Source organism: Zosterops lateralis, assembly GCF_965231275.1.
Source record: "Zosterops lateralis genome assembly, chromosome: 10".
NCBI lineage: Eukaryota > Metazoa > Chordata > Aves > Passeriformes > Zosteropidae > Zosterops > Zosterops lateralis.
The window spans coordinates 17622168-17765723 of record NC_139770.1 but is presented as its reverse complement, the minus strand read 5'-3'; the positions used below and the strand labels follow the sequence as shown (position 1 = coordinate 17765723).

Genomic DNA, 143556 nt, shown 5'->3' with positions numbered 1-143556 from the left:
AGGAGCGCTCCCGGAGGGGGTGGGGGATGCCGCCGAGGGGCGGGGAGGAGGCAGCGCCGCCGCTGCCCCTTTGTCAGTGACCCGCGCTGCCCCGCACCGGGAGGGCAGGGCCGGGCCGGACCCCGCGGGGCGGCGGGCTGGGCGCGGGGCGGACGGGCGGGGGGCGGTGGCGGTGTCCCCGGGGCTGCGGGGAGCGGCGGCCGCGGGGCCGGGCGCATTTATCGGCTCCGAGCCCGGCGGCGGCACCGCCGCGATTGGCCACCGCCGTCCGGCCCGGCCGCGCCGCCCCCGCTGATTGGGCGAGCGCCGGCTCCGCGCAGCGCCCCGGCCCGGCCCGAGCGGCGGCGGCCCCACCGGACCGGACCGGACCGGCACCGCACGGTATCTGACCGGTACCGCACCGACATCCCACCGGCACCGGCACCGGCACGGCGGGACACGGCACGGCCCCGCTGACCCCGCGGGCGCAGCCCCGCCGGGCCCTTTCCCCGCAGCGGAGGGCGGCCGCGATGGGATGTACCCGGTTCCCCGACGCCCGCCCCGGCCCCCGGAGAGAAGCACCGACCCGGCCGGCCCGGACACGGCAGCCCTCGGGACCCGTGTCACTGCGGGACCTCGCGGGACAGCCCCGCCCGGCTGCCCCGAAGAGTTGTTTTCTCCTGGCTCCGCTCCCCGAGCACCAGCGGCGGGGTGGGGGCATAACTTCTTTCATTTTAAGGAAAAAAAAAAATCTTCCTTCATTCTTTCCTTTTACTTATTTACTTTGAACCGAAATCTCTCTCCGTCCAGAAGAAACCTCTCTGGAACAAATGGTGCTCACCGTTTCGAAAGCAGGAGCTGCCAGTGAGATCTCCGTGGGGATGGCTGCTTTTGAAACCCGCTGCGACAAGGGTGTCCCTGCGCTTCACGCGTGTGCGTGAGCCTTTCTGTGTGTACGGGTGCGAGGCGGTGCGTGTTAAAGCCTTACTAACAAGCGTTTGTTCCCAGGAATTTATTGTAGTATTCAAACTAAACTGCTGGAAAAATAAAAGAGGTAAAGTCTGCCTCGGAGCTGGAGTGCCCACAGCAGGATATGACGCCAGGAGTGTTGTAAAGACTGTCTGTCCTTAGAGAAGGTACCATTGTGCGCGGCCTTTTATTTATAACTTGGTAAGTGCCAGCAAACTCGCCTCCTTTACACTCCCAAGTGCCAGCCCGGCTTTCCACAGGGCTCTTTATTTGCAATCGTCTATTCAGGAACTGTCACTCCCGAGCTTCAAGTTATTCAAGACCTTAATCAATCAAAAGGATGAGAATCGCTCAGGTTTCCTCCTTTGAAATGAAGGGGAGAAATGTTTTCTGGGCTCCCAGTCCGCGCTCCCTTTACGAGCCGGACGATGGTTGCGGGGCCGGGCTGGCCCCGGGGTGGGCGGGGGTTCGCGTTATTTAGGCACAAATCCGGAGCCCCAATAATAACCGAACCGGCCGCCCAGGGACCGGCAGCAGCACCCGGCATTTGCTCGGGCTCCGCTCCGCAATGGGGGCGAGGGGTCCGCAGAGGAACCGGCACCCGCCGGGGCGGCTCCGGCCCTGGTCCCGCTCCCTCCACCCTCCGGCCACCAAACCGAGGGGTTTCCCTCGCTTTCCAACGCACACGACAGATCCAAATCCCGCCCGCTGCCCGGGACGCTCCCGCACCCCAAGGAAGGGGCCGGCAGGAAAAGTTCGCGCTCGGTGAAAGTCAGAGTGTATTTCACAAAGCGTTTATGTTCTACAAACGCCCCGGTGGTGGGAGCTCCGGGAACCCGTTAGCGGCCCTGTGGGAGCCCAGTGCCCCGAGAGCCGGGCCCGGGCGGGCGGTGCAGCCCCTGCGGCAGCCGGGGAGCGCCCGGAGCCCTGGGACCAGAGCCGCTCCACAAACCACCCCGCGCCTCTTACTGGAGGGAGAAAGTCGGTAGAAATGTTATTTAAAAAAAATATAAGAAGCTCCTTAGGGTTTAATTCTCGTTTGGGAAGCCCGCGGCGGGAGCAGGGCCGCACGGAGCGCACTAACAGCATCCCCGCGGCCACCTCACTCCCCATCAGTACCACTGCGGCTCCCAGCGTGGGAGCAGAAACCTCCCTGCCCACCGCCACCGGTGCCGTTGTGATGCTGCGGGCAGTAATCCTCGTCCACGCGAGGAGTGGTGCGAGCTGGGCACTTCCTCGACCCCTCACCCGCAGAGGAGGAGGAGCGGAGCCCTGATCCCGGCAGGAGAGCCAGCCTGGGCAGTGTTTTTCCGCTGCTTTCCCCCTCCTTTAAGGACGCGCCCCCGTGTGCGTGCCGTGTGTTTTTGCGTGGAGCCCGTGCGGCCCCGGCGGGCCCAGCCGTGCCAAAAACCCTCCCGGCAGCTCCGGAGCCGCCGCTGCTCCCGGCGATGGTTCCCGGCCGGGGCTCGGGGCCGGGACAGGGCCCTGGACGCTTCCCCCGGCAGGGCTGGCGGCCCCCGCAGCTCCGGTTCCCGTTCCGCTCCCGTCCCGTGGGGCTGCCGCGGCCCCGCCGCCCCAGCGCCCCCCGCAGCCCCAGCGCCGAGAGCGATTCCCCAGGACACCGGGGCACCGGGCCGGGCTCCCGGGGAGAGCGGGGGAAAGCGGCGTCAAACCCACCTAGTCTCGCCCTCGCCGTCCTGCGCTACCAGACACCGCCTGCCCCGCGACGAAACAGCCTCATCTTCCCGCACGGGAACTGTGAAAAATTCGAGGCAAAAAGATTAGGCACGAACGCCTGGCCCCGCTCCTCCCTCCCCTCCTCGCCCCCACCCCCATATTACAGTCCTTTAGGCCAGCAGAGATGATTTCACGCTTTTCCAGTGGAAATAGCTAAAAACGCTCCTGCTAATTACAGAGCCCTTCCAGGCCAGGTGCACTTTTAATTGGATTAGTAAGTGCTCTATATTAAACCTGCAGCACATCAAATGGACAGTGAAAATTAGAGCTATTAAGAACACAGGCAATCATTTCTGAACGATAAACAGTGTTGGTCTCCCCTCTATTAGAAATAAATCAATTACACCGTTTCCGGTTTTGCGAGCACAAATTCATTTCTCATGCGGGTTTTGGAGAGAAGTCCCCGGCTATTTCCAGGGAGCTGCACAGGAGACTTCAGGGATACACAGACATGTGTGCTTGGGGGGAAAGGAAAGGAAAGGAAAGGAAAGGAAAGGAAAGGAAAGGAAAGGAAAGGAAAGGAAAGGAAAGGAAAGGAAAGGAAAGGAAAGGAAAGGAAAGGAAAGGAAAGGAAAGGAAAGGAAAGGAAAGGAAAGGAAAGGAAAGGAAAGGAAAGGAAAGGAAAGGAAAGGAAAGGAAAGGAAAGGAAAGGAAAGGAAAGGAAAGGAAAGGAAAGGAAAGGAAAGGAAAGGAAAGGAAAGGAAAGGAAAGGCAAGGCAGAGGGGAGAAAAGGAAAGAAAGAAAGCAAAGTAGGGAGTAGGAGAGAAAGAGAGAAATAAAATCGAAAACCATCAACACTAAAAACCCTAAGAAAGAACGAAAGAAGTCAAGAGTGGCCTAACTACTGCCTGTGGGCGCCTGTAACTGCTGTTCCGTACTCCACACAGCACTCCGTACTGCTGTTCTCGCCATAAACACCTCAAAAATAAACCTCTGGGTTTGGATCTCCGGCCGAGGAGACTCTCGGGGCTGCCCGATTCAGCTTCACCCGCTGCCTCATGGCTTTCCCTTCACACAGGTTTCCCTCTTCCCCCTCTCCCACAGAGGAGCGGGTGTGTGTGTTTGGGGACCCCCGGACCGGGCAGGCAGAGGCCGAGAGGCGCTGCCGGTGAGGGCAGAGCATGTGCCCGGCGGGATGGGGATGGGGAGCGGGGCTCCTGGGGCTGCGGGCTGCCCGGAACCCCTGTCCCGGCCCGAGCCTGTGCCCCCTGCTCGGAGGGTCCTTCCCACCCCGAGCCAGGCGTGGGGGGACGCGGGCGCTGCCACACAGCAAAGGCGCGTTAAGCCGAACCTCTGTGGACGTGCTCGGAGCAGAGTGACCCGCGCGCCGCGGAGAGGTGTACAGTGCACGGGAGAGAAACTTCCATACTGCTCGAGTCAGTGTGATACGAACGGCTATTGAGTCCCCTGCTTGGAGAGGGGACGCGATGGGGAGTGGGACAGAGAAGAGGTTCAGGTAGGGGGGCAGCAGGTGGTGGCATCCCGCGACACCCGCCGGGGGCACAGCGACAGCCCAGTGTCACCCTCAGAACAATTCCCGCCACAGAGCGCTCCGGGGAAAGCCGCTCCGCGCCGTTTCCGCACATCGCCCCTTCCCGTTTATGGGCCCAGAGGTGTCCGGGGACATCAGTGCTGGAGCCGGGGCTGTGAGGGAGGGAGGGCTGGAGCCCCTCGGCCGCTCTCCGGGGCGGCCAGCCGAGATCGCGGCGGGACGCGGCGTGGGAGCAGCGGGGCGCTTTACCGGCTGCAAGGCTGGGAGGGAACCAGGCTCAGTTCAGAAGGGAAATGTGCCCACTCGGACACCTCTCCCGGGCCGCAGAGCCCCGCGCTGAGGGGACAGCGGCCCGGCCGAGCCCGGGGAGGCCGGAGCGGGAGCGATGCCCCGGGAAGGGCCGAGCTGGTGGGGAGCGGGCAGCAGGGCCCGGCTCCTGGGCTGCCACCTGGGCCCCAGCCTCAGCAATAAATCGAGACAAGTAGCCTAAACATTAATTATTTTTAGTGAGGTTTTTTCTTTTTCTTTTTCTTTTTTTTTTCCCTTTTTTTATTTTTTTTTTCTTTTGGTGGCAGAAACATAATACTATTTGGCAAAAAAAGAAATTACTAGCAAAGGGCCGGGGAGATTAACATTTGGAAACTTATGAAATGTAATCTGCATATCCAATTGATTCCCAGCATATCAGTTGAAAGGATAAAGATGCGTATCTCCATGATGGATATTGCATTAATAGGCACATAAATAAAGGTTGAAAAGTCATCACTGAAAGCTTTGAACCTTTTTCCATCGCTTTTATGTCCCATCCGCACGTTTCAGCACCAACTTTTTTTTTTTTTTTTTTTTTTTTTTTTCTGAGTTGTTACGTTTTCATTAATTTACAGGCACAGTGCGCCTGGCAGTCGGAGAAGGGGCAGCTCAGTGTGGGAGGAGGCTCTGCAGAAGGGCAGGAACAGGGGACAGAACACCCCGGATCCCCCGAGCCCAGCCCGGGACCACTCGAGCTCCGCGGGCCGGGCCCAGGGGAAAGAAGGGGGAAGAAGGGGAAAGAAGGGGGAAGAAGGGGAAAGAAGGGGGAAGAAGGGGAAAGAAGGGGGAAGAAGGGGGAAGAAGGGGAAAGAAGGGGGAAGAAGGGGAAAGAAGGGGGAAGAAGGGGGAAGAAGGGGGAAGAAGGGCACCGTGCCTCTGCCACTCCTGAGGAAGAGTTTCCTCCCAGGGTTACATCCTCGGGGACCGCCTGTGCCGGCAGCACGGAGGCAAGAGAAATCTGCAGGGTAACGGCAAAGCATTTCCGTGCTGGGGAGATCCGCGGCAGAGCTCACCCATCACAGGGCCCCGAAGGGAGCCGGGAGAGGGAGCAAACAAACATCCAGGGGTGGAAGGTGGTCCCGGGAAAGGCCGAAATCCATCTCCCCGCAGCCGGCGGGGCCGCCCGTGGGCCAAGGCTGAAACACTTAACCCGACAAATGGCTCACTTTGCGGCACCGGCCGCCCTCTGTCTCCCCGTAAACTGGCAATAAATACAACATGTATTTCGCTAACTCCTCACCTTTCTGATTACTACCAGACCCTGCAGTAAGCGATCCGACAGCTGCCCCTCCGCACTGACACGGGCCCGGGGAGGCAGGACAGGGACACATCTGCACTCCCGGGGAGGCAGGACAGGGATCCATCTGCCCGGGGGAGGCAGGACAGGGACACATCTGCCCGGGGAGGCAGGACAGGGACACCTCTGCCCCGGGAGGCAGGACAGGGACACCTCTGCCCCGGGAGGCAGGACAGGGGCACCTCTGCCCGGGGGAGGCAGGACAGGGACACATCTGCCCGGGGAGGCAGGACAGGGACACACCTGCCGGGGGAGGCAGGACAGGGACACCTCTGCCCCGGGAGGCAGGACAGGGACACCTCTGCCCGAGGGAGGCAGGACAGGGACACCTCTGCCCCGGGAGGCAGGACAGGGGCACAGCTGCACTCCTGGGCTGGCAGGGGCTGCGGGCCCCGCACCGCAGAGCCCGGGGCTCCTTCCAGCGGCCACCGCGGCCGGGAAGGGACCGTCCTTCCCTGCCAAGAGATGGGAGGAAAAGGAGGCGTCACTCATTTATTTACGACTTTAAAGACTACCATGGAGTGCCGGGTGCGTGTCGGAGAGCGGCTCAATGCCCCGCCGTGTCCCCCCGGGAGGGCAGGGCCGGCCGGGCACCCACGGGAGGGAACGCGCCCCTTCCTCCCGCGCCGCCTCCGCATGAACGGCCCCAGCTCAAAGCCAAGCGTCTAATCCTCGTTAATTACTAGTAAAAACACCAGAGATTATTCATTCCAGCAGTGTCACAATGGATTTCCACCGGGGGTTTTGCTGCAGCAGAGACCGGGAGGCTCTAGGAGCCCGAAGCTCGGACCATCAGACACATTGGCTGCGGAACGAGGGATTTGCAGAGCGCCGGGAGAAACGAGGGACACCCGCGGCCCTGCGAGACCCACCCCGGGTGTGCCAACAGACAGGCACCGGCGGGCATGCAGCACCCCAGCCCAACGATCCCGAACGTCTGCCGGGACATTCTTACTTCTCCCCCTGCTCTTTGCCCTCCATCCAGTACGATGGAGCCGGGAATTAACGACACTAAGGGAGGAGCGGCCCTCCTAGCACGGACATTGAATTCATCAACCGGGTTTTCGCCCACAGCGATATGATTTCATCGCTTATTCTTTTAAAGATGAACTGAATTAAAATATGGGAAAGGATAACCAGAAAGAGAGTTAAAATGAGAGAAAATAAAAAAGGAGGAAAAAAGGAAAGAAGGAAAGAAGGAAAGAGAAAGGAAGCACGAAGGAGGGAAGGACCAGAGAAGGGTCTCGCCGGTGCCAGGGCTGTGGCCGTGCCCTCCGCCGCGCCAGCGGGCGGGTCCCGGACCTGGGGCAGCGGGCAGGAGGCGGCCAGATCCAGCCCCCGGCTATAGCCCCAGCTCCAGGCTATAGCCCCAGCTCCAGCCCCCGGCTATAGCCCCAGCTCCAGCCCCCGGCTATAGCCCCAGCTCCAGCCCCGGCTCCAGCCCCCGCTCCCCGCAGCGGGCACTGCCCATCCCCGAGCTGACGCCGCTGTTTTGCCGTGTCCTTCCCCGGCACCCATCCCATGCTGGAATACAGGGATGCGGCTCCACAGCCCCCGTCAGTGCCAGGCGCTCAGTTCCGATGTCAGAGCAGGGCTGGGCTGAGCAGGGCACAGCGGGGCACACACAGCGCCAGGGGCGGGTCCGGGGCGCTCCAGCACCGGCCCCGGGAGCAGCTCCCCGGTCCCGGCCCCTCCCTGGCCCCGCTCACCGCGCCCGGAGCGAGGGGAGAGCTGGAGCTCGGCCTCGGGCCGAAATTAAACAGCTGCCCACAAAAAAATAAAGAACTCAGGGTGTTCGTTTGTCGGTTTGTTTTTTGGGGTTTTTTTTTGGATTTTGGTTTTATTTTTTTCAGGGGCAACAGAGCCAATTAATATCTGGACTAACAGTATTAGTGATCAGTACCAAATACAGACTTTTCTCTCCCTTTCAGAAAGAAAACAGAAGGAACTTCCAAACTAGAATATCATCTATTTTCCAAGCAATGTTGATACTTAATGCAGGGAGATCTAAATGTATTCTCACATAGAAAAGTTTGCCACCTAACTAGAAGAAAGTGTTTTCTATTTTATGGGTTCATTTAATTTACTTCAGGGTTTTCAACGATTTCAGATTTTTTTTTCCACAGAGGAATACTTTTCTTCTCCCAATATTAAGTCTTCAACTAACAAGTCCTTATTTTCCTCGTGGAAACCAAGCTGGCATTATTGTTCAACATCACTCTTTCTAAGTCATAAAAAGTTTCATTCTTCCCATTTTAAAGGAAAGCAAATTTTGATCTTTATCTCTCTCTCTTTATTCCTCAAATTTCACTCATGAAAACACACAATTAAACAAACAATCAAAACCTCAAACAATACCCAAATGCTGTTGTTGCTATTTATTACTAATAAAAATATCACAAAATAGTAACTAAAATGGATTTGTTAGATTTTGCTGAACGATTAAACAACTTAGAGGTAGGATGGGGAAACATAGCTTACATCTAGACTTATAATGAGCTGAAGTTTAAAATTTAGATTTCCTGATGAATCAGAAGTAGGTTTGGGGGAGAAAAAAATATTAAGAATAATTCAAGCTATTCCCCTCAAATTTCATAATCCAATGAGACTAATCAACCTCATCGTATTTGATTACTGTAAAAACCTTCTTAAACCAGCTGAAATATTTCTCATTTGAAGCTATTTGTAAGAGATTATGATCACCTTGATGCCAAATCTCTCAATGTGCATGACAAGCGCACGGCAGCCTGAGACAGCTCAGACACTGAGCTGTGAAGCCGGTTTCAGACCCAGGTGTTTTCAGTAAGACCAGATACAGGCAGAAGGCCAACACTGCTCCTTCCCTGAACACAAGCAAGAGTATTTTATGCTGTATTGATCAAAGATCAGCGTAGTTGAATGTGTCTAGTACGAATATATGCCTCCCCCGTGACACAAACCATATTTTGTTAGTGCAGTTGAGGCATTTCTTCCAGCACTCTCCATTTCTACACTCACCTGGATTAAATGTGAGAGCAGGGTAAATGACAGGATTTTCTAGCTTTAACAAAAGTGAGCCACCAAATTTAAATACACTTCAGAAACATTAGGAATTATTGCCATGAAAACCTCACTGTTTTCTTGACCCGTTTGTAACATGAAGGCAACACTTGTACTGTTTGTGTGAAGATTTTGCACCAGCAGATAATTGACAGGGAGCTGCCTCTGATATGGTTTAAAAGAGAAGAGATGATCACAAGCAAATATAAACATTTATCTTTTTATATTTTTCTTTGTTTTTTTCTTTATCTTTTCTTAGTTTTTTAGATTCTTTGGCAATGTTACATGATTAAAAATCAACTAAAAACTTCTCCTTTAGACTGGTAGAACAGACAAGGACAGAATAGCTACAAAACATCCATAACACAGGGGAAAAGGCCACTGAGCTCAGGAGGGTTTAAGTGCACATGAGGAGCTCTGACAAAGTCAGACACATTCAATTTCAATAAATTCTAGGCTATCAATTTTCTGAGATTTAGAATTTTCTGTTATTAATAAAATAACAGAATATTAATAAAAACTGCACTGTATATTCTTAAGCCAGCATAAACCATAATGGTTAAAAACCATTCCTCTGGACACATTTATATTTAAATATTGGCTTCTACAGCAGCTGTTAAATTTTCTGGTGATGCAGAGAATACACTGTTATGGGAAAGAGATGGGATTGTACCAGTCATGAGCATGAGCCAGAGCACTGCAACAGCAGCTTCCCTTTGGATTCACCAGGACCACTGCCCTAAGCAAAGCTGGGCAGCCCCAGGTGTGAATACACACAGGACACCTACAGAGAAACTGCACTTCACACACACTTCAAATTCTCACTTCAGGGTTCTGTCTGTTTGCACAACCAGGACAGGCAGCTGGAAGAGTTCTCCCACCCCAGTGAAATCGTCCAGCAAGGATTTAAACAGGGAATCCACATTAACCCTGTAATTATACCTGCACCTCTCAGCCCGTGGTGACTGCCTGTGTGCAGTAACCCACCCCCCCATCATACATAAAAGGTGTGTTTATTCTTAGTGTTACACACAGCGAGCTACCTTGGGATACAAGTCTTGAAAACAAACCCTGTGAATGATGATTTGAGCTAAAAAGAAGGCGCATTAAGGTAAGAAGCTTAAACTACGTTTTCATTGTACTTGTCCTTCCTCATATTTTAAAAATATCTTTTTACAGTACAAGGAAAAATAACGAATTTATTCTTTTCTGTTCTTTGAAATATAAATGCAGACAGAAACTCACTTTTCAGAATAAGATGGTTGAGGTTCTCAGCCCACGGTACTATGATTAATCATGATTTTCAAAATATGCTTCCCAAATGCTGTCTCAGCCCAGACAAAACTAGATGGGAGGCAAACTATCAGTCACTTTGGGAAATACAGGTCATTGCTCTAATTGGAGTGATGTACAGTCCAGTACTCACTGCTGTTAGCCACCTTTTTATTATTTGGCTTTGTGCTAAATTACAAATTATCATAGTGTAACTGCTATGTTGCTTTTTGCATGATAAAACAGAAAATCCTATCCATAAGCAGGGCTTTTAAACAACCAACTAGATAACATTCCTTCCGTGCATTTATGAAACACTTAAGTATTTTTCTGTCAAACCTGCCTGTCCAAGATGAATACCCACCATTATATAAATGAACATTGTGTGATTCTTTACTACTTGTGGGCTAGTGGTAAAAAAAGGAATATCATTTCTTCTCAGCAACCTCAGGATTTATTAGAGACACATTCAAAGGAGAGAGCAGAAATAACTGTGTCACTAAAGATACAGGATTAATATTAAAAACATAATTTTTTAAAAAAATTGAACTCTTGAGCACAAGTTACACGGAAGGGCAACATTAAAGAAGTTGTGGTAGTGATTGCTGTAATGCATCTCCACATATTTTCAAAGGCAGAAGCTGCCCACAAATAGCACATATTGATCTTTCTCCTGCAGCTGCTGTTTGGTCCAGTGAGAACTTTCCTCCAGCAGAAGTTGCCACCTGTCCCAGGTGAGATAGAAAAGCCCAGTGTGCAGCACAGACTACTCACCCAGGTTGCGTGTTGATTATCTGGGTTCTTTCCTCCTGGTTTTCTTTCCTTCTCTGGGTCTAACGTGACTGACATCTGGCAGCCTGCTCCAAATCTCAAACTTCACATTTGATCTTCCCATTTGGAGTCCAGTACGCTCCAGTTAGGCAGAGGAACTGGGGATTACTGCCACAAAAATGTTAAGATCTTTAGGCACAACAGGAAACTACGGCTCTTTCAGAGCTCACCCAGACTGTAATCATGGAGAGGCCAAAAATTTTGGAGGAAGCATCAGGCCTTTGTATTTTTCCTTGGTGTTTCCATTCCTTGTGCCCCAGACTGGGTAACACAAAAAAATATTGCACAGTAGGAAAAAAAAAAACAACCAAACAAAAAACTGAGGACAAAAAAACCCAGCCAGCAGCTTGTATTTCCCATGATTTCCCCCACGGTGCTGTGGGTTATCCTGTCTTCCCTGTTTTCCCAGAGAGTGCCCCAAAGTGACACTTCTGCAAGATGTGTGGATTGTGTGACCGATGCACAGCCCTTCTGCTGCATATCTCTGTGTGGTTTTAAACAACCAGAACACACAAGTGTTGTGACTGAAATAGCTACAATAATAAAACACCACCAGCCACGCAGATTTTATCTTTCGGTATTTTTTACTTAACTTTTTTTTTTTACTGAAACTTGAGCAAAGTTTGGCTTTGGACAAGCAATCTGTACATTCAAAGGAATCCAAAATACAAATATAATACTGGGATTCTACAGTAGCCAGAGATGTATACAATGCATGAATTTTTCTGACTGGTACTGTGATGTGGATCCAGACTAATGCTCCTGAAACCAGTGGAGTTTCCCAAAATTTGTGTTAAACTGAGAGAAGGATTTGGCATAAGATCAGACTGTCCATTTTAATTTGGCTCTGATATATTTTCAAATATATGGGTAAGAACCTGATACGTAATATGATCGTTCAATGCAAATAAGCCTGAAAATCCTGTTTAGGCCAGTGATCTTCAATATTTTGTAATGTGCCAATCTCTAAATGCTTTAAAGTTGACCCTTACGCAACAGATTTAAGTTTCTGATGATCAGTTTGCTTTTCTTACTTACCTTTCACAGCTCTTTTTGTAGTCCATGGATCCCAGTTGAAACCACTGGTTTAGTCAAAATGGCAAATACTGTTTTACAGAGAAAAGGCAAGAATGAAACTATGACGTGGCAAGTGAAGAAAAAGATGGAGTATACACTTCTTACTGTAATCAGTATGTCAGCTCCATAACAGCTTCCACGGGACAGCAGCCCCTACAGCCATTCCCACAGGGGAGGGAGCTCACTGGTGTGCCCAGAGTGCTGGCAGCACCCCCGGCACACCTCAGCTGCCCCCTGCAGCCAAGGCGTGCAGGACTAAGGCAAAGGAAAGAAAAGAACTCTGCAGGGAGCTCCAGCTGAGCTCCAGGAGCACTCAGAGTTACCTCTGGCTGTCTCTGAAACAGAGTGGCAACAGCTGGCTGGGCTCACCTGAACTGCAGGGTACTGGAGCTTACCTGGCTGAACAGAAATGCAGATACACACACTGCACTCGCAGGAGAAGCACAAAAAGGTAAATCATGTATTGGTGTATATGATGTACACATGTACATATTTTATATATTTATTTTTCTTAGAAAACATTGCTGCTGTTTATGTCCATTAATTTACATATATTTATTCCTACTACAGTATCATTTACAATAATACTTTCACTTCTATAGCACCTCCTCTTCAAGGATCTCCAATTGCTTAAAAACATTAATAAATAAAGCCTCACATCTTGCCTGTGAGGTAGGTCAAGGCTATTATCAAACTTTACAGATGCATTAACTGAAGAACAGAGAGGTTAAGGCCCAAATTTTCAAATACTTGTACCTGAAGTCAAGCACCTAAATTCTCATTTAGATGCTTAAATAAAAGTCTTGTGATTTTCTTTGGTGCAGAACATCTACAACTACTGCTGAAGTCAACAGGGGCTAATGGTCAGGCCTGATTTTAGGAGGCATAACCTTTTAGACAGCTAACGAGCAACTCCAAGCTGGAAAACACTGGTCTAAATACACAAATCTTGGTCAGAGCCACAGTTGATCCCAGTAATTTATCTCCTCAGGGCCTTTATATTACGATATACAACTTTAAAAGGCTGGTGCGGATCTTTTTCAATAGACATAAGTGACACAGAAATCATCTGCTGTTTCCACAAACTGCGTCCATCATCAGAGTCTATTCAAACACTGCTGGGTTTGTGGGGCTTCTTGGGTGTCAGGGGGTTGTTTTTCACACATTTGTGATAATCAAGACATTGCACAGCACACATCACTTGTGCAGCCATAAAACACATCACACATCTTCACCTGCCGTCTTTACATTTCTACAGAGTCAATCTCTTTGCACTTGTGATAAACAGAAGTGGTCAAGTAAAGGTTCTATTAAGAGGATACTTGTCAGAATATCATGCAGACAGCTTGCAAAATACACATACTAAAAGATCACTTTTAAAATTCTTGAATTGTTAAGCACGAAAATAATTACCTCATTCCATTACAGTACTGTGTAGAAACACGGAATAAGCAGCATTATCTTATTCCCGATAGAATAGATTATAACAACTAATTAAGTTTAAAAAATTCAGGCACCAAATGAATTATCCTGCAACATAGAACAGTATCTATATAGAGTGCTCTCCTTAATATACTACAAAACCAGCTGTATGGCAAAGTTTTTCCATTTCATACCATGAACATCTTGTCACATTTCAAGGACACCTGTGACGTTCCAACCTCACAGAACAAAACCGTTTTCTACTGTCCGTTACAGAAACTTCCAAGACAGAAGATAAACTCACCAAAAGGGAAAACCACTGTCTTACCACAACTATCTCGACCGAATTTTCAATCACAAATTACACTACTGCATTCCACTTTTACAGTGATGCTGACAGTCCATACTTTAATGTGGGCTCTTCTCACTGCATAAAAATTGAAATCAGTGGCCAGTGAAATATTAATCCCTATGACAGGAGTCTCTTAGCTCTATTTTAGAGCTCCATTAATTAAATAATCTTCCAAAAATTGTTTTAAGTGTTCAATGTAGTGTTTCAGTCTCCCACATTAAATCAGAATTTCAAATAATTAAATAATACAGCTTATTTTAAGCAACCATCAGAGGGCTCAACAGCCTTCTAATAAAATTATAATGAAACCATACTCAGTACACCGTAGGAAACTTTGGCTCAGTCTCTTTTAAGATAATACACTTCAGTTACAGCTTCTTCTATATGTTAACTTGCTAACGTCATAAAAGAGAGAAAACATAGGGCATTTAACATGGTGTTTCTGTTCTGCTCCTAACCACAGTGAACCTCTCCAATTATCTTCCAGGTGGGGGCAACAGTAAGCCAGTTTTCCCTAATCGCGCCCGTGTCCTTCTGCAGCAGGAGCTCGGCACCCGGTGTGCCTCCCGCAGGGGCGGGGACGGCGCACATCCCCGGCTCCTTCCCCGGGGAGGCCCTTCAGCCACCTCCGCCCTCCCTCCCGAGCGGCCGGACCCTCCGGGCCCCCGGCCGGGTCACCCCGCCGCCCATCCCCGCCGGCCGGGCCGTGCCGGTGCCGCAGGGCCCGCCGTGACACCGTGACACCGTGACAGCGTGACCCGGCTCGGCGGGGCCGGCCCCGTCACCTGTCACCCGGCACCCGCCCGGCGCTCCCGTGCCGCAGCCCGGGGCTCGGCCCCCGCCCCCGCCCGGGGCTCCCGGAGCCCGGCCCGGCCCCGCCGGGGCTACGTGTCGCTCCTGCGGGCCCGGCCCCGCGCCGAGCCGTTGGCCGTGGCCCCGCCGGTGGCCGCCTCGGGCCGGTACTTGAGCCAGCAGATGAGCCAGGTGACGACCACGGAGAAGAGGGCGAGGATGCTGGCCACCGACAGGCAGATGGGCCCCACGGGCGAGGGCGATGCCGCGGCGCCGGGCGCGCCGTCCCCGCCGTACTGGTTGACGAAGATGAGGCCGGTGAAGAGCAGCACCACCATGGAGAGGAAGGAGACGACGACGCACACGCAGCCGGCGCTCAGCGCCGCCCGCTTGCAGCTCTGGCAGCTCTCGTAGCCGCCGCCCGAGGAGCGCGGCCCGGCGGGGGCGGCGGCCGGCGGGGCCAGGGCGGCGGCGGCTTCCCGGGCGCGGGGCGGGCGGCGCGGCGGCAGCGGCGGCAGCCGGTCCTGCGGCACCGGGTCGCGGGCCCGCAGCTGCGGCGGGCAGGCGGCGGCCAGCTTGGTGTTGACCGGCAGGCCGTGTACGCGGTGGTCGGGCAGCGCCGTGCGGTGGCGGCAGAGCGGGCAGGCCAGGGAGCCGCCGGGAGAGCGCCCCGGGCCCGGCTCGCCGCCGCCCGCCGGGGGATGCTGCGCGGCGCGCAGGTGCAGCTGGCTCAGGCACTCCTGGCAGAAGGTGTGCAGGCACTCCAGCAGCTTGGGCGCCCGCCGCTCCAGGTCGAAGTAGTTGTAGCAGATCTTGCACTCGTAGTCCTCCGAGCTGGGGGCGGCCGCCGCCGCCGCCGCCGCTTCATCCTCCCGCCGCCCGCCCTGCCCTACGCCGCCCGTCTGCGCCGGCTCGGCCATAACATCTCGCCGGAGGGGGGACGGAGAGCCGCGGAAAGGCGGGGAGCAGCCGGGGCAGCCGCCACCCCGCCGCCTCCTGGCCGCGCCCGCGGGGCTGCGGCGGGGCCCGCCGGGGAGGGCGGGGGATGGAGGCAGGGCCGCCGGCCGCCTCCTGCGTCGCCCGCCGCGCTGGCGGCTCCCGGGGGCTGCTGGCGGCTCCGCGGGCGGGGGGCGGGATCGGCGCTGCCCGCCCCCGGGAGCGGCCGCCGGTGCTGTGCGGTGGGGCCCGGCCCGGCACGGCTCGGCTCGGCTCGGCTCGGCACGGCACGGCCCTCCGGAGAGCCCCGGAGCCGGTCCCCAGCCCTCGCTGCCCGCCCGCCCGCGGAGCCGCCCCCGCAGCACGGCCCGGCGCTCTCGGGGCTCTCCCGCAGTCCCCCCGCCCTGCAGCGCTGCGGGGAACGCGCCTGGGTGCCGGGCAGCCTTTGAATCCTGGACTGCAGGGGTTTTTTAAGCGCTCTGTTCGTTTAACAGTTGACGAAGATTCCCCGCTGTCGGTAGCTTCGGGATCAGCAGTTACAATGACATGACACTCGTTAGGCACGAACACGGCAGGTGAAGGGTTAATATGGGAAGGCAGGGTGATAACTCTTTCATCCACCGCAGCTCACAGGCTAGCTGATATTTTACTGCTTTTCCGAAAGAACATTTTGTGCACTGTGATTCTCGTTCATTGTGCACGCTGGAAAATAAGAGATATTTTATTCTGGAAGCTGGAGGCAGGAGGAGCCGCTGATGTTGTTATTTACATCCTGGCATCAGTATACAACTGAGAGCTTTTGCCCATCTAATGAAAAACCATCCAAACAGTGAGATGTCCATAGCTGGTAATGTCATATATTAAACAACCGGATAGATCTCACTGCATCAAAGTCTGCACTCTCTCATCAGGGAACTGTCTGGAGAAACTCCTTTGTCTTCAGCTGTAGCAGAGGCCATAGCGGTGATTATTTCTCTCTGTAGTTCTGAGGACAGCTCTAGGCAAGTAAGGCCTGTGTTTCAGGTACACTGCATTGCTGTCCTGCTAGAGCTGCATCTTGGGCATTTCAGCTCTGGGCTGAGAGCTGTGTCTCCTTGGGTGCCTCCCCTGCTCTGCCATGGGACATGCTGGATCAGGAGTGCTTCACAGCAAATGCTGAGGACAGCTCTCTCCTCAGTGCTGTCTGTGCTAGGACTTTGTTCTGGAGCTCTGAGCATTCTTGAAGAGCCAAATAAAGTGGAGGAAACATTGTTTAGAAAGACTGACTTGTTGGATAGATGAAAAGCAACATATTTGTAAACTGTGCTGACAGATCTGATGATTGTCCCAGCAAAAGAGGGAACTTAGCTTAGCATAAACTGAAATCATGGGCTAAAGTCAAACAGCAAAAAGTAGGAATGTTCTCTGTACAGAGAGACATTGTTTTTATAATCTATTCTAAGAGATGTGTTAAAATCTTTTAGAAATGTTGGTTATGTCTCTAAAAAAAAAAAGAAGAAGGTGACTTTTGCTGTCACTGTCCATAGTGCACAGCTACTCAGCCTGTGGAGTCAAAAATTATCCTTTATTAAAAGCCCACACTGGTTTGCAACCTCAGCTAATCTGCCTGATGAATTTTCATCTGACTCTGGTAACTTCCTTTTTTAAAGCAAATCTCATTGTATTTATTCAGGCATTCTTATGCATTCTTATATTCTAAAATGTATGTTCCTGGTAGTTTGTCTATTTTGTTTTTGATATTTTTTTTTTTGTGGGTTTTTATTTTGCTTTGATTTGGTTTGGGTTTTTTTCCTTGCTACTCTTTCCCAGTTAGCATCATCTTCCTATTTAATTAGTTCACTGTTAAAAGATGTCAGATTATCCCAGGCACCTTCCTTTTCTTTAATATTACTGCCACTTTCATAACCCTGCAAATTCCAACAATTTTCAAAACATGTGAAAGTCCTCAGATCCACACAAATATGAATTAATATTTCAGTACATTTTCTTTGAGGCACTGTATCAAATGCTTTAATAAGGTCCAGATACATCAGCTACATTTCTGGTTCAAACTGCTTCACCCCTGCCTTTTGTGTTCTGAGTTTTCTTATCTGATTTATATCTGCCTTGAGGTCAACTGAAACTCCATCTAATAAGTGTATGAAAGTCAGCATTGGGAAAGCTTCCTGTAATTCTGGCATGAAAACTGCACAGAATAGAGGGGGAAGTTGAGCATAACAGAAAAAAATAATAATCATTGAAAACAGCTAAATGCAAAATTAGGGTTAAATTTACTCTTTTCTTTGCTGAAACCAAGAATGAGAAAAAGTGGTGAGCAGTCCCAGAAACCTCCTTGTTCACATTACCCTGTGAACACAATGCTGGATAACTCAGTGCCACACAGGTGAGGTTATCCTGTGCTGTGCAGTCCCTAGAGAACATTATTTATGTAAGGTGCATGGGCCTCACTGCTGGTGAGATGCTGCTTTGTTCTGGAACAGCACAACTCCTCTTCACCTCTTTGTGTCTCTAGTGGCATTTGCAGGTCCTGTCCTTACCCTTCTGCCAGCAGAGGAACTCGTGTGGTGACACGGCCAGTCAGTTCTTGGAGACAATCCAGCTGAGCACTTTTTACTTTTTAAATGAGTTTTTTTCTGCTGCTCAGGAACAGCTCAGGGAAGCAGGTTGTTGCCTGATGCATGAGGTCTGCAGCCAGTGCCAGGGAAAATGCCAGAGGCTGTGTGGTCAGGAGAGGAAATGAAGTGGGACCACAGCCTGGTTGATTTATGTACATTTACCTTACCATGGAACAAAGCCATTAATGATTTCAGCGCTTCTGCCACAGTCCAGCATCCTGTCATGTGTGTATTACAGTTGTGTCATGGGATGGTACAGTCCAGAGCCAGGCTTGAAATCCTGCTGGGACAAGCTGAAGGATCAGCTGTACCCCTGGCAGCCCTTCCTTCTCTCTGCAGGACAGTGTCCCTCTGTGGCTCCCTGGGGAGCTGCGTGTTCACCAGGGGTTTGTGCCACATCTGCTCCCTGTGGCGTGGTGCTGCCCTGGCTCCCTGGTCACTTGGACAGGGAGGGTGCCCAACCTGGAATTAAAGGTGCCTTCTTACCTGGATCCTTCTGGTGACTGACCCTGTGATTCCTCACAAGCAGAGGTGCTTGACCATAAGTACTGGAAAACACCTCTATGCTGAATTTAAAGATTTCCTAGGCAAGGACTGAAGAGATAAAATATTTCTTCAGATTTTTGGAAAAGTTACCATATTTCTGGAGATCCAGATGTATTCTCTCTTTTAGTCACTTTAATGAGTGTGCATTATTTGGATTGTCAGCTTGTAGGGACTGGTTTTTAGTGGGAAACACATATTAGTTATTGTAAGAAAACACCAGAATGTAGCTGAGCTGATTCTGAGGGCTGACTTTTATCTGAAACACTACAGGAGACTTTGGATGTTATTCAGCAAAAGTTGTGTTAGAAATTCAGAGCCAAAGTGACAAACAACCTTTACAAAATACACATTTCACTTAATCATTCTGCAGCTGCTAAGAATTGATTTTTAGTGTGTTAAATATTGGGCCTGATTTATCCTGTTTCATGCTGGTGCAGGACTTGGTCTAAGAAGAGTTGTTACTCTTCTTAGAAATTAACTCATCAATGAGTCAAACCCAAAACCTCATAGAAGAATCCTCCTGTTTTTCAGAAGGGACATATTGGCATACACCCCTGCAGCAATAATGTCATGTTAAGCTGGTTTAATTCCCCAGAAAGTCTGTGTTCTTATACAATAGGTATGATTTCTACTTTTGATGGGTGGAAGAAGATATGTCTTATTTTTATGCCCTATCATTGCATAATTGGATGCTGCATCATCTTCCACTTTCTTCACGTTGACATTTTATTTCATATAAAGTATTTCTGAATAATTTATAATTAAAGTGCTTTTTTACCTTTTCTGTATTGGAACTTGTGTAAAAGCTATTGCACGTTGGTCTATTGCATTCAGTACTGAAAAGAACGTTCATTTTCAATAATATTTGCAGGCCATTTCAGGGAGCTGAAAAAGAGAAAATGGATTACAATTATGTGCAATTCTACATCAGTCACAACCATATAAAAATACATTAATCTCTCAATGTATATAATAGGAAAGATGGAGAAGTAGATGCAGGAATACAATGTTTGACACCACTGTCCCCCCAGAAAAACCTTTCTTGTGTTGTATCGAGTGAATACTGAACTATTTCAGTTACCTCAGGAAATGAGAAATGTGTGAAGGACTCACCTCTGCTTGTGAGGTCTCTGCTTTCTCTTTTCTCCTAGGTAAAGCTTTAAGCCTGTCTTTCTCACACAGTGTTGACCTGCAGCCCCAAGCACAGATTGACCCTCACTGGTATCAGTCTGATGCCAAATGGTGCAACAGGTTTATTGGCAATACAAGGGTGAGGGCTTAAACCTGGGGGTGATGCATAATTTCTGATGGGAATAATTTCTTGTTGTTCCCATCCATTTCTTTTCCATAATGTGTTTTCAGTACATCCCAAATAGGTAACTGCATTACCAGCTTTTGTTAAGAAAAGGTGAGGAACCATTTGAAATTGTGAGGGCATGTTCAGTAGGTGCATCTCCTTCTCAAACAGCTAAGCTTGAACAGCACAAAGAAATCCCCACAGGAAATCCTATCCATGGGAAACCCAGCTCAGAAATGTTGAAGCTGATGGCAGATATGGGCTGGCTCTGCAGTTTGGGTTCCCTGCACACACCTGGGTTTGATCCAGCCCTTGGGAATATTGGGTTGGATCTTTTGGGCTCCAGAGATGTGCACCCCTTGGTCCCTGGTGCTGCAGAGCAGTGACAAACACTAAAGGAGTCCCCATCTCTTGTGCTGTGGCACATTATTAATGGCTCCTTGGAGCAGCAACTGTGTTAGGGCAGATCTGAGTGTTTGCAGGGATTTTATTAATCTTTTAGAAAACAGTGTTTAAATTGGTGCAGTCTTCCAAGTTGCCTGCAGCTTTTGAAACAAATGTATTTGTATAAAATTTACCTTCTCCTAAGCTAATGGCACTTCTTCAAACCTGTGGTGATGATATAACTGAATCAAGAGTCCAGGAATTTCTTTCTTGGATTTAACTGTTGGGTTTTGGTTGTTTGTGTTTTTTTTTTTTTTTTTTGGTTTTTTTGGTTTTTTTTTTTTTTTCAAAAAAGACCAAGCCAAAAAGAGAAAAAGAGGGAAAACCTCAGAGAAGTTCTTTGTTTTAGCCAGCACTGTGTTTTCTGCACTTCAGAGTAATAGTGAAAATTTAATCCAACACTGGATGCTGAATTAGGTGTCAGTATGGGGCTGGCAGAACCTGTTTGGGCTTGCTTGGCAGCAGCCTGTGCAAGGAGAGAGATTTCTGTGGAGCAGGGCATTTTCAGATGTGCAACTGCTGTGTCTCAGTGGCATCTTGGGGCTCAAAATTATGGTTATGTTGGCCACAGTAAAGCAGCTGGGTAGGAAAATTTATAAAAACAAGATTAATAATTATTATTAACTGTCATTAGAGTAATTAGTGAGTGCCAGCATGGCTATTAGCTCCTGGGCAGTTACTTTTTGCTACCCAAATTGTCCTTGCATTGCAATGACACAGTCTATGGAATCACTTTAAAAGATTACTTAGTCCTTTGGGAGCTCTGTTTACAAGACACAGTACACATTCCAGTTACTGATTTTACTTCAGGATATCATTTGTAACCTTGAGTTAAAATAGGGATGGTTATCTCTGAAGTGAAATCCTGAGCCAGTGAAGCTGGTTAAGAATTTTTGTTATCAGCTTCAAAGTGGCCAAGTTTTTGTCCTTGATAATGACAGGGACATATTTTATTTATTTATTTTTTTAAAGACAGCTTGGAAACAAGAACTATTGCTCAGACCACAGTATTATGTATATGTGCTTGAGTCAATTCAGAATGAGAAACAGATGAAGAATTTGGGAATTTTTGCATTTTAATATCTGCCTATTGCATATAGGCAGATATTAAAATTATAATTTGTTTGTTTGTTTTGAGCTGAAGTGAACACATGGAAGCTAGTTTGTTGGGGGTTTTTGTGGTTTTAAAATAAACTTTAACATCTTTTCACAAATTTAAACATCACTTGACATGAGCCTAAAACCCATCTGGGTCTTTGGAACCCTGGAGAAGCCCAGCCTCTGCTTTTAAAAGAGATATTAGTCAGAAAAGCAAAAACCAAGAGTTAGGGGGGAATTAGGAACAATTCTAGATGACAATAGAAACCATTGTTTTGTTGCTGTATCAACCATGTACTGAGCACTGTGTGCACTTTGCTGCCTTTCCTGTAGGAAGGAAATGTTCAGGCAAGAGCAGGACGGAGCAGGGAGTGGGAAGCTCTTGTGTATGAAGGAAACCCGACAGAGCAGGACCCCACAGCCTCTGCAGGAGGGGGCTTAGGGGGTACAAGAACAGGGTAACTGGCCCTGCTGAACAAGCCAAGTGACCCAGACACAGTGAGGAGATCTCCAGCACCACAGGGGATGGAGATGCCAGGGGGGATGTGCCAGCTCCTGAGCTGGCCCTGCCAGCGGTGACCGTAACTCTAGAAGGAGAGGGAGCTCTGATTTGTTCCTTGGCAGACTCCTGCTGCATTGTCCCTGCTGCTGGCCACTCATTTCCATAGTATGGGGAGAGAAGTTGAGAAGTTTGGTTCTAATGGGTTGATTAGATATTAAATATTTTGTAACAAAACCAACTAACAACTGGGATGTCTTTCTGATGGGGGTGAGAACCCAGGATGTAACCTTTGGGGAGAAAACTCTTCAGTTAGCTAAAAATGCTGTCCTATCTGAGTCAAGAAAGAGATTCTTTCATCCTAATTTAAAATTTAAATTACATTAATTGAAGAGTGTATGGTTCCTGAGTTTTATGAGTAAGAATAACTGGAAATTGATTAAATTGCCATTTCTTATCCACAGTTGTTTTCCTCACAAAAATGTGGACTAAATTTGTAGACCCAGAAATAAATGCCAGTTTGGAAGAATTCCACTGGATTCATTGCAGTTATTCTAGTTGCACCTTCCTTAGTGAGTATAAAATCAGGCCCTGCATGCACAAGTTTTCTACTTTTAGACCTGAGGGAATATAATCAGGATCCAGGCTGAGGTTCCATTCCAGATCAAATCTTTCATATGCAGATTATAGAATCAGTAAAAAACAAGCTTAGTTTGGCAGGGACTTCAAAAGAGACCTTTGGATGATTTTATCAATAACAGAAGAGGCAATTCGTTCTTCATGCTAGAAATCAACATGTATCTCATTTTAGGAGATGTGATCTCTATATACTGACTGGCTTTTTGTGCAGAGAGAAAAATACCATATTTGAGAGAATTTTTCTTAGGACCACTTCAGGTCTCTGTAAACACTTCTGCCCTCAAAGACCTTATCCCCTAATCTCAGAGAAACATTTTTACCCAGTGTATTTAGATCAATATTTTTGGTTTATTTATTAGTGTTGTCTTGTCTTTTTGACTGCCTAAGGCTTCAAATAAGATTTTAGAAGTTTATCCCAAGTTTCTGTATTGATTCTGCAGGAAGCTTGAACACTGAGTTATAAGAGTTGTGGTTTGGATCTGTAGATGCTAATGCAAGAAAGCTCCCAAGGAATGCAACTTCTCTCAACTCTTGCACTGCAAGAGACCTCATAACCACCAGGGAAGGGAGTTAAAACTTGATTTTCTCTTCAGCCATTGCCAGGAAAGCTGCCAGCCAGATGGATGGTCCGTGGTGGATGCTCAACAATCATAGTTAAAAGTTCTGTATGCTGCCATTGCACAAATAAAATAGAGAGATAATGGAGTGGGCATGGATGTCTTCTCTAAAACAATCACTGGATATCTCAGGTCGTGTTGGCTTGCACACTGTGTGTGCAGGAGCCACAGTAAGTGCTGCCCTTACATCCACTCCCTACTCAGAGGGTGCAGCAGCTTCTATCAGGTGTGGCTGAACACTTCTCAGATGATATCTGATGTTCAAAAGCTTGATGCAGAGGGAATATTTTACTAAAATAATTAAAAATAATACTAAAATAACCTCACATGCAGTTGATAGAGTTTGCATTAAATGGAAATAACAAAGCTTGGCCATATTTCTGCCCTGCAAAAAAAAATAAGTTCAGCCTCCCCCCCATCTCACTGCCCCCCCAGCCTGCCATTTGGTGATATTTAAATACATTTCAACAGTGAAATGTTTGGTCTGGAATGAGAGATAGTAGAAAATCTCTCATAGTCTAAGTTATTAGAGGTGAAGGATCATTTATGATTCTGTTCTGAAGGGGGATGAGGGAACTGCCCAGGCAAGCCCCCTACTCCATCTGCCTGGCCTCAATTTAGTGATGCCTCCACAAGGAGATCTCTAAATGGAGCATAGCCCTGTATTTCTGTCTTCCATATGGGCCCCTTTTGCTTTTTTCCCTCCACTGGTCCAAAGATGGTCACATTTTTAAGGGTTTGCAAACTGCTTCAGAAAGGAAGAGCAGGACAGGCTTAGCTCTGGAAACACACTGGTCACACCTGAAAGAAACAGTCAGCTTCATTTATCCACATGTAAGAATAGCAGGGCCCCTGCTTCATCAGGACCTGAGTAGTAGTTTCTAGAATTAGGGCTAATTCACAGATTTTTCCCTTATTAAAGGTTTTTCCCACTGCCCTGTACAGTTAATTTCACAGGTTCCACTATTTGAAGTGGATAAGTTATATTATTTTTAATGAATCAAGGTAGATGCTGTCAGACCTCCTAATGGTTGATTCTATCTACTGTACCTTAAAGAATGTACATATGTATCCTTCTTGGTTTACTGCCAATCAATCAATGCTAAAGCATTGACATATGGATGTGGGATTTTTTGCTGTCTTTAAAATAGGATCAATGACATTAAGATTTGTCATGTAAATAGTAGAAATAAAGCAGAAAAACCCAAGAGCTATTTATGTTTTTTAGGGTGACATCTGTAATGTGGGTGGCATAGAATGAAAAGTAGAAAATTTCAAAGCTGTTCATAGTTGAATGAATTGACTGAGCATATATTTTTTTAGTGGTTTAAAAGGCATTAGTTATGCAAAGTTCATGCATGCAAACAAAATAAATGTATGAACTAAAGATAAACCTATGAACTGGCTGCATAAATCTCAATCCATTTATTTGCTCATTTTCCACTCCCACCCTTTTTTTCTCTGGACTGTTCACTCCTGAGCAGACTTTTTGCTGAAACTCATAAACTGCCTGAAAAAAAATAATTTAAGAGGTCAGCAGCTCCCAGCAAAAGCCTCTGTTGCTCTTCACAGGAAGCTTTGTGTTGGCTGAGTCTCTGCAGGGACCAAACAATCCTGATGGCCAGGCTGACCTGCCCTGGCAGTGCCCAGCTCCATACTGCAAATAGATTTTAGATGAAAGAGAAGAACCCTCAGTCTCTTGCATTCCGAGCAAGTGTTTGGCAGCAGTGACTCAACACTGCCATAATGCAGGGATAAACATTTGGAAGACATAAAGCTGCAGCTTTAGGGATGATGGCAGGGAGTTTGGTGCCTGCATGTAAGATGGCACAAAGGAGAAGCCATCAAGGGGCAGGGCAGGGAGGTACCTGGCTTTCAGATCCATCCTCTGCTCTGAACAGGAGGAAGATCCATGGAGAACATGCTGTGTACAGAGGGATTTGGAAGTGGTCTCTGACAGGGCAAGATAAACCACTGCTCCCCAGCACTGCTGAGTATCAATTACTTGTGCCCCAGAAAAGGTACAGGATTAAAACCAGCAGCTCCTTTGCCACAGTTTTTGTACATGCTGGCTGTGAGCTGCCCATTAGCAGCTGAGTGCTCAAAGGCAGCACACTGTGCTCAGGCTCCCTGCTGTGCATGTGGGCTCAGAGCAAAACTGACTTCTCCAGAATAATGGCTTTCTTGAAGGGAAAGGCAGTTGTAAAATGTAGGGTATTACTCTGTATTTGATAATAATTACTCCAGAACTGTAATCTTGTCTCCATTTTTGCACTTGCTGAATGAGGATTCATTGAAGAGCCCATGGCAGGAGATGTCTCAGAATAAAGCAAGCAAAGGGAAAGGATGTTTGCACAGCTGTGCCCTTCCAGCAGTGCTCTTGTCTCTCCAGCAAAGGTGTACTACCAGCCAGACCTTTCCAGGGGAGCTGGTTATAAGGATCTGGAGTTGGTCACCCTTAGCACAGACCCTCCCAGGCCTTTTTACAGGAATGATTTACAGATTTACAAATTGCTGAATTCTCTTGTCTTTTTGCCATCCCTTAAGTGCTGTAGGCAGAAATCACCAGACAGCAACATGGCAACTGCTGCAAAAAAACCACTAAAAACCCTTTCCACAGTTTCACACAGTTTCAACTGCATTGAGGCAACACTCAGCCCAGAGAAAGATACATTTTTACCATTTTAAGCTTAGACTGTTGATAAAATCAGGGGGTTTTTTTCTTCATAGAGCTGATATATGGTATTTTAAATAAGATAATCAGATAGGTCAATTCTTATGACAGTTAAGTTTTTAAAAAATCTTAGGGGTTAAGTTCAACATTTCAATCCAACATCATTAATAATTCTGCTGTTGTTTCCTAAAACACTGCAATAGCAAAGGTCTGGCATAGCCTACAAATAACCAGAAACATTGTGAACACCTCTAGGAATTTCACAGTAGATATACATGCAATTGAAGTGTCCAAGTGATATGGTGCAGAGTAATTACTTAAATAACATGCTAATCTTCACTGGAAATTAGCAATACCATTTCAAGCAATGCAAATCATAAGCAATTACATGGAATTATCTGGTTACTTACATTGCAAACAGAAAAGTTAATTATTTCTATCCAAGACAGCAGCCACAGCATCAGCACATTCCCTTTCTTGCAGTTTCTGGAGCTGCTTTCATCTTCCCAAGTTCTAAACTTTGCTTTGCTTTTGTACTTATGTTCTCTAAAACTGAAGTACAGAAACTAAAGTAAAGAAACTGAAAATATAATCACATATATATAAAATAAGGATATTATCATAAAATTATGTGAGAATTATTAACAAATGGGTCTACAGTTCCGTTTTCCTCCATGTCTAAAATTGGAGGACTTGATGAGCAGTTTGGAGCCCAAAGGACTGATGTATTCAACACACACTCTGTACTGGAGCTTTACATTTTCCCACATCTGTACAATGATAATTGCTCTGTCTTCAGTGCATTGAAGGCTGCAGAGGTGTCACAGGTTCCAATCTTTCTGTGTCACTCAATTAAACTAATGAAGATATTGGCATAGAAAACATTTTCTTTTAGTCAGAAAAGGCCTAAAAATGTGCAGACTGGAGACCCATAACAGCTGTGCAGACTCTTGTTGAAATTCTTTCTTTATTGACCTTTCCTGCAATTTTTTTTCTAAAAGCATTTCTTCAAACTGGATTTTACTTGACCTTTGATAGGCATTCAATCAAAAGCAAAAAACTCAGGTGCTGTGGAAACCATAGTCTCTCACGTGTTGGTTTCCAAGGGCACCTTCTACGGATTTTTTACATCCCTTCACCATATTTCAAAGTCTTCAGTTCTTCCAGCTAATCTGAGAAAGCTCCATTTTGTTGCCTGCAAGGTTAGTGGGTGGTTGGGTCTGACATTCAGTACTGAAAGTCTCAGATCCAAAATAATATGTTCAGTAACTTGTCGACTAAATATAATAAGGAAAAGCAAAAGTCTTATAAAAAGAGTACTTGTAACTTGTGATATTAAACCACACTTTAATGGTTTCTTTCTCAGTATATAGAGTAAAAAAATGCAAATTGCCAAAAAATGGTGAAGGAAGATGAAAATAAGAGTTGGGCTATAAGTATGTTGAGAAAATGACTGAGGAAATGAAAATATGTGGGATGAAAATGAAAATTTGTTCTAACCTGTTTAAATACAATACTGTGGTGGCTGATGAGTTGGTGGGATTTCTGTCTGCACTTCATGGTCAAAGGACCTCTGTGTCCAGGATTTCTGAGTGCCACCCCTCCCTCTGGCACAGCTCACATCTCACTGCCAAGTTCAGTGGTCCCAGGTCACTGTGGGCTGATGTTTGTGGCAGCCAAATCTTCACCTCTCCAGGAATCAGAGACATTGCTAAGGCCTCTCCCTGGCACCAGACACATCTCATCATGCAGTGCCTCTCTACCTATTGAAGCAGTTTCAGCAGGGGCTTCAATTTGTTCATATTCCTGTCACTTCAGTGTGTTTTTGTTTGGAAAACTACAATTCTGACACTTGTGTTTGTATCTAATGAGCCACAGCCCCCTCAGAGGGATCTCAGCCGAAGTTATTCTGAGTGTGATCTTCCACAATGAAATGTGGTTGCTGTCTGTAAAATGACAGTAAAAGTTGTGCTCGTGTTTTGCTCCTCCAGCTCCATTGCCTCAGCTTATGAGGGAAAACAAGGCTTGTCTGGCTGTCAGGATTGCAAACTCAGGCTGACATCTGAAAAGTGAGCTGTGCTCTCCTGGCATCATCATCCACCCCCAGCCCTGGAATTTGTACTTCACTCCTAACTTTGTTGATGCTAAAGGCAAAATTACCCACCATCATGACAATGACACCCGTTGTTGTTAAGGAAATGCCTTCAGCACAAGGCACTATTCTCAGCTTTCTCAAGAGTTATCCTTTGTATTCTCATCTTTCATGCTTCTCCTCAGCCCAGGGATGATTTTCTTCCCTCGTGAAAATGTAGCTAAATACTGACCAGCTATTAGTGAGATATTTTAGCTCTCTGGATGAGGCAGTTTCACTAGATAAAGCTTTAAAAGCTTTTTTTTTGCTACTGGACAGTTTATAAATAACTTCTTTTAAACACTCTCAGAATCCTGCTCATCTAGTCTTGCAGTGACATTGATTCCACTGGTTTTATAGACAGTTGCCTTTCTAAATCTCTGGAAATCTGTATGGGCCACACAAAATGTGGGACAGTTCTTGAATTTTATAAATTGTTAAATTTGGGGAGTTTTTTCTACAGCAAATCTTTCAAGGGGTCAAATCCTGAGTGTTTTTCCTGCCCATCAGGAGTAATGGGAGGTAAGTGTCAGGAAAAGGCCATTAGAACATTGTTTCATAAAGGGAACAGAAGATGATTGCTTTGAGCAAGAGTAAACAAATCATTCTGTGAGCAGTAGAAATGGTAAAATAAGGTTCCTATAGATTTTTACATTACTAGACATTTTCAATCTTCTGCCCCAGCTTCTGTCCTCAAATCCTCCATCCTCTCCATGGCCCAAACACCTCCCATTCCTGTGCTGTGGTCCTTCCTACAACCCTCTGTTCCATCCTGGAAGCATCTCTTTCCCTCTTCCTGGACCTCCCCCCCCCAGCCAAGCTGCTGTATCCTTCAGCTGTACCCATATCTGCTCGGTATGGATAGACAACAGGCAGAATTGCCTGGAAATAAATATATCCTGACTGGGGTCATCAGGCAGCTCAAGCTGTGTCTCTGCTGCACTGTCATTTTCCCCTAAAACCACAGGAGCACAAGTCTGCTCCTGTGATGAATGTGGTTTGTATTTGCTAATTGGTTAAAAAATTGGTTGAGGGGAGGTGTTAGGGGCAGTTTGATTAGATTGATCATTATTTTCCTAAGAAAATGTCCAAAAGCCACTAAATGAGTTTTCTTTGTGTCCTAAACCTAGGAAGATGGTGAATGATCCAGCAGGAAAGCCCTGTGAGAAACAGCTGAGGTCACTTGGCTTATTCAGCCTGGAGGAGACTGAGAGGAGGCCTCATCACATCTGCAGCTTCCTCACCAGGGGAAGGAGAGGGCAGACTCTGATCTCTTCCTCTGGTGCCCAGTGACAGGAGCTGAAGGAACAGCACGAGGCTGAGTCAGGGTTGGGTGGCATATTAGGAAAAGGTGTCTCACCTGTTGGGTTGGGCACTGAACAGGCTCCAGTGGTCACAGCACCAGCCTGACAGAGCTCAGGAAGCCTTTGGACATTGCCCTCAGAGACCTGGTGTGACTCTTGGGGCTGTCCTGTGCAGGACCAGGAGATGGACTTTTCTGATCCCCCTGACTCCCTTCCAAGTTAGGATATTCTATAATTCGATGAAACTGGACCTGAAAAGTTTCCTTCACTCCAGAAATCAGTTTATATTTGGGAACAAAACTCCCATGAATCCCTTCACTTTCCACATCAAAAAAAGGGTCACAGACTTCCATTATCAGCTCATGTAGTACTTGTAATTACTCATGTTGATTCCAAGACATGGGCAAGGCATATTAAAATTAACAATAAGTAGAAACACCTCCCCTTTTTCTTTCTCTCTATTAAGTTTAGAGTAAGTTTGATTAATATAACCTGGGTTCTCATCATTTGGATGCTGACATCCTCATTGAGACACTCTCCCACTATCCTGAATGTGCACCTGAAGAGGAATTAGGGAGAAGCTGGCTGTGAATGCTTAGTTCTATTTTAATACCTGGGAAGTATTATAATGACATGACTATGTAGGCAGATCAGATAAATATTGACTTGTGGTTGACAAAGAGATGTTTTAAAATACCCACTGAGTGCTGGCCCCAGCCATGCACTTTCATTCCTGTTTTCCTGCTTTCCACTGTGTCCCTGGCTGAGATCCTATCCACTGGCATCAATGGCAAGGCTCCCAACTGCACCAGCAGGGCTGTAATTTTACTCTTCAAATTAACATGTTACAAATTTTTCTACATGCTGACATAGGTGGACAAAATAAGAATGAAATAGTTTTGAAGACTCTTTCTGCAACACAGTGCAAATAACCATGCAGGGACTATGATCTGAATGCATCCAGCTTTGCTGAAGTCAGCCTATGTAGAAGGAATTAAGCAATATAAATGCAATTTTTAATTAAAATTCCATGCCTGTGGATTTTTCACATATCCAAGGACCAGGAAAAGATGATAAATGTTTCCCAGATACTGATGAGTGCACCTAGTAAATTTTACAGCTATTAAAAAACAAACCCAGGAGTAAACAATAAATAATTTCCTCAAGTAAGAGAATACAAATACATAACCTGCACAGGCTGCCTCCCTCCTCAGTCCCTGTGAGCTGGTTCTGTTGACAGGGGAGCTCTGTCATCCTGGCCAGGGCTGTGTGTGCACACCCCAGCAGTGGGGAAAGCACCTGACACATGATGTCACCTGGAGGTCGAGCAAACGTCCACTGATAGAAGATTGGGTTTGGAGACGATAAAAGAAAATGAATCACACGAACAATTAGATGAGATCCATGAAGTGATTGTGGATGGGGGTGATGAAGGCCTGTCCCTGGCATTCCTCACAGAGGCCATGTGGCCCATGGCTGTGGGCTGGCCTGGCCCCAGCCCAGGCTGGGTGATGAGGGGACTCTGCCAACTCATGCCCTGGGTGAGCATCTCCTACCGGCAGCCCAAACTGTGGCACAGGGACACACTGACTTGCTAAAAAGTGAAGGAACGTGGCTTTGGTTTCCAAGTGCTCTGGGAAAAAAAAAAAAAAAAAAAAAAAAAAAAAAAAAGCTGTGATGCAATCTTGCATAATTTGGGGTATTTGAGAATGAAAAAAAAGCAACAAACTTTAAATGAGTCTATGTTGAGCAAATTGTGATTGTGTAATTCTTGTACAAAATTTATATCTGGGAATAGAAATGGGCTGTTCTAAAAAGAAAAAAATGCTTTGATGGAACTAACATGCCAAATGTTTCAAAAGTAAGAATCAGCAAGGATCACCTGTGGCAAGGTTTGCAGCCCCAGAACTTGAGGGGCATCTTCCAAGTGATAACTCCTTTTTTTTTTTTTTTCTGTAGGAAACTCCACAGCTGTATCTAAGGGAGAAAATATTTAGAGATGCATCCTTATAGGTGTATGTGTACATGTATACAATGTAGATGTGCAAAGAAAAAGAAGGGGAAAGAAATAAAAGCTGATTCCAAAACTGGACAAAATGAAACCGGGGACAGCTCAGGGTGTATTTTACACTCATGAGATGAGCCGATGGAAGATCACAGAATCACAGAATGTGTAGGTTGGAAGAGACCTTCAAGATCATCGAGTCCAACCCAGCCCTGACACCTCAACTGGATCATGGTATCAAGTGGCACATCCAGTTTCCTTTTAAACACATCCAGGGATGGTGACTCCACCACCTCCCCGGGCAGACTATTCCAATATTTAATCACTCTTTCTGTGAAAAACTTCTTCCTAATATCCAACCTGTATCTGCCTTGATGCAGCTTAAGACTGTGTCCTCTCCTTCTGTCAGTTGCTGCCTGGAGAAAGAGACCAACACCCAGCTGTCTACAACCCCCCTTCAGGAAGTTGTAGAAAATGATAAGGTCACCTCTGAGTCTCCTTTTCTCCAGGCTAAACAACCTCAGATGAGCCCATGTAGCCTGGCATCCATGCCTAAGTGTTTTTCTCAAAGATCTCGGTGTGATTCAGAGCATCCTATCTTCAGGTTAAGAAGAGAGCAGGAAAAATACCATGGCAGGAAAAACACGGAAGAAAAGGAACACTCTGAATGTCCTGTCCTCGCCGCGGGGATGGCGGGGTTGGGAGCTGGGGGGGGGGGGGGAGGGGAAGCGCTGGGGCCGGGCGGCAAGGGGAGCTCCGGGGCGGGGCAGCGCACCTGTGCGGGAGGGGAGAGACATCTCATCTGTGCGGGAGGGGAGAGACATCGCACCTGTGCGGGGGGGAAATTTCCCCTGTGCGAGAGGGACATCGCACCTGAGCGAGAGGGGAGGGACATCGCATCTCTGCGGGAGGGACATCTCTCCTGTGCGGGAGGGGCGGTAATCACACCGGTGCGGGCGGGGCGGGACGGGCGGGGCGGGGCAGACGCACCTGCCCGCGGCCCCGGGGCCGGCGGGGCGCGCTGGGGCCGCGCTGCGCGGAGCTGGCGGCAGCATGGCCCGCCTGCTGGGCACCCTGCGCAGCTCCCAGCCCGTGGCGCGCTTCCAGCGCTCCTGCGGGCTCTTCCCCGCCGGCGAGGAGAGCGGCGGCAGCGGCGACCCCGCGGAGGGGCCCCGGGAGCGCGGTGCCCCCAATGGAGCGGGCGCGGGGCTGCGCTGCCCGCCCGGCGCCGGCCGCGCTGATCCCCGCGGGGCGCGGAGCGGCCGCGGCACGGAGGTGAGTGCGGGGGGCCCGGCTGTGACTCAGCAGAGCCGCCCCCGGCGCTGTGCGCGCAGGAACGCCCCGGGAGGGTCCCCCGCATCCCGCCGCCTGCCCGGGCCGGGAGGACGGAGGGAGGGAGGGCTGGGGCTGGAGCGGGGAGAGCTGCGCGCTGCCGCAGCCCGGCTGCATCCCGGCTTCATCCCGGCTTCATCCCGGCTTCCCGGGAGGCGTCTCGGGGCTCTCCGCGCTCTCCCATCGCTGCCGCCCTCGGGATGGGGCGGTCGGTGCGAGCCGGAGTTGCTGCAGAAGGGCCTGGGGGCACCGCAGCCTCGGCCCGGGATGCGGTGGGGAGGAGCAGCTGCTCCCCGGGGTCTGTCCGTGCAGGGCGCACCGGCCGCGGTGCTGCTGTCCCCGGCCCTGCCCGCCCATGGCGTGCGGCTGTGCCCCAGCCGGGCCCGGCTCGGGGAGCTCAGCCCTCTCTCTGCCTGCAGCCCCGGTGCCCGTGGGGACGGGCCCGGCAGGTCCCGGCGTTTCCCGGCACGGTCTGTAATTCCCCGTGTAGGGGAAGGGAACAGGGAAGGAAGGGTATGATGCAACCCGTGTGTACAGGTCGGGCGACCTGCTTTTTCTCGTACTGTAATGACTTGAATTCATTAGCAGATCGTTTTGTGGTGCCTTTCGGAAAGAAGGTGTGATAATGGGCTTCCACACTCTACCTGCAATATAAACATGGACCGGCCACGAATGTCACAACTCTACCACTCTTTCCCTTCCATACTATTTTACTCTTCCCTGTTCCACATCCAGTGCTTAGATTTCCATTTCAGGCATCTAAAATTCTTTAGCTGCTGCTTCTTGACTCTTTCTCAATTAATATAGGTCAGTCTTGTTCACTTCTGAACTACAGTAAGCTCTGTTTTGGGTAAACTATGCAGGTAAGTCCCTAAAAGATTTCCTGTCACTGCTTTCTTTTGAACAGTGACGTAGTTCATGTAGCAGTGTTGATACTAAAATCCTGTCCAAGTTAATGCTCCATGAATGCAGCTGTTCACCTTGAGCACTCGTTTTGGGTTTCATGGAGTAAGGCACAACTAACTTTATGTGAAGGGTGAATGTGTTCTGGGTGAGACTCCACGGAACTTGGATATAGAAGCAGAAGAGTTTGTTTCTATAGAGTTATGACACTTCTGAAACACAAAAGTTGGGTTCAAACACTCCCAAAATTGAGATGGGAGTAATAGATTGAACAGTGAAGTGCTAGAATTATAAAGACAGGCTCTCTATGTTCCTTTTCATTGAAACTGGAAATGAAAACTACAGTTTTCATTTTTACAAGGAGGATCTTCTGCAATCTGACAAGAAACGTGAAAACCAAATTTGGATCTCCCTTAGGCTAAGGCTCAGGCCCCCTGCTTTGTTGCTACGTGACCTGAGGTTACCCTGATGTATCTGCAAATAAGCAGGTTTAGGAGTCTCATTTACATAACAAATTCTTTGGCCATGAATTCTCTATGGACAGTGGCATTTTCTTGCTGCCAGCTGCAGATGTTTTCAGAAAGGTGCTGAAGTGCTGCTCCTGTATTTCCCTCCTGGAGTCTTGTGTGGCTCTGTGCTCATCCATCCCTCCCTGGGAGTTTCAAAGTCCTTGTCATCAGGACAGTTGATTTCTATAAGGTAGTAACTTTCACACTGCTTTGTCTTTACTGTCACAATGTCTTAAAGGTTCTTAGGTTCTCCTGTGTAAGTTCTTGGACAACCACTAGGTTATACTGTAAAAACAGAGCACATTGCATGCAGTGAGGGAGATGTGAATGGCTTATGGATGATGGTACTGCCACAGCTCCATGTCTCCAGGACATCCCCCTTTGTTCAGTGCCAGCTCTCAGGCCCCTACACCTGACAGGGGCTGGATCCTGTGCCAGGGTGGCCCAGCTGGAGAGACTCTGGGAGAGGGAGCTGAGGGCTGGGAGCTGATGGCAGTTTGGGAGGGGATGGACAGGGTAGGGGAAGATGCCAAACTGCATGGAGAGGAGAGAGGATGTCTCAAAGGGGTAAAAAGACAGAACAGCTCTTCCCCTGGAAGAAGGAGGCTTTTAATTACTGGATGTATTTGTGCCAGGAGTGCTGCTCACAATTCAACGTCATCTTTGTTTACATATAAACTGGAGTTTAAATGTGTGTTTAAAACAAAGCCACGAGGCCGGATTACAGTGGCCAGCAGCAGCATGAGTGGCTGTGTTTCTAAATCTTTGTAAATCAGTCCTGCCTGCCCCACAGGAGTTGCCATGAGATGAGACAAGGAATAAAATGCTTAGATGTGACAGCTGTGGGTGCATGTGTTTCTTAACTATTGAATCAGTCACCTAGCCCATGTTATTGATGCTCCTTGCTTACCAGATCATTTAGAATCACTTTGTAATACCTCAAATTCAAACTCTGGTGTCTGTGGATGATACAGGATGGTGCTAATCCAACACACTAACTGGGTATACATCCTGGCTTGGACTAGATACTGAATCTATGGGCTTTTAGCTGAGAAACTGTCTGGGTTTATTACTACAGAAGACAAGAGAGGACCTTCTTGTAATTATCCTGTCTCTGCCTAATACTAGTTCTTTTCTGTACTGCTTTCTATTATTAGTTTGTTTCACAAGGAATTTATTTCTGGAACAGCTAAAAGGTATCTTTTCCTGAGGCTTTGTAGGAAACCCTCAAGCTGTGCTCTTAAAAACACCAACTTACTACCTGAAGTTGGTGTTCTGTGAGGGGCCAAATAAAGGCCACATCTATTTAAAAAGTAGAGCTTTATCTCTAATCTGGTGGACTTTTGCTCCTGAAATTGATAGCCTGAATGAAAGAGTACAAAGGAAAAAAACAACCTTCTAGTCAAAGTTCTTTGTAGAGATTTGTTTGTTTTTCTTCACTCTTCCTTTCCCAGATGCTTTATCATCTCGAGATCTGTCTTCCTGCCTTTCAGTGAGTACAGTTCATGTTTACACTGTAGTTATTCCTTAACTGTCAGAACTGGTCCCAACTGGCACAATGTTTACAAACTTCCTGATGATGTTTAGTGATTGTATGGTTCTTGCTTGTGCCATAGGTGAGGATAATAACCAGAATAACAGCCAGGTGATGGTAACAGAAACAGAGAAGATAGGTACAAACTGCACATCCATCAGAGATGTATTATAGTCCCCAAAAATGTGGGCAACTACTTGCAAGATATAGATTTAGCACTGGTTTTACTGTGATGGGAAGGCTGGTCACTTGAAGCATGCTTGCTCTAGAGCCTGAGTCAAGGTTTTTCCTCTGTGGTGGTTCCTTGCAATGGATTTTTGCATCAGCCTCAGAGTCTTGCTTTTTCTTTTTAAATTGCTTTGCAGGCTCACTTTGTTTCGTGTTGTTTCCCTTTCCATGCAGGAGTAAGTTGGCAGTAGCTGAGGTAGGTTCAGCAGGAGGGGCAAACCCTTGTGAAAAAACCCCATGAGCACTGCTAGGAGAAGAGGCAGCAAGGCATTTCTGCCTCACTTTGTCTCCTTAGAGGATGCAGCTGAACTTTTGGAAGCTCCTCAGTGTGGAGCTGCAGCTGGGGAAACATGAGATCCAGTGTCTTGTTTCAATGGGCTGAGCACAAGGCTCACATTCCCCAGCATCTCTCCCGTGCTCCGTGTCTTGGACCTCCCCTACCTGGAGTGGCTGCCCAGGGAGCTTGACTATCCTGCACATGTCCAGATTTTGGTTTGAGGTTTTAGCAGCCAGGAGGGCATAGTGTTAATCTATATGAATGAGAAAGTTTAATTGGAGGGTTTTGGCCAGCCCTGAGTGACAGTCACATCCAAGATTCAGGTAGCTTGTGGCAACCCTGTGAGGATCTGTTAGCACTGGGTTTGCCTCTCCTCAGGGAGCAGCCTTGCATCCCCTCTGCAGAACAGGCTGCAGAGACAGGTGTGTGCTGTTTACCATCTCATCTTCAGGATCTTGCTGCAGAAGCACCTGGAGTTAACAGAAGTTTGTGAAGCTTTGCTGATGGCAATAGGATACCCTGTGTGGTGCTGAGGGAGTGGGTGCTGGCACAGGGGCACACGAGGGGCTGTGCTGGCAGCCTGGGTCCTTACACCAATGATGATGATGATGAGCGTCATGACTCAGTGCTTCCTGGCTCACAGCCTGAGTCATCTTTTTGGAGGCCACTGGACCTCATAATGAGGAGCTGTCAGGATCCTGGGATTAATTCCAGTGCTTGGAGGTGAGCCACTTACTGCTTTATAATTCTGCTGAGTGTCTTGGGCCATTAGTTCAGATATCAACCAGAATAATAAAAGTTAATATGCTGTCATTTTTCTTGTTTGGGTCTCTGGAGAACAGGAGTAGATTTAACAGACAAGAAGCCAGAGAAAATGTGTTCTGGAAAACTCCTTTGGACAGCCAGTTCTTTCAATTAATCTCATTTTTATGCTCTGCAGGGAATGTGTATGGGTCATCTGGGCAGTGGAAGGTGACTAATGACTGCTATGGCAAGTAAATCTGAGGTCTAGAGGGTACAGGTAGTGTTGTCTAAACCACGAAATTTTTATTTAAAATGGCTGTTCACTTTCCTGCTTTAAATGATTTTATATCGGTCCAGTTTGTCCAGTCCAACTTACTTTCCCAAGGTAAACTTCTATTGGTCTAGATGTAGAGGACTGTGAATGCCTTAATATGGAGCTAAATTGACAATTTACTTATTTTATTACTAAATTTTGGAAATTATTGCTAGATATAAAAAATATGTTTGATCCTACATTTTGAAGACAGCTGGCAGTTGCAAACCACTGTTAATAGGGTTCCCTGAGCCTGTGGGTTCTGGCACACAGGGAGTGGTCACTATCACCCCAGGCCAGGTCATTTTTATCCCCTTTGCAGCTTGCTCCACTGGATGGAATTATAACTGCTTACTTAACCAGTTTATGAGGTGTAGTCTCTTTAGTATTCCCCAGTGCCATTTCCCTTTGCAAAGTGAGAGTGTTGGGCTGCTTTATTTTACAGGAGGAGTCAGTGTCAGACCCCTCAGCTGTGCCACAAGAGCAAAGCCTGGATGTTTGCAGTGGGAAGAGCCCAGAGGCATTAGCAGTGAGGAACCTGCTCCCTGACAAATATACAGCCCACCCAGCAGCATCTGTGGCGTGAAGCAGAGGGCAGAGCAAGTAAAAAATTGAAAGAAATGACTGGGGAGAAGGGAGTCCTTACAGAGGGACAGCTGACACTCATGTCACCTGCAGGTGGGAGGTGCCAGGGTGAATTTTGAACTGGCACTGGCTGAAGTATTAAAGCTTGCAAGCACCTGCCAAAAAGTGCCACCAGGGCTGTGCCAAGGGGGCTGCAGCCACAGAGGGGCTCATTCAGTGGAGTAGGAGATCCAGGCCTTGAAGCAGCACTTGGCAACATCAGGTTGCATGATGGTCTCCTTGAGAGTTTCTCCATCAGAAACAGACTGACATCGGTATGGCCTGAACTAATTGCAACTAATAGTGAGGCAGCAAGTGAATTAAGAGGATCTTATCTGCAGATCTCCTCCCGGGGGCAGGCTGGCTGCTGAGGTGTCCTCCCATGTGCCTCTCCACAGCCACAGCTGGAATGCATCCCCCTCTCCGTACAGGGCTCTGTGCCTTTTGGAAGCACATGGACAATGGCACAATTTAGTACATGGTGCTTGTAGGTTTGTGATGGTACTTAACCCAAAGCTCTATTCAGCACTACCTTAGGAAACTACTCTGGCTCAAATCCTGGAACTGTCTGCTGGCAAAGAAGCCACTTCACCCTGTGCTGGTGCCTGATTATAAGAGATTAAAGCAAGAAGTTCAGTTGTCTGAAAACAGTATGGTGTTACTCTGTTTGTGTTCCAGAAGCCCTGCTGCTCTGTGCCTCTCAGAACAGACCTCTGCCATGGAACTAATCTTTGTGCAAAATTAGCTGACTGGATTCATGATGCTGCTGTGTAGAAATAAGGGATTAATCTATGGTGTCAAACTTCCAGGCTATAGTTAATTTCTAAAATAAAACCTTAACGTGACAACAAGCTTTTTGCTCTGAAAAGAAATGTGACAGTGAAGTCCTGGTTCTCCATGGTCATTGGCCATTCCTGCAAGATTCTGTTGGGTTGGATTAGGTTAAGTTAAGCTTCTCTTGAGGATCTCCTCAGGCCTGGTGTGCTGGGGCAAAAGTGTGTGAGAGTCTTCCCATTCCTCCTCCTCAGTATCTCTGCAGAACACCTCGGGTATCCAGCAGCCATGCAGGCCCTTGTAACACTGACTCATTTGGTTTTGGCAGCAGGTCAAAGCTAAGAGGTGGTGGTGCTTGAGGGAGATGGGTGGGTGTGTGGGCAGGGTGACCATCTAATGCTGTGCTGCTGGAAAACTGCTGTCTTGTGGCACATTCTTCTACCCATAAACAGCTTTAGTAACACTGAACCTTAGGAAATGTAAAGTAGAGTAAGTTTCAGAGGAATCTGATATCTGTTTTGAAGCTGTAATCCCTGTCTTTCTAAACTGCCTAAAATTTCCTTTCTCTGTTTCTTAACTTGCCTTTTCTTCCCTCTGTCCACAGACACTGATGCTACCTAATCCTTAAAACACCTTCCTCAGACATTTGCAGGTGCAGGCTCTGTGTTGCACCCCACAAAATTGCAGTCTAATTCTCGTAAATTAAAAAGCAATTAAATAAACCTGTTCTTCCACTGTAAAATGGGGAGGAAGGAAGCCTTTTCCTTCTGCCCTTCCCTCACCTGCCTCTCTTGCCCTGTCGTTTCCATATTGCACAAATTGACCAGTTCTTCCTGGAATGTGGGAGGATGCTGAAGTGCATGAGAAGCTTACCCACCACATCTGTCAGGGCAGCTGAAACAGCCATGTCCAACCTGCCCAGCCTCTGCCTGGCAAAGCAGGGCTCAGGGAATGAAGGAGGTGAGCTCATCAAGGAGGAGAAGTGCACAGCCCAATTTATGCTGCTGTTGTGCAGCTTTCCTGGCAGAAAAATGCTGCCAACACACATCAGTGATTCATAGCAAGGGTGTCAGAATTGGGCTTCTGGGGAGTTACTCCAGCAGCTGGAATAACCACGAGAGGAACAATTTTCCATAAAGAGCAGGCAAAGAAATAAAGGCAGAGGTATTACCCTCCATGTTGGAAAGGTGCTTTCAGGTGTGTGCTCAAAAGTCTGAAGATCATGGTGGAAGGTAGACCTATTGGAGTTCCTCAAAATTAAACTGCAAGAAAAGGGGTGAAACATAATAATGATCCCATGGCACCACTGTATGGAGAAAGGTCAGACCATCTTACCTTTTTAATAGCAACAAGCAAAAGCTCCAAAGCATATGAGCTGGTAGGTTTGAGGTTTGACTGGATGATCTTTAAAGGTCACCTTCCAACCCAAACTATTCTGTGATTCTCTGAATCATGGATGTCCACTCTCCAGGAGTCTGCTAAGAAAGGAATATAGGAAGTTAAATGGCCTGAGAGTGTGAGTGCCACAATGGACACCTTTTGATAGAAAGTGATGAGAGTTTTCAGAACAGGTTTCATGGCCATGTGGAAGTCACTAGCTGGAAACGTAGATGTGAGAGGCATGATGCCTGTGAGATGGATTTAGAAGAAGGTGCAGTTAGGCTGGGGGATGAGAACAGAAGTCAAATAGTCTTGTCAAGCTGAAGGTATGGTTGAAAATTGACTTCTATTCAATAGGTGCAGATGCTTATTGAAGAAGCAGGTGTTGCCTCAGCATGGAACGGTAGCTGTGGTAGTGATTTCATGGAGAAAAGTTGTTTGAAGTCGCAGGTTTGACATGGTTCAGTGGTGACAAACGTCTGAAAGCTGCCCACAAAACGAATGACATAATGCAGGACTGTTCCTTCACCATTGCTGAAGTGTCACATCTGATCTTTGGGTTCTGTAATTCAAGACAGGCATGTTGGAGCTGTGTCTGGAAAATGCTCAGTACTCCCTGTAAGAATTACCAGGCAATTAGGGAGTGGAAGAGAGGACAGTTATGTCATTTTTGAATGCTTATTGCAGCCTTCTCCTGTGACAGCCTTCACAGGAAGGAAACAATTTGTTCCTTGTCTGCAGTAGATAAGAAAATAGCCATAGGTTTCAGTGTCAGCAAGAAAGTTTCAGGCTAGGTGGCAGGAGAGCAAAGTACTTGGAGATTGCCTGGAGCAAGCAGTGCAGCTTCCACTTCTGGTTTGATAAGGACAGGTTAGACAGACTTACACTCCCACCACTCTGGTGGAAGCCATCCATCCTTGGTAGGCAAGCTGGACCAGCCTTGGTTTAGGCTGTCCGGAAATGTGAGGCTGTCCTTTCCAGTGACTGCAGGCATGGTCCTTCACAAGCAATCTCAGCCTCCTTAGCGGCCACTCCCCTTTCTATCTGAAAGACTTACTTTGGTTTCTTTAAGACAGCTTTCTTTAAAGAAGACAACATAATCAATTTTTCCTTCCTTGATTCTTCCTATTAATTGCCTAAAAAAATGCTCTGTCAACTCTAGTCTTATGTTATTCCACTTTATATTTAAATGACTTGGCAGATTCTGTTACTTCTATGTGTGTTCCTCCAGCACAAGGATGAGGCTAATCATGTTACTTTCAGAGCACGATACAGAAATAAAACCTGTAATTCAGTCTATTTCCCAACTAATAACCAGAGTGGAAGGGAAATAATACGAAGATTAAAAAATTAAATCTTCACACATAAATTGAAGTGTCGTAACTGTGTTCTGGACCCATTCCAGCATCACTGTGCTGGGTGTGTGTTGATGTGTGTATCTCAGCTGACCATCCTTTACAGGCTGAAGGGGAGATTTTGGATGAGCACACACTGAGGTAAGATGTGGTGACTGGAGGAGCATTGTGCCCATGCTGACAGCGTTGGTGGGAAACCTTTCCCATTGTCTGTCTGGGTGGTCTCAGCCTCTGGTCTGGCAAAGCACAGCCCCTTTCAGCCTGACTGCTTCCAGCCATCCCTGGTGCTGTTGGCTGTGCAGCTTTCCTGTTGTACCTTGCTGAGAGTTTTATCTAATGGCCTTTTGGAATGAGTTAAGAAAGTGCTGAAATACTACCAGGATTCTGCCTGACTTTTAGACTCCCCACTGGTTCTTTACCTGAGACCACTCAGTGTGCTGTGACTCTCTGGCTTGAAGCTTGAGCATTGTTAAGTCTCGTGCAATGATTGTCTTGCCTCTGCATCAGCTGATGGTTCCAGGCCACATCCCTGCTCATTAGCCCAGCAGTGCCTGCTGCTGTCTCTGCTTGCACAACACCTGGGATCTGGATGTGTCCTCTGTGTGCTGGGCAACAAGGACCTGGTGCCAACTGCAGAGCTGGACAAAATTTTATGACATTTAAGGAGGATTTTCCTGTGACTTCTGTTTGTCTCCATCTCCACACTTCTGAGGTTTTGGTTGGCTCAAGGTGTCCCTCCAACAACACTCTGTAAACCTGGACAGCTATTGTAAACTGGCTGCCTCATGCTCTGTAGAGGCTAAAAAATTAATTACTTGTTTTAAATCACTTAAACAGAGTGAGAAGCTGCATATATGTATGAGCTTGGTCAGGTGTATTTTTGATGCCTTGGGGTTCCTTGTGTGTACTTTGTGGGCTCCATATGCTGTTGTCCTGCCCCTGCTGTCTCCTCTGCAATTCCTTCCATGGCTCTATTATTGCTCCTGCACCCAGCGAGGGGCTCATGGCCACACCAGGATCTCCCTCTGGGCACAGCCCCTGCTCCCTGGCCACCCCATTCCTTCCTCATGGAGCAATGGGTTGCATTGTTGGTGTTCTCAGGGCAGGTGAATGTGTGGGTGCTGGAGAGTTGTTGGATGCCCTTGGCTGCTTGTTGGATCTTCAGGAAAGCAGTGTTTGATGTACAGCTGTGCAGTTGGATGGAAGAGCTGAAGCCTTTGATGATTGTGGAGTTTACTTTTTCTTGTTTGCCAAAATCTAATTACCAATATCTATTTTTTTGTTGTTGTTGTGACTTGATAGGTTCCTTTTTTAACTTGGTACAGTTAAGAAACCTAAAATGATGTAAAACTGACTGCTTATGTAGAGTACCCCAGTACAGAAGGCTTTTTCCCACTGGTTTTACTCTAAACAGTGTAACAGCCCTGTGGGAGTGAATTGTCTGATTTATACTGTCTTTGTGTACAGCAACATCCAGACTGGAATTTTTGATTTTTTATTTTGTGCCTGATTTTTGGTGGCTTCTCTAAATTTAGAACCCTTTTTTTTTTTTTTTTTTACTGCATTGAAAAACCTTAAAGTAAAAAGTATGTAATGTGTTAATGAGGGACTTTGGGAGGAAAACTCCTAATCTTTTGCAAGGCAATGCTGTTGGAAGGGGAGCAAAGGGACTTCAAGAACTTCAATTAAACATGTACATCTTCTGAAAGATCCGAAGTAATTGAGAGCTGAGAACAGAGTGTTAGTTAATGGGATCTCTGGGTCAGACTCTGAGCCTTAGAAGTCTGATCCTGCACAGCTTGTCTCTAGAGACAGGGCAGGAAAAGCTGGGGCCTGTTTTGCTCTCCGACAAGAGATCTCCCAGAGGAATTGCAAGGAGTAGTATCTTTGCACAGCTACTTTTTTTTTCCCTAAAAATACATTTTTAATCTATTATGTTAGCAGCTCAGCTGCTGCTCCTTTGCTTCAGCTTTGAAGGCTAAACACTACATATATACATCCTTTCTAAAATGATGGATTCCTCCTATGCTGTGTCATTGTGTGGTCTTGTATCCCCAGAGCCACCAGGGTGTTGGTTTGCCCTGCTCTGCTGGCCCTGTAGGAACGTTTTGGGGATGCTCCCATGCTCCCAATGCTGGGGAGGTTGGGTGGGTGCTGTGGCAGCACCTGGTGTGGGTCACTCACCCCACTGCAAATGTGGGATGACCTGCAATAGCCATTTTCTGTTTATGGAGATTCATACATCCATGAGAGTTTCTTGTAGTCTGAGCACTTGAGGTTTTTCAAAATAGACACTGTACAGTTGATGAGAAGGGTCAGTTTTGTGAAATCACCTGTCTTCTGTGTCTTCAAACGTTGAGGCTTATTACATCTTCTACATCTTATTACATCATTGCTTCTGAAATGCTCTAAAAATTCTGACTTTATCTACAGCCTTAATTGCTGCCCATTAAAACCTCTCCGATCCAGACTGAATAGCAATGGAGATAGATGGAAGGGCTGATTTGCTGGAAGGGCTTCAGGCATTGTGGAAGGCATCAGGTCAGTGCAGTGCATTATGAATAACCAAGTCTAAAGATAGGAGTTACTTTAAAATTAGAGATTGAATAAATTTCTGGGAATGTTAGAAGATGTTAACACAAATAATGGATTTTTCTGCACTGGGGTTAGAATAAGAATAAAAGGGAAGGCACTTCACAAAGCACTGCACTCTGCTTTCTGCAGAAATAGTGGGTGTAGGTAGTAAATGTGAGCTCAGTCTGAAGGTGCATGGAGGAGGCTTGCTGTACTTACAGTGCCTTGGGATCACAATAAATGCAAACATCACTTTATTACCATGCTCTACCAAGCATCAGGTGGAGTGATTCTGTGGCACTCTGTGTGCCTGACGTGTGGCTGCCAGCATCGTGTCACAGACAGGCTCTGTTTGTCCCCTGCCACACATTGGCTCTGCTCCACTGCTGGTGTAGAGTAAAAAAAAAATAAAGGTGCTAAAACTCCAACCAAATGTGTGTGTGATTTCTGATAAAAAAGGAAAGGAAGAATAAAAAAGAAAGGTTTGAAGAATCGTGTAGAAGGACTTGGACCTGTCTTCAGCCTGGAAATATTTCTTTTAACTCCACATTTCTTTTAGAACCTGATTAACCATATTTTTCCTTGCAAAACACTTACTGGAATTAGAAAGTTTTATCTCTCATCCCATGAGACTGCAAGTATAAAAGCATTACCTTAGGGATGTGTCTGATCCTCTCTGAGCTAAAGCACACAAGCACATAATTCCCAATACCTTGGAGATTAATGCTTAAGTGAGGAGTCAGTGGTGCCAGCAGAGGGCTTTCCGTGGGGCCCTGTTAAGTGTCACCAAATGCAGTTTTGGGATCTCAGAAAGAAGCATTGGAGTTGCTAATTGCACTGGGGGTGTTTTCTAAGTGGCAAATGAGACTTGAGACACTCAGACTGATTGCTCTGTCATGCAGCCAGCCACAGCACAGAGCTGTTGTCCTAGAGGGATGCCAGTAACTCATCTGTGACCCCTGTGACTGATAGATGGGGGACCACTCCTCTGACCCTGGCATTTCAAAAAATGTTGACTCATCTTTTCTGTTTATTGGTGCAAAAATCAATTCAAGTTGTGGGGGGTTTTTATAATAGTTGAATGGATGCAAGTTCTTTCCATCTTGCCTTTGTCATCTCCATGCAGTTTGCCTCATCTCTGCATTAAAAGCAGCTGAAGAGACTGAAACTTCTATTGGGTTTTGCAGTGAGTCACAGTGCATGTCTAGACTCCTTAGACAATTTTTGTTTTCTCACTAGCACGCAGGATGAGGGTGTCTCTTTAGTAAACTAGTTACACAGCCAGCTCCAAGCATAACAGATTTCCTATTTGGAGAGTTTTACAAGCTTATGCCAAAGCTGTATCTTAACTCAGTGTGCCTGTGCTGAGACCATCATGATCCCTTCTTGGTTCTCATCTTTAGACAGTTCTTTTATCTTGTATTTACATAGCCAACATATATATTTTTAATTTTTTGGGGAAGATGGTGTGAGATTAGTTTGGATCCTTTGCTCCTCCCCTGAATCAAAACTCCTCTCTCTCTCTCATTCTCTATCTCGTTATTTCCTGAAGTGACACTTGTACCTACAAAAGTAATTCACTTGCCTGTTGCTCCTGCAAACAGAGTGAGGCTTCTTAGTGGTGTCCTAGTCCCAAAGGGCAGCAGCAGCTGCAGCAAACCTTTTCTAGACACATTGAACAAGTGCCCAAAGTCATGGCCTAAGCAATGTGTGCTCTTGTGAGGCTTCCCAGCTCTGGAGGGCTGGGTGTCACCTTTTGGAAGAGGGAAAACAAGCGTGTTAGGTGGGGTCCATCTAATGAAATCATCTGGCTGCCAAATCCAGAGACTGCATGAAATTTCATGCTAAATAAAATGAATATAAAAGTGCTAAAGTCACTGTTTGCAATATATCTACTGGTAATGGTTAAAAATACAACCTCATGATTGTTACTTAGAAATGTTGGAGTGAGAATCTGATGGTGACAGGTGCAGCTCTTTTCTCTGCCCACTCAGAACCTTGTGTTCCCCTGGATCTGCTGGTGCAGCTGTGGTTGCTGAGCCCAGTCCCATTTGGAGCTGAATTTTCCAGCTGTGGCACCTCTGTGTGGGGTGATGCCATGAGATCCTGCCACCAGGAGCTGGGGGCTGGAGGCACATGGAAGATCCCAGTGTTGAAGGCTGCTGTCAGCAGCACCTGGCAGCAAATTTCAGGGACTACAACGAGGCCAATTTTAAATGAAGTAGTTCAGTAATTGCAGTTTAAGTTTTTCAGCTCAAAATGCATTTCCAGTGAAAGCAGTGGTGGCTTTCTCTACTGATGTAGAAGTTTCAAACTTAGCACGTCAATACCTTTAATGGAATACACCTGATTACCCTGGAGGAAAGGCTGATCCCAACTCCTGAAAGTCTTTGTCCATGTGACTGCTCCCTTAGTCTGAATAGATTTCTGCTCTGCAGGAAATGTAGCTGTGCTATCACTACAATCTTAATTTTAGTATAAAAGTGGAACTTCATTTCTTGACACTTCTTATAACAAACTGTTTGGTTTAAGGACTGGGAACTGTAGCAGTTATAATGTTTTAAATGTCTGTTATATTTTTCTACTTCACTAAAATGATAAAATTCTTTCATTTCCAGGGTTGCACACAGAAGTATATTGTGAAGAACTACTTCTACTACTACTTGTTCAAGTTTTCAGCTGCTTTGGGTGAAGAAGTTTTTTATATCACTTTCCTTCCATTTGCCTACTGGAATATAGATCACTCCGTGTCTAGAAGAATGATAATTGTTTGGTCTGTAAGTATTTCTATGATTAATTTAAACTTTAATTCTGCATCCATAGCAAACAAATATTTAAGAACAAGAACAACCCTTCAAAGAAACAAAATCCCTTCAAACAAAAGAAGCACCAACACTACTCATGTGTAGCTTGTGTTTAGAAAGAAAAGGCATTGCAATACTGAGGGAGGAGGCGAGAGGCATTGTCTGACTCAGGATTTCTTCATCTCTGCCACATCTTGGACAGACTTTTTTTCAGCACAATCACTGACTGAGCTGCTTTTGATACAGTTTGCACAGAACAGTTGGGAAAACCTTTCCTTCCCAATGCATCATAGTATTTCAGGGATAGTTTTCCATCACTTTAGGAAATCTTTCTCTTATTCTCATTTCTTCTGTGTAATTTCATGTAGTTCTGGCTTGGTTGAAATTACAATAAACCTGATAGTAAGGGGATATGCAGGCTGCAGTGGAATAAGCAGGGTGTTTCTTCAGTCACTTGAGGGAGGAAAGATCAGATTGTCTGTTGAAGGCTAAGACTTGAAAGCATTGATTTTTATTAATATGGGAGTATTCACAAATTAACTGACTTCAGCATTGTGTCAGCATTGGTTTGGAGTATCCAGAATAATGTATTTCCATTGTAGCTCTGAAAAAACCAGGAGATAACCAGGCACACAGGAGATAACAGGACTGGCTGTTTTGTCACTGCCATTGCTCATCTTGGTATTCATCAGACATTTCTGCCCAAATAAAACCATTTTAGAACAGAGAAGGGAGGTAGGGAGCACCTCTGCCAGGTGGCAGAGCCTGGAGGTTTAGTTATCAATCTACACTGATTTAAGAAACTGAAGCTTGGTAAAATCTTTAATATAATATCCAAGTTTATTTCTGTACAGTGAAGCTTCTCCATGATCTAGTCAATTCTGGTTAATAATATTTTGTATTTTGAACCAAATAATATGATAAGAAATAATAAAACCAGCTTAAATTGGGTCATACATTTCAAATACACCTGGTCTTGGACAGAAGACATCAGTTGGTCTGTGCCAGCAACCTTAGTCAATACATTTTATAAAGAGAACATGAAAAATAACTTGCAGATGAAATTTAGAAGTAGGTGGACACAGTATAACTAGAGCTGGGTTTTGGCCAGGAATACACCTACAGCTTCTGGAAATGTGCCACAGAAGATGAAAATTGGTAGTCATTGCCTTCTGGGTTTGCATATTGCTCAAAAAAAATGAGCCTTTGGAGTCCTTTACATGCATTTCTGTAGACTTGCCTTGCCTTTTCCTTGCAAGGAGATAATCTGAGTATTGGCCAGATCTAGTCTAACTTATTAGAGTATTCAAGCATCTGATATTATGATAATTAATATTATTTTTCACTTACTGAGTTGTGGAGTTGCACTTTATACTGAAAAGGGGAAACTGTTTTAAATACATGAGTGTGTGACCATCTTTATTTTTAAAAAGTTAATTATATGTAATCGTGAAATGGCTAAAAATGTCTGTGCAGGCCATGTTGTGGCAATGTCTGTTAATGTTGTGGCATGCTCAGCTGGCAGGGTCTCTTGCTGGTGAGCAGGGACTGGTACTCTGTCTAAGAGAGTCATAAAATCATAGAATGACTTGGGTTGGAAAGGACCTTAAAAATGCCCTACTTCCACCCCCCTGCTGTGGGCAGGGACCTTCCACTAGACCAGGTTGCTCCAAGCCCTGTCAGCATGACCTATGCCATGGTCATGGATGTGACATTTGGCTCAGCTGCATGGGAAACACCAAGGTGTCAGTGGGACAAAAGCTGTGCTTTTGGTGATGGAGTTTTGAAGAAATGCTTCTAATGCATGATGATGATGTGTGGCTGAAAAGAACTGTGTTAGATGACAGTAAAAGTCCAGGCAGACTGATAGTCTCTGCCAACAGCTGTGAGTGATGGGCTGGGAAGAGCATGAAGGGATAACTGCAGGACCCAGGCATGTTCTGCAGAAGGCTCTTACCCATCTGGGGAAAGGCATTGGTATCAAAGGGAGAGCCCTAAAGGAAAGGTAGGAGTAGTTCCCCTTTAAAGGGGGTGCTCAGGATGAGGAGAGGTTGTTAGTGAAGCTCTTCAGCAGGGAGAGAGAGTGGACTAGCAAGGACTTTTTCAAGAGTCTGGGGCAAACCACATGGATATGTTGGGAACATGGTTGGCAGAGATGTTGGTGGCACCACTGGCCAGGAGAAGTGGCTCTGGAGAAGTAGAAGTGGTGCTGAGGGTGGTACTTTCTGTACTGTTTCCCACTCAAACCTGAAAGTTTCTGCTTCAAGTTGGAAATGACAATGTTGGTGTCCCAGGATGAATCAGGGGAGTTTCTTCCCTTAAAAATTAAAGCAGCATTAGTGCTGTTTACAAAGACTTCCTGCCATCTTGTCTGTAATAGTTTATGCAGAGCCAGTCACCCCCATTTGAGAAAGATAATTTCAAATTGGAGCAGGGCCAGGGATGATTAAAGAACTATTTTCTGAGACTATTTTCTGAGCAGAGACTGAAAGCTTAGATAAATCCCTAGCAAAATGAAGTTGGAGAGAGAATGGGGCTGGCTGCAAAAACCATGGGAAGGAAGGAGCTTCTTAAAATAAAACTACACTCACAAGAAGAAACATGTATAAGGCAGTCATAAATAATTTCAGTTGAAGCCAAAGGTTGTGAAATAGCTCTAGAAGGGTGAAGGGCAGAAAGAAAAATTATAAAGAGTTTATTTCAGCAGCAGCAGAGGAGTGGACTTGGAACCCTGGAATATCTTCCCCAGCCCTGGGTCCCCAGAGCAAGCTGCTTGTGCCTTTCTGTTCAGGTGGATGGCTGTGGGAAATGCTGACTGGTTTTGCATCCAGATGCTTTGGCAGCTTAAAGCAGCACGTTGTGCTTCCATGGGGCCTTGCCTCTGAGGATTCAGAGTATATATGCAGCCTTTACCTTTGTGGGCAGATGGAGGAAATAACTGTATGAAACCTCTGAGCAGGCTGCTGAGTCAGTAATGAAGGTACCCTGGTGTCTTTGCTTCTCTTCTCCAGTAATTTGAAGTAAACACTCTTGAAACTGCACAGGCAAGGCTTTGATGCCTGTGACTCTTGTGATTTCAGCCAGGAAGTGCAGAGATGAAAAATAGCTTCACACAGTCCCCAAATGTACTTTAAATTTACTGCACATCTCAGCTTGAGAGGTGAGAGCTCACTTTTTTTTTTTTTTTTTTTTTTTTTTTTTTTTTTTTTTTTTTTATTTTTTTTTTTCCTTTTTCTTTTTTCTTTTGCACTGCTTCAGGTTTGAAATTTTTATTTTGGTGTGGAATTTCAAAGGCAGAGACCTGGGAAAAAAGAATTTACTGTTTCAGTTTGCTATTCAGTTTCAGTTTGCTGTGCCTAATAAACTCTTTTTTTTTTTTTTTTTTTTTTTTTTTTTTTCCCTCAGGCCACACCTCTTTATAGGCTATAAACTTTAATTTATGCAATGTACATAAGAGCTGACCAGCAGAGACTTTGTTGGGGCAGGTGTGGAAGCTTTTGGCATGTGGCAGTGATAAGCTGCTGACTCAGGGGTAGGTGGCACCTCTGAAGGAAGGCAGAGTTTGGGTGGCTGGTGATGCCAGGCTGTGTGTGCCCCTCAGGGCTCTCTGAGCAGCACTGGGAGGGGACATCTTCAGCAAGCCTGAGAAGGTTCTGGGTCTGAATCCATAGCAGTTTAGTTTTCTATCTTGCTTTTCAGAGGAACTGTTTTCTAAAGGCTGTCAGCACTTAGTTACTCAGCAATGATGAGCTCTGAGCTCCCTCTCAGGGTAACCAGGAGTTTTCTCATCAGCAGGAGTTTACCTGCAATTGTGATGCCACTGATAGAGCTGTGCAGTGATTGAAAACACACTTGGAAGCAACTCTGGGTTTAACAATTCTTATGTGCTTGTTAGTTTTAGTGCCTTTGCAACACTTCACTGAAACAAGCCTGGAACTGCTGACAAACACAGTCACTTGAAAGCCAAGCTCTTTAAAGCACCAAATGTTGCACTGCACAAGAATATGTAAAACTGTATTCAGGCACATAAGTAACTACATGTCAGAATACAAAAATAAATAGTGTGTGCAAGTTGATAAAGTGTTGATTGAAAGGGAATTTTGAAAGAGCTGGTAGCTGTACTCCACCCTTGAAGAAAAAGTGCCAGTAAGGCTTTCATAACTGAAATGGGCTGTGAATCATTTAAGGTGAAGTTTAAATTTGAAACCTTTTGTATTTCAATAGAACTTCCAGGTGTAACTGTTTGCCAGTTTTAGATGTTAGATGACAAACCAGATAAATGTGACAGTACTTTTCCCTGCTACCAGGAGCCCGGACCCAAATTTCCTTCTCTAAGCCCATTATAAGGTAGTCAACTATCTTGTAGATTTTGTCTAAAGGCTTCTTTTAAAGACAGAGTGAATGTGTTAGGGTGTTGGCTGGTTGTGCTTCTGAAGGCTCGAGGTTGTACTAATCTTGTTCTGGTTTTGTGTTTCTGAAGCCTGAATTGAGATAAAGTCCTCCTTCCTTTTATATACATGTAAATACACACACACACACACACATATATGTATATACATATATATATATACACATATGTACATATACACACACACACATATATATCTATATATAAAACTTTCTTAGGAAGCTGCCCATGCTGTGTCTTCCTTGTCCCCCTGCCTCCTGCTGCCCTTTGCTGTGCTGTGAATACTGTGCTGCTTGTGGTGGGCTGGAGATCTGCCTGTTAGATTTGCTGCTGCCATGGTGGCTGGGACAGCCCCAAGGGTTTGGGCATCCCACCAGCTGAATGTGACCTTGAATGTCACATTGACCCTGGCCACACCCTTGGTAAACCTGAAAAGCTCCTGTGCAGCCAGCAGAAGGTTGATGTATCTTCTGGGGAACAATGCCCATGCTGGAAATGGCAGGTCTTGGAGCTCTAGGAGAACCAGCTACCCCCTCCCACAAGGTGTGTGTGCCCCAAGGAGGATCCCAGCCCTGCTGTAGGTGTTGGCACTTGGGGAGCAGCCCCATGTGCTTCAGGAGGGGATGGGGAGGGAACAGGACACAATGTGAGGGTGGCTCAGGGCCCCAGGCTGGCAGTGTCTGTCTGGGGCTCCTCTGCTCTGCAGGGCTTCCTCCACCTGGGCTGCTGCCAGGGCAAGGGGCCAGCAGTGCTGCTCAGTGAGTGTGTGTGTTTTCATGGTGTGCTTTCCTGAGGCCAAGCCTTAGCTCTTGGCACTCACTTGGGGGCAGGAGGAGTACCTCCACAAGAACATGCTCTTCCCTGCCCTGTTCCTCTTTTACTCTGAACCAAGTGATACTCCAGGGACACAGTCACAGCTGGTATCTGCTGCAGTGTTTATCTGGTCACTTACCTGGGGGATGCCGAGAACAGATCAGTGCAGGCTGGGTGCTTGGTTTAATTTCTGTATGGTAAATCAAAGTCATGCCTCCCTCAGCAACCACATACAGTCTTTACTTCTGCTTGACTAATCTGCAAATGTTTATTAATAGTGCATCCTTCTTTTTCTTCTTCAATATGCTTGGTCACTCCTATCAGTGCACAGTGCTTGTGAAAGAAACACAAAGTAACATCATTTTCAAATGGTGAATTTCCTTTCTGGGAAGATGACATATACTACTGCAGGCCTGGGTTTCTAGAGCCAGGTTATAGAGTTTCTATTTTGGATCTAAACCAGCAGATTCAAAGTCAGGCTGCCACACTGAGTCTCAGGGATGAAGTTGCCAATGCTATTTGTTCGTGTGTCTTCTCTAGAATTTTGCCTTGTCCTTTAAATAGATCAATAATGAAGATAAGGACACCTGCAAAATCAGAGGTTGAAAACAAATATGATCTGGTTCCCCTTTGTTAGCTGAAATATTACAGAATACCAAAAGAATTTCTCCTCCTGACCTTCATATGCCATGGGAGGGTCAGGTGTGTCCATCCTGTGCAGAGGCTGTGGCAGGGCAGGGATGAAGGAGGATGTCCCCACACAGCACACCTGCAGCACTGAGCATGTTTCCTAAGTCCTGCCAGGCTCAGAGTCTGGGCAGATGCCACAGGAATGTTCCACAGGGGAAATTGCACTCTGTGGCAGTGCTGCCACCCCTCTGCACAGGGAACCGGCTTAGTTGTGTCTGTCTGCTCCGTGTGGTGGTAAATCTGCTTCCAGAACTCTTGCTTATTTACTCCCCCTCTCATGGGAGTGATGCATGTGAGGAGTGAGGGGAAACCACTGCAAATGCCAGACAACACCTGCAGGTGAGAAAAACCTCCTCTTAGGGGTTGGCATACACACCAGAGGTATGGGAATGTCAGGGAAACAGGTCACTTCATGGCACTCAGATGCTCAGGAGAGGAGCAGCATCTCACCCCAGAGGGACCTCCTGCAGGTGTTGGAACAAATGAATAGGTATCCACACCTGTGTGGATGCTAATGCCTCACATTTGGTTCTGTAGTTGTTCACTAAAGCAAGATCTGTTAAAATACAGAGACAGATTTGTCTTGTTTATCCTGATGCAAAGGCTCAGGTGAAGAAGTATTTTTGGAAATAGACCATATATGTGACTCAGAGCAAATTTAGAGGAAGCACTCAGGAAAAGATTACAGAGCCTGTCTTGCTGCTATAGCAACTGCCAATTGCCTTTGTGTAGTAAAATGTAATGCTGTTCACTCAAAGTGGCAATAAAGCCTTGCCTTTCCTTCACCTGGAGCTCTGGCTTACTGTAAAGGGTTCTTATTGTCTATTGCCCTCAGCACAGGCCAGCCAAGCTGGAGTGGTGGAAGGTCTTGGGTTTAAGTTGCTTACAGTTTTGGGGGTTTTTGTTGTTTGTTTGTTTTATTGCTGCTACATTTGTTGCAAGGATTTAACCTGGAAGAGTTCAAAGTCATTTTCGTTGCATTGTGAAAACACGGATGCGCATGAGAGAAGGGCAGGGGAGGGCACTGCTGGATGGATCCCACTAGTGCTGCTCCTGCCCTGCTCTGTGCCACAGGGAGGGCACCCCACTGCCCGGGGCAGGCAGGTCTGGCAGGAGCTCTGTTTGCTTTGCCATGCTGTGAGCAAACAGCCTGGGCAGAGCCCCTCCAGGCCCTGCAGCCCGCACAGAGTCTGGGCAGTGCCATGCCCCTGCAGCCTGGACAATCCTGTGCCCTTGGAGCCTGGACAGAGCCTGGGCAGTGCCATGCCCCTGCATCCCCTGCAGCCTGGGCAGAGCCGTGCCCCTGCAGCTCCTGCAGCCTGGGCAGAGCCTGGGCAGTGCCATGCCCCTGCATCCCCTGCAGCCTGGGCAGTACCCTACCCCTGCAGCCTGGGCTGTGCTCCTCTGGCTCCAGCTGCTGTGTGCAGCCCGTGGGCTGCAGGTGACACAGAGCAGCACCTGTGCGGGGTGGCCTTTAGCAATGTGCACCTGCTGTCTCGGGAATCCTGCCAGTTCAGCTGCTGGGGGCTGTTCTACCCCACCCACAACTGCTGCTTCTGCCACATTAATGCAGGACAGTATGTGTAAAGCCACATGCATGGTACCCAGATAAGCTAAAGGCAAAGGCCTGGTGCTTCAGAGATCAGTGTTTAGTCTGAGCATACTCTGGAGTCCCCTGCATGTTTTACAAAGGTTGTCTCACCTGTCCTCACCATCTATACTGTGTGTTTACAAAAAGTAGAAGGGTCAGAATTTAATCTGAGATGCTAGGAAGGGGAGAGTGTTGTGAGGATGCCTGGTATTTTCACTTACCCATCCCACCTCCAGCATACAGTCTGTTTTTCACCATCACAGGAGTCCTAGCATAGCCTTCATTTTTGAGATGACTCATTTCCTTTTCTGCAATGCTCTTACGTTCTAGTGCTAATAATACTTCCACAAGTGGAAGTCATTATTATAGAGGACTGCTGATAAACTGGCTCATCCTACCTTGCCTCTCAGATGTTATCACAAATGGCAGCCTCAATGTTTTATGTTCTCCCTGGGAGAGTAATTTTTCTTTCAACCCTGGAATTTAATTAACTTCCAAACATGTGTCCGCATCCATTTGGAAACTGAAGGCATTAACTAAATAGACCCACATGGTAGGTTTTTAAAAGACATTTGTTCCTTGAGCCTTTGTTTACTGTGAGCAGTCTGGGGCAGGGTATTCACTCCCTGTAGGAGCAGCCAGGTGTGTCCCACCTGCTGCTGATAATAAGGCAGTGATGTGATTCACATGATGAGGGATAAAAGCTGCAAAGGCCCCAGCAGTCACTTTTCCAGGCCCTGGTGCTGGCTCTAAGTCTGGCACTCTCTGGCATGTGCTTTGCTGTAGAGAGAAGGATGAAGAAATGTGACTGGATTTACCTGGTCCTGACTTGTGAATCCTGAATCCTGTCATCTTTCTTTTAATGTGAAACCATTTTTTAAATGGCTGATAGGAGAGAGAGGGATGCAACGTGCCTGGTGACAAATGTGCAGTGGCTGATAGTGTTGCTGTTCCAGCATATGGCCAACACCAGTAGCAAGGGAAGGATGTTATTTTAAGCCCCCTCCTTTGCTGGTGGAAGCATGAGAAGCAGAAGAGCAAGCTGCCTCACACAGCAACTGAGCTTTCATGGTAGACACCAGTTAACTTGATTTTTGTATTAAAAAAGAAAAAGGGGTTTGCTTGGCTTTGTTTTAAAAAGCCTCCTCTGCCTATGTGTGGCTATATTATCTAAAGGGAGGAGGGCTACAACAGAGAACAAATATATCCTACAGGGACAGCCTGGTTAACTTTTCTCAGATGTCCTCACTGTGGGTGCTGAGAGCCTGATGCCTTTGGGAAGAGGCTGCTGAGGAGCCAAGGATGCTCTGGGCATGGCTGGATGGGCAGCATCCATCAGGGATACTGGATAGTATTGCCCCTTGTCTCTGCTTCCCTTGCTGACCTGAGAATGTGACATTTCCCCTAAAAGTAGTGTTGCTATGCTCGGGAGCTAATTAATGCAGCCCTTGCTTAAACCTCTGGTGTCCTAAGCAGGGAATAAAAGCCTTTTACTGGGGAGTTAGGCAGGAGAACTGGTACCTCTTGTCACTTGTCCAGTTCTCCCTCTGCTGCCTCTGCGAGGATGTCGAGGCTGTCATTTAATAACCACAGGAGTGGTGCATCCCAGAAGGGTTCCTGCAGCACAGGCTGCCCTGGGTGGGGTGGGAGCTGCTGGGAGTGGGGGAGCTGGTGCTGGACACGGCTGGGCAAGGCACTGATTCAAAGGTGGGGGTGGAAAATTTTCTCTTATGGCTGTTTTGTTTGCAGGAGAGGGGTTGTAAGGGAGAGGGAGGAAACTTAAACTTCTCTAGCATGGGGTGGGAGCCAGCTGTCTGTCTCACGCTGTCCTGTATTGCTTAATCTCATCAGCAAACCCTACTTTTGGTCCCACTTCTGCTCAGGTTACCACACAGTGCAGCAAAACCGCCACTTCCTTTGCTGGCTGAGCTAATGGAAACCCCTTTAATAATTCAGGGGATAAATTCTCCACTTGGAGGGGTGGATTCTGCTGGAAAAAGCACAGAAATACAGGTGGTTCTTGGGTGGGCTGCATGGGGATTGCCTGTGCTGACTGACAGCCCTGTGGCCTTTCCTGTCCCCAGATAGTGATGTACATAGGCCAGGTCTCCAAGGACATCCTGAAGTGGCCTCGGCCCCTGTCACCACCTGTTGTGAAGCTGGAGATGAGGACAAATGCAGAGTATGGGATGCCATCCACCCACGCCATGGCAGCTACAGCCATCTCCTTCTCCTTTTTCATTGCAACCATGAACCTGTACAAGGTAAGGGGACAAAAAGAAAACAGAAGAAGAAAAAAAATACATTAAAAAAGCCTGTGTCTGCTTCCAGCAAGCCGCATAAAGCTTGCAAATCCAAAGATGTTGCTACTTCCAGAGGAGTTCTGTATTTATTTTCATAGATGTATATTCTTCCCTGTGCTTACCTGTAGCTGGTCAATTATAGACACAAGAAGAATTTCAGTGGAAATGTCCCTTTTTTTTTGCACAGATTCCTCTCAGAGCTGCTGTCAGGCTGCACTGCCTTAGTGTGGTTTGGTGGGTTCGCTGTGTTTTTGCACGTGGTGTCACCATGGAGGGAAGGTGCCTGGTTACCAGAATTTTGTGCTCACCTCATGCCCATCAAGTCAGTGCTGCACATTGGGAAATGCTGGCTGCCAGGGAAAACAAAGGAGCTTTGAGTCACATTGGTTGTTTTTGTATGAAAGGAAAAGCATCCTTGGAAATCCCCTGGCTCTAACCTGTGTTAGACAAACAGCACACAACATGATTGGAAACCTGCTTGTCGGAGCAACTTCACTTCACTGGAGCTGTGGGCTGCCTGGGGAAGTCTCATCATTTTTCCTCATCATCTTCCTAAAAAGTTTATTTCCTGGAAACTCATTTCTCCATGATGATTATTTTCATTCCATTTGATGAATCCAAGCCTGTGCTCCCTGTACTCTAGTAATAATAACTTCCTGACTGTATTGTATTTAAGAATGTCTCACAGCCCTCTCAAGGGATAAACTTTGGGATGGAACCAAGAGGGCTCCTGTTCCCTCTGTGGTAACTGGTCAGAGCAGCTTGACAGTGGGAGGGGGACAAGGAGCCATAAGAGGGAATATTTGTCAGCCCTGGAAGGCCAGATCCATCCCACGTGTCAGAGCTGCCAAGAAGGCCAGGTCAGCACCACCTCCTCCTCAATCCACAAGTGACCAGTGGGACATGCAGCTCTTCACAGGCTGTCTTGGGCTTCTTGGAAACTGCCATGAAACAATAAAGCTGCTGTCAAATAATTAAATGGTTTAATTGCCTCTATTAGGATGGAAAAATCTCCCAGTACATTATGCTTCTATCTTCTCACGATGCCCTAATCATCAGTTACTGATCTGGACTAGCTCCCAGGCTGCCTGCTGAGGGAGGAGTCAACTGGGTGTAAATGCTCCAAAGGCTTAGAGAAATGAGGAAAAATAGTGTTTTATGAACTGGGAGTGACATCTGCAGCTGGGTTTGAGCTCTGTATTCAGAGGGCTGGAGTATGCCACGGGAAAGGGTCAGAAGAGAACTGTTATACTTAGAATTTCCACAGAAGCATTTTTGTGCTGACCTGCGGCCCCCCTGGTCAGTTGTCAGCCTCTGGCAGAAGATGGAGACTTTGTGTCAAATTGGATGAATTAATTGCATTTATTTATATTTTGAGTTGGTTTATTTTTTACAGAAAAATCTCCCTTATGGATTGAAAGGAGCCCAGCAGCCCACTCAGTTTCAGGGTTTGAATGAGTGGATTAAGGGCTAATATGTTAAGCTTATTCTTTACCAAATGTGGGTTTTTCATTCTTAAATGTTGATTTACTTAAATACTTTCCATGTTTTTAGGCTACTCAGAGAGGATATTAAGCAAAAACAGCTTAATAAGAAGATAATTAAACCTATAAGTGTCACGAGGAGGAGTGGTCCTCACTGTGCTAATAGCTGGATTGTGGTTTCAGCCCAGACATTGATTCTCCCCACTCAGCCCACTGCTCGAGGACTATTGATCACACTTCTGCTCAGACTCTGCAGCTGTCACAATCCCCTTGGCTGAGCTGAGACTGCAGTGCTACCTCAGGCATGGCTTGTACAACATGCTGTGCCTTTTTCCCTAAGCTCTTTAACACTAACATGGTTTCTGCAGATAGATATTGTAGGAACAATTCTGCAAATACAATCTATTTCCCAGAGCTCTCCACAGTGAGACCAGATCTTCCAGAAGCAGGCAGCAGAGGTAAAGAAATGACCTTCTAGCAGGGTTGTGTGTTGCTGGAGGAGAGACCTTGTCTCCGGTCACAATAATCTCTTGGGGAAAGTACAGCTCTTCCCAGCACAAGATCCTTATGTCAGTCCAGCTGCTTGGTTTAATGCGTGTATTTAATTTTTTTTTTTTTTTTTCACAGTATCCATCTGAGCTAGGCCTGGCAGCAGCGTTTGTGTTTTCCACGCTGGTGTGTCTGAGCAGGCTCTACACAGGGATGCACACAGTCCTGGTAAGGATGAGCCTCAGCTCTGCTTTCCTGCAGCAACTCCCGTCTCCCCCTCCTGCAGGGATGTGTGCCCTGCCTTGGCCGTGCCACCACCATTGGAGGAGTTGTGCCACTGAATCTGAGGCTGTGCCTTCAAAGGAAACCCTCGGGCTATTGCAATTTGAGTCCTCAGGCAGTGATTTATAGCCCGGGGAGGGAGTGAGGTCAGGCTGGCATCTTCATTGGAGTTCCCCCTTTCGAAATTTTAATTGCGAGGAATGCGCTCGGGCAACTGACGCTGCTCCTTGGCTAAGCCCTTTGTGCAATAGTATCAGTGTTTTCAGCGAGAAATCCCCGGGGCTGGTTCGGCCTGGGAGTGCCGGGGAGGGATTGCAGCTCGGTGAGTCAGAGGGTGAACCTGGCGAGGAGCTGCCCTTGAGGCCGGGCAGCAGCAGCAGGTCTCCTGTCAGTGTACAGGCACAAGGCACTCAGAAATGACAGGGTGCCTGTCTTCAGCTGGAAGGAAATTAATTCTTAAGGGACTGAGGTGCCCAAATGTTATGTCTGAAAATAATTATGAAATATTTGTGACTTTATATGACAGACTTGCTGGGCACAGTTGCTTAGAGCCATCAGTGCTGCTTTAGGAACAAATTTCAGCGTGCCTGTCATGGCTGGTTCTTTCCTGACATGAGGAAACTTTATTGATCTGTTATATATAGTGGTAAGAGGGGTGGTCCAGCTTCCCAAATATGAATAAAAACTTCTGGCTATTTCCTCACAGGAGGAAATAGCCAGATATGCATTTGATATGCATTGTTGGTTGCATAGACATAAGAATCTTTTTTACCAAGTAATAATTATGTTTGCAATGAGACTTGATGACTGTAAGAAAAGGAGCCCTCATGAGATTAAGGTTAGTTATAAAATATAGCTTGACCTTTCCTTTCAGGCCCAGTGGATCACAACAATATCTTACATCGAAGCTGCAGACACCCTTTCTGGGCTACTGACCTTAAGTCAATCAGTAAAAATTCTTTGCATACTTCTCTTGCTGGCCCATCATAATGAAAGACCCCTCTAAATTTAGATGGATTTTAGGGTAAAGAAGAAAAAGACCTTTGTGCTTTTGACATGATAGAAAAGGGCTGTAAAATAAAGTTTTTTAAAAAAGCTTCTTAGCTGAAATGTGAGCAATGCCGCCTTTCAAAAGGGCAAATGTTCTTGGCTGGGGTCTTTATCCTGTGTGTGCCATGGTGGGGATGGAGCTGGGGAAAGGCCCAGTGATCACAGCTCCACATGTAACCCCTGCCTGTGCAGCAGCTTGGCACCCACAATGACAAACTCTGCTGTCCCACCTGCAGGGATGGTTCTTTGGGGAAGAAGTGCAGCTCAGAGCTTTTCTGACCCTGGGTGGGACAGCTCCTGTCCTGAGCTGTGATCTTACAGGGCTGAGGCACAGCAGTGCCCAGCCAAACCATCAGCTGAAAGAGCCTTTTAACTGAGGCATTAATAGAAAGGATGTAATAATGGATTAAGTGGTCATTGCATTTTAGTAAAGCAAAGGAACGGGTAACAAATATCCATGGGCTTGGTGTAAGTGAATTTTTTCCTGTTTGAGGAGCCAAAGAGGTTTGAATTTTTCCTGTTTGAGGAGGAGTGACAAGGGCACTTGCATTGTGCTTTCCTGCAGCTCCAGTGCAGAATCTCATCTTCTGTAGTCTCAGCTCTACAAATCTGTTTATATTTCAGCATTGCTGGCCTTGCTTTTCAATGAGGAGTGGTATCAGAAAACACAGTGATGTCATTAGAAGAGACATTACTAATAAAGACCCCCCTGGAGAGGCACTCAGCTGGTATGGGAGCTATCTGCACCCTTCCAGCTGTACCAGAATGAATACTGTGCTCAGGGAAAGGGGAAAAGTTCCCATGGCCTGGGCTGTTACCAGGAGAGCATCACCCAGCCACAGAATGGGGTGGCAGCAATGCACTGGCACTGCTGACAGGTAATTTAGTTACAACCACCCATCTCCACCGCCTCAACATCAGAGTGTCCCATGTGTGTGGAAAAACAGGAGAAATGCAGGGTCCTTTCTTGTGGGGCATAAATAATGGAGTCTGAGGACCTGGTAAAGAGGGGATCTGGAGTTACCTGGAAAAGGCAAAGTAAAAAAAAAAGTTAAAATTTGGACACATTTTGAAGCAGTGAATCTGTAAGTTTTTAGGCATTATTTTTGAGAAGCAAAAAGCAATTGGAGATGATATGACTGGTAATTGTTGTTGTTTGCCTTTTTTCTCCAGAGAATTGTATTTTAGAAAATATTACTTTGCTTTCCATCTTAAAACACTGGCCCAAGTTTTGGTCCCTGCCTCAATGCAGTGAACAAGTTTTCCTGTCTCACATCTGCTGAAGCCATTCATTCCCTCCAGAGCCACAGCTGATGGGGTGAGAACCTCACTGGCACTACAACTGCCCTAAGTTACAAGCAATAATGTCCTGTGCTGACCACCATGGTCACTTTTTATAACCAAAAAACCCTGAAGGTGTTTTTTTTGTTTTGTGTTTTTTTTGTTTGTTTGTTTTTGTTTTTGTTTTTGTTTTTTTGTTTTTTTTCCTCTGAGATATACCCATTTAGTGTTGATGCATTTATTTCTGATTACACCTCCCACAGTGGGGGGTGTTCTGAAGCTCCCACCCTGCCCCTTTTCTGGGCTGTATTTCAGGGTTTTTTCATACTACCATTAATCCTGTAATTATCTTAAATATTTTAAAGCTGATAAACACACAACATATTCTCAGTACTTTACACATTGTGTAGTACAGTCCCTAGGAGTGGGGTTCAGGATGGTGAGTAGTGTCTCACACTAAATGGAAATGTAAGGGAACTCAGGCAGGAGTGACCATGTACCAGACAGAATAGGAGAAGTGTTCTTTTTGCTTGGATTGGCAATCTCAGGGAAGCAGGGCAGATGTCTGCTGCTGTGTGGGAACAGGCTGAGCTGCATGGCAGTGCAGGGGCTTTAGGGGAGGTAGATGGAGCCTGGGGAGGACTTGTCTGTGCCCAGGGAGCTGCAGCATCCCAGCAGGGCCACCAGAGGTTTTAGATTTTGCAGGTAGTACTGCACCTTGAGCAAAATCCTTGCCTGCCCTTATTTAAAAATTCCTTTATAATTGCGGGCTTGGTGAGAGACTAATCTGTTTACACAGGCAGACAGACATGAATGTGCTTCCTGGGCGTGCGAAGGGCAGCTCCACCCCCGGGGAAAACTCCTGTCCGGCTCCGGGGCCACGGCAGGGAGAGCCCACAAAGCAGTTGCTAAATGGAAATGCGCTGCTAAATGGAAATGTTGGTCTGGATCTCGCCCACCTCCTCTGGGTGTTCAAAAAATCGAACCTGCCCATGCACACCAGGACTGAAGGGAGCCACCACAGGCAGGCACAGCATGTCCTGAGCTCTCCACCAGCTTCCAGGGAGGAGTTTCCAAAATGAGAAGCCCAGATATTTGTGGATAGGGGGAAAAAAAGAAAAAAATCATTGGCCTCCTATATATACATATATGCACATACTTATGAATTGTATACATGTTCTACTGTACTGATACATTATAAACCACACAAAATTAACAAGTATAAGGTAATGATGAAATAAGCACTACTTTTTAGAAATGCATGTTTTATTTTATTTATGAGCAGTGCAACAAGTATGTTCTCTCCTCCCCCAGCCCCGTGGGTTGCTTTGTGCACCCAGTTTGGAGACCACGGGTACAATGCCATTGGTCGGGGCAGAGCTGATTGTCTGGATCCTGCTTGAAACTTCCAAGAGCCACATTACTCCACTGGGGCTGAATGGGAGGATGACAAAATACAGAAAACTTTGATCGAGTTTGTAAATAGGGACTGTTGGCAACCGAATTAGGAACTGCTGGAGTCAGTTGGGTAAATCTGAGCAAAGCTTTTGTGAGGAAATGTTCATGTTTGGTTACATTTCTTTAATTGGAACAGAAAAGCATGTGAACAGCTTTTGAGTTTTGCTCCTTGATCACCCATAGAGGGGTATTGAGGACTTTTTCTTCTAACATGAGGTGAACAAACATCTGTGTGAGAAATGGATGTAGAGTGGGGATGGGATTTCTGAGCATCAGTGCTGGGAGCAGCCTCCAGCTCTTTTGTGTTGAGGCAGTTGCTTAGTGTTGGGCCAAAACATGCTTTGTGTGTAAAGGTATCATCTAAGAATTGACATCAAAACATGAATTATGTGAATTAAAGGTATATAATAGAATAGTATATTACATACTAGACATGTGTGACCAAGTTTGTGTATTTCCTTGGCTAGCCTCATGTTTTAGATGAGGGAATAAATGGAAATTTGTGTTAGGAATATGCAAAATGGCTGTAGGAGTTGTTTAAAACCAAATGTGCTGTGAATTGAATGGAAGTTGTAAACAGCTGAAGTTCAGCCATAAGGAGTAATGCATTTACCAGAATGTCATTAAATATTTCTGCTGTGAAAAAAGTCCTCTCATTTCTGCCTAACTCGAAGTGAAGCTCACATAAATAATTTTCAGACTGTGACCAAGCATGGTAGCAGTCAGCTGTCATGGCTCTTGAAAAAGATACAGTCTTAGAAGAGGACATTTCTGTCTGTGACTAGCCTTAGCTCTTGCAGAGCATTTTATGGCTGTAGTAACACTGCTGACTCTACGTGACACTGGAAGGGCAGCACAGGGAAACTCGTTTTATTGCTTTTTACCTGGCTGCTCTCATACAGATGGCTTTTGTTAGGGGCTACCTCCTTTCTCAGCTTTGTGGCTGACAACAATCAAGTTCTCAAAACACCTTATTTGCCTCTGTTAATAAATTAGGGTTTAACTACACGCTTGCTTCAGGCACTGTACTGAAAGCCAGATTTCAGAGACTTGGGCAACAAATTTCTCCTTGCTGTATCCCTGCCCGCAGGTGCCTCCCTCCCACTGCTGGCAGAAACCATGGCACACCCAGCACATCCCACAGCTCTGCATTTTCCATCCCTGGAGCTTGTGTTTCTGGGATAGGAGCCTGTCTCTGACAAAGGACAGCATCTCCCCCTTTATGCAAAGCAAGCAAGGGATAATCACACTGATATGATGAAATTGCTTGTAGGATTATGGGAGGGAAAGGGTTTGTGTGGAGGCAGCTCACTGCAATGTTGTCCCTGACATGGAGTTGTACATGTGCCTTTTCCAAGGTCATAGGTGGAGAATGCCCTCAAAACATGAGAGCAGGTGAGGAGAATGTATGTCCACAGACACATGCACATGCATAAGCTAAGGTTGGGTTCGTGGGTTGTCATGTTTTGTTTAGCACAGGCTTCAGGTTGTCCCTGCACATGGATAGTGGCATCACTGGATTCAGGGTGTTCCTCCACTGCTGGGCTCCACCAATGTAGATGCTGGTCTTTTATCATCACCCAAATACCTGGTTTACTTTCCAGGTCTCACAAAACCTTTTAAATGTGATTTCTTTACAGGATGTGATTGGAGGTGCACTGATTTCAGCTGTGTTGCTCGTGGTCTTGTATCCTGCGTGGGACACAATAGATCACTTGCTGTTAACCAGCCCCTTCTGCCCACTGTTTTCCATAGTTGTGCCTCTTGTCTTGTGTTACAACTACCCCAAACTAGACTATTACAGCCCTACCAGGGGAGACACCACTACGATCTTAGGAGCAGCTGCTGGAGCATCTGTGGGATTTTGGTTAAACAACCAGTACGCTGCTTCAACCTACAAAAGTGTTCAGCCTGGACTTCCCCTGATCACCAGCACAGTGGTGTTTGTGCTGGCCAGGTTCTTTGTGGGCATCTTGGTTGTCCTGCTGACACGGTGGCTCATGAAGAGCGTGGTCCTTGGTGTGCTGGGCTATCGGTACAAGTTCCCCATCCGTGACCTGGAGGCCCGGAGACGCCTGGAAGTTGAGGTGCCCTATAAGTTTGTGACCTACTCCTCTGTTGGTTTCACAGCCACTGTGATTGTGCCGGTGCTGCACAAGCTGCTGGGACTGATGTGAGCACAGCTCCTCCTCACCCAGCCACCACAGCTTCAGAGACGTGGTAATCCAGGCTGATGACTTGACCAAAAAATGTTCTGTGCCTTTCTGCACTGGTGTGGTGGGTCTGGCTCTGGCTGCGGGCCAGGTGCTCACCGAAGCTGCTCTATCACTCCTCTCTCTCCAGGGAGAGAAAATATAATGAGAGGATCATGGCTCGAGACAAGGGCAGGGAGAGATCACTCAGCAGTTTTACTGTCACAGGCAAAACAGACTTGACCTGGGGAAATAACTTTAATTTATTATCAACTAATCAGAGTAGGATAATAAGAAATAAAACCCAAACATTACAACTACCTTCCACCTACCCCTCCCTTCTTTCTAGGGTCAGTTTCCCTCCTGAAGTCTCTACCTCCTCCTATGTACCATCACAGGGGGATGGGAATGGAGGTTACAGTCAGTTCATCCCATGTTGCTGCTGCTGCTCCTTCCTCCTCAGGGGGTAGGAGCTCTCACATTTCTCCCCTGCTTCAGCATGGGGTCCCTCCCACAGAAGACAGCTCACCAGAAACTTCCCCGGTGTGAATTTTTCCATGGGCTGCACTTCCCCCTGAGGGATCAAAAGTTGTGCCAGGAGCCTGTTCCAGTGTGGTCTTCAAACCCTTTTTAGGGCATCACCCTGCTCCAGAGTGGGGTCCTCCACTCATTGCAGATGGATCTCTGCCCCCCATGGACCCCCATGGGCTACAAGGGCACAGCTGCCTCACCATGGGCTGCAGGGGAGTCTGCTCTGGCACCAGAGCACCTCTTCCTCTTCCTTCTGTGATCTTGGTGCCCGCAGGGTTGTTTCTCTCCCATATCTTCACTCCTCTGTCTGCCTGCAGTTGTGCAGGTTTTTCCTCCCTTCTTAACTCTGTTATCCCAGAGGTGCTGCTGCTGTGACTGATGGGCTCAGCCTTGGCCAACAGTGGACCTATCTGAAAGCCAGCTGGCATTGGTCCTGTTGGACACAGCAGAAGCTTCTGGCACCTTCTGAGAGAAGTCACCCTTATAGCCACCCCCTGCCACTACCATGCCCTTGCCACACAAACACAAAGCAACTGACGTAAAATATCTGACTTGAAGGAGTCATGGGAATTGTTTGCACAGATAACTTTGGGTTAGATATCACTGACCCCACTGTGTCCTCACTGTGTCCCAGAAGTAGACACTCTTTTCTCAGGCAACTAAATGTGACAAGCACCCAGCCCAAATCCCTGCCAGAGCAGTAGCAATGGCTGTTTTGCTGTGGGATTTGGCTTGCTGGGGAACAGGGCTGTGCCTCTGCCTGCCTGGCTGTGGGGCTGTTCCTGAATCAGTGGAACCAGCCAAGTCAGGGCTCAGGTTTGGGGCATCAGGGAAAGAGTGTCTGGCAGGGTGGGGGGAGAGGTGACCAGCCAAGAACAAAGTGCCATCATCGGGCAGAGCTCATAGTGTCTTCTGATGGCATTGCCAGACCAGGCTAGTTCTGTGTGGATGGTTTTACTCATTATTACAATCTAAAAAAAAAAAAAACCCAAAATGTAAAAGAGAAGGAGAAGCTAACGCAAAATGTTTAAGGTGATTTGCAACAAATTTACCTTGGATATTAATAAGAAAGCCCCCACCAAAAGATCCTTTGGTTACAAACAACTGAGCAGAGTTATTATCACAGCACTGAGGCTTGAGTTCAAACTGTTTAACCCTGATTTAGTTACCCTGGCTAGGGGAAAGGAAAAATCCTTCCTGTCATGCTGGAGTGACAAGTAGAGTCCATAAACTGCATTGTGGAAGGAGCAAAATGGTGACTGGTGACTACAGTTTGGGACAATGATAAGATGCCATCATTTTCTGCTGCTGCACAACATCACAGATGGTCTTCCATGCATCCTTCAACACTGTGTATACACTTGTAGAATAGCAGGGAGCTGTGTCCATAGGAAGGTCATCCCTGTAACTCAGGCTGCTTATTTAAAACAATATATTTCAGCTGTTGGACCAATGAGCTGTTGAGAATTACAGCAGTGAATGTGGTCTGCTTGGCTAGGAAAATGTACTGTGCTACTGCTGCAGAGCTTCAAGCATAGCCCCTGTGCCTTGCCTGGCACAATGCACAGTGAGGGCCAGCTTTCTAACTGTGTACACTTGTCTTCCTGCCTGTGAGAAAAATTAACCTGAAGAATGTAAAGGAGGTGCTTTGCTGTCCATTGGCCGCCTGGATAAATATAATCAATTCCAAAACTGTAGCTGGGAGTTCTGTCTGAGGAGTGTGAGGCATGCATGTTAAAGAGCTGTGCCACTCTAAACCCAGGTTGCCAGTCTCCAGAAGAAATTCAGGCAAAAAATCCAACCATTTTTAGATTTGCTCAAGCTGTGGATAAACTGTTTTTTATCAGGTTGTGTGGACTTCACACATGCATGCAAAAAGCTCCAGTGAGCCTTTCAGCAGGGCACATGGCCACTCACAGCTGGCCCTGGGTGAGTGCTGGACATGGGCCACCACAGCCATGGGGTTCCCTCCTCAGCCTCTCTCCTTCCCACAGAAGTGCTGCCATCAGGTTTAAAATGCCTTTAAACCTCTTGTGTTAAGAGTGCTGCGTGACACACTGGTGCAGTGCACAATTGGAGCCCTGCATAGGGGACACATCACAAAATTTGGAAAACACTTGGCAGCAAGATGAGCATTTAAGCTGGGGATTGGAATTACTCCCAAGAAAAGGCACAGTTTGACAGGGACACTCATGCAGCTTTATGTGTAAAACTTCTGTTCTAATTCACAGCTATTTTATGCTATGAAGATTTTATAAATTATATATAAATGCTGCACAGGTATTTTTATAGTATTCACCTGCATGTAATTCATGCAATAAAGGCAAACTCTATTTGGTTCAAATTTTAAAATAAACCTATTTTGCAGAGTTTGGTGTCTGTCTGTTTGTTTTGCATTCTCTATTGATACTTGTAAATGACTGATGTAAAGGCAGTGAGTCCTACCTAAAAGAGCTTCCCAAGTGTAAGCACCCACCTCTCTTCCCAAGCTGTCCTGCTCCTTGTTTCCTGCTCAGTCTAGCTCCATGCTTTGGCTCCTCCAGGAGGATTCGGCTTTTTAAAAAACATTTAAAAAAGAGATTACTGGTCTACTAATGACTCTTTTTATAACATTTGCAAATGGAAATTAGTGAGTTGCATGTAATTAGTTCTGGGAGAGTTTTGGGCACTGGAGTCTCCTTCACCTGCAATATCTATTTTGAATAGTCCAAACAGTTAACTGGAAGCCAATTTAACATGTCCAATGATAGCATGACATCCCATGAACTGCAGGATATCTTACATTAGCTGAGGAGCGTGACAAGGTTTTGTGGTCAAAAAGTATATTTGAAACCAGATAGGGCTTCACCCTCCTCTCAGCACCACATCCTGCCTGGAAAGTGGTGTCACTCCAAGTGCCCATGGCTGATGAGGATAAGCCAAATCACTGCAGCATCCCTGGGCCAGCTGGGTTAGGCAGGGCTTTCAGGTGGGCTCTGTGCTGAGGTTGTCCTCCTGGGATGCTCAGGGGACCAAAGGCACTCCTGCAGGGGCAGCCTTGGAGAGGCAAGTCTTCTGACAAGGTGAGACACATCACCCTGTCTGTATTTCACTAACCTGAAGCACCAGCTCCTCACTGCAAATCCATGTCTTGTCTGCCTGGAAATGCTCCCCACCTCTTCATCCCTGCAGTGCAGGTGCTTCTGCATTTCCAGGCTGGTAGTAGAGAATGAGGTTTTGTGGTGGGTTTGCTGGCCATGTCCTTTACTCTGTAAGACAAAGGCACCAGTTGAATCCTCTCGAGTAGGCACACTTGTGTTCAGAGTAAAACACTGCTTTTGATGTTAATGAAGTGGGAGGTAACTTCCAGAGTATCACAGCCTGGGCTGTTGTGATCTCAGTACTGTCTGTGCTGTCTGTTCTGGTCCAGCACTACAGCTCCATCCTGTGCCTGCCTACATACAGCTGGAGAGGTGATGCAAGACAATCGAAGTTGCCTTTGTTATGCTGTCAGGAGGCATGTATCAGGCACCTCACCCATAGCTCTGTCCTGCCTGGAGGCTGCCTTCTCCTGACCTGATTACTCTGCAAATCTTCTGGGGACGTGGTGCTGACCCAGCCTTCCTCCTGCCTGGGACAGCTCTGTGTGCTGGTGCCCCAGTGCAGAACCAGCTACTCTGTCCAAAGTCAAATGGATATTGCACCTTTTGGCAGGGATTAAGAACCAAAGTAGCAAACACTGAATATCCCTGCTTTAATTTCCCAGCAGTAACTTTGTCATGACCCCAGTCTCCTAATCCATCCAAGTTCCTATGCAGAATCACAAGCAAGCTTGTGACTTGCTTTTCTGGATGTAGTTGATGAAATTTAGAATCAGAATCATTAGGTTGGAAGAGACCTCCAGGACCATCAAGTCCAACCCAACCCTAACCTCAACTAAACCAGGGCACCAAGTGCCACATCTAGTCTTTTCTTAAACATATCCAGTGATGGTGAATCCACCACCTCCCCAGGCAGGCCATTCTAATACTTTATTACCCTTTCTGTAAAAAACTTTTTCCTGATATCTAGCCTGTATTTCCCTTGGCACAGCTTGAGGCTGTGTCCTCTCGTTCTGTCAGTTGCTGCCTGGAGAGAGACCAACCCCACCTGGCTACAACCACCTCTCATGGAGTTGTAGAGAGTGACAAGGTCACCTCTGAGTCTCCTTTTCTTCAGGCTAAACACCCCCAGCTCCCTCAGTCGTTCCTCACAGGGTTTGTGTTCCAAGCCCCGCACCAGCCTTGTTACTTCCTCTGGACGTGCTCAAGTGTCTCAATGTCCTTCCTAAACTGCAGGGCCCAGAACTGGACACAATACAGACACAGGGAACAGAAGAAAACAGTCTCAGTTTCAGTTTTGATCCCTCTCAACTGTGCTACAAGGAGAAGTTAGAAAATACAGGCACCTCTCTGAACAGCGTGGAAGTGCAGCTGGGCTGGGCAGTGGGTGGGACCCATTTGCTGAGCTATGAGTAAAGCGAGGCCCTCGCTTGGTGCCGGCTCCTGTCAGAGCTTCCCTGCAGTCTCCCTGTGTTCCTGTGTGCCCGCTGTCCCACGGCCGCCCTGCTGTCACCTGCTGCCACCCCGCCCTGGCAGCAGGCAGGGTTTCAAGGTCACCGGGCGGTCAGAGGTGTCGTGTGTGCCAGGCCATGATCCCCTGGCAGCCTCCTGGCAGCGATTGAGCCCAGCCTGTTCCACACTCACCTGCCAAGCCAAGGCTGATTTAAATTTCAAGCGAGCACAGTGCCAGCCTGGAGATGGAAACAGTCCCGGGCTCACCTTTACATAAACACCCTTGTGCAATAGTGAGGCGATGCCTGCAAGCAGCGGGAGCTGCAGCCAGCCCGTCTCAGGTTCTGCTCTTTGGAAAATCACCACCAAAGCACAGCAAGGACAAACCCAGAGCTCAGAGCTCGTGTCCAGCAGAATGGAAACCAGCAATTGCTCAGATAGCACAGTAAACCAGCTCTGAACTCTCTGTCACCAGCTCTTCAGCCTTTTCTCCTTGTGTTCAGATCCCCAGCAATGACCCAGTACCCACAGGGAACAGGAGTGGGCCAAAAGCAATCCATAATTGAGGAACAGTAGTTAAAAATCCCTCTTCTGACTCTTATTTTAAAAGAAAACTCAAGTTCAAAAGATGTTTAAAAACTGCTCAGAAGTCCCCACCAGCAGCAAAGATTTCCTTTGCCAGAGCCCATGGCTACAGCAAAGGGTAAAAGCAAATTTCAGTGCTCACAGTGGCTGGCTCCAGCACGAAGCTGTGTAATAACTACCTCGAGTACTGCACCCAGCTATGAGCAGGCTGTAAATACCAGATAATTGCTTTGGAGCTATGAAAGACAAAGCCTCGCAATAAATACACCAGACTTATATGAAGTGTCCCACTCATCAGGAATCACAGTTAATCCTGAGCACAGCACTACAGCAGAGCTTGAATTTCATTGCAAGCCTGTTGGCACCACGGCAAACTGGAAGGGTCAGGGACTCTGAAGAGGCGTTTTAACCTTTCTCTCGATTCTCATCCTCTACTTTTAGCAAGTAATGGTACTTACCTGAGACAAAGCTTTTGGTTTTGAAGCATTTCGCTGCCAATGCATGAGCAAAATGGTATGAAAAAGAAGTGATCCCTAAAAGCCTCATAACACATGCCACTGCAGCTCAAGCCCTTAGTCCCGGCTTAATCTAGTCTTTACACTCAAAGGACAGCTAAATTCACAGGAGAATTGGGACACCCAAAGAGTCAGAAAATCTCGTGTAGAGAAATATATTTAGTGCACGCAAATATGCCTCCACTCTGCTGCAATGCAAATCTGCCTTATTGTCGTCCTAATCCCCGTGCATGACACACCAATAAACAAGGGGGGGTTAATACTTTCCATCTGCGTTACAGATTGCTTCCCACACTGCGAGCCTGCCTGGTTACAGTTGTGTAGGCATCGTGGAGAGAGAGATCCTGCAAACGCCAAGCTGCCTGCTCCCCTGGGAGCTTTAAAATGTGAGCTGCAGTTTTCTCACTCTCCGTGGGCACTGGAGTCAGTCGTGCAATGTATGGCAATAGCTATATTCTCATTTCACGTCTGTCATGCAGAGATAATTAAAATCTACACTTCCATCTGAGGGGAACCGTAGGCTTTCCAGATGGGTAACTGTAGTGCATATTTCATACTGGATTATCACTTGCACCAAAAAGCCTTGCCTGTTGCCTTCCCACCTGTTGAGATTATTGATGGGGCTGGCATTGAAAAGCCCTCGTGGGCCCAGTGATAGGGGTCTGTGCAGCTCGTAAAACCACAAGCTTACCTCACCACTGCACATCTCTCTGCTCAGTGGGGCAGTCATTGTAACACCCTTCTCCAGCAACTCCCAGATGTCCACTCTTGGACAGGCCCCTCCCGGCTCTCACAGCAGAAAGGAGCCACAGCCAAACACAAAATACAAACACAAAATGTCGTTAGCCTGCAGCATTAGCAATGGTTATAATATTGCAAAGGAGAGACAGCCAGCTTCACAAGTCTGCCAGTCAAGAACTGCTTCAGTGTACTGAGCTGACCACCCACTTGGTGACATTCCTGCAGATAGGAAGGATTGGGCATCACTATGCTGCATGGAGCTTCTCAGTTTCAGAGAGCAGAGGCACAATGCACCAAGCTGTGACACAACTGTTGCCAGAAAACCACCTAGAAGGAAAAGCCTGACCCATGAGAGGTTCTCATGTCCTGGTAGGGGGAGAACTGCCAGAAAAGTAACCCTGCCCAAAAGCTGCATGGTCCTGGTGCACAGCTGGGGTCCAGAAAGCCCTGGTGGGGCTGGGAGTGCAGTGGGCCCACACTCACTCCTGCAGACAAACATGCCAGCCTGAGGCAGACAAAGGCTTTGATAATTTTCTGCTACTCATGCAAAACACCACTGGCATATGCTCTTAAATGCACTTCCCCATTTGGTTTGGAGCTTCAAAAACGACCAGGCTGACATCAACAATGAAAAAAATTTAATTCCACCCCCTCCCCTTTCTGAATTTAGAATGATAAAGGACCAAGAGTTATGTCTGGAGCAGAGAAGCAGATATTACACACATCTTGCTTACAAAATAGCTCTGGTTTTCATGAAACAAGTTTATTTTCCTCCCCCAGCCATTGATGAGCACATGACAACCGTATAGAATAAAAGCTCAACTCCTTAGTTCTGCTCACATTCACTCAACATTTGCTCTAATCAATTATCTTATTTCATGCAGTAAGAAAAGAATGAGATTCCTGTTATGCAGCCATAATCAGTTACAGTATGAAGCTGTGTCTGTGGAACATTTCTGATTTTGAAAACTAATCATGTGCTCTGCCATTACATTTCTCTTGTAAAACACTGGGCTTTGACCCAACTTGTTTCTTCCCCCCTGCCCTTTGAAAACATTGAGGGCACAGCCTAGTCCAAGAGCCCGCATTCCTCCCCTGCAGAAGCCAGCCAGATTGCACTGTAAAGAACACATTTACTCAGGGAGACAGGATCTGTTTCTCTGGTTTATTGGAACATAAAAGCATGAGCGGATGTCTCCTGGGAGGCAGACAGAAGAGGAGAGGGTGCTGCATGTGACAGCGGGCAGCTGCTGGAGGATAAAAGTCACGTCTTCACACGAAGGGCTCAATATTGATCTCTAGGACAGAGCAAGGCATGGTGAGCTCAAACTTGGTGATAACATCAGGGTGTACCACTCCAAGTTTCCCAATGCTTTGACCTTTGGCAAAGACCTCAGCACAGCGACCAGGAAAGAAAGCAGTGCCTGTAAAGAAAGTGAGAGAAAAATCAATATTTCTTTGGGCCAGAGGAGTCAATAGGCATTTAACGTGCAGAACAGAGCTCTCAGTATTATATGGTTCTCTGTGCTGAGATGCTCAGAAGGGGCTCTCACATTCTTGCATTAAGAGTTGTCATGATTGATAGAGAATGAGAAAACACTGAGTTAAAAATAAAATGTAAAGCCCAAAGCGTGGGCATTTTTCACACTCCAATTGTTTTGACTAAGTTCCTCCTGCAATAGAAATTAGCACAGTTGAGTCAGAGGGCTACTGAAATGAAGAACTTTTGCAGCCTTTAGGCTATTTAACATCTGAATGTCTCCCACCTTAGTCTGTTTAAAGAAATAAAGCTTGCTGTCATCTCAAGGGTAAGTAGGCATGTCACCCTTGATTGCCTGTCACATAATTAAAAACAACCTGCATTCCTCATCTGGAGAAGAACTTTTTAAGCAGTTTCCTATACTCCATAAAACTGTGAAACAATGAACACTCAAAGAAAGCTAAAGATCATCTTCCTCTTACCTCAAACCAAGTCCCAATTTTTAAATGATACATGGAAGTTTTTTCCTAAGAAAGTAGTTAAATTTGCCATGAAGAACTTGGAGCAGCTGTGCAGACTTTTTCATGGAAAGACTTTCCTACTTGGAAACTGCCCAGTGTGTGGTGGCTCTACCAGCACTATGTTCGAGCTTGTCTATTGAAACTAAACTTGCATTTTTTTGGCCTCTGTCCTGAGCTGAGTGGCATTTTAATCTGATAGCCCTTCTAAAGACAAACCCAAACCAGACCAGCCAGTTGTTCCTTCTGAAAGCATCTCTTTTCCAAAGGAGTGTGTGGAAGGAAGGCACAGCGTGTGGGACATCCTGTGAGCAGTGCTGCAGGCAATGCTGTGACATCAAGGGGGTAAAGGGGAGAGGATGAAACAAGGCCACTGAATCCTACAGGTTCTGAATCCTCAGAAAGCTCCTACACTCTGTTTTTAATGCTGCTGCCTTCAGTGTCCTTTCCAAAAGGAACACAAGAATTTTCTGACAGCAACTTACTCTCTGGTTGCACCAAATGCTACTTAAGGCTCAGGATCAGCCCGGGACATTTTACTGTGTGTACAAGGAGCTACTTAAAAAGGCAATAATGTCCAAATGAACCTCAAACCTCAGGAACATTTTCATGATACTCTGATCACTAGTGGTCAAGCCCAGAGATATAAGCTTCCCAGTGGAAATAATTCATTTAAGAAGTGTCTCCTATGAGGTTTGTAGTTGTAACTTGCAGCTACAAGAACAGCAGTTAGGTCTTTTCTTGCCCAAGTTGCTGCAAGTGCAAATTAACTTCAATGTCCACTTCAATTTTGGCTACCTTGTGAAATCTGACCACAGTAGTAAATGACCACAGTAACATTGCTTAAAGGCTGTTCTAAAAATATTCCGAAGCAGAATCCTTTAAATTATCTAGTTCCAGTCTTAGCTACAAGCACAAACCAACTACTTACACTGGATGTACAACAGTGAAATTACCTCACCCTGGATGCTACTGGCACATGACTCCAGTCAAAGAGACACTTGCCACTGCCAAGCTGCACTATTCAAAACAAGATGAAACAAATTTAGAAAAGAGTCAAATGTCACACACACAGATCATTCTGCAGATTGTGGGTGAAAACATAACCTAAAAATAAAGTTGCCTTTTACTTAGTGGTAAAGGCTTTACTATTTGTAAATAAAGCTGGTATTGTACCAAAGATGTGAGCAGCACAGAGACTTTCTTTTAGACACTTGACTGTAAGCTTGAATTGGCACAAGAGCAAGAGCCAAGCAGAAGTTCATAACATTGGTGTGGTACCCCACTATAAATCTATAGGAAAAAAAGAGCTTTGACAACAGGGTCAGTTAAAAAGCTGTGAGTCTGTTCTTCTGAGCTTCCTTCTGTGTAGTCTTGGGAAAGTTATTTTATCTTTTTGCACATCTAGACCCAGCTATGTCATGAGACTTAACTGTTTTTAAACTTGTTGTAGATATCTGATGGGGTCTAAAATAATACTTTACTCAGTCAATCTAACAGGGGCAGTTTCCCAGATCTGTGCTACTTCCCATTGTGTGAAACAATGCTGTTTTCATACACAACAAATGCTCACAAATCCATCACCAGTTGTTGGTCTCCTAGTCACACTGAGTTCTGAATATGCTGCTCCAGGCTATGGGTCAGACACTGAGCAGCATTTTCCATCTCATGCAGCAACTGATGCTGGACCATGATGTTACTTTTCTTTGTACTTCCTTGCAGAGGGAAATATTTCTCTCTTTCCCGTGAAGAGGGAAATATATAATTAATATCAAGGGGGAACATTTAGGTCCCCAAAGTGCAGGAAATGGGACCTTCAAACAACATCTCAATTTCTAGTTCAGCTGACCCTGAAATGTTGGCTGCTTCACAGGGCAGTCACCAGTGTGCCCTATGTTCTGCAGACATGGCAGTTGCAGGGCACAATTCTGTGGCTGGAAAAGATCAGACAATAACCAAATAAAAATGAAAGAACCTGTTAAAAACTTTAGAGCCCCCATCTGTCCAGCCAACACATGGCTCTTGCACCAAAGAAACATGAGCTGAGAAACAGGTTTACAGAGAGTTTATGAACTCTGGTTAATAATGGAACTATTATTATGGTAATTGGCTGCACTACAGAATGCTTCAAAGTATATTCCTGCCTGCCAAAAGGGCCTCCAGACTGCATCCCACAGGGGGAATCTAAAGCCTTCCTCATTTTAGAGACTCTTCCTTTGACCAGACAGGTGGTAAGGGAAGGAGATTGGCTCACGCATTGGACTGGGTGGTGTTGCTCCATGTGCCTCTGCCATGGAACCAGATTTTGGAGCAAATGGAAATTCCAGGTTAAAAAATTCACACATTGAAAGAGAAGCAAGGAAGGAAAAAAAAAAACAACAAACAACAAAAAAACAACTCAGAAGAAACATGAAAAACCTGAGCAGAAAGGGGGAAAAGAGAAACGAGCATTTGCAGCTAGGGGAGAACTTTGACTGAGGGAGACCTGAGCTAGAGGAACCTGCTGTGCTGGGGCAAGACATGGGCTGCAGGAGGACCTGAGAAACCCATGGAGCAAGGCAGCAAGCCAGGAGGGTCATCAAAATAACCAGGAAACAAAGGTAAGGACTCTTTTTCATCTTAATTTGTGTGGTTTTGGCATTTTCAAGTAAATAGCAATGATGGTTAGGATTTCTAGCTTGACTGGGCAGTGTTAAGTGACTTCAACTCCTGAAGTAAAGTAAAAGCTTCAGAATGAGGGTCAAGGCTGTATGAAAGACTCGTGCTGAAGCTACTTCCACACATGGAAAATCAGCAAAGAGTGCACATGCTGTTACCTTACTTGTATAAGTCACACCAGAAGCTAAAGCCCAGCACTCTTAAGCTTCACTAAAGCCTTGATGCCAAGAAGAGTCTCTCCAGAATTACTGGCAGCTGGGACCTGCAGCTTTTGAGCAGGAGCTCACCATAATTTGTCCTGCCTGTCTGTGCAGCATCATCCAAGAATAGCATGGTTGTGAAGGGCATGGTCTTCCAAAGAAACTGTCCCTAGTCAAGGAGGCACAAAAGCACACCTGGAGGCCCCACTCTGAGTAAGTGTGTTAGGAAGGGATTGTGTTTGCTGCTGGTGCAATTATCCTTAAAGGCTGCTCTTGTAGGTCTAACTGGTTGGTTGTACCATCAACTACACATTGAGAGTCAAAACTCATTTAAAAACTGTAGTTTACTGTACCTTCTGTTTTAAGGATAACAGATTTATCCCTTGACATAGTAAATCTTTTCTGCTCTGCACACAAATAAACTCCACAAACTTCACCTTGAAATCTAGTCAGAGATTGCATTGCCCTGGCTGACAGAGATCCAGACAATGCCAGAGGAAGCCTGAAGGTCTGGCAGTGGAAATCCACCTCTTAATATGTCAGGTGTGTAAGTGGTGGTTAGGAGAAGGGGTGGGGTGAAATCGGATACCCGTTCCTAAAGCAGGGATGCCAAAGCCAGCCTGTCTTATGCTGACACACTACACGCAAGGGAAAGACAAAAGCTGCTTCTCGTGGCTGCAAGTAAGAATTTAATTTCTAATGTTCAGTGATGTAGAAGTAATACCTTTAATTAAAGCTTCTGTAGCATGTCCTCAAAATCCGTAATTGCCTTTCTGTATTCAGGCAACGGGGCCACTTTGATTGCTCTGGGGTAATTCTTTGGCCAATAATCCAACAGAGCATGTAGTCTTTAGCACATTTTCTGGCTAATTGACCCTCAAAGAGCTCTGAGTTCCCTGCACTCTTTGTTGTCAAACACCTTGCACAGTTTCTTTTCTCTACCTTACTCTCCCTTCCTTTCAAAAAGAAATAGATTAAAGTTGTATTATAGGCCAGCAGTTGCACTAAGCCTTCAAACCCACTTGTTTGTTCCTGTAATTTGAAGGAACACTGGAAGCTGAAGCTTAAGAAGGTAACGGAGCAGAGCTTATCTGGCCTCAGCAGCCTTTCATCTTAATTCTCCTCCCTTTAGTGACTCCAGCTGCCCTTTCACTACCTCATCCCCACTCACCTGGGGAAGTATTTTGCCTGTGCTACACTGGATGGAATTTAGTTTTGTGAGGTTAGATGTTGGTTTTAGGATCAAGTTCTTCACACTTTGGACCGATTCCTTCTTTTGGCAGAAAATGCAAATGCAATTCAGAGTCAGGGGGCACTATCAGCCCAGGCAGTGTGTTAGAAGGCTGCCCCCTCTTTCTGCCCCCATACACGGCACAGAAAGGCTCCCAGAACCTTCTGCAAACCAACAGCGACCTCAAAATCAGATCTTGTCATGGAATGATTTACCTTCAGCTAATTCTTAAAATCACAGACATCTCAAATCTTGCATGATTTTTGGAACATACTGAGAGATCAATTGTTCACATGGTCAGCAGTTACACATGGTCAGCAGTTCTTCTTCCCTATATTCTCAAGCCCAGAAAAAACATACTTTGGGATCAGTGGGATATTTGTCAGCTTTAGTCTCTTGATTTTTAAATCCTGACTAAAATTAGTACAATTCAAATTAGTACAATTAAATTTAAGGCATGTGCCTTAATTACCGCTCTCAAGAAAATAATTAACACTCCACAAAAATCACAGAATCAGTGTCTGTGTGATGTGAATGAATATGTCCTTGTCTAAAGGGCATCTTTCATTCTGATCTTTTCCTCTGTTTTTCCAAAAGCCTTCTCATACAGGGCATAGCAGAGGAGGGTAAAATGACAATCAATTATTTACCTGGACTGCTACACTGGATATCCAAAAATAGAGTTGAGTATTAGAGTCCTTGTGCAGACAATAAGGCTGGGAATGTGGAGAATGATCCACAGATTTGCAGTGGTCAGTCAGTAAATCATCTTCTCCTATTACAACTAAGTCAATGGATGAGTTTCTATAAATTAGTATTTCAGGGAGGGTGTGAGGAAAACAAACTCTGCTGTTTCATAAGAAGCCTCATATACAACCCTGTAAGCTGGATTTGTTTTTCATTCTTGCTGTGGAATGTCCCAGGAGCTCTAACAGAGGTTGTTTGGTGTTGCTGGATGTCAGAAAGTGGTTCAAGAATGCAGTAGGTTTGAGGCACCTCTTTATTCACCTGTGTTATCATTAGGATTACAGCAGCCTCAGACACTTGAAGTTATCTGGATAAAAGCACTATGTTCCTGCCTTTCCTAATGGAAGGTAATACTTGGGTGGACGCTGAGGCTAAGGAATGCAGATATTTTGGATCACTGATCTGGGTAATAGCATTTCTCTTACTCAGTGGTCGGTCCTCTTATTAAATATTACATGCAGAAAAAAAATTAAGTAGGAAACTTGGAAAGAAATCTATCAAATGCCATGTATTTCTCTAGAAATCAGTATTTGTGTATAAAGCTCAAAAATTTGCCTTTGTAGGGCAGTTGTGAGAAACAGCAACTCTCCAGTGGAGTTCAGTTGCTTTGCAGTTACCATTACACAGCTAATCTTTGCTATTAGACTGTTTTATCTGATTTATCCAGATTTATCTGAAATGTTATACTTTGTCTAAAAGTCACGAACCTAAGCTGATATTATGTCACAGCTATTTTGTCTATAAAACTAAGGATTTCCTAATCCCAAATAAAGCTCAAATTTTTTTAAAGAAGTCTTGCTATTTCACTTGAGTTAGAGCACATCAAGCTTTGAATATTAAAATTTTTAAATAAAATTTATTAATTTATTTGTGTTCCATAGGTGTTTTTATCACTCTCTGGATATCTAAGGGAATGATTCATCCTTGCAAACAACAGAATCTGTCAGAAACTAGGAAACAATAAACCATATGCTTTCTGGCAGGGGGTATAACATACTCTATGTGTGCACAGCAAGGCAGCAGGTTTAGCTTGTTAGGCTCTGCTTTCATACAGGACTAGAGAATAACAAGAACCAGCACTAAGCCAGGCTGCAAGTCTACTTTAGTGTGTCACATTTGGTTTGCATGTTGTTTAATCACTCATGTCCTAGACCAAGCTGCCCTCCTGTCCCAGGGACTTGACCGAGGCAACCAGGAGCCACCTGATGTTCTGCTTTCACAGCTCCCCCATTTCATGCCTTTTACTGAATGACTGGACAAACTGGCATGGAATAATCCATCATTAAACAATGAGTCTCAGCAGTCACTGGAACTGTTCATCACTTAGTTTTAGCAAGCAAGGCTTATGTTGCAAAGCAATGCCACAGTGGCTCCAGCAGGAACAGAAATGCCTGAGCTGAGTGTGAGCTCAGCATTTCTCTGTGTATCTGCTCTTTTCTCACACAAGCACCACAAGTATAGTCAGCTCCTCCACCATGGGCAACAGCTATCTTTGGAGCCTGCATTCACACTGATCTAAACATTTGAGTCAATATCTTGCAGATTCATGTTTAAAATGTTATTGCAGAAATAAAAAGAAAAAAAAAGTAAGATTAAATTTGAAGCACCACACCTCTGCCTTCATATCAAAGTTGAAAAATCACACTGGGCTGGAGAACTGCACAACTATAAAATATAAATATAAAATTAAAATATAAAATTGACATGCTCACATTTGGAGGCATTACTATCAGGATGGCAGTGAAAATGAAAGGAGATGCATGCTCAGTTTGCCTCCAGCCACAGCAGGCTGAGCAGATGAGAATGGAATTGAAGGATGGAGCTGTGGGGATGGGTAAATGTAGCATTTCTTCAGAGAAGCCAGAACTGCCCCTCAGTGCTTAGATCACTGCCCCTGCACTCTGAGAAAGGAGCTGTGCTATTGCTGCTATTTCTCCTACTGCCTTGGATGAATCATTTCTTTTATAAAGAAGGCTTTGCAATATTGAAAATATAGTTGATGACTAAGACATAATTTTCTATTTATAAATCTATAAAGTTAGAAATTACCTAAATCTATAATTGTACAATGCAAAGCTGTGCCAGACACTTAAGATTCTTGATGCAAAAAAGACTTTTATCTGTTAAGACTTGTTATGATGTGTGATTAAAACAATAGTTGCCTTTGGGGGGCAAAACCAAAGGACTTGAACTCTGAGGAGGCCTCTCCAGTAAGGGAACAGCAGAAGAGTTGTCAGGGAGAAGACATTGACATCTTGAGCTGAAGGAACACGAATGCCAGTGATTTATATGGTTCTGGTTGGCAAAAACTGATCGAAAATGAAACCCCTTAACTGTCAGGAGAAATTACTACTCCTTGGAGCATGCCTCACCTGTCAGGATAAAATGCAATGGGAAGAAAAATATTGTAATCTTTAATAGTTAATACTTGCAAAAAGAGGCATTAGAAGACAGCTTGACACTAGAAGACAGCTTGTGTCTCTTTTCAAATTGACTTGACACCTTTCCTCACAGTGTTTTGGCAGTTGCCATAGATTTTTTTTCCCCCTCCCACTACAGGACACATATTTCTAAATGAGTCAATTAAAAGGAGTTTCTCTTCTAAAATAATCTTCTGGATTTGAGAAACTAATACTTTCTTTGTTCTCTAATTGAATTTCTTTTATTTCATATGTGGGGGAAAAAACCTGTGTCAAACATAATTTGGTGATGAAAGTTTAAAAGACAAAGAAGTCTAAGCCTGTCAAACCTTTTATTATCCCATGCTGGGCTAAAATAATGTATTTAACTCACACACCTTTTTGGGGATAAGGGTTGATACTTGAAGGGTGTTAAGAAGAAACATTAAAAAAGTTTCAGAGAAGAGCTGAAATGACCACAGGAATGGAAAAAGCCCTTCTCAAACTCACTTCTGAGAGCCTCTTTTTCATAGTAAAACTCAACAGTATAACACAAAGCTAATCAACTGAGACCTATTTCTAAAATCAGACTCTGGATTTTGCCACAAATTCTGTGCTGTTTGACCTACCTGCATCACTTCTAACAGCAAGATACCTCTGAGGTGTCCAGTGCTAGAGTGTGCTGCCAAATTTTGATAAGCCAGGTTTATCTGGACATACTCCAAATACTGCAGACTATTTTGGCTACATTTTGGCTACATCAATAATATAGGCAAACCTTCTTGGGTATTAATGCAGTTAAAATCAAATTTAAGGCATTAACACCAGAGTGGGAAGATACCTGATAAAACAGAAATAAGCTTGGCACAAATTTATAGGGATTTAGTTCCTATAAATCTGAAGACCTGTATTACAGAAAGGAGAGACCAGAGAGAATAGACTATTAAAGGGATATGAAGCAAGCAGCCACACCCACTTTTTTAGATAATTTAATGCAATCTTGAGTTGTTAAAACTGTCTTTCTTCATGTAACTAAGGTTCCTTGATGCTACAGAAAAATCAGTTCAAGAGAAAAGGATGAGAATTAATTAGATCTCAAAGTAGTGGCCAACATTGGGAAAGCAACAAGAGCTAGTGACAAACATCCAAGTTTGCAAGAGATTTATAATTAAGCCATTTTAATGAGTGGTGCTGGCACTTCTGAAACCTCTTGGAGAATTAGGATAATACATTTAAAAGTAATAAAATTGGTCAGGTTTAAAAAAAATGCACCTGTTCTTGCCTCTCACTATTAATTCATTAAGCTGTTTGAGAGGTAGGGAGGGGACTGAACAGAGAAACAGGAGTGGAAGATCTTCAAAAAGAATTTATTTGATAAATGAATACTAGCAGTTTCACAATAAAAAAAGAGGAATATTTTTGGCCAAAACCCTATCCATATTTAGTGCTGAAGTGACTGTGGTCAAAAATCAGAAAGTTCCTTAGAGACAAAAATGAGAGAAATAATTTGCACTTCAGAAAATGTGATTATAACAGTGGCTGAAATTCATCAGAAAATTGAAAAAAATTAGGAAAGATTAATTACTGGCTGCTGTAAAGACAGCATTTTAAAAAGACTTAAGAAAATCGGAAACAAGTTGTAGGTAGAGTATGTTCATCTACCAACAAGACTGGCTAAAGAGACAGAAGTGTGTTAAGCTTTTAATATTTCTTTTCATCTGGAGTGAGGGGAAGTATTGTTGAGTAGAGTGAGGTGTTGTCCAGTCTACTGAAAAAATGAAGAATATTTCTGCTTACATCTACCAGGATTAGGATGTTTCTAAAACAACAGGAGTCTCAGGCATAAGAATTGTGGTGCCAATTCTCAGAGTAAATATCCTGCCTGCTCCTGTTGGAGTTACAATACTGGGAACTCAGCAGTACTAGAAAAATGTGGTGCCAGTACTCCAAGGTGGATGATCTTAGTTGATCCTCAGTGATAAAAAAAATTGTGGGGAATTGACAAAAGTGAAATTAACAGGAGCAGAATACAGTGAATTACCAGCTGATGTGTTTTATTAAGGAATGTTTTCAAACAAATGTGATTATCTACCAAACTTGTAATTTGAAAGGCTATGCAATGGCACCTATAAGAATGCCAGTTAGGTGGACTAAGAATTGTCTGATACCTCTCAGTATGTCAAAATTATATCTGGAGGCCTGGTAAAATTGGCACATTTCCTTTAGTTATCTATGAGTAAATAGACAATTATTGACATTTGTGACCAATGCAGTGGCTGCCAAGACAGGCAGCTGAAAGACCAGCATTGCCATTAAGAGCAATCAAGCTACAATTTCTTAAAATAAGGCAGGTATTAATAATGCCAAGCTCAATATCAGCAGTAAATATCTGCATATTGTTCAGTCTCCCAATTTAAGCTGATCACTAGAGATAGATGCTGCAGTTCAATTCCATACCTCTAACTTGGAATTAGTCCCAGATTTCCCTCCTCTTGTCTTGTGAATCGAGGTTCATGGTCTAAATCTTCTTTTAAAGTTGTTTATTGTGTAATTGTTACTATAAAAGCCAATGTTTATTGATGTTCTTAGTTATGGAGATAACTATTACACCTCTAATTTCACAGCTGAACCTTACTAAATGGGAAGCTATTACTATGATTTACTGTGGAATTAAAATTTTCTACACTTTACCACACCTTTCATTTAATTAAATAAGGGCAATAAAAAGAAGGGAGTGCAACTTCTTCTGGTTTTGTTGGTTTTGTTTTTTGGGGTTTTTTTTGAAAGACAACTATCAGTTACTGAATGAAGCAGGAGTTAGTATGCATTTATTATGTACACATTCACGTTGAACACAAACAGGCTCACTTCCCAGCTTTGTTAAGCTGATCATTACCTTAAAAGAATGAATGGCATGAACATTTAATTTAAAAAAATTAATTAATACATTCAAGAGTTGGCTGAAATCTCTGAGAATCAGTACTGTAGAAAAACGAAGCTCATGTCACAAGCTGATTCTCTTTAGGGGTTGCTTGTTTTCATGAGATTGCTATTTCAGTTTTGTATGGAGGACAGTGGGGCAGACAGGAGCAGTTGCCATTCACAGATTCTCTGCAACATTTTTTGTGAACCTGTCAAGTTGTTTCCTTTTGATAAAACAGGGATAATACCTTCCCTTTTCAAACAGTTTGTGCTCAGTTAAATTCCATGTGCAAAGTATGGAGACTCCTAAAAGGTGATGCAAAACCAGGGGTTTCTTCCTTAAATAAGGGACTCTTAAATGTTACATTAGGAGTGAAGATAATTACACCTTCCACTTCACACCACTCCTTTGAAGACTGTGATATATAATCCACTGTCAGGATTTCCTAAGCCCTTCATTCTTTTCACCCTAAGTAAGGCTTTACTAGGGACCCAAACCCCATGATTACCATCACCTCCTGGGATTGTTGTCCTGATTTCTACAAGAAAATTGTCATCCCAGATGGTCAAGCAAAAGCACAAGATCACAAAAATATTGCAGAAAACATACCCATTCCTGATTAAAATTTGAAATTAAGAATATCTTCCAATATAATAATAATAATACTTTTAGTTTTCAGTTCAAGGGAATTGAAACTAATGAAAGCAAACTGAAAAAAAATAATTTTATTAAATTATCTGAAAACATATGATTAAATTTGTTGTCACTTTCCACCTGTATTTTCATATTTTAAAAATTATTTGTTCATCTTCCAATCATACACATCCATATTGATATTTACATTTTATTAATGGCATAGAATGGTTAAGTGTCAAAAATTCTATGCCTTTTTTTATTATGGAGCACATAAAAGTTTGAGGGTTGATCACATCTTTTCCATCTATATTTATGGATGCCTGTGCCATAAAACAAAAAAGAAAAACCAGAATGCTTTTCTAGGCCAGGATTCACTGTCAAAAAGTTAATTCTGTGCATTTTAAAGCAGTGGGGAACATTTCAGACTTCTGTCTGTAAAACTTTAATTTTGTAAGTTCAGTGGTAATGAGAAAATAAAAAGTTTCCATTAGTAACTTTTAAAAAAGTGGAAAGCATTGAGTGTCAAATGTATGTTGAAATCCTCAAATTCAGTCACTCAAAAGCCTCTCTTCCTTAAGGCTGCTCTAAACAGCTCTTCTCCATTTATTACCTAGCTCAGATTACACCAAAGCACAGTGCAAAGGCCAGGGGAACATCACAATTTCACCCATATTTTCTAGCATCTGTACTTTTTCCCAGGTGTTGCTAGAGAGGCAAAACCACTCTGACCTTAAGGTCAAATCACAGGGCACTTAGGTGTTGGCAGAACAGCAGGAGCTCAAATAACCATCATTTGCACATATGGACCAAGCAGGTCTATTGCACAGGCATTTCATTTGCCAGGGGGAAGCTGGAAAAGTGTCTGGAATATGTGCACAACACATCTCTATCTATTCTCTGCTGCTCATTTAAAGCTCGATTTTATTCCCTGTATTGTTTTTCAATCATCAGTGGAACTATTTTAATCAGTTACACAAGGAGAAAAACAACTGGCCTAAACCCTACCTTTACACTGTTGCTTACTGGTCTCACTCAAGCTTTGTTTAAGATTATGGACAGAGACAGTACCTCTAAATCTCTGTAAATCAGAGCCCCAGGATAAACCCATTTCTCGCTGTACAAATCTGTAATTTGGCACAGGCAATAAAACAGCTTCGTGCAGATGCCTCTAAAAATCTGTGCCATGTGTAATGTCCTGATTTCAAACCTCTGAAGTAACTGGCACTGTTCTTATGAATTATTTCAGTATCCTGAGGTCTCTTAAAGATGTTACAGGGTATCTTTGTTTCACTGAGCAGTTACCTTACCCCATCATTTGCTGCCATCTCTCTCACACACACCTAATTGACAAATTGCAAAGCAACTTTTAAAAAATCAAAAATAATAAATAAGCAAACCAACCACTAAAAACCACCAAAATTCTCCAAGTTACTCTGACTTCCAACCATCTCTGCAGTGAAGGTCTCAAGCTAAGTTGGTGCAGTGACACTGCATTTGCTATGGCACCAGAGTATCAGCCATCTGCATTGATAGCAAGGTTAAATTCCAAAGACAACTGCAAGGAATCCATGTGCCATCCCAGGAGAGTTTCTGAATCACTGGTGAAACAGAAAGTAGTAGATTTTTTTTGCTATAACCAAAAGCCACAAACTGCTTGTAATATATTGCACATGACAAGGCATAATCCACCCTCTGCACTAAATGTGTCGTGGAGTAATGTCATGGGAATGCAGGGATTTGGAGTGAGCATTGTAAATCTCACAGCATCAGGAATACTGAGCAGCACTAATATGTAGAAATAACTTCTTCCCTGTGTTAGGATTATTTTTGAGACCTTTTTCTAGTTTCTTGAAATCAGCTGTCATGTTACAACACACAATATAAAACATTTGCAAATATTTTTCAGTACTAAAGTAAATTCTTGATATGTCTATTCAAAAACCAGCCACAGAAGAGTTTTGAGGAGGAATAGAATATTTCAGTCTGACTTCAATGGCAGCTGAGTACCCAACTCCCAGAGGCTCTTCCCTCCCCACTACCACACCCCCCTTCCAAACAAGGGGCTTTGCTATTACATGTTGTGTACCTGATAGAATTAGAACCAGAAGTAACATTAAACATTCTTCTGGTCAACCTGGGAATCCTATTAACAATATTCTAACAAACCCTTGAGAGTCTGCCTAAATAATACTGAACAAAATAGCACCTTCTCAAAAAAAAGCAGAGAAAAAAAAGCATCAGTGTGTCTGACACAAATGTGCACTGAAGGGCCAAGAGACTACTCAGCTCAAGTGTTCTGTTGGGCATTTTGGCAGCATCTGCAGAACAGGGAGACACCTAACAAATTTTCATTAAAGGTCTATGAACAGGAGAGTTAGGTCAGGCTGCCAGGGACTCTCTGTCAGTGCCACTGTTCCAAGGAAGTGTAGAATGGAGGCACTTCTTCAAGCTGAGTCAGTTTGAGTCAGTGTCTCATATCTCTGAACACCACTGCATGACATGTAGGTAGAATCATAGCTGCCATCCCTGTGGCCGTGCTTTTCTATCCTGTATTTTCTACACTGTTACTTTAGGTAGCAGAATAGCTGAGTTGCTGGTGCTGCTCTCTTCCATCAACCTGTACTCTTGCAATGAAGGAATCAGGTCAGCCTACTTGCTTTCTCTCTTACATGCACAGGCACATACACAGAGGAGATTCTGCACTTAAGGATGTTATTTTTAATTCATGTGCAGCTCAGCCTGTATGGAGAAGGAAGAGGGCTGTTATACAACTATCTAAGCAGCAGGGTCAGTCCTAAAGACAGCAGCTCTTTGAATGAAAGATATATAAGGCATATATCTTCACATGAATGTATAAATAAAAGGTATCTATAAAAAAGCGCTATAGATAAAGCTAGAAACCAAAAGATAAGGTGTAAGAAGTTGTCTTTTCCAGGCTCTGTTAGGCAAGGAGAATACAGTGGGTGTCTGGCATACTCATCAGTTCAGTGAATTCCTATGTACCCTTGCCATCAGCAGATGAAATCATTATAAACAGTCCATGAAGCTCAGGGCATATGCTATATTATAAGTTCCATTAAAAAGCTGTGAACTCACAAACTACATTAAGCTACTCAGGACAGCTCACAGGAAGACAGCAATCACATTTTACAACCAGTGAATGCAGACAATGCCTTTTCATTATCATTCTATCATGCTGCAGTATGACAGCACATATAATGATATTAATCCTTAGTCTCTACTACTGAGAACAACCAAAAATTCTCACATTGTAGGGGAACATTTAAGCTCCAGAACAAACTCTGCTGTACACTGTAGTTCTTTCTTCCTTACCTTCAGCTGCCTTGATGGTGTAGCCATTCTCTCCATTTGGTGGCACTTCCAGGACCTGCATGATCCTATCCAGCAAACCATGGATGATCTCAAAGCCTGGGCTTTTGTTGTAATAAATTGCACATAGATGTCTGTAGTTTCTTGCCCCTACATCTGCAGAAGAAGGAAGCAATTATGTTACCTGGGAAACTTTATCACACTTCTAACTAACCTTGCCTTTTGCATCACTTTTCTTCTGCTGCCCTGTGAGGCACTTGTGGCTGAAAGGAGAAATAAATACGTAAAATAGCTTCTCTGACAGACCTGTCATGTAGCCTGAAGAAATAAAGGAATTGCTTTAACCCACTGGGCTCTCACAGTCAGAAATGTAAAGAAAGATTTAAAGTACCCTATGCCTTGAGCAGGAGAGAGGGTTGTTATATGCAAGTATCTTGTATGCAGTGACAAGTACCAAACGTAAAGCAAAGTGTTAAAGAAATTTAAAATAGACAAGCCAAAATGCAAATACCCAGTAGGCATGGAGAAGTTTGTGATGCTGGTGGGAAAGCTAAATATTTATAGAACTTGGCTGTAGAACAATTACCAACAAAAACCAACTAACCCCAACCTGAAATGAGTGTAATAATGTTAGCATGGTGATCTGTGAAAAGGTTTTAATTCACAGAGGTTCCCAAATCACAACAGATGCTTTCTGGGATCACCTTGGACATCCCTGCAACCAAGTGATTATGAAGAATGTGCTACACTGCACAAACTCAAGACAGTGACATAAGTATCTTTGGACAATTCCTTAAGTCAAACCCCTGCTTTATGCCTTCTGACATTCATGATTTCAGCAAAATATGTTTCCCTATTTTTTTTTTAAATTTTCAGAATGAGTATGTAATAGCATGTTGTTACATTTGTACCTTGGGGCTACCCCAGTGCAATGCACGCTGTCTAGGACTAGTGCGGCTTTTGAGGCTTCACTCATCATGTGTTTTAGCATTTTGATCAAGTCAACAGGAACCAAACTCAAAAAAACAAGAGAAGGAATGAGTTTTTCAGGCAGCATAGAGTTAAGCAATAAAACTTCTTCACCGCAGGATTTTGTGGCTGCCAGGAGTTTACACAGCTCTGAGGAGGCAGATGGAGTCCATAGCTGATAAATCCACTGCTTTTTATTACAAAGAACCACATTTATTCTGGGAAGTCCCTGAGCTACTCCTGGCCATAGAGCAGGGGAGCCCTCTGGCAGCATCATCTACTTTTACCTCAGAATCTCTCCTGCTTCTGCCCTGACAAGAACTTTTAACTGGAGTTACAGTCAGAACATTAACATCTACCACATGAGAAACTATTGCTCCAACTAAACATTTAGTGATAAAAGTCTGTCAGGAACTAAACAAGAAAGTATTTATCAAGTGACCAGAAATACACAGTTTAAAACAGACAGTAAAACACAGGAGCAGAGCCTACACACAAGATGAAAGCTCAGCCTTTTTGAGACAGAAATCATTCAAAACTTTTAGGGCAGCTACTTGGTACCACAGCTGCAAGTTCTCTCATCAGTCACTGAAAGCTGAACTTACTGTGGAAGTAAGTCTGCAATTTGTCACTCCACATTTTTTCCTATCATTATAATAATGTGCAGTGTTAAATAATGCTAGAGAATCCAATTCTGAAGCTAAAATGGCAACATAGGAAAGTAAAGGCTACAGAGAAAATATCAATAAATGCAGCATCTGTTTTTGGGTCTGAGCACTCTGCCTGTTCTGTCTGTGTGTCACATGTGTCTCTGTTTCCCAGCTCTACTAAGATACTAACAAGTAGAGCAGTCATAGATGGTCAAGAATTTATTTTCATGTTATACTGACCAACAGAATAGAACAAAATTGTCTTCCCTAAGACAGTATGCTGTTTTGGCTAGAGTGGTTCATTAGAATGGTTTCCTTTTTTTTAATGAGCCATTATGGGAGCAGGTTTTGTGACAACTATCTGAATTTTAATTTCATTATAATTAAGACAGTCAGTGGTGCCTTCAGACCAGAGTTCTGAACTAAAGCACCAGAAATAAACATACACAACATTTTTTATACTTCATGTTTTCAATTTTAGGAATCTTTGGTAAAGTTGTTTTTTTTCAAGTGTTATAAAACTTACTCCTTTACAGAGTTCTATCACAACAGAGGAAGTTCATTCACTACAAGTGATAGGAAGGAAAAAAGATATTGGGAATTGTAGGCAAAAGCTGGCAGATGTTAGAAATGCTTCAGTTCTTTGTAAGTCACTTAAGAGCTCTCATGTCATGCCATGAAACATTTCTATTTTTCAAGTGAGCTTGCCAAGTATGTCAACCCAAATTATACATAAATATATATATGTGTGTGTATGTATTTCTGAGACTTCAAAGCACTTCCTGGGGATGCTGCTGAAAAAAAATCCAAAGGATGGGCAGCTGCTCAGGAATATGTGAGCCAAAAGAGTGCAGAGGAAGATAAAGCAACCTTGTACACTGTTCCCTTCCAAATTAGAGCTGCTTCAGGAAAATTACCTGGCGATCTGAAAAGGGACACCTGCTCAGGCAAACTTGTCTTTTGGCCTCCCAAACTATTTTCTGCAGATAACCAACAGTTCCAGACAGTTGGAAATATGCTTCAAAAGGTGGCAGCAGCTGTATTCACAGATGATGTAAATTGTGCTGAATGTGTGCTACCATAAGCTTGCCAGATTCTCCAAGATCACTGGTCAGAGGTGATTTTCTAATGGATTCATTTCTTTCGTTGCGGTGAGAGAAAGGGTATTCCCTCTTAGGCCTGGTGGTAAGTATGCTGATTTATACCCTAAACTAGTAACTATCCTACAGAAGTGATTACCTAGTGCTACAAATTACCCACACAAATGCTGTGCAACATATTCAAAATCAGCATTTTTCCTTCTGCCCTGAGAAAAAAGGTTTTTGCTCAGATTTGGTTCCATTTAGTTTTATTAAATCTGCCACACGTTTTGCTAATTTAATACATCAAAACTTTCTGTCAGATAAGTCTGAAGAGAAATATGTTCAGTTCACCTTGGTAAGCCCAAGTTCTGTGTAAGAAGGTACTTTATTAAAACCCAGCATGTTTAAAAGAGCTGGGTTCATTCACACATGGATGACTGCAAGATATAATTTCAAATACAGTTAATGTCAGTACTCTTTTGACCCATACTTTTGAAATTATTAATTGGAAATTCTGCATGCCAAAATCATGAAATAATAAAATTAAATTAAGTCAGTCTGATGACATAAGCCTTGTGCAGGAAATCTCATTCCATATGTGAGAGGACAACTCCACATTTTTCAATGTTTGCAGTTGCCTTTCTCCATCCCCCCCTCCAAATTGTTTATTAGGCAAGTTTGAGTTTGGAAGTCAATTTGAGGAAGACAGTAGTGATTCTAAACGTAACATTAAAACCCATTTCAGATACTGTTCACAGTCTGTAAGGGCTCAGTCCACGAGAGGGCTGCCCCAGAGCAGACAGCACAAAGCTGCTGCCTCAGAAGTCTTTGTCCGTTGCAGTGATTCCCATCAACATTAAGTACACCACAAAATCATTCTTTATAAAGCTGTTAAGCAGCCATCCATATCAATGAAAGCTTTCAAGAGGTGCACTTGACAAACATGAAATAAAAGTAACAATTTAACTCACAAATTTTATAATGCCAGAGTAAATGTGCTCCTTAGTCCAAGATAAACAGCCTCACTCTTGGTTCTGAAGAATGCTGATGCTATTCTGCCATCTGTCCCACGTTTTGTGCATTCTAGCTAACTGCATGGCCCACAAGGAATGAGCTGCACCACCAAACTGTCTGTATTTAATAAAAAAGAGCCTACATGGTTTGCTAAAACTGCTTGTTTTGCTTGGCAAGGCTCTTTTCTCCTTCAAAAAGGAAAAAAGGTAATCTACCAATTAAATTCATCACCAAAGCAATTTACTTGCCATTTTGTTTAGGCCTTATATAAACCTTTGTTTTGCAGATCCCAGATACTTTAAACACAACCACTAAAATCTGAAACCAGATAATGAAACAACAGAAGCATTGCTACCACTGAATTTAAAGTAATGTCAGCCTTTTTACTGAGGCAAAACTCCATTCAACTCCTCCCAAAAGTTGTAGCTTGGGCACTCCTTTTCTCTCAATATACCGTAGAGAAAGACACAAATCAGTAAAATTTAGGCAAATTTTTAACATTTAAAAATCTGTTTTTACAGTTCATTTTACTGTGATATATTATTCCAGGTAAAGATAATTTGAAATTTTGATCATATACAGTGAAATCAGTGCAAAGAGGCCCCAAAAGACAGGAAGGATTTCACTGAAGCTTTTGGAAAGTGAAGAGATGCTTTGCCTGTTTCATGCACAACAATTCCAAGGCAGCCACACTTTCTTAGCACAGCTGGATGAAGTGGAAAGATAAGGATAATATTTTTATTAATGAGAGAGGAAATTTTATACCATGAAGCTTTTTATTTATGGATACAGTTTTTTACACAGACTTGTTCCATTCTCTACCCTCTACCTCTGCTATCAATCTCATTCTTCAGATCAGTTATCAGCTTCCCAGAAAATAATTTGGGAGAACAAATACAAGCAATCCTGTTTAAAGATGACAGAAAAGGGATTCATGTTGAGACACACTGACCCCAAAATCTTCCTCTGAATAACTGCTCTCTGGGATAGAATCTGCCTATAAAATAAGTAATAATAATAAATAAAACCTGCTTTTCCCAGGCTTGAGACATTCTGCTTTCCAGCTGGCACAGCCCTGCACATCACTGGGACTGCAGTGCTCTAAACAGCAGCATGCAGGTGTTTCTGCTTTCCAGGGTTTGTGCCACTTGCAAACACTACCAGCAGGTAGTTTCTCTATGAGATACATCCCTGATAATGTCAATTATGTTTTTGATAAGAATACAAAGGAGCACTAGATTAAGACCAAGAAAAATAGACACATCAACACAAGCAATTTAGAGCAGATTATTTTTTGATGCAAAATTGTCTTGTGTTTATGCTTGCAGTTTTTCCGTATCTGTGACAGATTTGAAGGAATATTCAGATGCCTAAAAATAGTTGCACTTTTGAAGAGAGCATCTAAAATGAACGGTGTTTCCAGGCACTCCAAAATCCAGCCTGTAAACCAAGTTCTTATATCTCATGCTGTGCACATTAATACAAAACCCCACTGTAGTATGGAATGACTATTATTATGGAAATGCCTATTTTAAAGGAAATACAGACTTATTCTACTATTACCATTTGGTATGTAAATGTATTTCCATTATCAATGATTCTGAGGAACTTTCTCTTCTTACCTGTATTAGGATCTTTTACTACAATGTCAGAAATCTCAAAGAGTTTGAGAGGCAAGGGCATCTTCCTGTTGGAAGCAATTGTTTTCAGCAGCCCAGGAAGGAGGGTTGTACGTGCCACCTGCAGGGCAAACAGAGATGCTGCAAGTCAAATCCCTTCCAAAACATCTTTTTCTTCTTTTATTTTTGTTTTGTCCATTTGTAACAAGAATTTAAGTAGTTAAGTGCAAATACTTCACTTATCTCTTATGTTTAAGCAACTTTGATTTAGAATTACTAAACCTGGAAATGTACATTCTCTCCATGTTCTATATACTGCATTTTCTCAAAGAGTTTATATGTGAACTTAAGAACTGGTACTATTTCACAGGTGGCTGAGTTGCAGTGCAGGGTAGAAAAATAATATAGAAAGTGAAAAATTCCCATAAATTTACTATCACTTATACAAAAGGCAAATTCGAAGTGCAGTTTTGGAAATATCAAGCATTATCTAAAATGTTATCTTTATACTATAGGAAAATGCTATGTAATATTCAGTCATGGACACCTGAAATCTATAGAAAATGTGTTCAAAGAACCAAGAGACAATCACACCTGTGAATGTACCTGTAAGAACAGTAACATTTCCTGTGTTCTCTATTCAAATACTTCCTTTGAATTGCACCTTATTTTATTTGTCAAATAGAAGAGTCTGATTCAGTGAATCTAATATAAGAGGGGTGGCAGTGACTTTCTGCTCCTTGACTGCAGCTTAGAAGTCACCATGTGCTCAGCCAGTCACCATATGCTTAGTCATGCAGCATTTCTGTCTGTTTATCCTACTTTTCTTAACCAAGGAGGAGTTCTAACTACACATTCAGTATAAGGTGGACCCTGGCATCATCCTGCCCTTCCCTTGCTGGCAGAGGACAGGGGATGGGGAGAGTCACCCTGAGAATCTCATCCCACCTACCATCTAAAGCTGAAAGTTTATAGTGTATCACAAAGAGCAATCTTTCCCAGTTTTCAGGGAGGCCTAAGATTGAAGCTATTTTTGCCACAAGGAATTATCCATCCAATAATAACCCTGATTAGCAGCACTGCTACTGCAAAGGCCTGCAGTCTTGCAAGAACAGGAGTCTGAAACTGTATCTGGCTAGAGGGGCTGTGATGTTGTCTCTTTTTGTTCACACTTTATTGTTTGTTAGGGGTACATTCTATATTGCTCACTATAATCACCATGCTAAATGATAAAAATGAACAGGTGGTAATGGTCTAAACAGGTTCCAACAGTGTCTTTCATGACAGCTTATTTATGGTACCAAATTAAAGAAGTGCAAAATTTCTGTTCTTGAGTCTCAGAGCAGCAGAAGACTGTCATCAATACTAGAGACAAGATCTAGGAAGGTATTTCAGAAACTCAGAGAAATCAGATGTACTGAAGGTCTTAAGGGAAAAAAAACCCCCACAAATCACAAAATATTAATACCTAACAGACTCCTGAAACTTTTCAAAACCTTTCTAAAGTGAGTTTACCTTTGTATTTCTTAGGTTAGAAAGAAAAAAATGGGGCCTCTAAATTTATGTTCCTTGTAAACTAAAGAAAGTATCTTAAAAAAACCAACAACACTCTTGAACAAAAGAAATATAAAACCTATGGCTACTCTTTGGTATTTTCAGAATTGTTGAGAATGCCATACTTGAGCTCTCACTTTCTGCAGTAGCTAAGATCAAATGATCTAGAAAGGAGTATTAAAATACTTCAAAAGCATCACAGAATTAAACAAAAAACCCAGACAAACCCAAAACAAGAATAATGATGATCAATATTTAAAAAAACACCAACCCAAATGTTTCCTACCCAAAGCTCAGGAAGTTTCGAGATTGCCCAGTCTAATAGTTCCTTCTATGTTGAATAGGTTTTCTAGATAAGGGAGTTGATCAACCATCTGGGATCTTCTGCAATAAGACTACTCAGTTTTGCCACATTCTGCCACCCAGAGCATGGTACTTTGCTTTCTTGAAAAGCTGATAGTATTTGACACCAGAAGAGAGATTTCTCAGTGGAGTAACAGAAGACGACACGTTCAGCACATAAATATACACAAGCTCTTTAATGCAGGAAATGTAGCCTCTAGTTTATAAACTTTATTTCCTGTAGGTTCTTTTCTCTCCTTTTAACACGTAGAATCCATGACAATATTGCTTTCAACATGTAAATGATCTCACCTGAAATTCTGCCGTTTTGGGGTTTGCTATGCGCACGGCGTTTGTCGCAGAGATGTCCATGCCCAGTTTATCTGCAATATCTTCCTGAGAACACTGAAAATGAGACAAAAATCTATCAAGGTCAAGTAGCTAAAATAGACAGTAAGCCAGTGATGAAATTTGGTATCAAGAATGAACAATGGAATTGTAGCACTGCCCCACAATATATCCTCTCACACATAACACTCATAATACAAATTACGCCCTATTCTTTAGATTAAGTAGGCAAACTGGTTAATTTACAAACGTTAATTACTAAATAAAATACAGCTGGGTTTCAAAAAAAAAAGGCAAGTGTTTATTTAGGCTTCTGTCCTGGATTGTTGTCATTTATTTTAAAAACAGGCTCAGATTCTGCACCCTGACTTGTAGATGAACTATTTTATTCTGAAAATAGCACTTGTAGAAGGACTGGTATCTGTTCTTTCACACAAAGTACAACAATCCCTTGAGGGACACTAACATAAAGTACAGTATTGTCTATCAAAAACAGCTCATATGGCCAAGCCTTCAATTTTTAGAGCTGCGTAAGATTCTTGTAGTTTGTCCAATTTTTGGGGTTGAAGTCTTTTTAAAGCCTATATTCTAAAGGTGTATTTTTTAGCTGGTCAGTAAAACAATATCCATTGACTTTATCAAGCTCAGCCAATGTCTGTGCACATACTGCAATAGATGCTACTTCTAAGAGCCACACTTCAGATTTCCAGAATTTATAGCTTTATTAGAGTAATAAAGAAACCAGAAGCAGACTAGGCATGTAATTGAGGATTTGCTTGTGTACTGCAGTCTCCCAGAAGTGTTCCCTTTGCACTGGCAGCGCTCACAAAGTCTGTTGATAGACCAACTGTGAGAAAAATGAGCAGATGATACCATCTGAAAAAGTGGATTATTGAATAATCATTTTAAAAAATCCCAAATAACACAAGAAATGCTGAACTTAGGAGGAGAGAACTGTGTTAAACAGTTTTCAGATGTGTATCTGAACGACAGCATGTTACTGTGATTTAACTAAATGCATCCTGGCTAAACTGGAACTCCTCACAGAAGGCAACATTATTGCATACAAATGTAATTTGGGGCTCTAACCAAGAAACAGATTGAGTGCACAAATACATAAGCACTGTTTGTCATATAACACTGGGGTACAGAATGCTGTAGCATAAATTATATGTTAAAAGTTATCAAAGTCATAAGGTTCACACTGGTGTTTTAATGAAGTGTTGGGGACACAGCAGACTGTGAGTTTCATCCTGCCACAGCAGAAATACAAATATGAAATGTGATACCATGACACACTGCATGACCTTCAAAAATTCTGCTGTTGCAATTCATGAAGGTTCTCAGTTGTAGCAATGTAATATCTTAATGTAGTAATGTAATATATTACATGTTCAAGACATATTATCTATTTGGTGCTGAAAAAATATGAACTATGTGTTTGAAGAACCAAGCAAGAGTGCAGCACTCAAAAATTAATAATGAATTAGGAAATATTAATTTTGGATAACAATATTAATGAATAAAGAAAAACTTTAAAAGCTCAACTATAGGTACTGTTTCCTCAACATGGTAGTAACCACAGGTCTGAATACCTCTGCCAGATATTAGCACTGCATGAGCAATACTACTTAATTGTTCTGGTTACTTAAATGAGTTAATAACCAAACATTAAAACTGAAATATATTTTTCAAAATGAGACCAAATTTTGCTTTTGAAGCTTTGTGTAATCTGAAGGTATTAAATTTTTCTTCAGTCCATTCTAATTACCAAATCTGGTTGCAATACCTGAACTTTTCAACTTCCAGAAGTGTTTTAGGTGCCTGAAATACTGCATCTTAAAATATTTTAGTAAATTAGTAAAAAACAATCTGTGAGCAGATCACACTCTCTCTTAAGAGGTTGGGTACTTTCAAGGATTTATACCTCTGGCTATCTAGTAAGTTTTAGGTTCAGGAAGGAGTTGAGAAACTCCACAGACATTTTAACAGAGTATGTGATGGTAGCTACCTATATGCTAAAACGTGCACGAATTGGATATTTAGACAAAGGCTTTGAGTAGATCTTGCAACAGAAAGGGTTTTTTAAAATGTACAATATATTTTCAATAGCAGTTTCCATATATGGACAGTTACCATATACATTTGGAGGGCATGGGAGTGTATTTAACTTTTTTGGTTTTAATAGTAAATCAGGTTCTCTGATCCAGTTCACAACTAAAGGATATGAGCCATGACAAAGATGTTGTTTCCTACTGTACATTCTATTTTAGCACAACAATCCTGCTGTATAATTGCCATAGTACAAATTATGGCATCAGTTAATACCAGAGTGGCACTTGCTGCTGCAGAGTCCTAATTCTTGGTCAAAGACTACGAGCATGGCTGTAACAAATAATACCTAAAACCAGTGATAACAATTTTGTATTTTTTATCCGTATTTGTTATCTATATACCATATCTCTATTTGTTATCTATATTCAAAACCCTACCTGTGGTGAAATTCACAAAGGATGTCCCCTTAGTGTCTGTGTATTGTAACTTTTTTAATGGATATTCTTAAAATAAGCTCTTTGCAGACTGAATTCTCTAATACAAGGAATCCTGGGCAAGTGACAATACTAAAGAAAAATACAGAAGCAGGTAAATCTCAATGCACTGTAGGAATACCCACCAGAAAGTACTAAACTTTCATGTTGGTTTTCCAGATTATTGAATTATGATGAATTTCATATCTGCTGACCAAACTCTTGAGAGAGATTTGTTGTCTTACAATTCCATCCTATCAAGTTAAACTAAAAACAGTCCTTCAGCAGCTATTTCCCTCTCTATACTTAGAACTACATACCACATTAACAGTGACTCATTTAATTTCTCTGACCTACAAACTCACCAAATATTATACTGTGATTCCAAAGCTCTAGTAAACAACCAGCTGCCAAAACAGTATTGGGTAATACTGGTACATTTATACAACAACATATCCTGAGACCACCCTCTGCAGTTTTGACTGCATCACTATTTGAACATGCAATTAAGAAAAATATGAAATCAGTGTAATATACCAGGGCAAAAGTGAGTACTTCAGTGAATCCAGCAGCTGCCATGTCCAGTCTCAGAAGTTCTGAGAGCTTATTGAGGGGGAGCTAAAATGAAAAAAAAACACCAGTTTGTAGCTTCCATCTAAAAGCATTTTGCTTTTCTTTCCTGAGGTGACTCTGCCTGATACAAGATGGTAAATTCACTAGGGAGGGACTATGTTGTGTGCTTAAAATTTTTGAAAGCATTAGCCAGCTGCCTTTAGGCTTGCCTAAGGAAATGAATCTCCCAATTAGAGATTTAATATGGGCTCCCTGCTTAAACCCTGCCTTTTTTCAAGTACCAGCAACCACTGGCCTTAGACTTATTCAAATCAGTGGGGCATCTGTTTTGTATCCCATCCATGGTAAATACTTCTCAAGGCAAAGCATGTCAAAATATTTAATTCCTAGGTTCTGTTTTCCCCAAAGCCCTTCTGGCATGCAGCAGTCATTTACTGACAACAGAGCATTCATTTGAAGGGGCAATCTTACTTGATTAGCTATGGTGTACGTTTTCGGAATCACCATCTGAATGTTGTTATAACCATAAGCTATTGCTGCATCTTCTACGATATCACAGGCATGGATAATGTCTGCTCTGGTGGGAGGGATTTCAACCTCTATATGGTTCCCATTCCCTGTGACGTGTGACTTCAAACACATCCTAGTCAGCAGCTTTGCCAGGTTTGATGGAGTTTCACTGAAACAAAACAAGAGAGTGGTAATTCATGGATTTTGCACTATATTGACTCGCTTTGTAAAGTGATCAATATTTTTCTGCATTGCCTCATATCCTGAAGAATCTGCAAGTGCTTTATAGACTGTACACAGACTTAGCATTCAAACAGAACCAGCTCAGATTCTCACTCATGAGATGGTCATTTTCCTTTACTTCATAACAGTATGTGAAGCCATAAAGAATCATTCACTTTCCCTGAAAGCAGGGGACTCTGTAACAGAGTCAATCTAATTACCCAAGATAACTCTTTAATATTTTGATAAATTAAAAAAATCACACAGTCTAAACATTTTTAAAACAATGCAATAATCAAGGTCTCCTAGTACCCTTGTCATGGTTAATAAAACTATGTTTTCATTTGCAGTAACACACCTGATTCCTACTTTCTTGTTAATGTATTCAGGTTTCACCTTCTCTGTTCGATAAGCCAGCTCCTAAAAATAAAGACAAAGATTTTAAACATACACAGTGACTGCTGTTTCTACCTAAGAGGATTCAATCTCAGTAATCTAGCTCCTAATTGCCATTCTAAGATGACACCCACAGAAGACAAATGTGGAATATTAGGCTATATTTAGCATTCTAAAGTTAACAGGAATGTTGAAAATATACTCCAGTACGTGATGCAAAAGCTGTTCTTGGTTAAGCTGGAAGGGTGAAGGCAGCATGAAATCCCCGTTATTGAAACTTCCCATAATTTCTGATAAATGCAGGTAACAGGGTCCCTGAAAGTTTCTGGTGAACAGTTCATCCTAAGTCAAAGCCCTAAAGCACAGAATGGTCATGCATGAGATCTCATGGTCTTGTACAGATCAAATGACTTTTAGGAGGAAAAGGAAAGAAAATTTTCTATTTCTTTATTGGCACACAAATACCTTCCAGCATTTTACTTAGCAAGTATTTTACTTAGCAACATGTTTAAGACAGTTATTTTGTATGTATTTATGTATTTCATGTGTTTCTAAACTTCTTGATATACAAATCCTTAAGAACCATAGCCTCTGAAACGTGGGGATTTTTTTCTTTGTTTTTTCTAGGGAAGCTGCTTTGGTTACCACAGAGATTTCGATTTTGTTGGAGATCTTTTCAGGATTCTTCATCTTTCCTCTGGTGATTAAAACTGACATTGTGAAAAGAAAAAGCTAAAATGACACTAGAAAACCTCTCAGCAAAAATAAGTTTCTTTCCCTCTAAACACTTTGTACTCCCTTGGTAAATCTGATTTTATGAACTCAACCAGATCTGTCTTCAGTTACTTTCAGGAAACACGAGGAATTGCTTTCTTTATACTTATTAAGAGAATGAAAATATAAGACTCCACTACTGCAAAGAGGTCTGTCTGGGGCTCTGAACTGAACTTGTAGTCAACATTCTGCCTTTCAGACCTTTACACAGTTGGTGTCTGTAAAGTGAAACACTGAAAAATGCAGCGTTACAAGGTTATTTTAACTGAAGGGCATTAAAGCTTCCAGATCTGATAAGTACATTATGCTGAGGCTGGTTTCACTTGTCCATAGGCTTAAGGCTGAAGGACCTCTTCCTGCATTCATTTTTCCTGATTGGAACACATAGGTTTTAGAAGCTTTAGACACAGATGACGACCTTTGATTGCAATCTTTACTTGTTCCTGAAAAAGTTCCTATCACAGGCACTCTAAACCATAACAGTGTATTTTCAACCTCATCATAATTCAGTGGAGCTTCAGGATGACTTTCCTAGACAAGGAGAAGCTGGAGCTGGAGTTATTTTTCGTGGGGTTAGAGGAGGTTCTGACTCACTAATACAGAGAAAGTGCCAAGCTGGGTTTTTACACTGCACACCTCAGCACATGCTGCTGCAGGAAAAGAAAACCATGTCCCTCTTAGCAGACTTTGTGTAAATAAAGCCTCCCCCTAAGGACAGAAATATCCCAATGCTGTGCTTACCGGATAGATGTGGGTCTTCCCATTGGGATAAACCACTTCCACTGCTTCAACACTGAGAGAGACAGGAAAATGTAAGTAAAACTGGTTTTTAACACATGGCCCAGATGTAATGTCCCTCTGCCTGGAGATTTTTACTCACGTGAATGGCTTCTCACAATATTCACTGAACATCGTGACTATAATATCAAGAACAATTTTTGCCTACAAAACAAACATAATAATCACATTGAAATCTGCCATCTACTTGTGTTGAAGTAGACAAAATACCTTAACAAAACCCAGGGAAAATATCTCATCTTACACCCTCTTCATTCTATGCTAATTTCCTAGCAGTCTAGATTACTAGATTGAATTATAAAAACAATTTTCCTTCTGATACAGACATTTGTGCAAAAGCTTGAAAATCTTTGCTTTTCAAGGTTCTGAAGCCTTTGTGTCTCTTTTCTAAATTCTGTTCTTTAGAAACAGGATTTTTATGACCATTTGGGCCTGGGTCTTCCTAACCTTATGTCTAATTAGTCATTTTACTGACGTTCAAGTGAGAATGGAAAGGCTGAAGGATCTGTATTTTTTAGCAATACATTATCAAATAACCTTGTTTGCAATTTTTTTTTGTTTTACAGTTAATATTTTAAGAGATTAGTATAATGGAATGTAAAAATGAGATTCAAAATAATTTATCAATCCACAAAGGGAATTTTTTTGATTCCTGACAGTGTTAATTTCCTCCATGTAAACAGAAAAACACTACATTTATTTTCACTATCAAGACAAGCAGTAGCAAGAAACAGTTATTTATTTGTTTGCTTAGAAGCCACTCCCCAACATGCAAATTTATTTGTGCTGTTAACTACATGCCTGCAGTAGGGTAAGTTAAAAGCAGTTTTGCTCTTAAGCATTAAGTTACGCACTTCAGGGAAACTATCAATGAATGCACAACCTATTCAAGAACAGGCAATTATAACTCCTCAGCTTTCATGCTTCAGCTTTGAGTTATAGAATTTGCATGCAGAAAGACTTGAATTTAGCAATTATTTGCAAGGCATCCCTGCTTGACAAAGATAACTAAGTAGCAAAATTCTTGTCTTTCTTCCCTCAGCCCAAATTTTCAGTAGTAGGCAAAATGAATCTTTACAAAGAGTATTCTGCCAAAAGAGGAAGTCTTAGTAAATTTTATTCTTTTCTAAGCCTTTCAGATTTAGAAAAAGTGCTCAAAAAGAATAGTCTCTAATTTACTTGAATTATTTTCTCATACAAACTGAACACTTAGTGTCAACATAAAGATATAGTAAAATCAAAATTCAGTGAAAACACAATGTTATTTACAGAGCAAGCCTGAAACTGTTTCCAGGGAATTCCACAGTCCTACAATTTTTGTATTGGAAGGTTGGCTCCATACAGTAAATGCCTTGTTGTTGAAGGTCTTTGTATTGGAGCTCTATTATCCAAAGGGAAAATAATTATATTGAAACATATCAAAAGCAGGAAAGATTAATTTACCTTTGTAATATCTGTGCCTGTACATTCAATAAACACATTTCTGGTATTTAGGCTTATTTTTGTATGATCTCCTAAAACACGTGAAAACAAAAACATGGTAAGATATATTAGTTATATTGCAATAGCACTGATACTGACTCATTTTGTGTCAGAAAGATCATTGTTATCTTCCACAGCTTAAAAAAGCCACTATCTACTGCATCAACATTCACAGCTGTTGGCAGACGAGCAGCTCTTTTTATTTTTAGATTTATGAATCAAATAAAAGGAAAAAGGCAGATCAGACACACTGACTGGATTATGCTTTATACTGCAAGACACAGGGATCTCCAGGTATCCTGGCACCCAGCTGGAAAAGCCAGCTAACAGAAAAGTGGCCATCTGCTGTTAGCAAAGGGCTCTGCACTGCCACAGCATCCCATCTTCCTTGGCTTTAGTCTGACATTGACATCACATGTGTGATAGATGCCACTTCCTTGGGCAGGAACAAATGAAATGGTTTTTAAAAATAGAATAAAAACTATCAGTAGTCATTCTGTAGTCTCCTGACACTGTCTGCTGATACCCTGTGGGTTGCTCTACAGTAGTGATTTAGCTCCTAGTATGGGTCCTTCTAGGTGTGAATTTGCTTTGTCTATACTGGCAGTTATGATGTGTGCACTGAAGCACATCCCTGCTGCACTCAAAAATTTTCTTGTCTGGAAGAAGCACCTGAAGTGTCCTTTTTGCAAACTGGATGTGAAAGCCCGCAGTGGCTGGTTCCCTACAGAAGTGGGGTCTGTTAGTAAGCCACAAGCAATCTGGAGCAGCCGTACAGAGACCTCATTCTGCCTGTCAGGCACACATGGGCAGTGCACATCTGCAGTGAATTCCATGGCTGGGAGCCGTGCAGGAGTGGGCACACACAGCCCTAGAACCTTGTGGGATTGTGCCAAATCCAGCCTCTTTGTCCTCCTTGCCTTTCCTTGCACCATTCATTAATGCAGATGCACCCCATCAGAGCCAAAGAAAGCATTTGGATATACCTGGGAATTCCTGCTTCCTTTGTTTGATCCTGACTTAACTTCTCTGTTTTCATTTCCTATCTGAGGAATTAGGTCACAGCCAGACTGGAAGTTAGGTGCACCAGAAATTTTAGGACTGAGGGATCTTGTACTCCCTTACAGCTGTGCTGTATCTCTTTGCAGATGGAATGTATTCAGCACCTCTGGACTCGCTTCAAAGCAAATACAAGCCTTCACTTCGGTGCTTGTAGATAATCCAAACAACCAATACAGATGTTTACATTGCATTATCTGTTTAGAAAGCACCTCTGACCTGGAAGCCTCTCTTAGATACTGTTCTCTAAAGAACGGGCAGATGCTAAATTTAGCTCAACCTTTTTAATTGATAAAATATAAACAATATGCAGTGCTTATACATGGAACACCCCCAAGCTGGAATGGGTCTAACACAGAAGGATCAAGCACAGTGGTTGACACCATCTTCAATTTAGAACAGTTACTGTTAGCAGTCCCTGTCAGAGAGTTTGAGCTGCCTTTTAAGAAAATTTGTGTTAGCTGGATGAGGTCTATTAGGAAGCATACATCCAAAGAAATTATCACTGCAGATTTATTGGTCAGGGAAATTTCCTGATTCCTGACCTATATTTCAATATATAGGTAAACTGAATTATCTTTCTTTAAGGAGTAATTCTTGCCATGCCACTAAATGGCTTCAGTAAACTGTTTCTCAAAAATCACTCGTAGTTTCTTTTGCATTCATGTTCGGTAACATGAACAGTAGATCTAGAACAATTTATTCTTTTTAAGCAATTAAAAGTCTCCTGAAATCACTTAGTGTAACAGCAATACGATCCATAAAAACTAGTTCTCATTGCTGGCAGGTTCCCTGCTGTGACCTCAGAAAATAGAGTACAAAGTTGCAGTTACCAGTTACCCTTACCAGTTTAGAAAAAAATTACTTGCCACTTTCTTTTAGCTAAACAAAATGCTTTCCTAACAAAAGTTCCTGTCACAAGGAACTTCATTGAGTTGGGGAAGATTATGAGAAGCTCAATGCAGACTTTGCAGTAGGACTTTTACACCCTTCTGATGGAGATGAGAAAAAGGAACACTACGAGCCTAGGGAGGGAGCAAAAAAATTGACTCCCTTTAAACTGAAAGAAGAAAAGAAGACTTTATGAAAATGTAAGTGAAACCATTTTAAGAAAACATAACAATCCCTATGACACATCAGTATTTCTGTCAGACACTAATTCACATACAAAACAACAGTAACAGTACAAAGCAGTCACAAATCAATCTTACCATTGATGATTGGTGGCATGGACAGAACAACCCCATTGCTGTCATAAATGACAGGGTAACGTGGCTTGTTTTCAATCAGGTGCAAATAGTGCCGAAGGTGGCTGTCAGTCTGCAGGAACAAAGCACAGCCTGAGTGTCACATCAGCTCACAGGTGAACTTCCACAGAGCCACAATCCTTTGGTGAGTAATTAAGGGGAATTTTGAAGGTGGGAAGGATTGGGTTAGAGTTAGGTACTTTACTAGCAAAGGGTGTTTGCTCTCAGCAGCAGGAAAAGTTTGAAGTGAGAGAATTGGATTTTTGGTTTTCTTCAGAATGGATGAAGATTATGTAAGGATTCTCTCAAACATGTGTAGGCCATGCTTTCCAAATGATACCCTTGTTCACCACAGCAAACAAACATTGCCAAATATCCTTAGTCTATAGGAACTCTGCTTAGAAGTAATAAAAATTACCACTGCAATATTTTTAGTTATAAATTGCTGGATACTGACACATTTATACCTAAATTTGATTCAAAATTTACATTTGTTTTAATGTCATAAGTGTGTGCTGTATCAAAAACCTGATTTCCTTTTAGTCTCTCTTGTTTCTGAGCTCTCTTACTCTTCAGTCAGAGATACTTGAGGAATTGTCTCTATGGCCAGTATGTGTGTTCCAGCAGGCTGTATACTGTAATGACAGTGATAAATAGTATCATTTTCAAATGCTGACATTGGAACTGGCCACATAAACACTGTAAAGTCAGACTTGATAGGCTCTTTTCCTAGCATTTGCCTGGTTTTATCTGGATGCTGAGCCATGAGCAGTGCCAGACTTAACCTGAGACTTTTACACAGCCATGCTTGCCTAATATGCAGTTGAGTAAATAATCCAACATCTTCCCCAAGTAAACTGGCCAAATGAAGGTAACATTAAAAAATCTGGTAATATCTACCTGAATTTTTTCCTATCCTTGTACACCAAATATTTATACACAGATAAATACACAGGCCTTTTACAGCATTATTAAGAGCACCATGAAAAGCAATCTTTATGTTGATAAATTAGAAGTTTTCTACCAAACCCATTCTGGGAGTTGCTCTTAGTCCCAAAATACCGCAATGCATTTTTCACAGACAATAAAAAAATTACCATGCATTGCTCATGATAAGCAAAATATGGAATGTTCACTGGCTGTTAAGCTACAAAAGATAACTGTTTTATTTGTAAGAACAACTTTTAATAATAAGGATACGAGAGATATTTAGCCTTGGAAATTTATCTTCCTCATTTAGTGCAACCAGTGTGAAAAATTCCACTTACCCTATACAGATCCATAATTTGTGGGGCTGTGTACTCCTGGGATTGATTCAAGGGCTTAAATTTAATTTCAGAAGGTGCTTTGGCTGTAAAAGTAAATGGACCAGTGATGGTGTCCAAGTCATGGGTACCTATTGCTACTAATGCTCTTTTCCTAGAAATAAAGAAGGCAAAAGAATGTTTTTACTAGTAATATTTGGAGTTTCTTAAGAGTATGATGCTCTATACTTCTATGCATTCACAAAGCTTACTGAAAAAGCAGAAGGATAATTTTGAGAAACCTAAAAATTATTTATTAATAACATTTTAATAAATATTATTATGAATAACAACACAACTGTCAAGGCAAATCCAATGGGAATGTTACTAAACACTTCTGTCTCAACTGTTGAATGAACTGTAACAGCTATTTATGTTGAACAATATTGGCAGCAGACAAGGACAGGCAAGGAAATGAGAAGGATCAAGAGGGCTCCTACAGAAGATTTTCCTTGGCATAGCCACAACGCCTCTCTGCAACAGGGATGTGCAGCCTTAACACGTGATGAAATCATACACACAGATACTAGACCCTGCTTTAAATTGAAGCACTAACCTGCAGATGTTCTGGTGCAGTTTCTCCTGGAGGTCGATGAAGCTGTCATAGCGCTCCTTGGTGAACGTTATGTTTCGGAGGACGGCAGCGACAGCATGAGGCCGGATCTGGGCAGTCTGCAAGTTCCAACAGCAGCACGAGATGGCAAGAGACCAGCTGAAACTTTGATTTCAGCTGCATCTGAAACTTTGATCTGATCTGCTACTAGGTTCACCCCAAACAATCTGTCTATTGTTCCTCCCCCCTCCTCATTCCTAAGAACAGATCACAAGGAGTAGAGATATTTAAATTTCTTTAGCTCTTGCTCTGCAAATAAGATTTCCAGTCTCGCTGCTCTTACAAAATGGTACTGATATGGATCTTGCTGCTTCAGCAACTCTCAATACATTTACAAAGGTGCAGTAAACACTTTTACCTGTTCGGTGATAATCAGCCTCTGACCTTCACCCTCAGCTGGTATTATCTTTTCAAACCTAGGGATATTTATCCTGAAACAAAAACAGAAGTAAGTCTGTAGCTGAAATGCAGGAAACTCTACAAATGTAGCAGCAATTATAAGTAGGAAACTCTCCTGGTAACGTTTCTTGGCATGTAATTAGCTAACTTGTTGTTAGCTAATTGTGCAAAACTTGTTTCTTATGGGATGGTAAACACATTACTGAACTAGAAAAGAAAAAACTCAGCAAGATAAAGTCATTGCAGAAAAGGGAAATAAATTATTTGTTTTGGTATTTATTACAAAGGATTACAAGGAAGTTTCTCTGCAGGAGTTCTTTACAGAGGGTAAGTCTCAAATGGAACAACTGAAAACTTTCTAGAACAGATACAAAACCCAGTAACATTCTAGTCTAGTCTTTTTAAGTTATGCAATACATCCTCTCCAGAGAATATCTGATGAATCTGATCTACACACATAATCATACTCAAAATCTAAGCAAGTAGGAAGTTCTGTTTACCATTTTTATTTGTTGAAATACAGGACCAGAAATGGACCCATATTTCAAAAAATAACAAACAGCACAGAAAACTCACAGAAATTTGCCTTACCTTTCCTTAAAGACCTGCAGTCCTCGGACCAGGCCCTCCAGGCAAAGGAGATCATAGCGGTTGGCAGGAACATCAATTTTATAGAGAACAACATCAGACGCACCCTTTGCCTTTTCTTCACCTTTTTCTTTACTTATAATGTCCTTCTCAGATGTCTGAAATAAAGCAAAAATGCAGTTTTAACCTGATATATCTTAACACTGACAGCACTATGATAGTGATGATAGGAGAAACTGTATTAATTAGAAGTTTTACACTGTAATCTGCATTTATACAGCAAATGGACACATCAAATACAAGAAATGACATAAAACCTCAAATTCAGAAACCCCCAGAAAGTACTGCAATATGCCATCTTGGAGTCTCCTGCTTCCAAAGCAGTAACTTTGTAAGTCTGAGGGTTTTTTTCCAGATTCAAAACACCTGTGTTAATACAGTCCATTACAACACTGTACCAGGGGATATGCTGGAGACAAAAGCAATCCTGTCAATATGCTACATCTACTCAAAAAGCAACAAATAAAGCATTACTTACAATTTCATCAAGCTCCAAACCAAACTCAAAGCAAAGCTCATCAAATTCTTCATCCGCTGTGAGGGAAGAGGGTGAATTTTGGTTAATAAGCAGACCTCAGACCTAGTTTTTGTGTGTGAGTTTGGAATATTTTCAAACAAGATAAAAAATGCTATTTTGGGGGGGGGGGGGGAAGGTAAAAGTAATTTAAATAATTTCCTTTATATTTGCATCTGAGTAGCAGCTTCTTTAGTACATATTTGATTTATTGACATGATATTCTTACAGTCACAAGGGAAGGCTTCTGATCTTTGGAGCTCAGCTCCTCAGCCAAGTCTGTCAGAGCAACTCTGGCCTGAACAGATAAATGAAGGGAATAACTGGGGAGCTTCTGCCAAGTGCTTCTATTCTGATCAGTCAGGTTGTTCTACAGAGGTTGCATCAACTGCGTTGTAACGTGTGAGTTACACAGGCCTGGTCTGACAGCGCAGATCTGCACCGGGCTGCCCGAAGAGCCTCAGCTCCCCTCTGGTCTAAACCACTGCAGCTCCCGAATGCTGCTTCAGCCCAGCTGTTCTTAAATCTGCCTCCTGAGACAGGAAGGGTCGAATAAACCCACGCTATTCACTGCTCGCTCTGCCTGCTCCCCTCTCTCCTCTCTCCTTCTTCGTTTAACCAGATCCTAAAACAGACAGTGAAACCCCAACCAGAACCGCCATGTGGAGACGCGTGGTTCCAATTTCCCGAGAGATCTGGCCTCAAGCAGTGCATGTGAGGGCAAAGGGCTGGCGGGGCAATGGGCTGGCGGGGCAGGGATAGCACATGGCTGTGCCTGGCGTGCCGTGGGCTGGCAGGAGCAGGCGGCAGGGGAGCCCCCGGCGCTCTGAGCTTCCCCGAGAGCCCCAGTGCCGCCCCGGGACCGGGGACACGCAGGGCGCAGAGGGCGCGGCCGGCGGCACCGTGCACGCTCCGTCCGGGGCGGGCAGCGGCGGAAGGGCCGCGGCGATGGCAGCCCGGCGGGCGCGGTGCCGGGCGGGCACGGCCCGGAGCTCGGCGGGGACAGCGGGCACTCACTGTAACTCCTGCCCAGCGCCCGGAACAGCAGCTCCCGCTTCACGCTGACGGTCGGCATGGCGGCCCGGGCCCGCACTGCGCCTGCGCCGCGCTCCCGCCAGGCCCCGCCGTGCGCCCCCCGCGCTGCCCGCGGGCCGCCCTCAGACCCGGCCCCGCGCCCGCGGCCCCCGGCCCTCCCCGGGCCCTGACACCGCGCCGGGCCGGCCGCGGGGCTGCTCCCATCCCGTCCTGCTCCTGCTGAGGGGGCGGGCGGCGCGCCGAGCTCCGGCAGCGCGGCGGGCAGCTACGGCCGTGACATCAGCCCGCGGCGGGACCCCGCGCTGTGGCCGGCGGCGGGCCGGACGGGCGGCAGTGTGGGACCGCGAGTCCCGGCCGTGCCGCTGTCCCTGTCCCGGCCCCGAGTGGAGACCGCGAGTGCCGGCGCTGTCCCTGTCCCCGTCCCTGTCCCCGCGGGGGATGGCGAATCCCGGCGCTGTCCCCGTCCCCATGGAGGAGGGGCCGTCAGCTGGGGCAACGCTGTGCAAGTTTCGGGGGGTGGCTTCTTTTTTATTTTTTAGTTTTATTTTGTCGATCCCTGTCACGGAACACCCCGGGCGAAGCGCCGCGGGCGGGAGGAGGCTGTGCGTGCGCTGGTTTAATTAAAAACGAAACGCTTAACGCCAAACACTGCAGGAACTCTGAGCTCTGGGTCAGCTCCATAAGCTCTTTAATGGTAAGAGCCTTAAGCACGTCCCCAAGTGCCGGCTCTCGGGCCGCTCCGAGGGGAGAGCCCGCCGGGGCAGCACCGCTGTTGTCTGTGCGGACGCACCTGGATCCGGCACGGCCGCGGTGCCTCCCCCGGTGCCTCCCCCGGTGCGGCTCTGCGGGGCCCGGGCAGGCGCGGCGCTCCGGGCGGGGGGAGCCGCGCCGGCCCCGGTGGGAGGAGGGGGTGTAGCCGCCGCCACCCCCGCGGCCGCGCCCGGGCCGTGCCCGCTCCCGCTCCGGGATCAGGTTTCCCGCGGCCGGGGCGAGCGGCACCGCCTCCCCGTCCCCGCCTGTCGGACCCGCGGGCGGCCGTGGGCAGCGCCGGCGGCGGGAGGGGCGCGTCCTGCGGGCCGGGGCCGCGGCAGAGCGGCGCGCAGCGGGCAGGTGCGGCGGCAGGAGCCCGAGCCCGCAGGTCCGCGCCCCCCGCGCTGCTCTCCGACAGCATGAAGGTCGAGTTTGCCCCCATCAATGTCCCCCTAAAGAGGAGGATCCAGACAGTCGCCGTGCTGCAGTGGATCTTCTCCTTCCTCCTGCTGGGTAACAACAGCCTTCCTCCTCCCTGCCCCTGCCCCAGAGAGAAAAGGGCGAGCAGCGGCTGTTCCCGCGGCCGGCGGTACCCGCGGGCATCGCTCGGTGCCGGCCCCCGGCTTCACGTGCGTGCAGGAGCGGCGGGGGCGAGCGGCTCCCCGGCCATCCCCGGGCGGGCAGGAGCATCTCACTTCTCTCTTCCCTGAAAGCTTGGGATGGCTTTTCCTCTTCTCTGGGGGTCTGTTTCTTTCTATGGGTACTTCTTCAAATATGATGCTAAAAAGTTAGTGTCTGTGGCTCTTCATTGGGATGCCCAGTAGGTTCCTGACAGCAACTTTTTATTGAACATGAGCAGAAAGTCTGGTACGTGACTAATGCTGTTTTCATTCGTAATTTCATTAAATAATTTTGTATGCTGTAGTTCAATAAAACTCTCATTTAACAAGGTAATGAAAATTAATGGGCATTGTCAGTGAATTGACTCAAATGCAGACAATTCTGTAAATATATGAAAAATATCTTTACTAGCTTAAAGAAAGTGTTTCTAATTCTACTTGGTAATCTTTTTGCACTGCTTGTTCCTCTGTAATTGATGTTCCTAATATCTTAATAGACACCTATCACTAAACACCTATTCACTGCAGCAAATTGTATTTACACGGGTATGTATGTCGAATTTGATGGAATGAATCACTTGATAAGGTAAGATAAGCTTTAACTCTATGAGACTAAAACCGTGGATTGTATAAATGGGAAGTGGTTATTGAATAGTCTGTTCTGAGGTACAGAGCCACCTGTGTGTTACTGGAAATGCTGGAAGACTTCAGGATTGTCTACTCTGGGATTTACAAGGAGAAAGGGAGTGTGCACGTGTTTTCTTTGTATGTCTTGCAAATATATAATCCTTCAGATGGTCTAATGTCTTCCAGATTTTTTTTTTAGGTTGTTAGCCCACACATGAAAGATTTGGGGGAAGTATGGAGGGTATGAAGCATCTTCACAGATTATTCAGCAGATGTTCTGTTACCTCTGCATTATATGTAGCTAAACAATAAACATTTTATTCTGTGGCTACATTGTAAATAGTCTGTACTTTTAATTTTCTGTTATTGAATTAGATCTTGGCATGAGGCATTATTTCAGTCTCATAAAGCAATGAAAGAAAACTTTTTTCCCCCTAATATAGCAATACTGCTGCAGAAAACCACATCTTCCTGTGCTTACTAGTAGTGATTGGGATGCAGAAAATCCCCTCTCTGTACTCTAGTGGGCAAAGTACAGAGCTATCATCTGCAGCTGGCACTGCCTGGGGATGTCAAGGAAAGTCAACTTGGAAATGGTCTGGTTATGTTGAGTATAGTGAGTTCATGTGATCATGAAAAAATGGATTTGCAAGAATGCTTGAATAACAATTTGATTCTAATAATAATTATCTGCCTGTGCACCACGGGGATGTTTATCTTTAGAGCTGACCAAGGTGACCTTGTCATCTCGTAGGCGGACCCTTTAAGTGATAGGGCAGCCAGTGATCTGGCCAAAAAGTTTCACTTAGCTGCAGGAAAATTCAGGTGGATGAATCCTAAATCATTTAAAGCAGTGAGAAATAGGCTGGTTTCTGATGTTCTGGACTGCCCCTATGTCTGGATTTTTCAGTCTTTTTTTTTTTTTTCTAAACAGACGTTTGTTTGTAAGCTTTGGATTCAATAGTGACACTTTGAAATCAGGGAGGGGATGCCTCAGGACAAGTGAAATACTCCATGAGTTCATTACAGAATAGGTTGGAGGTTTAGGTGTTCTTTAGGGGTTTGTGTGTGACTGGAACTAGTTTATGCCAAGCACGATCTTGATTGTCTGTCTAGTGTTACATATCTGCATGTGAAAACTTGAACAGATAATGCCCTGACAACTAATGATTCATGATAGAGATAGAGGGATTCTGTTTAGTGCAGTTAATAAATGGGGTACTGGCTTAGCTGCTTAAAGTTGTCCATCTAGATATGTTGTAATGTGCCATAGATTAGTGAAATGAATTATAGGACTAACAGATGAAGTAAAATAACTCATAAAAATTAGTGCCCTGCATGACAAAAAACTGAATTGGTCAATGATATGCTTCAAATCTGGGGAGTGACATGTGTAAAAGTGATTTCACACACTGAGTAAGCCATAAGGGGAATCTGAGCCCATTAAAACTTGGAATTCACAATGTGACTTGGATAGAAGACTCTTGGTTTTATCTTCCTGGCTGAAAAATGTAAAAATCCCTTGCTCTCCAGGCTTGCTTTGTTGTAATGGTTCATGGTTTTCTGAGATTGTGGAACTTACGACTGAGAATGACCTCTTACTTGTGTGACTCACAAGCTGACCTGAAATACAGACATGCAATAGTTGTTGAAGCCTAAATCTCATCCCCACTGTAGAAAGAGCGAATTGGTCTAGAAATACGGAAAAAATAGCAGCAGCAGTCTGGTACAAGCCAAGTTCTGCTTCTCCATGCAGTGTACCAGCTTGGGCTGGATCTGCACTACAGAGCCATTGCTTCTGCTCTGCGGCGTAGGCAGAGTAAACATGCCTCTGTCTCAAAAAAGTTGTACAGATGTGCACAGAATTTCATTATATACAAAAGGAACCTCTTTAAAATTCTGGCTGTAAGTTCCTGTGCTTCCTTGTTCTGTGCTGCAAGCTGCCAAAGTTCACCCTCAAAGGGAAAAGACAAGTTCTCATTTTAACAGTGATTTGCCTGTTCATTATCCAGGGGCATGACACCAGAAGCAAAAATAAGTTCTGCAATACTGGTATGTGTTTGTAAGAGTTTCTGGATTAGATGCGAGAAATGCCCATTAACAGATTCCCACCGTGTGTTGGCTGAAAATGCCGTGCGACTTTCTATCTTATGTTCTCCAAGTGCAGCAGACCAGAAAAGTTTAAGTTCCATGAAAGAGAAAAGTCTTTTAATTGGGCTTCTGTGTTTTGAAAGGCAAATGTTATCAGTCTTGAGTCCAGAAAACTAAAGCTGTTAAAACTGAAAACAGGCAAATGCTAAAATCTTGGTATTTCTTACTGTAATAAGGATAAATCCAAAACAGCTTCAGGCTGAAGCATAATGTCAAGCCATTAGCGTTATACTGCTGAGACAGCAAATACACAAAGTTTTGCAATGCTGTAGTATCTGCTTTATATAAAAGGCAAAACTAGACAATTTTTACAGATGGTAGTTTTGTGCCTGTAATTACAGTTATTAGAGATTCATTCCCTTGGCTGGGGGCTGACAGTCCTGGGCGAGGTCTGTCCCTGTTCCGAGCTCGTGCAACACCCACGCCATGTCTGCCTGTGGGGCTGTGTGCTGGCTGTTCTTGATTGCTCTGTGCCATTGTCCAACCCAACCCCAGGCAGAAAGCCACCTGGAGAAATAAAATCTCCAAGCCTGTAAGTGCTGGACTGACAAAGCAAAGAGGTTACATAATCCCCGTTTTTGTAACGTAGGTTCATTGTTCGTGTGCACTGAAGAAATTGTCACTGTTCATGAATGCAAGGGATATGCCTGCCATTTGCACCATGTGTTTAAGCTTGGAAATATTTTTCTAAAGAACTTTGAATTAATTTTGCTGCATTTACCAGTGTGTCTGATAGCCTCCTATTGGGATCAGGTGTAGGTTTCCTGTTTCTCAAACCGCAGTTGGGCATTTATCCTTGGTGTGTGTGAGCTGTGTGCCTCAGTACTGCACATTTGTCAGTGAGGTTCAGTTTGTATCAGGAGGTGAGTAGCACCCAGACAGGAGGTAGATCAAAGGTTCATTTAAAGGCAAAACCATTAAAACAAAGATAAATCAGTCAGATTTGGTCGAAGTGGTGCTTTCCCAGTGCTTTAGCATTTTGTTTTCCTTTCTCTCTAATCTACACGAATCAAAATACAGAGTTTTTCAAGAAAGTAAAGCTAGAAGGTGAGTTGGTGAGCTGCTCCTGCTAATTTCTGTGCCCGTGATGTGAAAATGGACAGTGGAGTTTAGCCATGTACAAAATCAAATGCAAAACTGAGCAACTGGGAGTGGGCCAGACAATGAGAGAGGGAAATGAGAGTTTAACCCTCCAGCAGGGATAGCAGAGTTTTTCTCTGGGAAAAGGTGATGGTAGGGAGGAATAGTGTATCTTTTAAGGCCTGCTTTTGGGGCCCAGCAGTGTCCCTGGTCTCCTCACTGGGGATTTAGGAAGTGACTGTCGTGCACGCAGCCCTGTATTTATTGGCAAAACCCTTAATAATGCAAAATTAGTATATAATATAAGGTGTACTTTAATATATGCACAAAGCCACAAAATAATATGATGAAGACATTGGTATATATTAAACTACATCCTGTTCTCTAGTGATTAAACTTCTGTGCATGTAGGATGAAGCAGTCTGTTAATTGAACTTGCTGGAGACAGTTCTGAGTTGTGGATCTGGCTTCCCCAAAAGAATAGAAGTGATGAAACATTTGCCACAGAGTGAGAGATTGCTGCTGGAATACTAAGTGATTTCTGTGTTGAGAAAGAAGGTGTCAGTGTGATGTGCAAATATTAACCTTTTCTGCCAACATGCCATGATGGTTTGTTATCTGGTGCTGATTTAATTCATCAGCTGTAGCTGGATAACTAATATGGTTTTGTTCTTCCTCAAAATCTTTTTAAAAAAACCCTCTTTTGATGCTTTAAGAAAACTCAGCTAAGCTCCATGAGCCTTTCCTAGGAAACTGGCTGGTATTGCTGCTTGGTTTTGTCACTCTGTACTCAGCTATCCGTGAAGTTTATTGGTGGCCTATGGGTAGGGACAGAAGTGTGATCACAGAGAACAAATACAGGCTACTTACTGACTAGTATTTCTAGGAATGCTGCCTCTGTTACCTACATCTTAGGGAGGGAATTTAGCCATGTGTCTGTGTGTATTTGTTTGTATCTCTCAAAAATAATAACAAAAAAATAACTCTGCTGTGTCAAACCAGAAACCTTAGCTTGACAACCTCTATGTGAATATAAGTGACAGTGAATGCCTAAGCAGAAAGAAAAGAAATGGGAAATATGTAGACTAAATTTGGCAATTAGTAACTTGGGGATTTATGGTATCCAGGTCACTTTACCTCCAAGTCAGTTGTGTGGAATGCTCTGTGTCTCTAGTTTATCAGTACTTGCCAGTGGAAGGTCTTGGGAACTTGGAACCAAATTTCAGCGTAAACAGGCCACTAAAACTTGGCATCTGAGCAAACTGTGTTTGCTATCACAGCACTGTTGAGATACGGCTTCCTTTGTAGGAATGCTTAGATATCTTTGTGGCTCCCAGTTGTAACCAATAACCTGACAAAGGCCCTCACAGGAGACTGATCCATATCCAAAAAATGCTGGCTGCCCAACAACCTCAGTTCTGGACCTGGCTACCAAATTCCTGGGGATGCCAACAGTTTTGCAGTGCAGTTAGTTTAAATAAACTCCCAGTTTTTTCTTTGCTGGAGATTCCTTATCTGCCATGGATAAAAAGTGTCAGCAGGTTCCTGTGTTACTGGTGGAAAACTGTACACTGACAATTGCACAGAGTAGTGGGCTTTAAACAGGACAGTACCAACATTGTGTCTCCATTTTTTTCTTTTTTTCAAAGAGGCTTTCTATGTAAAAGCTGCAGAACAATATTCTGCAGAGGCACGAATTTGCTTACTGTTGCCTTGGCAGGCTGCCTGTTCTCAGGTGTTGCCTATTGTCTCAGGTCTTACTTTGTTGGGAATATTGGAGTCCATTTGCTGTAGTTGTTCCTTCATTTGATTTTCTGCCATTTTCTTCATGATATGTATAAATAATTTAGAGAATATTTTCAGAAATTAAGGCTGATTAATTTTATTTCCTGGATGGAAATATCCCGTAAGTGAGGAAAATAATTTATTTTAATCAACTGATCAGTAGTAGAGGGATAATAGAGAGGAGCAAATGTTCATTAGGAATGAAAACAATCCAGTACAATTCTTCTGTGTTCCCTCCAAAGTTCTGCTCCCAACCCAGCTCAGAGACGTTGTTGCCCTGAAAACAAAGGATGAGAAAAGCATTGTTGTTGTAGATACATCTACATGGTTGTTGAAGAATGTAATTTTTCTTTTTGTGTTTTTTTTTTTTTTTTTTTCTCCTGTCCACAGATGTAAGAAATGAGCTTTTCACCTTGCTATATGTATTGGTACACACATGTACTTAAAGCCCAGGGGAGGGCAATACTAAGAATCACTTCACCTATCTGTGTTATTTGCTAGGATGCCAGGGGGATAAAGATTTTTTTTAGTATGTCCTTGGTGGGATGAGGTACAAATTGCTGAACTCTGAATGTCTCCAGCTCATTTAAGACAGAACAGCACAATATGTTTAGAGAAAGCTTTGCTAATTGTATGTGGGGCATGGCAGGAACTGGTTCAGAGTTCAGAGCTGTCAGAGATTTCAGAGTGAGCTCCTTTGCATGGTTTTTGGAACACTGCAGAGAGCCTGCAGTGCTGTTGGGGTGAGAGCAGCAAGCACACACCTGCACTGCCCAGGCATGCTGTCCATGACTGCTCTGAGCATAATGGGAGCCTTCTCCTCTAGGGAAAATCTTGCTTTTGGTGGCTTTCACAACAGATATTAATGAAACATTTTTGATGCCTTAGAAACTCCAAATGCATTTGAAGCTTCCAATTTCCAGATTTAACCTGTGTTGTTTTCCCACTTCCCATCTCTGGTATTTAACTATTTTATAAATTTGGTTCCCCCAGCTGCAAACTCAGAGCCTGATTAATGATTGAAGAATCAGTGTACAAACATCATTGGGCAGGATGGCTGCCAGTGCTGGTAGCTAACACTACACAGAGTGGTTTTCATCCATTTGTTGCAAAATATGGATATCCACATGTTGTAAATGGGAAATAGAGGAGAAGTGACACACTAACATTGATTCACAAACCCAATGTTCAGAGTTCTGTGGCAATGATTTGTCTTTAATCTATATTTCCTCCTGCTCCCTCACCCACCCCCAAAATCCAATATATCACAGAGACATTTTTCAAAGCTGTAATTCAAATTCAACTAAAAAATTGCACTTAGAATGTACACTGGAACTACATCCAAGGACACAATGATGCAGTAGAGTGACAAATCCCATGTTATTCACCTTTTGCCTGGAATTTGTTTATGAATTTAGTTAAAATGGTTGCTATTTATTTACTCACCGTCTTGTCTGAAGGAGAAAACATCAGGTTTGTGTTTATAGGCTGGTGGGGTCTGAGTCATCCTAAGGAGAGCTCATCATCTTGCAGGCTGCTAATTCATTGAAATAATGAGGAGGTAGGCTAAAAGGAATTTGCCTCACATGTCTCATTGGGAATGCACTAATCATCTTTGTCCTACAAGATGCTGAGCTCCCTTAGGAAGTCCTAACAGCATACCTATCTCCCCATACCTTGCCTGCACTCAGGAAAGTGTCCTAGCTAAAGCAAAGAAGGAGCTTGTTGATCTGGTGTGTGTTTGTCTGCAGAGGATTAAGTACTGCTGGCTGGGCTTTCTCACTGCTGATGTAATTCGCTCTCACAGCAAGGCTGCTCGGCCACAAAGCACTTCTCAGCTTTTTAGCAAACTGATAGTAAAAAGCTATGTGATTCTGTGTTAAAAAAGCCAAGTGATTGATTCTGTGTTCAGTTGAAAGCACTTCTGAAGGGAAGGATAGGAGATATAAATATTTAATATTTACTAATTGTTGCATAACCAATTAATTTATTTATAGCAACTAGAAAAAAACTTCTCATACTTGTTTGAACTTAAACCAAGAACCTTGGCATCCTGTCCAGATTAGCATTCCTAGAAATTTCTGTAGTTTCAGGATCTCTTCTTCAAGGAACAAGTAATGACTTTTCCTCAATAGATTTCTGTGCCCTATTTTGGAGTGATGCGAGTGCAGGATTCCCTGAGAACTTGAGTGTCATATTTCATCCGTGTTACTTGTCTTGCATTATTGATGTTCCTTAGAACTTGTTACATTTCTTGTGAGTTTTTCACATTGACTTTGGGGGGCTGTGGGCCTCAGTTAGCTGTGGTGTTTTTCAAGAGCATTATTCAAGTGCTTTTCTGTGCAAGGCCAGGGAGGAGGAAGGAAGTGAGCTTCTGTACTGAAGAACGGAGTATCCTTGAAAATGGGAGGTTCTACCCTGCTCCTGCTTTTGTTTATGGTCATTTCTTTCTCCCTCCTCAGAGCAAATACAATTCCTTATTTTTCTGCTTATATTCCTGCTGGAAATGTGAATGTTCATCCCCTTCTAGAAAAGATATCCAATTCTATTCTGAAGGCACAGTCAAGCTAGGCACAGGAATAAGTTGGTTGAAGTTTAGAAAAAGTAAATATTCAGGTTGTAGGACATGCAAATCTGCCTGTAGACCAATTTGAGATCTCAGCTCAAAACCTGCATAGTCTAGAGAATCTGCTGACTTTTCAACACCCAAGTTATATCTCTCCTGAATAAGGTGATCTGAAACTAGGATGAGTGGATTTTACTCTTGGTTTACCTGCTTGTTCTAAAATTTTCAGTTCTGGTGATATTTTACATTGTGTGAGCCAAATTATTGCCTGAAGTACTTCTGTTGTTTCTTTTTAAATCTGCTCTATTTAGTGGTTATTTATTTTAGCTCAGTATATTTCACTGATGTAACTTCTTCTAAGACTTCACTGGATATTGCCCTCATGAAAGCCAGTCAATTGTGAGACATAAAGTACTGCTTCTGCATTGTAAAATATCTCTGAAAAACGCTGGGTTCCTGCAACTCTGCCCATTGAGTCTTCCAGTGATAACTAGGTCCTGTTTTGTTTGCCATTGTATAAATTTATGATGTTAAAGCCCTGGCTCCCTAGCAACCTGGACTTCAGCATCTGATCCATGAGCCTGATGGGGTTTGTTCAGGAGGTGGCAGAGCAAGCAGGTTGCTGCAGGAGTATCACAGGGCAGAGAGCAGCAGCTCCTGTTCCTCAGACATCTCAGACTAGGGCTGCTCAACCCACTGCAGGACTAAAATTCTGCAAGTTCTACAAAGATAAAGTTTCCATAGGATTTCCCTGAGTAATTATTTCAAGGTTGACCCCCATTATGTTTAACCAAACTTTTCTTGCTCTTAGAATTGTGAATAGTGATACAGTTCTTATGTATCACTATTGTAGCAGGATGTTACAATTCTTTCTGAATTGGGTTTGAAAGTATCAGGACTTACCTGCTGCTGTGTCCCCATAGCAGCACTGAACTTCCCCTTTGACTGACATATTAAGTGGCTGAAGTGGGATCTCTTCATGTTTTGCTCTTGACTAGTGCATCTCCTTGGCCATTTGGCAATTCGGCCATTTGGCTGGGAGTAGAACTACCACCCCCATATTATAGGTAGAGAAGCTGAGAAAGAGAACAGAAAATAATTCCCCGACATCCCTGTAATTAGAAAAGAGATGTTGCCTTGGCTCCCTTTCCCTTCTTTCCTTCCCCAGCTTTCCTTTCTTCTCACTCCCTGAAGCATTTCATCCTTGTTAGCTCTTGCTGTCTCCTTTTATTTGCTTTAAGTGAACCAGATGCTCTCCACCAAACATCCAGTTGTGCAGTAGAAGGAGAAATAATAGACTGAGATGATATACCCTTGTGATGTTTTACCCTCACTGTAAAAACACAATGTGGAATAAGCTGAGTTCAATTTGTGTGCATTTTGAGTAAATCTGTAAAAAACATGTCAGGGCTGGACATTCAGGGTCTTAAAAGGACACAGATGTGATTAATACTTGCTATGCTTTCACTTTTTGTCTCTTGTAGCAGAGTTTTGCTGTGGATTCTTCGTGATCCTGATCCTGGGCAACTTCTGGTTCCTTGCTGTTCTGTACCTGCTGTGGCTCTACCTGGACTGGGGAACACCATGTGCTGGGGGCAGACGGTCTCAGTGGGTCAGAAGCTGGACTGTCTGGAAGTACTTCAGGGAATACTTTCCCATTCATGTGAGTAAAAGGTTTCTCACAAACAGCTTGGATAGACATAAGCATGGACAAACTTCTAAGACTCAGCTTTGCTAAAATTCTAATACTCACTCCAGAGTGAACTTAACTTCTTTTTAAAACATGGGAAATCTGAGATTTAGAGAAGAAAGGGGACAGGGCCTGATTTTCTAGTTGGACTGTTGGGTGACAAGATAGCACTTCAGAGTAAATGCTAGACATGGTATCCTGACACATCTATTTAAGCTTTGTTTATCTGTAAAGCAGGGCAGTAGTTTAAAGTGCTCAGAAGGAAATTCATTGTTGTTGCTTCTATGTCCTGTCAATGTGCAATCTCCATAGCTGTTGTTTTTGAGGTAAATATAATGCCCACCACTAACTCTATTTTTCAGCTCATAAAAACTTCAGAACTGAACCCAAATCACAACTACTTACTTGGCTTTCACCCTCATGGGGTCCTGGTAGCTGGAGCCTTCGGAAACTTTTGCACCGATCCTCCTTTCAAAAATTTATTTCCTGGGCTTACTCCATATCTTCATATCATGCCCATCTGGTTTGGCTGTCCCTTCTTCAGAGAATACATAATGAGTGCTGGTAGGTAAAAGCAGAATGTCTCAGCTGTTGCTCCATATTTTAGTTTCTGTTACAAATGTAGAGTCTATTCCTCTACTTATATATGGTAAGTTATTTCAGAAGAATCAGTGTTGGTGCTAAATTTAACCTCTATTTCATGATGAACTGTTGTGGCAAAATATTTGGAAAGTTTTATTAATAGTTTTGTAAACCATATCACTGAGTTGTTTTTTCTTTCTGAAAAGAAATTGCTGATTTTCCTTTGAACTAACAGACAGCAGTCCTGGGTACCCATTATATACAAGAAGAGAAGGGCATAATAATTTGTAATTTTATTTAGTCATTATCAGGCACTTGTAAAACAAATTCAGGCTAATCTCTTACCTGAAGGGCTTAGACTTACATGTTACAAATATCTTTATACTAGAACTTAATTACCTGCTTCTGATTTAAGTCCCATGTTACAAATTTGTGTAATTTTAATTGAGTTGTAAACTCTAAAGAGAGGCACCCTTTTTCTCTGTTCTGAGAAGCATTTGTCATGGAGGGGTGATATTTGTGACTGGCATTACAGCAAATGAAAGATAAAAATAACAAGCAGTCAAGCTGGGGGACAGAAAAATGAGAAGAATTAAATAAGGACTAGTGCTTCCCCCCCAGTGGTTTAATACAGGAGTTATTTTACTTAAATTCACTCAACTACAGCATTTAAGCATGTTCTGATGCACAAGACTAAGTTTGGGAGAGAGTGATCTAACTTTTTTCATGACTTCAACACAGACACTGTGATCTCAGATAAGCTGCTCCACTGCTCCTTTCACAGGAGCATGCCTAGGATATTGCCCAGATTAATATCAGAATTACTTATTTATATGTACTTCAACATATCAGAGAATGCCTTTCCATGCAAATGTAATTTCTGAGGGTGTTCTTTGAGGCTTGCTAAGTGAGGGATTGGCAGTGGTAGAACATTGCAATTTTAAACACTGTCTTTTAATCATTGACTGGAAGTCAGATTTACATGGTTTTGGCATCTTGACCCATGGGAACATATATTTACCTGCAGAATGAGAAATAACTGCAGTAAAAAGCAGACTAAGGAGTAACCAGCATTGAAGCTCAGTTTTCACAGGTATGCCACTGATAAATGAGAGGGGACCTTTGGTGTAATACAGGTCACCAGTAAAATCATAAAACACTTGCAAAGTCTTCCATGTCCTGGAGGCTCCTAGCACAGTGTTTCATTTCCCAGTCCTTTTCTGCTGTCCCTAAAAGGTGCAGTTGTTGCCTCTGGCAGAGCAGCTGCGGCACTCCCGGGCTGTGGTGTGAGCACCATCAGTGCCCTGTGCAGGCTGACGGCTCAGCTTCAGCAGGAGACACATTTGTCCTGGGGAAAGGCAGCAGCTTCTGCTTTCTTGTCCAGGGAAAATGCATGTTGACATGAATGGGCATCACCTGAATTATTTGTGAGTCTCAGGTCAGCTGCATTTTCAGAGTAATAGTGACTGTGAAGGCATATGTGGAAATGGATGTAGCTTTTTACTGAGGTCTGGCTTGCTCCAGTTGCAAGCTATTCCTCTTGGTGGCCAGCTCTCAAAAGTAGATCACAGCCATCTTCCCTCTCTTACAAAATTTTTGCAATCCACATTGTAATGTCCCTATTAGAAAAAAGACCAAGCAGGGAGCAAGACATCCAAAAGTGCATTTTGATACCAGCTCTGTAAAACCAACAATGTAAACTAGACCTGATCTCTAATTTGTCACTTAGATTCTATGAATCCAACACAGTGGAATTCAACATGGCTTCTGGGTAAATGAGACCACTGTAAGCCTTTGAAATAAAACTTAGGACAAGAAGGAAAAGGAACCTTTGAAAGATTAGTTGCATATCTGTTGGAAAAGGGATTTTTCAAAGCATCAAGTCCAGAGCAAGACCTAAGGGGATGCTAAAGTCTTGTACAGCAGGGTGCCTCTGATTAGAAGTATCTGGATCAGCAGGAGTACCAGAAAAGCTTCATGTAATCTGCTATTTCAGCCTAAATATTGGTGAGTGCCTGGGCCTGGTTACTAGACAATGAGCTGATGCAGTTATTAGGAATAAATAGTTATTAGGTAGAAATGAGTCTTTTCTGCTTCTAATGCTGTCATGCCATTGCCTTAGATGGACCTGCTGCTTTATAGCTTTGAAAAGAATGCAGGGGTCTGCTTGGCACTGTAGCTCCATGTTTGAGTTAACAAGTCACCTGTACATTCTGTTAACCCCTCTGTGCCTGTGTTTATATACACCTGCTGTATAGCTTGAGCCGCTGCCTCTCAGCAGTATCTGCTGCCATTCACTTCCTCTGTTCTTGGGCCCAGAGTCTCTCTAAGGGGGAGTTAAGTTGCCAGAGGAGCACACCCTGAAGAACTCAAAACTCTCGCGATAGGCAACAGCATTTAAATCATCAGTGTGAAATCAAAGCATGTGCTCAAAAGCAAATCTGTTGCAGGGTGAGGAGGTTGAACCCAAACCTTTGAAATCTGTGCTGTTATAATTTTGAAATGTCATTTATATGTATTTAAAAATATTCCTAAATTCCAATGTACTTGTACATGAAGATCCAGTGGTCACTCTTAAAATGTTTCCTCCTGAAGGAATGGTTTCTGCATCCAAGGAAAGTGTCTCATATGTGCTGAACAACAAAGGAGGTGGCCACGCATCTGTCATTGTGATTGGAGGAGCAGAGGAATCTCTGAATGCACGTCCTGGAAATCTGACCTTGAACATCCTCAAGAGGAAGGGCTTTATTAAAATGGCCCTGAAACATGGGTAGGTCTTCAAGGAATCATGCTTTGAATGCAGATAGATTCATAAATATAGTTCATATTATATAAAATTAGAGAATTTGAAAGAGTCTAAGTGTCTAAGAACATGCATATCTGGCACAGGAGCCAGTCTGTCCACCTAGATCCAATCTGGGAGTGTTGAAAACTCCCTTTGACTTTCATAATTTGTAACAGTAGGTGTTATTAGCATATCTAGTTTTATTTCAGTTGTTTCTTGCACTAGCAAAGAGTAAGAATTATGAAACAATATTAGTAAATCTTGGCTGTTTTTATTGAGTAGGGCAAGTGTTCTGCTTTCTGTTTTGTAAATTGAAGATACATTAAGGTAGAATTTTCTTATCATTTTAAGCAAGCAAACAAACAAAATGGATAGCCAGCCCCTGTTTCATTAAATCACTAAAATTATGGTCTAGGAAGATTTGTTTTCACTATTATTCTAAAGACTTTCTTTTGAAGATGACCATTTGCAAAAATAAATTCCTGGGAATTTTTTTGTGAAAATCTCAAGAAAACTAGATAACTTTTTACTATCAAGCAGCCATCAGTGTGTAATTAAACAGAGATGATATCAATATCTTTTGAGTGATTTACACAGTAAAAGGTATTGTGTTTGATCTGGACTGGTCTGGATGGTTTGTATATTAGAACTATTGAAACCAATGATTTATTCCAGCTACACTTTCTGAACAGCTCCCAGGATTATACATTGACATGTGAAGCAATGAGAAAAAAGTTACTAGTCTTGAGAAATCTGTAAGAGCTTCTTAGGCTATTAACTGGAGAAAAGGTGATCTCTGAGAAGAGGAGCTCTCTGCTTTTACACAGAGTACAAAAAACTAGAAATTGTTCTAGAAACTGTTCTGTGCCAAAATTCCAAGAGTGTTTCTTATACATATCACTAGGATTGTTTGCTAATAGAATGTAACATTATAATTTGTACCCAGAAAAAAAGTCTTGTGTATTTGAATTAGGAGTTTACTGCCTAAATGAGTCTTTACTCAATTTTTGCTCAACTGTTGATTAATTCAGTGGGATCCTCAACACTCACTAGCTTTTATTTGTTTTAACCATAAAGATTAGAAGAATATTTAGGTACTTTTTTTTTTCTGAATATGTTGGTAGATGTCTGGTCTGTCATATCACAAAGGTTGGTGGTTGTTATCTCTCATCTAAATTGATTTGGATTGAGAAATCAGATACACCTGTGCCTCTCATAACCTTGATTTCAAAAGTATCTCCAACACATAACAGCAAGAGTGGGACACTTACAAAACACAGGGATGACCCCTTTACCCCTTCACTTACTTAGTGATGGTCCTGGTCTTTCTAAAAGGGTCATCATGGCTGTCCAGAGCCCTCCTCTGGGTGGCAGTTCCTATCTCTGCCTGAGTGCCTGAGGGCTGCAACTCACATGGTCACCGTAACCAACAGGCTCCAAGTCATTCCTACAAACACCAGCACCAAAAGCTGCTTCTGTGTGAAGCCTGGGAATTCTGACTTCTCCTCTGTCCAGCAGGGCTGTGAGACAGTGTGAGTCTGACAGAGCTCCTGCCCAAAGACTCAGCAACCAGTAATTGCTTCTGGTTTTGATGTCTTGTTTTCAACAATTAACGAAGTGGGAAGAAAGCTGCCAACTCAAGTGGGAATGACAGGGCAAGGGAGGCTTGTGGGACACAGATGAGAAGACCCATCTGCCACCAATGTCTGCACACATTCCTGGTGCTCGTGGTGTGCAGCAGTAAATACCAACACAAGAGGGAAGGGGCAATGCAGAGCACTGTGCTCCCTGGCCCTGGTTCCTATGCTGCCAGCACAGAGAAGATGTGTTCCTCAGCTGGGAGCTTGTCAAATGTGGCCTGAATATGTCAGCAAAAGTCCTCTGCACTTCTGCAAAAGACTTTTGGTCCAAGGTAGTACAAATATCTGATATGAAGTGAAGAAATCCTAAAGACACAAAACAAATGATGAATCAGATAACTTATCTTTAATTTCACAATCATAAGTTACTTATTTCTCTGTCTCAGCCTCCTACATAGCATCTTGCAAAAGTCTTCACTAGATTAAAACAAATCCCACAGTGTCAGGGCACCACAGCTATTGCACCACAAGATGTTCCTGTTTGTCTTTATGTTGGAGTAAAAAGTAGAGTATTTACACAGCCACAGTAAGCACCAGGCTTTATGATATTTCTTTTGCAGGTGGCAGAGTGAAAAATCCACTGGAGGAAGAAACTTTGAGCAGACACTAGTCAGAGTAGTATGTGGAGATGATAGTCTGTGTGAGTTCTCAGGCTAAATAAGCTGTTGAAGCAGTTGTTTTTACTGTACAGGTGGATTTTGACTGTCCACAGTGCTTCCCAGCCAGCTCTGTCCTCAGTGCATCCTCCTCAGGCATTCACAGCTCTGCAGAAATTCATTCTGACAATGTTCTAGCGATACTGCTATTTTACAGGAAGGTTTTCCTCAAAGGCAGTGGGGACAGAATAAAGCTAAGACAGAAATCAAGATTTAAGTAAAGAAAATAAAACAAAACATCCCTGAATCCTTCAGAGACTGCTTAGGATTACCCTGCGCTTTTTTCTCTCAACTCTGTAGAATAGTTAATGAAACTAAGCATTAATCAAAAACCATAGTGCAGCCAAGGTTTTAAATACAATGGTGTGTTTACCTGCTGGAGACAACTGCACTGATTCTATGCACTCAAGTAGCTTGTCCAGGAGCTAGTCAGTGCCTTTCCTCCCAGGCCAATTCATGAATTGAATGAGAATTCATTAGGCTGTGCAAGAGCCAAAGTGGGTTCACGTAATTTCTGTGGGTAAGATGTGACCTCTTGTAATAATGGATTAAGGCTACTGTTTTCGAAGAAGTCCAGAGGAAGCAGAGTTTCACTGGGAATTGGACAGCAGAGGAGGAATTTGGCGTTGCACTCGTGTGTGTGAGGGTGTCTGGTTTTTATCATGGTTTTTGTGCTGAAATCAAGGGCACACATTACTCCAGTCAAGAGACAAGGGAAAGCCAAGATCTAGTTTTGATGCCGCCCAGCTGGGAGCATTATAAGGTTAGCAGTGAGGCTTCTTTGCTTGCCAAGAGAAAAAATGTAGTGCAACAAGGGTGGACTTGCTGAAATTATGATGGATAAAGACATACTTATGATATATGCAATCGCTCATTTTCATAATTCTGAAGAGTCACAAATTGCAATGGGTATCAACCAACTGAATGCTGCCAAAAGCAAGTTGCTAGTTGTCTGCCAATATTTATTTTTTTTTAAACACCAACCAGCCAAGGCATCCAAAAAGCTGCTGCACATGAGAAGAGTTGAATGCCTGTTGCTGATGAAATCCAAAGCTGCTGAAACTCTCTATGCTGGTTATTGTGAAACTGTTTCCATGCTGCTGGTGTGAACTGCAGTGCAAGTGCAGGCTGATGTAGAATTCTCAGTGTTCTCTTTGTTTGACAGGGCTCATCTGGTCCCAGTGTTTTCCTTTGGTGAAAATGAACTATTCAAGCAAGTTGCCAACCCCAAAGGTTCATGGCTCAGGAATGTACAGGAGAAGTTGCAAAAGATAATGGGCTTTGCTTTACCACTTTTTCATGCTAGAGGAGTATTCCAATACAGTTTTGGCTTAATACCTTACAGGCAACCTATTCATACTGTTGGTAAGTTCCCTGCACCTTTTCTAATGTGTTTGCAAATGTTTAGAAATGTGTGCTGTTAATATATGTACATTTATTCTGTTCTAACAGAATTGATTACTGTGCATCTAAAACAAATATGAGAGGTTTACGGTCCTTCCCAGTTAAAGGGGGCAGTTCTTTTCTCTCTTTCCCCTTTCTGTCCCAGGCCAATCTCTTCATTCTCAGTTATCCATAGGCTTCTCTCCTTGGCAATCCATAAAGAAAGCCAAGAGTTGTCCAGTTTTTACGAGAGGGCTGCCACAGCTCTGCAATTGTTGCTGTGGGTTCTGGATGCTGCAATTGTTCTGTGGGAAGCCCAGAACCTTAATTTCTTAGCTCTGCAGAGAAAAAGAAGTTGGATGTTCCAGCTGATGCACAGCCACCCCAGCAGAGCTCTGGAGCAGGAAGAAGATTGCATGGTCCTGACCTGGTGCTCATCAGGACAGAGGGAGAGATGCAGGAGGAAAGGGAGAGGACACATCGTGGTGCCACAGCCCTTGGGCAGGCTGCCACTTAGATGCCTTTGCAGATCTGGGGGTGGTTCCCTCTTGGTTTTTTTCCCTTGGAAAGATCCTGTCATGTTTAATTGTGAGTGTGCATGCCACATTGACAGGCAGTTTGGGAGAGTGTTTTTCCCCAAAAGCTTTCATTACTGCTCATCTACTCTCACTGGAGCGTGGAGCTGAACATATTTTTAATGCTTTTATTAGTGCTATTGACAACCACACCTTTACAAAATAGGTGATGCTGGGTCTCATGCAAAGGCAATAGCTGTCTGTCTGTCTGTAAAATTTTTGATAAATAATTTTTAGCCAGATTCTGACATGAGTGAACTAAAGAAAATTGAGCTTTTCTGGTGTTCCACAAGAGACTTTGAAGGTGGCTCTCCCTTTATATGCGGTTGACTTGATTATAGTATAAAACAAATAAAAATGTTTAAGACAAAAGCACAGCTCTTTTTATGATAAATTTCAAGAAGATCTGTGTTTTCTCAGTTCATGCAGTAGAATACTTTGAAAATATTTAATTTTAAAGCCTGCATTGTACACAGGCAGGCTAAAAATGTCACTTATTTTAAAGCCTAAAAGTTATCAAAGCTTTGGAGTGAGATGTATTGGATGACATCTATAATTTGCATTTTTTCCCCTTTGGGCTGATGACACCAGGACTGTTCTGAAGCTTCAAATGTCTTATTCATTGAGGCATTTCTTCATCATGGCAAAAGCACAAGAGTGCTACAAATCAGCAAGACCAGAGTCTTGCAACAGAAGTAAGATCTCACAAGGTCCTTCTGTGTCTTTCCCCATGTTTGAGAACTATGACAATGTCCCTGTGTCCTTGGAAGTGTGTGGGGTGTTCTTGGCATGGCTCAATACGGCTTTGAAAGCATTGGCTCAGCTCCTGAGAGCTGCAGGGGCACAGTGAGCTCACCTGAGGTGATGAGCTGTGCTGCCAACATGGCCAGGTATGGATGATTTCACTCCTGCTTCAGAAGCCATGGATCCCAGAGCCATTCAGCTGAGCCAAGAGCTGTGAAGTTCCAATGTTTTGGGCTCAATGAGTGAAGTACTTTTTTCCTTTATTTTTTTTTTTTTAATTACTGCTTTCCAGAAATAGAAACAACTCTAAAATATCAAATTAAGCAAGTTCCTTAAAGTTGCACATAATATTAGAGAGATGAGTGTAGTTTTCAATCCCATAAGAAATTTTCACTCTTGGGAGAAGAGACTGTTACAGAAGGGCTTGGGGGCAGTTTGCCATTTCCAGTCCTGCCTCTGGAAATACTGTATTGTATGTATATTGATTTCACACCCCTCTAAGGTATTGCTTAATCCAGGGCTGGGTTCCCACCCCAGCCATGTGAAGTCTGAGTTTCAGCACCACACAGGGCCTGAGCTGGTGTCAGCTGGAGCTGCAGCAGGAAAATGCAGGCTCAGCTCTTTGTGGTTCTGGCTGGGCTTCCCTTTAGTCATCACCATCCAATCTGAAGTGGCAACATCTGTTAAAAGGATCTTTCAGGTGCCTTTCAAAAAAAAAAATCCTAAGGGTGCTTTTAGCTCTCTGTTTTCCTAGACTTCCTCTGTAATCCCAGTTGGGTCTGTTAAGGTCTTGGTGCTTCCAATGCAAGAACAGCTGTCAAAATCTGGCGATTGAACAACATAGGAAAGACTGAGATCATGGGAAGCTTCTCTTAGCAATCCACTTTTTAGCCATAGGTTTTTGTGGAAGAGAAGGCTGCCCTCTGGATTTCCATGGAGTCACCTGCAAGTAGCAGGGCTTTGCACAGTGCCTGGAGAACATTTTGGTTCCAGGGACATTTGTGGGCAATGGATGGTTCAGAGGCACCTCACAGGGTTTAGGGGATTTATGTGCTACCCCTCCCTAGGCTGAGCTCACCAACATTTCTGGTGCAGTGATATCCACTTTGAATAAATTGGAAGATAAATATTTCCTTCAGTCCTGTTCATGTGACAGTGTGGTTGAGGGCACCACTGTCTTCTTAAGCAAGTCCCTCACACTGAGTACTTTTGCTACTAGTACTTTTGAGATCAGAGCAGAAGACAGTGGGAAGGTACAGTTTTTTAAAATACTGTGTTGAACTTGTAGCACATAACACATTGGATTGTATCTTGAAGTGTAAACTGCTCCTTCAAGTTAGAGCTTATCACTCTTCTAATTTGCTCTTTTGCTGCCAAACTGAAATGTTGGGTGGGGTTTAGTTCATTTTACCTGAACTTGAGCAAAAGGAAGTGAAAAACAGAGACACCCAGGACTCAGGCTTGTGAAAGGCAGGATGAGGCCCCAGGATAAGAAGATTGTGCTGTGATTCTGCCATTTGGCTGGAAGCTGTGCTGCAGCTCTTACAGAAGGGACAGCAATTCTGCTTAAAAAGAGATGTCAATGACACTAATTCTGTTGTGTTTGATTTACAGTGGGAAGCCCCATCCCTGTAAAACAGAACTTGAACCCCACCACTGAAGAGATCGATCAGCTACATGCATTGTATCTACAGAAACTAAAGAAATTATTTGAAGAACACAAAAGCAATTATGGCATCCCTGCACATAAATCTCTCATCTTCGAGTAGCAAATTACAATTTGTAATTCTGAATTTCATGCAAAGAAACAGTGTCTGCTGAAAGATGTCTTTCTTGCAATCCATATTTAGCAATCTGTAATTATCCTTATGTAAGGAATACTTTTAAGAAGGGATTATTAGATGATTTATTGATTTTTATCTTATTCTGGGGCAGTGGGGGAGGGATCATTGGGATGTAAGCCTCGAAGCCAGTGCTGTTTTAAGTTGTCCTTTTAGGTTCATGTGTGCCAGAAATACAAGTGAGAGACTCCACACAGATGTTCTTACCACCATGGTACCTACCCACAGCTTGAGCATATGAAATTGCCCAAGCATGAGATCAGTAGCAGAAGTATAAACCCAAGAAATCTGATTAGAGGTTGAGAGATTTACTAGCATTTATCAAACATGACATCAGGTTGTTCTCTGAACATCAGAAACTCCTGCTGCTCTTCCACAGGAATGAAAGTGTATGTTTTCAGCAGATGGCTACTGTAAACCACTTACAGGAGAATTCAAGAATAAATAGGAGCCTTCAGTCCTGAATAGGATATTGGCAAAAATGGTTTGTCCAAGTCATGGAGCAGAGCAAACCTTCTGTTTGGAGAAGAGTGTGTTGAGGTTTTTGTGTGCACATGTGTGCTGGGTGGTGGGAAGCCCTGAATGATGTGACTTTTCTGGACAATTTGTGCTTTGGATCATAAGTTTGAAAGATTAAGTAGCTTTGGTAGTTTCAGCCTCAGAAGAGATGGCAGGCACAGGAGACAGGAACAGTGAGGGAATCATGTGAACTCTTGATCCTGTGCAAATTAAAAATTATGTTATGTCAAGTACTTGCACAGAAGGAAAGGGAGCCCAATTTGTTCAGTGAGTTCTGAAATTTCACCAAGGAAAGTGTACTTGATAATGCCATTTTTTCCCCACAGACAGATATGGGGTTAATGTGTTAAGCTGGTGATGCAGGGTGACACAACTGCAGTGCCAAGCCAGTGTGAGGAGAGCTCTAGGGTGCAGCAGGTTAAGAGGATGCATTGTATATAAACCAGGTGCCTGAATTTGAGAAAAGGTTTATCCTAAATGTGGATATCCACTTCAGGAAATAAAAAGAAAAAAATCTTAGCCAAACTATTTTTCAGTGAAAATGCCTAGGTCTTGGAGATTATTATGTATGGAAAGAATTGTAATATATTACTGAATTTTTATGAGATAAACTCTTGTATTTGTACATGCTTTCTGTCTGCCTGCAGACTTTGCGGTTCTGATGTTAGTGAAGAGTTTGTTCTGCTTTGAGCAGTTTTGGTGTTTGAATATTACATCAGTTAGGTGCTCTGAGAGGTCATGCATGGGCTCGTTAGGCAGCCTGGGCATCTTCAGTAGGCTCAGCTGAGCACTGAGGTGCTCCAGGAATGGCAGCACTGGGCACATTGGGTATTCCATGGGCTGGAGGCTTTTAGAAGAAACACAGTTGGGGCTTTGAGAACAAGGTAGAACTCTGGAAAGAAAATATCTTAGCAATTTGAGGGTGCTTGGAGAAAAGAGTGGAAATGGGGTGAACTCTGACTGAACCAACACCCCAAAGCCAAACAAATATTTGACAGACAGAGCAGATGTAGGTGCTCCAAAAAGCCCTCCAGCAACAAAATGGTTTCCTTAAGAGGGCTCTTCCTCCAGGTGCCTCTTTGTCATCCGGATGTAAACAACACTGAGTCGTGCTCTCATTTTCTCTACAATGACACAATCTTTCTGGGAACCTGGGCTGGAATTTGCAGTGCCTGAGGAGCCCCTCTTCCCTGACAGACTGTTGTCAGTGTGCCCGCAATTCACCTCTACCTGAACTTTCTTGGTGTTATGTGTGCTTGCCCTCCCCTCCCACATCAGTGATCACTGATGATCACTGTGGTGTAGGCATCTTGCTTCCTCACTTTCTGCCCACCTTTCCCTGGGTTGAGATCTTTGGTCTCTTTGCATGGAAAATACTGAGTGGTGGCTTATCATTCAGCAAAAATGGGGTTTAGGAGCAGGGTTTGAGAGGGGGAAGCACTGTGGCTGTGCATATTTGACACCAGCTTAAGATCAGGACTGTTTCAGCTCCAGAAAGGGCATGTTTCTAGGGAGGTCAGACACAGCAGGTTTGTTACCTGGGAAGAGGTCTCAGGGTCCTGAGGATGGTACAAAGTGATGATCCCTGAGCAGTTGCTTTTTCTTAGCCAGCTAGGTGAAATTTCCTTTGCATTTGACTCTTTATTGCCTGCCCTGATGAGTAGTGATTATTCATGAAAGAAGAATTTGGAGTCTATGTCAGACTGTTCTCTCCTAGGTCATCTGCTCTAATGAGATATTTCCTCTCGTTCTCAGTCTGTTCTTTTTCCATTACTTTAATGATATAGAAGATCAGGCTATAAATTTTAAAATATTAGCATTGTGTTGAGGATGGAAAGTAACAATTTTTTGTTGTTGATTAAATTAATCAAAACTTCTAGGGAATATGTGAATACTGATTTTGGGATAATATCTGGTCCAAAGGGTACCCTATAAACAGGCTTTCCTCTGAATTCCATGAGGAAATTATCTGTGGCTCTCTGTACCATCCATAACTGGCTCAGGTAGAACAAGTAGGGATTGTGTTGCTATGGCTACTGATATTATCATTGCTTTGTAACAATGGAGATGGTAAAAGAAACCCCAAAACCTAAAAAATCCAACAAAAAATATCAAACCAACGAAATCTCCAAACAACTCAATTATTTATTTTTGCTCAGTTACCACTGCATATTGCTTATGATGGTGCTTCCAAACTACCTTTTATTAACCAGATTAACCAGTTGTCTCTATTTTAAAATAGAACTTCTGTCTCTAAACGTGATAGACATGGTATCATCTAAAATATTTACCTCTGTGTTAGTGTGTGGATCTGTAAAGCAGCCCTGCAATCCTGAGCCTAAAGGCCAGAGCCCTGGCAGCCACAGACCCGTTTTGGCTACCACAGGCACCAATCCCAGCACTGCTGCAGGCGCAAAGAAGCTGCCCACGTTTGCTGGGGCAAGAGCCTCCAGCTGCAGTTCATGCTGGACAAAGCAAGAGCAAGGAGCTGGTAGGAATGGTGGCACACCCTGCCCCAACTGCAGCTGGAAGAACTGGGCAGCACTCAGGTTGCTGGTGGGATGCCTCACGTCCTGGGGCCTGCTTCTGGGGTGTTTCTCTTTGTGCCTTTTAATGCCACAGGTAATCCCCAGGGAAGCCAGCCATCCATCCACAGGAGAAGCTCTGTCTCTAAACCGTGCAAACACTGCCTCCCTGACATGCTCAGGATGAAGAACCTGCCTGTTCCCTCATGTGTGAACGCCTCTGTGCCAAATTCTGCTGACACAAAGTCAGTCCTCGAGGATTTTTACTTTGTGAACTACACAACATGGTTTACACTTTGTAACTTTTTATGGTACCTGTAAAATATGAATGTCAGTTGTTTCAATGACAGCTGTGGCAAGGAGGTGTGAGATAATAAAGGTTTGTACCAAAGTGGGCTTGTGCTGACTGGAATTCAGATGCTGGAATTAATTCGCTGCTGTTGGGTGAGGATCCTGCCTGAACTCAAGGGGTCACGTTAGCCTGGCTCTCAGGCTGTGCCCATATCACACTCAGAAATCTGGCTGGATTGCTTGCTGCAGTCTCCTGAGGAGAACCTGAAGCCAGGTTCCTGCTGGGGTTCCAAAGGGTCTGAAGAAGGAGTGACCCACAGCAGGGAAGGGCTGGGCTGCAGCAACCCTCAATCAGTGCCAAGGGGGCACAGCAGGGATGCTGGAGCATGGGAGAGTGGGAAATCTTCTGAGGAACTGGTGAAATAACAGCTTTTGGAGTTTAATTCAACTTCAGTTTGAAGAAAGATTTGGATTTTAAATGAAAGTTGCATGAAGGAGTCCAAATCTTAGTAATAGTACCGTAGAAAGAACAAACCATGCAGAGGCTCTGCTTCACTCTAGGAACTGGGGCGCTAACAGCTGCTTGGAGTAAAAAATGGGTTACATTTGTCTGTTGGGAAGAGGCAAACCACCCACCTGACAACGGTGATGTATTTAATGGGATTTAGTTGTTTGTTTCTTTTTTTAAGTACAGCAGCTTAATGCAGCACTAACGGCTGTAGTGACAAGTATCAATTCTAAAGACTGGCAAAGGCTAATTGTATTTCGTTACTAGCTTAATAGTTTTTTTTATGCAATGATGCCACCTTGCATCTCAGAGGAGTATAAAGAGGAAAAATGGGTTAAAAGCAGCCTTGGATTGTTTTGAAGTAGCCCCATTATGTACATGCACACGTGTAAATTGGAGGTGTGTCATAGTTCATCAATGGATCAACATCACATCCTGCTTCTGCTGAAATACAGAAAAAGAAGCAAGTTATACCTGTAAAGCAAGAAGTGGAGAAAAACAAGGAATGGGGAGGAACTGGACATTCATGCTTCCCAAGGTGCTGCAGCAACACTCATCCTCATCACCATTGCTTGTGATAGGTAAGTGATGTTACCTCCTCAGCCAGGTAATGGATTCTGAAAGCAGTTAGGTGACCTGGGGGATGTAGATGGTGTTCCAGCTGAGGTTTCTTAAGGTTGGGATCAATTTCACGTCAGCTGGACTTCTTGGGCAGTGCCTGCAGTGCAGATCCCAGAATTCCCTTGTAGTTTCCCAGTTTAATAGACAGAATAGAGCTGCAGAAAAGGATGAGGAGAGGAAAAAAGAAGAGGAAATAGGTTTGCTTAATGTAGTCATATGCTGAGAAATATATCCATTTTAAAAAGTAACTAAGAACCATAGGTGAGCAACCATATCCTTTGTGGTTGCTTTTCATACCCTACATTAAGTTTCACAAAGATCACAAGCTTGGGAAAAGCTTTTTCCAGTGCAAAGAGGAAGAGACTCCCTTACAGCATTCTAGGACCAAGAAACACTTGTTGCCCAATTTGGTGGATATCTAGCCTGGATCTTTTCCATCTTGGACAGTAATTACAACTGAAACTGTTGGCCAGCTGATACCTGTTTGTCCAATTTATTTTCGGTTAAATTTCCCACTGGCACAAATGGAACCCCATTGTTTTTGGAACAGCTCTGATGAAATTTAATGAACAGTCCAAACAGCCTGTCACATTGTGAGCTTTTCTTGGCTGACATGAATCAACAGTGGGCTCACCTTTCCCTTCTGCAGTCAGCAGGCAGTATTTAATCCTAGGGAATGGGTGCTACCTGGAAATCTGGCATTCTCCCTGTTTACAGACCAGACTGTCCCCTAGAGAGGTGAATTATAGTGTTTTCCAAGGGAAATTATTTAGGACTAAGCCTTACATGTAATACTATGAATATGTATGTGCTTGAAAACACACTGAGGTCCACGTTAAAACAGAAGCCAAGTGATTGACTTATTGCTAAAATTTATGCTATTTCTCATTTCAGTGGTGCTTCTGGTAAGTGACACAGCACTGTCATATAAAGTTTTTTAAAAGTAGGGAAAGCTGCTGGGCTGCGCGGGGCGGGGCGGGGCGGGGCGGGACTGTGGGGGGGCGGGGCACAGGGGCGGGGCGGGACTGTGGGGGGGCGGGGCACAGGGGCGGGGCGGGGCTGCGCGGGGCACAGGGGCGGGGCGGGGCTGCGCGGGACGGGGCGGGGCACAGGGGCGGGGCGGGGCTGTGGGGGCGGGGCTGCGCGGGGCGGGGCGGGGCACAGGGGCGGGGCTGCGCGGGGCGGGGCGGGCTCAGGCGCAGGCGCAGGGAGCGCGGTGGCCGCCAGGGGGCGCGGTGGCCCCGCTGAGGGCAGGGCTGAGGCGCCAGGCCCGGGACTCGGGGCCGAGGGGCCGAGAACGGCCCGTGCTCGGCTCCAGGGCTCGGAGAGGGTGCGATGCTCCCGAAATTGTGTCCCTGCGTGTCAGGATTTGGGGACTTGGTCGGGGAGGGACGAAGTCGTGCCCTACAGTGCGTGGCTCCAGAGCGCTGCCCTGTTCCCTCCGTCCCCGGCAGGAAGGGGAGGCCGGCGGGCGGAGAGGGGACAGCAGGAGATGAGTCTGTCCTCCCTGTCCCGCCGGCTCAGGGGGAGCTGTGGCGCTGGGGCTGGCTCAGGCGGTGTGGAACAAACCAGGCTCTGCCCGTGTTCTGTGCTGTGTTCTCGGCGTGCTCGGGCTCTGTGCCGAGGAAGGTGCTGCTGCTCGCACGCCTTTGTTCGCTGCCTCTTTTCCTTCTGATTCTGTGTCTCACCTGAAAAAAAAAACCTGTCTATGCAGACAGAACCGTAGCCTGACATTTGAATTCCTGGGGCTGGGGCGAGGAAGGGAAACACAGAAAAAGTAACGCAACCGTTGGTGCTCTGGAAGCGATTGAAATATGTAACTGCTTTTTGATCTTTAACGAAAAACAAAAAAATAAAATCTGTGAAAGAAATGTTTAATCTTTTAATCTCTCTTTTGCTTGCAAAATCTAATTTTTCAGAATACAAATAACTTAGATTTCTAATGTAAACAAAGGATTGATGTGATTTAGATTTGATTATACTCTTTTAAAAGTAATGATAAAATTTTACTGCATCTGTAAGTCATGTGGATTAGAAAGGCTTTTAAAACTGTAGAAGTTCAGTATCCTGTGCTCTGACTCTCAGCCAGTGGCCAACCACCTTTATCACATATTCTGCCATTATTACTTCATCAGTCAAAGATTTATCAGCCATAAACCAGAAAGAGAAAAGTCTGTAATTTGACCATAAAACCTGCTGAGGTGGAAAATATTTGCTTAACTGTCATACAGTCTGTGGGTTGAGAAAATGAATGTTATTACTGCAGCTGGGTTACCAATGGTGTCATGTGAAATGCTGTACTCCTGGCTACCTCTTACAAATCAAGACAACCCATATTATTTTACTCTTTAGAACAGGAAAAGCTGAAATCCTGAAATACAACATGCCATCAATTTTTGGGATGAGCCATCTGAACACAGTGTATTTGCACTCTTTTGGGGAATGAGCAGGCCCTATGTAAACACATCTTGCTGCCAAAGGGCATTTCACCTGAGTAATGGCTGTAAATTAATCCTATTAGATTGGACTCAAGTTGAGAGAAGTGGAAGTTCCCAGGAAGGCCTCCCTCCACTTTTCCACCTTCTGCTGCCTGGAGGGACAACAGGTCTTTCCAACTGGATAGTTTTCTGTGACCTCTTGATGTTCATTTTGAAGCAAACGTATTAGGATTTTTTGTTTGGTACGTAAGTAGGGTCTAGTGGCTTGAGTTCACCATGACTCATGCCTTGATGTAACAATGTCTTTTGTGCACCTGTCCTCTGGAACTTAAAATTTTTCATCACAAGGTGCAGAAGTGGAGCACGGGGTCAAAGCTGACAATTTCCTCTTGAAATGAGGGGGGTGATACCCTTTTTCAGCTTGCCTGGTTTTCATATCCAGCTTTTGTTCCCAGCTCCTCCATCCTGACAGTAGCTGGGGAACAGCACAAGAGGTGTCTGTTCCCAGCACTGGTCAGCATCTCCTCACCCTTGGTGAGAGTGCTTTCCCTGTGGAAGGGCCAGCCCTGTTACATCAACTGCTCTCCCAACAGTAGCTGACAGCACTAATCTGCATTATATGGGATTAAACAGGCACAGTAATTAACTTGCATAAGCGCTTTAGCAACTTTTGGCCTTTGAATTGCAGCCTGTCCTGTATATGTGGTGTAGGGCCTCTGTAGGTTGGGCACAGCATGGGGGGAGGTTGGGGAGAAGCAAAGAAAGATGAAATTTCAGCTGGAAATAGTGAGCAGGAGAAAGGAAGCACAGAGGGTCACAATGAAATAGCTGTTGTCATTTTTTCAGGAGTCAAGGTGTGCTGGACATCATACAGGTGTTGAAAAGGCAAGATGGGCACTGGTATCTACAGCTCTCTCTGAATTCCCACAACTTTGGAAGAAATGTCTCTGTTTCTAGTCTTATGTTGTGTTATTCCCATGTGAGAAGTGAAGCTGTACCTAGGAATTTCTTCTTTCAGTTTTCTAATTTTTACTCATCAGGAATCATACCTTTAACCAATTCTTACTGCTATGCTTGGGAGATTCAGTTCAAATGTGCAACCCTAAACTGAACTAAAATGTAGATATGTCCATAATCTCCACTGTCCTTGAGTGTTGGATTCTGGTCAGTGACTAAATGTCTGTAGATTTTAAGGCATCCATCCCAAGAAGTGCCATAGAAATAAGTCAAAAGCAACGTGTCTTTTCTCTTCACTTTTAAATATATTTGATGCAGCCAATTCAGATCTGCTTTGAATCAGAGGAACAGCAGGGAAGGCCGAAATGCATTGTCCTATAGCAATTTCTCTTTCTTTGAAAACATATGGTGCCAGAGGAAAGGTCTCAAAGTCAGCAGGAAAACTTGAGAAGATTTTGCTTTCCCACTCTACAGTGTGTAATCCTGGGTCTCCTGTGTGAAGCTTGTTTTACTTTTACATGAGACTAAAGTGTGGAGTCACCAGCAGGTCAGCTGACATTTCTACACCTTGAGCAAAAAAGGGTTGATCTAGTCTGACTCAAAGACCATGTGGGTTTCTTGTTTGTTTGACTTGCAGATTCGGGGTCCTCCTGCAGACCTCACAGGAATGTGTTCTCAAGACCTTTTTGCCTTTCTGGGTGTGTTGTCTTCAGACATTTCAGAGCAAAGCACTGCAAATTTTTTTCTCATCACCCAGACAGTCCCATAGCAGTGCAGATGCCTTAGGAAATATTGAGAAATGTGGACTGCTGAAGTAAACAGAACCCTTAGGTATGATGGACCTCAGAGCAGTGTCACAAACCCTGCGGGCATAAAACACATCAGTCTTGAAAACCTTGTAGTGACCTTGGGAGAAGTTACTGCCAATGAATAAACAGCTCCAGGGGGTTCTTCTTACAGGTGCTGATGGTGCAACAATTTGCCTGAAGCATGTGAAAGCAAATACAAAAGGGAAAAGTGTCCTCAATCCTTTTAATCAGCTAACAGTAGGTCTGGCCCAGTCTAAACATGGTCTAGAAGTCAGGACAGTGGGTTGGCAAACAGGGAACAGGTTGACAAAGGACTAAACATTTTGTAATAAACAAATCCCAGTTCATTAACTGATTGCCTTGGGATTGGGAGCTGGCCCTCATCCTCTGTGCCTTGGTTAAATTCTATGGCACAGAGTGATTACTGCTTCCCAGGTATCTACTGCTGCAAAGTGCTGGTAGTTTACAGCCAGATCCCAAATCCTGCTGGCACTCACTGGCAGGAAGGGCTGTGTCATGGCTGCTTCCCCTGGCACCTGGAACCCCACTTCTGACAACCAGTCTGTACAAACACTGGTGTAAAAACTAAAAAAAGAATAAGATATTTCAATGACTTTGTCTCTCAAAATCCAGTGCTGAAACCCTGACCCTCATTGCAGGGTGAGCAGCCCTACCTGGAATATCTTGAGAAGCTCATTCCCTTCTGAAGCAAACCACTCCTGGGTGTGAAATGCTTTTATGATGAAATGATTCTTATCTCAGTCTGAGAATGCTGTCAGTGGAGGTAAAACTAGTAAGCGATACTGTTATCAACATGGATCTTCTTTTTTGAGCACTGAAATTTACTTTCATAGAAGGTAGAGTTCCTAGATTTCTGTTTTAGACAATAATTTTTGTTTTAAAAGCTGGTATAAAGTCCATATATGCTCTTTTCTGTAAGACATGGAAAAATTAAGTGGACACATTATTTACATATACAAGAAAATTATCCCCACTTAAAAGAACAAAACCAAAAGTATGAAGGTAATAACATCAAATTACTTTGAAGTTCAACTAATTGTTTTAGAACTGGAATAGTAAACCCCATGTCTTGTTTCTACAAGAATCTCTTCACCTGATTTCATTTGGTGATAGCCTGGCACTCTGAACCTTTGGGAAAAAACTAACTGGTTTGGATACCTGCATGGAAATTACCAGTTCTAAAACTGTGTATTACACTATTTGTCTTAAGTCCTTCATGGTGGCAGCTGAATAATAATGATGACCTGCTTGATATTTGTATAGCATTATTACAATTTTTGCTAACATATGTGATGTATCCTTTTCAGTATTGGAAGGATATTCTTCTAATATTGCTTGACTGTATTGCTGTTTGCTGTCTAGGATTTCACAGTGCAGGATGGTAAGAGCTAGAAAATATAGAGAAGAGCATGAAATTGATTCTTTCCCTGTGAAATTGCTAATCACATTATTACAGTTTTTACACAGTTGCATCAAAAACATCTGATACTGCTTCCAATGAAGATTCATATTGCAGGACCTCTGTGACTCTTTCTGCTATAAATACAACTTCTTGGCTTATGGCAGAGTGGTATTTGTGAAAGGGCATCCTTTTAGCTGTGTGTGAGATGTAAGATGCTCCTTAAAGGCCACGTTGGGTACGATGTTTTCTGCTTCATTCACAATTCCTGTCCATCTTGCTGCCACTCCTGACCCTCCTACACAATGGCAGGGCTGCTCTGGCCTGTGGTGGATGAGAGGTCAGGCACAGCCTCCCCAGCTTGGCCTGTCCTACAAAGGCCTCTGGATTGCCCTTGCCCTGGTGGTGTCCCACTGGAGTCCTGTGCTGCTCCCAGTCACTGGGGTGGTGTGGGACTGGGGACAAGCCAGGCACTGACAGCAATGGGAAGTGGTCTCAGTGGGCTCTGGACACTTCTTGGCTTTACTTAATCTGGGAGAAGGCAAAACCAGCTGTCATTGGGCAGTACAGAGGGACAGTGTGCTTTTAATCACTTGCATTAAAAAATATATGAAAATTAATTGGAGTATAGTGTACAACTGTCCCCAGTTGTGGTTCCTGGGCTCTGCTGTGGCCACCTGCTGGCTTGTCCCTTCTGCAGCCCTGGCTGCAAAGGAGGATTTGATTCCTTCTCTGTTTTAAGCTATACCCTTGATTGCACATGAAAACTGCATCCTTGGCCACTGTCCAGAGTTGTAACCTTGTTGCCAGAATGTATTAAAAAGCCCCAGCCGGCCCTTTGTATCACTTAATCTTTTCTGTGATCATGAACAGTACAGAGGTGCCTTTGTAATGCACCAGCACTGTTTGATGTAATGCCAGTGCTGCTATGGGCTTTCATTATTACTTGGGATAACCTTCAATTAAATTTTCAACTGAAAAAATAGCTATTATGTTCACTGGCAATATATTTGAATTTATCAGGTATTGAAATAAACAGTATTGTTACAAAAACAGTCTGAGCTTAGTAAAACATGGTTTCTCTACAGCACAGGCAGCTAAATCTCCTATTTTAATAATTTATGAACACTTGCAATACAAAGAATTGGAACATAATTCCCAGGTCCTGTTAATGTTTGAAAAGGGATGTATAGCCACCCAAATTTTGGATTAGGGGAATGCAGCAAAGGAGCTACAATGGATGGGAGATACAAAAAGCTAATTAATGAGTAAATAAGTAGTTCTACATTCATGTGCTTGCAGATATGTAATAAAATGACAGAACTTTCTGTCACTGATTTCCACTCCTAATAGCTCCTAGAAATTTTGATTGATGCTTGTCGTATCTTGGGTTCTCTTAATTCTCTCACGAAGCACTTAAGTCTAACTTTACTGGAGTATAAAGCAATCTGAGGGCTGTGATTGCTCTACAATAGCTCAGATCAAATTAATACTGAAGGCAAAGTTTTTCTTTTTAAGTGTGCATTAGTTCCATCAGCACTCTCATCATCAGGCTTGTTCCATCTTTTTTACATGAAGTGCATATCTGGATTCTCAAAACTATTGCATTTAGTACAGCAATATTGATGACATTGAATGGAACATTTAAAATGTATCTATACACAAAATTCTCCTGGATTTTTGTTCTGCCCAGATACCTCAAACATTGCCTGGTTTATCAGTGATTTCAAACAAATCTTTGCAACAGAAAATAGGCACAAAGAACTGGAAAGGGGTCTGACAGAAGTTTTCTGATTTTAAGTTTGAAGAATACATACCTGGAATCTGATTTCACAGCTGAAACCCATGTGTAGTTAGGTGACCCAATGCCATGATTTCAGCTGCTTTCAAACGATCCCCCTCCACTAAGAGCAAGTGAATGAGGACTGAACAAATGAATTCAGTGTGACTGATTTGTAGCTTTAATTACATGTCGTGTCCAGGTAATGACCATCTTGGGCTGTGACAGCAGGTTGCTGGAATTCTCACTGCTCACCTGCTGCTCATGCCTCTCCCCCAGGAAGCTCCATTTTGTTGATTCCCTGAGCTGAATCATTCCAGAAATGTGGCTGGGAAGGCAGCCATAGCAAGAGGAGCTGGAGGAGCTGAAAGGACTGACCAGAGCTGAGGGCAGAGCAGCTCAGTGGGGTCTCTCAGGAACCCCCCACGCTGCAGGAGAAGCTCGGTGGAGCTGCAGCCTCAGGTGTGGGCCAGGAATGCTGTGAGGAAGCTGAGGAACAACATCATGGAGTCCAGCAAGATACGAGAGCCACCCCTGGATCTGCACCCACCTCAGCTCCAGAGGTATTTGGATATTGAGTGAAGTCTTCATCCAACAGATGCTCTGACTTGTGGGGAAAGGGGGTTTACTCATGCTGGTTTTACTGCAGCAGTGGGAGAAGGAGTGCCAAGCTTCACTCTGGAGCTGGCCATCAGGACCAGGTGTATCTCTAATGTCTGTCAGGGGCCCTGGCTGGTGCTTA

The 143556-nt window shown here is 44.0% G+C and overlaps 5 protein-coding genes and 1 long non-coding RNA gene across 9 annotated transcripts in view; 3 read left to right on the top strand and 3 right to left on the bottom strand.

Annotated features, from left to right (window-relative positions):
• PAX3 (paired box 3) overlaps nucleotides 1–37 on the bottom strand; it is a 74271-nt gene extending 74234 nt beyond the window's left edge. For all 3 annotated transcript variants that reach the window (XM_083868858.1, XM_083868860.1, XM_083868859.1), the window contains exon 1: nucleotides 1–37. This exon is cut by the window's left edge and continues 169 nt beyond it. The gene's annotated coding sequence lies outside the window, so the exon portion shown is untranslated.
• Nucleotides 38–14660: 14623 nt separating this feature from the next.
• RNF228 (ring finger protein 228) lies at nucleotides 14661–15488 on the bottom strand (the record flags this gene model as incomplete). The annotated part of the gene is made up of 1 exon (XM_083868177.1): nucleotides 14661–15488. One exon carries the CDS (start codon nucleotides 15486–15488, stop codon nucleotides 14661–14663), a length of 828 nt encoding a protein of 275 aa, XP_083724303.1.
• A 16938-nt stretch (nucleotides 15489–32426) lies between these two features.
• SGPP2 (sphingosine-1-phosphate phosphatase 2) lies at nucleotides 32427–67647 on the top strand (the record flags this gene model as incomplete). Its single annotated transcript, XM_083869052.1, has 5 exons — nucleotides 32427–32648; nucleotides 46539–46697; nucleotides 56311–56490; nucleotides 58641–58730; nucleotides 64214–67647. The coding sequence occupies 5 exons, from the start codon at nucleotides 32427–32429 to the stop codon at nucleotides 64748–64750; spliced, it is 1188 nt and encodes a 395-aa protein (XP_083725178.1). The 3' UTR covers nucleotides 64751–67647.
• Nucleotides 67648–72496: 4849 nt separating this feature from the next.
• FARSB (phenylalanyl-tRNA synthetase subunit beta) lies at nucleotides 72497–109527 on the bottom strand. Its single transcript, XM_083868581.1, has 17 exons — nucleotides 109454–109527; nucleotides 108401–108456; nucleotides 107866–108020; nucleotides 107234–107306; nucleotides 106819–106934; nucleotides 106227–106377; nucleotides 104923–105031; nucleotides 102614–102684; nucleotides 101253–101314; nucleotides 101114–101165; nucleotides 99561–99622; nucleotides 98942–99149; nucleotides 98435–98515; nucleotides 95334–95426; nucleotides 93129–93246; nucleotides 87795–87947; nucleotides 72497–73093 (listed from the first exon to the last, which is right to left on the bottom strand). The coding sequence occupies exons 1-17, from the start codon at nucleotides 109509–109511 to the stop codon at nucleotides 72942–72944; spliced, it is 1770 nt and encodes a 589-aa protein (XP_083724707.1). The 5' UTR covers nucleotides 109512–109527; the 3' UTR covers nucleotides 72497–72941.
• Nucleotides 77114–106799, top strand: LOC310913286. Of its 2 annotated transcripts, none has more exons than XR_014590788.1 (3): nucleotides 77114–77206; nucleotides 105002–105103; nucleotides 106659–106799. It is a non-coding gene; the product is annotated as an uncharacterized lncRNA (long non-coding RNA). The 2 variants fall into 2 exon arrangements; XR_014590789.1 differs by having other exon boundaries at nucleotides 106656–106799.
• Nucleotides 109528–110640: 1113 nt separating the features above from the next.
• Nucleotides 110641–134339, top strand: MOGAT1 (monoacylglycerol O-acyltransferase 1; the record flags this gene model as incomplete). The annotated part of the gene is made up of 6 exons (XM_083868477.1): nucleotides 110641–110734; nucleotides 120535–120713; nucleotides 121103–121304; nucleotides 123918–124092; nucleotides 127569–127768; nucleotides 130720–134339. The coding sequence occupies 6 exons, from the start codon at nucleotides 110641–110643 to the stop codon at nucleotides 130872–130874; spliced, it is 1005 nt and encodes a 334-aa protein (XP_083724603.1). The 3' UTR covers nucleotides 130875–134339.
• Nucleotides 134340–143556: the final 9217 nt, after the last annotated feature.

What these genes read in the sequence shown, in the direction of transcription:
- FARSB (XM_083868581.1), bottom strand. Translation starts at nt 109,511, where the DNA reads ATGCCGACCGTCAGCGTGAAGCGGGAGCTGCTGTTCCGGGCGCTGGGC. An exon ending in AAGTACTCACTTTTGCCCTG is followed by an intron (nt 95,427 to 98,434) that starts GTATATTACACT and finishes TCTCATTTTCAG; the next exon opens with TGTTCTCAGGAAGATATTGC. An exon ending in CACCATCAAGGCAGCTGAAG is followed by an intron (nt 73,094 to 87,794) that starts GTAAGGAAGAAA and finishes CTTTCTTTACAG; the next exon opens with GCACTGCTTTCTTTCCTGGT.